Below are 142741 nucleotides of genomic sequence, written 5' to 3'. Positions count from 1 at the left end.
TCTTCTGGTGGTAAAACAAACTTACATTCAGCAGCAGATAGAAACGTGAAGACTGCCAAAGCAGAGATGACTTGACTGAAACAAACCACAATCAGGTGGAAAGAGGACCACTTATATATCAGGGAAATAAAAATACTTCAAATTGTGTCAATTCAGAGCCCCACATTCCTGGGTTTTTCCAAAGGAGTTGTCTTTCTTAACAGCAGGTTGTCTGCTTTGACTCCAAGTTACTTTCTGCTGTCAGAGTAAGAAAGTTTCTCTAGATCTCATTTCCCTCATTTAATCCTAATTATCTCTCTGCAGATTTTAAAACCTTCCCAAGGTGTTTAATTTGCTTTAGTTGAACCAGCTGTTGTTATTCATGTTTTTGGGGATTTTTTTAATGTCAATATTCCTTCAACTGAAAGAGAGTCAAATGTGGAACTGTTTAATTTCCTGAGGATTATACTGGAGGTTGTCTACCAGGACTGCTGCTAGATTCAGTAAGATACAAGTGATTTGTAAATCATGCTAAATATGATTCCATCACACTTTACCTAGACAATGGGTGATTGCCTTGACAAAGAGTTCAAAGATTTTCAAAGGCCAAAGATCTCAGAAGTCAAATCATCCATTCAGAGTTTACAGATACAAGATGAAGTTTCCCGAAGTATCTACATCACCTTTTCAAATGGCATATAAGCACATGGGAACACACTAATTTCCACATACAAAGAGGAGTTTAAGCCTTCCGTTGCAACACGTAAAATAAGGCCCTAATTCTGTAAGCAAAACAAGAAATCTGATCTCTGTGCCTGCCTGAGTTCCCAATGCAGCTTATGGGGAACTGTTTTATGATTTACAGCAAAACCAAAAAAACCCAAGCCCCTGTGTGCAAACTGAACAAGCCATAAATCAGCTCTCTGTGAACAACAATGGCACAAGCAGTTGTAGCAGACACAGGGTTAAATGACAGGAGTGGGGGCTGCTTAGGTTAATCCTGCTGCCAAATGGTACTAAAACTGCAGCCTGAGAGAAGCTGAGCTTTCCATTTTTGTATTCTACTGCACAGTACTATGGTTTTTAAGAAGAGAAGAGAAATAAGAGGAATCATAGTTGTACTGAAAATGCTTTCACTTTCACTTCTTAGTACTTACAGGAATAAAGAAATTAAAAGTAATGTATGCACTACTAAAAAGTTTCTTTCAGACATTAAATTGTAATATTTTCATGAGAATATATTAGAGTAAAACATAGTGAAAACAAAAAGTGATGCATCTTTGATAAGGGGTTAAGCTAGCATTTTTTTGGCTAGTAGCTACAAATTGATTAACTTACATATTATTTTACATGGATACATGTAACAGGGAGGGGATTCAGGTGAGGAATGAGTGCCAATTGAGTGAATGTAAATGGCTATTTATGACAAGGTTAGAAGACTGGGTTTCTAAAAGCTGGAATGTGCTGTCAAATTTTGACAGATTTGCTGTTAAATTGTTCAAAGAATTGAAAAGTTATTGGGGTGGAGTGGACAGACAGATACTTTCTTAGACCAAAAAAAAAAAACCAAACCAAACCAAACCAAAACAAAACAAAACAAAACAAAAAAAAAAAAAAAAAAAAAAAAAAAAAACAGAAAAAAAGATTGCATAAGTGAGATGCCAAAATAATCAGGCTAAAATGACACGAGATGTCATGCTGAATACTCACTTGGTGTTTTTTAGTGGACTAGCTAGAAAAACTGCTCTGTATTCAGAAGGATCACCTCAGACTCAGAAAACAAAGAGTATACTGACAGGACGTAATTTAGCATCAACCAGTGGCTGCACTGACCTAAAATCCGTCTATCCCAGTACCAGCCAGTACCAGACATCCCTGGTATCAGCTAATCTCTTTCTGTAATGAAAATCATCTCAGCCTTTAGTACAATAATCTGGGCCTATTATCTGAAGGTCAATGTTACTAATTGTGATAATCAAAAAGGTCAGTCCTTATGAACAAAGATTTTTATTTGGGGAAAAAGAAGTTTGCATGCAAATTGAAATATTTGTGAGTCAGGAATCCAGAGTGGCAGTGAGCATAGCTGGCTGGGGAAACAGGAGTTAGATGCTGTGTTCATTACCCCACAGTGCTGCTGAGACAGAGGATACAGTAGCCTTGGGGAAGCAAAGGGTCCTTTGTTTCTCTGCTGAGTTACTTCAGCAGAGAAAAGAGCACTGTCCTAAAGATCACCTGAGATCAAAGAATGTGAAAAGGGCAGAGGTAAGATTCTCCCATCCTTCTGTTGTGCAAGACTCAAGAAACAAAGCACCCCATTCCTAAAACACCAGACAATAAGAACATTTTTTGAACAAAAAGAAAAAACCTGATAAAATGTGCTTGTACAGCATGAGAATAAAGTACATATTTAAAACATACTAGACCACCATTTCTGAGACACAAGGTGCTGTGCTTCCTTCAGGCTCTGGAATAGTGGAGATTAAATTACCATCTAAGGGCTGGCACGGAAGAACTCTCAATATCAAATGTGTTGAAGCCTTAGGCACACAGCATGATTTCTAGCACCACCTGCACATTGGGAAGTACAAATGCAAGGGTCTGAATAAAGTACCAGTGTTTTGAGGCTTGATACTGGCCTCTTGCCACTTCCTTATGACTTCCTTAGTTTGATTTTAAAGAAAACTACCTTTTATCCTGTCTCAAAGCTCTTCCTAATAGAGTTTTGAATGTATATCTAACTAGGAACATGGTTTGTGTCTGGACTTTGTCAAACACATACTGTTGGTCTCCAGAACACTGTCTCTTTCACTTGGCCACACAGTTATAAGCACAAAACAAGCTACTGTGAGAACATTTCCAAAATTAAGCAGGTTATCTTCCTTTGAAAGTATATACAAAAGTTTGGCATTGGCACAGGACTGTAGGAGTTTCTGGGTTTTGTGATTCTGTTTTTCTTACTTGGAAACAATAGCGGTATTCATGCCTGGGCAGTTCATGAGGTTACAGCTTCTGAGGCTTCATTTCTCAATATGCAACTTTCTCAATACGCAACTTTCTCAATACGCAACAATGGCTATAAAAGATGCAGCATACTTCAGTGTTACCACAGTGATTTCCCTTCCGCTGGCTCCTGTGGAGTAATTTAAAAATGTATGTGTTTTAAAGTGAAACAGTGCTTATACATACGAAGCTACTGAATCCTGCATCCAGACATGTAGACCTGTGGGCCAAGACTTGGTAGACTGGAATACATGTACTTTGTTATTGTGAGTGCTATTCTTTTGTTTCTGTCCTTTCAAATCTCTTTCCCCCTCCAGTCCAATGCTCTCTACCCAATGCTAATCTCCTGCACACAGCAAATGAGCACATTTATACAATATCCTGTTTGTCAAACGTTGTTTTGTCCCTTTAGTTATTACACACAAGCATTCTTCAGCTGACAAGTTGTCAGCTGCATTGTTTGCATGTTGTCAGGCCTCCCACATTACAGTGTACTTGCCCAGCCTCAGAGGGAAAGACTATGGGTTTTTCATAGACAAAAATAAGGAAAAAAAATTCATTGTAAACCAATTTCTTCTGTTCAATAAATAGTTGAACAAAAGACAAGTGTCTGCAAAGTGATGTGTGTTTGTCTTCTGTAACATAACACTATAGCAGGCACTGCAGTGAGCTAGAGAAGGCAGGCATGCCACAGCAGCTCCAGAAACAAAAAGAGCTGCTGACCAACAAAACTCTCATGAAACACCAAAAAAGAGTACAGAATCTGAATGTCAGGAAAGAGAGGGACAAAGGTTACAATGATGCAATTGCCAAGAGAGAATCATCTAGTAAAATCTGTAAGGGCTATAGAATAGATATTTATATCTGAGCTGGTCAGTCTTTATAGTTGAATGAAAAGAAGAACATGCTTTTAGGCTGTGCTTTTGTATTAAATCCTAAAATGGACATTTCAAATGGATTACATGCATCACCCCAAAGTGCATTTTTCTTTCTGTTGATTGCTAAGGAGGTGAGAGTGTTAAGGCACTAGGGAGGTTGTTCCAAGGTCTTGCATTTTTGTAACATCATTAGGAGGCAAACACAACTAAAATCAGAGGACAAGGGAAAATTATAAGTAAATGGTTGTTCCAGATATAAATGTTTTTTAGTGCATGGTTTATGTAGCAAAGGCAGGAACCCAACAGTTGTTCTCACGAACCAGACCTGTGGTCTGCTGCCATTTCTAGGAATAATAGAAAATACAAGAAATTCTATAGCAGGAAATTATGAGTAAACACAGCAGCTCTTCAGATACTTTTTTCTTTTTGTTTCTGTTAATTTTTCACTTTTGTTTCATCAGGGACAGAATTTGATTAAAAACTGCAGAAAAACAAAACTAAAATTCTTCCATTTGGGGCATGAGATCAGAAGAAGAGTTAGGGTTTTTTTGTTTCTTTTTAAAAGCACTGTTTTGGAGTGGTTTTTTTAGAAGCTAATCAGGGAAGGGTCATTGTTTTACTGGTGCAATTACATATAATGAGCTATAGCAACATATTCCTAGGAGGACGCTATCTGTAGGTGTCCTTTGGCAGACCTCAGCTCATATAACACCAGCCCAGGAGGCCTAGGCTGGATAGCCACATGCACTGGTCTCAAAAAGCCTTTTCTGAGCAGCAAGCACCTTCTCATGGGTTGGCCTGCATTAAGGGCACTGTCCCCACTGCCACATCTGAACATGAAGATCCACGTACTCACCAGCCATGGCAGCTGCATTTCACATTGCAGCAGTTCAGCCATCTCATCCTCATTCTGTATGTTCAGCAGGTAAAATGAAATGCAGGAGGTGACTGCTGTTGGGGCAGCCAGAGGGAAGAGAGGGGCATAGGAATGAACAGCTCATCGGGAGGGTGGTCCTGCAAAAGAGCGCAGCAGTGCATTTCACACATCAAAATGTTGGAAAGCTGAGCAGTCCACAGGTAGGTTTGGGCACATAAAAACTTTTGACATACTTACAAAGTGTGGCATGGGGCCAAATTTCACAAACAAGTAATCAAGATAGTAAAAATTTTCTGGCTGCTCCCACCAAGGGCTGTGTTTTCCAGAGTATGATCTATCATGCGGCATGTCAGTGGTATTTTATTGCCAAAGAGGCTTCAGTGGAATCCTCAGTGAGATTTCAGATTGGTTTCTGGGAAATGAACTTCCCAGAGGGCAGGATATTTGACAGCGTTAGCCTCAAAATTTGTGGGAATTTTCTTTGAGTCTGAAGGGATGTGAGAGTTCATGGACTCAATTTGGAATTCTCCAGTCCATGGAGCCAAGGACTCAGAGGAGAGATGCACATCACTGCTGCAGGGCTGGAGTGTTTCTATGGTGAACGTCTGCTGTTCCAGCAGAAGTGTATGCAGCAGGCAAAGTCCATCCTTGAGGTTCCTTGGGCTAGCTACAGTCATCCTAAGTGCTACAGGCCACACACCTCAATGGAAGGCTGTTGTGAGGAGAGGGAAGCAACACAGCCAGACTATCTTACCTCCCCCTTGACATTCCCCATCATCTCCTGCACCCAGTCATTGCTGAGTCCACAAGATCATGCTTCCCCCATCTGTGCCCCAAAAGGGAGCTGCAAACAGCTGTCTCTGTCCCTCAAAGAGAATTTACAGGACCTTGTTGACTTGCAGCACAGAAGAAGCCAAGATTCAGGTAAAATCTGTGTTTCCTGGGCAGCCTGGGAACTGGAAAAGATCCAGTGTGGGCAGAGCACAGACACTGACACTGACTCAGTATTACCCACGTGTATCAGTGTGGTATCCAGTTCAAAGGACAACCAGGGCAGGCCATGTCCTGCCACGTGGCCACATTCCTGGAGCAGGAGGTGGTTCTTGGGCTCTTCACACAGAATTTGGTTAATGCAAATCAGCAGGTCATAGGCTATGATTTAGGCAATGAACCTCCAAGGCTGCTTCTGGTCACAGGAAGTTAATGTGGTAAAAAATCATATAAAGAGGAAAAACAAAGTACAGCATTGTCTGCAAGGACTTAACCACCCGTGTGCTAAGTGCTGAGTATGCATGGCCTTTTTTCATCCTACCAGAGTTTAGAGGTATTATTGCACTTTTCTATACAGTTCTGTCACATTAATTCATAGAATTATAGAAAGGCTTAGGCTGGAAGAGATCTTAAAGATTATTTAGTTTCAGCCCTGCTGCCATGGGGAAGGACACCTTTCACTGGACCAGATTGCTCAAACAACCACTAACCCAGCTTTGAACACTTCCAGGGATGGGTCATCCACAGCTTTTCTGGGCAACCTGTTTCAGTGTCTCACCACACTCAACAGGGAAGAATTTCTTCCTAATATCCAATCTAAGCCCACCTTCTACAGTCACATCACATGCTAAAAAGGTTTTTCCTCAATGACTTTAACTTCAGAGAATCCTCTCCTTCAGTCATACTCGGCCACTTGCCATTTTCTGAGAGTTGACTCTGAAAATTAGGGCTAGGAAACATTCCTGGCAGTTCAAATGTCAATCCTTCTCATAGTGTGCCACTCTACACAGTGGGCTCTCTGCTGAATGCTGATTCAGCTCAACTATACGTTTGTTTAAAAGAAATTGAACCTGAAGAGAACTGGGTATCAAAGACTAAACTTTGGGGATTTTCAATTTTTTTTTTTTTTATCAGTTGGTTAACAGAAAAAGAAAAAAAATTCCCCCGTAATTTTGCCTAGTAGAGTCAATTCTTCTTTGTCAACTCTTTCTGAAAACTAGTGACCTTGCTTTATTCACTTTCTCTAAAATTAACACAGAATCCCAAATTAATTAAATTTTGATCAACAATAGAGAAAAAGATAATGGATTTGCTCATCCCATCCTGTGTAATTAGGCATGACAAGTCTTATCTCTGCTCCATTGGAAATGTAGCAACGAGTACAAAACAGAGACCCAGGGAGCTAATTTGGTCTCCTGACCCTCGGATTTGCAGAGGTGTCTTTTTAAAGCAGTGACTTGAACATGGCACAGACACTGCCTGACACAGGCCGGTGAGGAAATGCCAAAAGGGGGCTGGTGGTGTTTTAGCACCACCGGGTGGACAAATAAGAGAAAAAAAGTTCATTTTTGAGACTGTATGCATGGGTGTCCTGGCAGGCAGTAGTCTCACCTCGGAGCAAGAGCCCTGAGCAGTGTCCCAACCTCACCCGTGCTGTTCTTCTTATTGACAAATTTCTCAGGAAATTCTCACACGTCCCTTCACCAAACTAGGCATTTCTGTTACACTGCATGTGATCCCAGAGTCTGGAAAGTCTTCCCAGAAAACATTAGATTTGCAAATACAAACATAATATCTGTAGTAAATATGACCACAATAAAAAACAAACACGATCTATAATTTTTAATTCAGAATTTCAGTTGTCTCAGAAATAGCTCAGATATTGCTCAGACACTTATCAGTGTTTTCTGCCAGTTTTGTTTCTCCCTTGAAATCAGTGCCCTGGTAGGTAAATGAGTGGGTTCCTTAAATCACAGGAAAAAAACCCTGCTTAATGTAGTGTTTCAAAGTGTTTCTTACACCTTGATTGTTCTGTGGGCTTTTGGACAGTAATTGTTGTGGGTGTGTGGCCTTGGACAGCTTTTAATGCTGTTCACAGCAGATATATGAAGACATGTAGCAGCTGTAGCTACGTAAGAACTGCTTTCCCCTGGCACCAGATAAGATAGTTTGTTGAATTAAGTAAAAGTGCTCTCACCCTCCCACCTATATTCTATGTGCTTTACTGGCACACTTCTGCCGAAAGCTTTGGCCAGCTCTGTGCCCTGTGACTCATCTGTTATGGATCTGTTCTTTGGATTGCACTACAGCCCGGAGAGCCCTTTGTGCTACTCCACGACAGCACATGCTGTCCCTTTATGGGGCACTTACCTTTGCCTGACATAAGCCAGGGAGAAGGTGAAAGCACGGGGCATTCTGGCAGCAGGACCTCCACGCTGGCCCGTGTCCCCTCTCACCAAGTTGGAAAGTAGGCAGAGGTGGCTCCTTTCCAAGAGGGGATCTTCAAGTTGATGCGGGAGACAAGGAGTGGCAAGGTTCCCAAAATACATCCTATAAAAGGGTAATACTCGGGTGACTGGTGAGTATCCTTTGGGATACCTGACCTCACTGCTGTAGCCAGGAGATCTCTCCTTGGCAGCAGCTCCAGGGCATACTAGACGCACCCTTTTTGCAAATTCCACATTTAACAGCACATTTGCCGCTTGCTTATCACACACAGCCTGCCTGCTTAAAATAGAAGCATTTGAGCTGACGCCTCAGGTCCTCTCAGCTTTGAATGAAGGAGGAAAAAAATCCCCTTCAGAGATTCCAAGTGTACAAATTGTAGTTCTTGCTAATCTGTGTCATGTACTTCTCCTTTGTCCTGCTCACACAGCTCTGAGGGTCAAGTGAACTGTTCAGTCAGGTCAGGTAGATTTCTCAGCTCTTTATAAAACATCAGAGTACTTGAATCCAAAATAATGCAGCCACAGACGACTCGTCATGTGCCTAAAGAAAGTGAGAAGGACTCTGACTAGAATTTTGCATGTAAAGGAAGTTTGGTGGAAGAAAATCCACCTCCTACCTACCTGCCACTGTACCATACCAGACATGGCATTTATGTCTTCAGCCTGAGCACTCTATAATCCTTGGCTGCTTGATAGTCGAAGCATCTGTAGGAAGACTGGCAAATTGTGGCATTATTGCAAGTTATCTATAACCCTGACATGTTGGTTGTACTCATTTAACACTTCAGAGTAAGGAGGGAATTCACAGCAGGTCCTCTGCATCCTGGGTACCTGAGCAGGCTACCAGGCCAGGGGCCTCAGCCTGGTGGCCCAGGTGCCAGGGCTGGTTCACCCTTTCAGCTGATGGCACACAAGTGCAGCCACAAGAGCACGACTCCTCACTTGCTCCTGGGCACTGCACAACTCACAGGGCTGGAGATCTGAACACACTGGGACACTGAAATCACTCAAAATCAACAGGGATGGACAATAAGTGTATTAGATCCTGTGCAGTATCCCCTATCACAACAACATCAACCACTTTCTCTCTTCTAAAACAAATAAATTGCAAAGACAGCTGGGCTGAAAGGAAGCCCTCTGAGCTATGGACTTAAGTAAAACAAGGCAATGAAAACCCTGAAAGGCAGTATTTTAACAAATGTGTGTCCCTAGAACTTCTTGCTGGTTCATTCCATGAAGCTTCCCAACTCTTGCTTTACCTGTTGGCATTTTGGATCATCTGAGTGCTCCTAAATGTTGTATACAGGGAAGGTGGGTGTCTAACGCCGGGCCCAACCTCCATTTGGAATAGGAAGATCCTTAAACATCTGGTTCTCAACATCTGGGAGATCTATTATAGAGCTTGTTCAGAAAGCACACTTGATCTTTGTTCTGGCTGGAGCAGAGGGCCTGCATTTTGTCTCTCCTCACCATGCACTGCCCAGTTGTTTGTGTACCAGCTTTCTGTGTAAACAGAGCTGCTGCTGCCAGGTTCATTCAGCAGTTTCACAGGCCAGCATCTGTGACCTTGCAGTTCCCAGGCCTCCCTTGGAACAAGGCTGATTAAAGGAGAGATTATGCTCTCTCACAGATGTCTCAGTACCTCACAGAAATAGGAAAAGATACAAATGGACTACAAATGCATTTGAATACAATGAAGTTATTGTTCCTGCTCACCCAGCTGTGGCAATGACTTAAAGCAAAGACTTTGTACCTTGATTTTCATACTAGGAGTACAAGGGCTTTAAAAAGCACAGATGGAGTATATGATTCAGGTCTCTCTTACCCCTCTTGCTACGTGGCTGGCTCAAACCCTCAGACTCTCTCACCTACTGCAATTCTGTTCAGAGCTGTAGCAATATGTTTTATTTCCCAGCTGAGCTTCCATGCAAATGCAGCCCAGAGACCTGAACCTCTCTGACTTAGCAGTGCTCACCATTTCCCTGCCTGGGGACCAGTCAGCTTCTCACCCTGTCCCCTACCCTGACTATCTGATCCTCTCCAGGAGACACCAATAAGCAATTAACGTTCTCATTTTGAGCTTGTTTCTCACAAACACCATTCCATAATTGGGTAACAGAAAACAAACATGGAAAGGAAACAGACCAAGACCCAGCCAGCAGGTCCCTGCACACCACGCCACACTGTGCCACATCCCTCTAGTTCATGGTGCCACCTACCAAACCACCTGATTACATGCACCTTTTCCAGAAGACACTGAAGGAAGAAACCAGAAAGGCAAAGCATGTAAATGGAGGTTAAAATCATAGAACCCATAAATAAATAAAATTGTGGATTCCCTGCAGTTCTGATTTTCTGTCTTGTTCTCCTTTCTGACAATTTCTGCCAACATCTGCCAACATCTTCATAGCTTTTCAGCAGCTGTGCAAAGCAGTTGCTTCCTCAATGCAGTGTGCTCCCTTTGCTCCAAGCGAGTGGGAAAAGAGGTTTGCATTCACAGAAAACCCAGGTACTTGCATTGGTTAGTGTAGACTGTAGATTAGTTTAACGGCAAATAATATAAAGGAATGTACTACTGAAATGCAATGGGCTATTTTTGAAAGAAACGTTCTTGTTCCACCATTGCAGCTGGTGGAATGGTTCTCATCCCGAATATGTCCATTTGTATGACCACAATTAAACTGCTGGTGTTACCAGCAGCTGGGTAACTCCACATCACCAGGATTCATTGCCATTAAGCAGGTGCCAATGAATTAGGTAACTCTCAAATTACACCCACAGTTCACCTGAGAGCATTATAGATGCAAAACCTGGGGGCTCATACCTGGATACTCAGTGTGAGAAGTACGCAGAGCTACCATAAAATAGTACCTGGATATTGCTTTTTCATGAACATGATAGTCTAATTGAGTAAACATCAATCCAGAGAAGTGTTATGCTAGATATCAGATTAGATAATGATGAAAATGTCTACTGGATTTACAGCTGTGAAATGGCTGAATCCTTTCTACAAATGACTGGGCAGACTTAACCTTCTGTGAATCCGAAGTAGAGCTGGCTAACCAAGTTGTCCTGTAGATAACCTGTGGCTAACCTGTAGTTGTCCTGTGTCATTGGTGAGCAACAAATCTCCGAAATATGCCACTTGTATCTACTATCTTATTTTTGAGCTTATATCTGAAGGTGATATAAAAGAGATTCATAGTGTCTGGGTGTTATAGACTATCAAGTTTTTTAGTTGCCTTTATCTGAAGCTCATTCATGTGCAAAATTGTAAGTCAATATTTCTTCCTTGCTTCTCACATGCAGATTTTTCTCAGCATTAGGAATTAAAAAAATCATTACAAAATAGGCTGGGACTGAAATGAAGTATCTATTAATATTTCTGTTATTGGGAAGAAACCAGATTTAACTAAAAGTGCCTCATTAAAATGGAGCTAGTCTAATCTAAAATGTCCATGGCTTCCTTACTGATTTTTTGTCTTCTTCCTTTAAATAATGGTTCATGATCTGGAAGCAGCTTTACATAAATTGCCCAATGAAACTCAGTATCATAATTGTTAATGTAGTCAGAATGAATTGCAGATTTGCCTCTTTTCATAACCATTTTTTAAAATTAACCCTAAATATTCTCAGCTGAGTTGAGCAAACCCTTTCACCTTTTCAGAGATGAATATTAGGAGAATGAGGAGAAAAGAGCAAAAGACAAGAGATCTCAGATACAAATGCCAAAGCTGACGTTCAAGAGCTGATAGAATACAAGGAGCTGCAAAGGAGGAAGAGCACGCTGCGAGAAGAGACGAAGGGAAGCAAACGATAGATGAAGGAGGATGAGAACCAGACACTCCAAGGCATGCATCCAATTCTTCAGGTTACGTAAAATGATTTTTACCATTTATGCACTGCCCTCCTTTTCTGGGTGCTGCACATTGCAGATAGAGTTGGTAGCAGTGCTTGCAATTGCCCCCGCCTGACAGTTCTTGTTACAAGCTCCTGCTTTCAGTTGCTGCTAAGTTTGTTCGGTGTTACTCATCTATGCTGAAATGTCTTTTGCCAAGGCTTGGCCTCGGGCTGATTCTTTCCCCTTCCATTTTCTTTTGGGAGGAGGAAAGGGGAAGGCAGTTTCAGGAAAAATGGTTCTGTGGTTTCCAGGGCAAGATTAGGCAACTGTTTATTTGAGCAAGAGCTTGAAATTTGGCAAAACGGGGGTAGGTCACCCCGATGCCAGAAGATGTAGCCAAGTTATAAATGTGTTTTCAAAAAGTCTCAGCTCATGTAGTTTAGCAGAGACTTGTCAGCTTGGCAGATGAATTTTCAGAGGGTTATGTCAGCACAGGGCACAGTGTGTCTCCTGCCAATTTCCAGGCTTTCACAGGACTGTTCCCAGCAGAGCTGGATGATGCCTGCCTCCAGTGCTGCCACAGGTCCTGAGCAGGGTAGGAGCTGCCTCTGGGTGCCCAGGCTGCCACTGCCTTGGGGGGCTCAAGGCTGGAGGTGGGTGTGAGCAGGGAATTGAGGCTGAGGTACCAAGGTAAAAAGGCACTTGGATAACAAACCATGCAGAATCAGACCGTGATGACACAAGGAACTGGAAAGGCAACTACTAATGACCCAGCCTAGCAAAGAGCCCAGGACCTGAAACAGGGTGACTGGTGGGACAAGAGGTGCAGGGTGGGCAGGAGGATGAGGACAGAAGGAAAGACATCTTGGTGATAGCTTACCCTGTCCTTTCCAGAGCAGAGCTGAGGTCACCTCCAACAGAAATCTGGAAGTCAACTGGCATGTGTGATTTTTCCTGCTCACAGGGTCTTCTGTACTGGCTGAAAACCTGTAACTACTTTTCCTTGATTAGGTCTAAGGCTTCAATTCTCCAACAGAGAGATGGATTAGCACTTCTCATTGGAGCACCTCAGCTTTGAATCAGGGCAAACATATCTGCCATCTCTCATGCATTCTCTCCCCTAATGCTGCAGGGGAGATGAGGAGTGAGAGGTGGTGCAGAGCCAGACTACTGTAATGCTCCCTTCTTTGCTGCTTGGTGAGAAAGAAGAGCAGCTGTCCATAGGCTGGGCTGCACAGAGGTGACAAAAGGTCCTGATGCCAGGCCAGGTGTTGCTTCCAGCCCTGAAGCACAGCATAGAGCAGTTATGGAGGAAGAATTGAAGAAAGGCCAGAAGCAATGGCCATTAACCCTTTCCTTACTCCTGGGTCCTAAGGATCTCTTTCTTCCTCAGCCAAGTCAACAGTCATTGTTCTCTCACAACCCCACCAGCTCATCACCCCAATATTTTCAATCAAGATAAAACTCTGTCCCCTGTCATGCCAGCATGTCTTCGTTCTGCACTTCAGCATCTTCCCAATACCACTCCTCCAGTGACCATTATCCCTCAGGCCTCAGCTCCGGTATCATCTGAATATCCCAGCACCCTCCTGATAACTCAAATCCAGTGATAGCCCTCTAGAGCCCTTCTGGCTCTTGCATTAAACCCTGTTACTCTGTAGCCTCCACACACTCACACTCCAGCCATCCCCTCATCACCACTGACCCTGCTCCAACAATCCCCCATCCCTGGTGCTGCCCAAGACTCCAAGCTCTAGTTCCCAGTGTCACCCTGAACACCTTCTCCAGCCACCTCCTCCTCTTCATGCAGGGGGAGATGCACACAGAGATGTCACCAGCAAAGCAGCACAACACTCGTCTGACTTTTCTAGATACAGCCCACTGTCCCCAGGGCTGGGGCTCCTGCCAGCTGAGCTTGGACACCTGGATTCAGTCCAGTGGGTGTCTGTTTCCTTCACAGTGGTGAATGGAGATAACTGGATACTTTTAGGGTACCATTGACCTACCTCACTTTAGGTATTTACTTGGACTGCTCCAAAAGCATCATTGCCTCTCTAATCACTCTAAGTGGAGAGAAGAATTACCTCAGTTTAGATGTGTCCTTTGCTCATAACACAGTGGGGCACAGAAATGCCAGGGTGGTAAGTTATTGAAAAGCAGAGATAAGGGAAAGTTCAAGGAATGATTTCTCTACCAATTCCCCCTTGTTCCTAGAACACTCCATTCTCACCAGGGTGTTTTTTAGAACACATTTAAGTGTTATCATTTGTTAAGGTCACTGTGTTGCAATTGGATCAGCTTGACCAGAAAAGTTGGTTGAATGTTATAGAGACTGGAGAACGGAGGAGACAACAACATATGCACTGGATAACTCCTGGTTGGGCTCATGTCCGTAATTCTCTTATCAGTTTTCTCTGTTGAAAATGATAGTGTAGGAATGGAAAGGCTTCAAGAAGGGATGCAAGGGCTTGGAGGTTTGGGAACAATTTCACACAAGGAGTGCTTGAATGAGCAACAGTTTTTCTGCTCAAGATAAGGAAAAAAATATAAATAGCAATAAAATGAACAGGAAATTACTCCTCACCCTTTCTCATGTTATAAAAAAATCAAACAACATCAAATGAAATTTGTAGACAATAAGTTCAAGACAAGTAAGATGCAATGGCTATTTTCACCAGAGTTAATCAGGCAAAGAGGTGTGTGACTCCTTGCCACGTGATGTAGTGAGTACTGAAATGCTCACAATTTGTCAGGAGAGCGTTCAGGGCTCCTACACCACGCTCACAGTGTGCAGTGTGTGACAGTGCTCCTGTACTCTTCAAAACAGATGTGTGTGCATGGCTCCCAATACTTCCAGTGCCTCTGCTCTTGGCCACAGCTGACAAGGAGGTACCCGCCTCTGCAGGGCTTTGCCCTAGGTGTTTCTAGGAGAAAATGATAGAATTTAAACACAAAAATTCAGAAATGAAAGCACAATGCACAAATATGTAGATAAATATAGCAAAGATTTTTTTCTGTTGATCTCAAACAGTTGTTTCCGAAGTTTTACAATAGGAAATCTGATTTTTTGTGTGTGTGTGTGTGTATTGAAACAAGAAAATCTGAAGTAACATTGTCTTTCAAAAATTAGTCTCAGCTCCAAGATTCTTTTGCATGGCATAGGCTGGTTGCTCATTCACTGAATATTTTCATTATGTGCTTCTGTAAGGAAGTTAATTTGTAGCCATATTTACCTGAAGACTATATTACAATGAATAAGCATAAATAATGTATGTTTGAAGGCAAGATAGAATTGCCTGGCAGCCTTCAATCTGCTAACTTGGCAATTTGCGTGGGACAAGTTATAAACCAAATAATCATTAGGTAAGGCTTTCATTGCCTACACAGTGCTGCATATATTTATTTTTTAATTTCATTCAGGTCCCAAGTGCTGTCGGAATGCCAGAGTTTCAGTCAGTATGATTTTTTATACTCCAAAATCTTCTTTGTTTAGTTTTAAATGGAGCTGTTAAATCTCCTGTGATGACTGGGGCAATGTTATTTTACAAAGATATCAAAAACTGTTGAAACTTTTCAAGGTTTCCTGAAAGTTTCTGGTCAAGATAAAGTTGTTGAGGAGCACTGAGTCACATCGAGTCACAGTCTGGAGGCTGACAGAGAACCTTATAATCTCTTGAGGTTTTTCTCTCTCTTCTCTTTAGTAGGGTGACATGGTGCCCAGCAAGAGGTGCACTTTTGAACACTTCTACTCATGGTGATTCTACCACTTCCCTGGGCAGCCTGTTCCAATGCCTGACCACCCTTTCAATTTTTCTCTAATGTCCAATCTAACCCCTCCTGATGCCCCTCCTGAGGCCATTTTCTCTTGTCACTAGGTCCCTGTGAAGAAGCATCGCCTGGAACTAAAGGCTCTGCAGGTTCTCCTCAAAGTGCCTCTGCAGCAACACTGAATAGGGAAACTCTTAATGGCATCTCAGCAATAACCCACTGCCATGGAAGAATAGGATCCTTAATGCACATCACCCACTTTCCAAGGGACTTGCAAAGGCTTCTTCTCCCTTTGTAAAGGGGCAGGCAGTGGTTTGCTTGAGTTGGCAGAGAAGCAAGTCTCCTAATGCTTTCCAGCTCATTCCCTCCTTCTTCTTCACATACAAGTGAAAGGGGGAAGGAGGAAACTGAGCCTACTTCTGGGGATGAAGCAGCCAAAGATCCAGTTAAAGCTGCCAGAGAGATTTCTTCTTTATCTCCTACTGCAAAGCAGAATACAGTTGCCAAGGATTCAGTTAATCTATCATAAAAAAATCAATTGACCTAGAAGGCTGATGCTTTTCTTTGTATCACTACAAATGACACATCCTTTTTCTGTTTCAACATTGGTGGCATGAAAGTTTAACAATTAACAAAAAAAGCTGAAGTAACCACATTAAATTTGTAAGTATGCACTATGAACAATATAAAAATAGCTTAGGATGCTTGAATCATTCCAAACCAAACACAACCTAAAAATAATGGAGTTAAATTTAACAGAAATCAAATATATTTAAGATCCAGGAAATGTTAAGCTGAAATAATAATAATACCAATAAACTTTGCTCTGACTCTAAAAAGTTATTTCAGGATCATAAACACTATTCAGATTTTAACCGAGCTAGGATTTTTTTGAGGTTTCATCTATATATTTTCTTCTGTTTGAGATTTTAGCCTTTACAAATGTTTAGCATCAGGCATTCAAGAAGCAATTTAGCATTTAGAAATGGACATTCCCAATTGACTATTATGTCTAGAGCATTTTTCAGGAGGTAAAGGACTGAAGACAAAGGAAATTCTTCAGTATAAGACATAACCATTTCAGAAGTTAAGCACGGCTCTGCATAAGAGAATTTTGCTTGAATAATGACATTTTTAAAGAAAACCAAGAGACATATACTGCCATTTACTTCACACTTGGTAAGAACATCATTCAGTTGCATAAGTAATATAATCTATAATGAGAATCTCTTCTGATTTTCAAAACATCAACAAGCTTAAATTCAGGTTGTATATTGGGGCCCCATGCTTATGTATCTTACATTTAAAAATGAATGTGATTCCTACCAACACTTATCCATAAAGCCTCAAAGCTTCTGAATTAGGTAACACTATGTAGGATACATTTCCTATCTCTTTTTCTTCTTTTATGTAAGCAGCTGGTGCAAACTCCATCTCTTTAAAAATTAGTTTTCAAATATTTTCTTCTTTCCTGGGAGATAGTTTTTATTTATCTCAATTTTTCATAAAGCTGGGTTGAGTTGCCATTCTGTTTGGGAGAAGGAGGGGAAAGACTACTGCTTCAGATAGGACTGGCTGTATCAGTTTCAAATTCCTTTGGGTTGGAAAAAGTAGCAGAATTATACCAGAAGAAAAATTGGGAAGAGCCAAAAAGCAAATTTTAAAACATCAGTTGTAATTTGTAGATGGCTCATTTATTATGATGGAGAAGAAGAGATGAAGTCCTAGGTTTTTGTGTCTCTCAGTGAAAAATTTAGATTCTCCCAGCTGGTAACAGCAAAATTCAACCCAAGTTTGATGTTTATGAGCTCTCTCTCCCAGAAAACCACAATCAAATAAATGCCACAAAATACAGAAAGTTAGCTTCAGCTGGAGACCAACAGTCCTCAGGCAGTTTCAACAGTATGAGTGTCACAAGGACCATCTCACCCGCTGGAGTTACTTGGTGGCTTCTCCAAGCTGGTGAAGCCAAATCTCTCAGCACACACTTCCTAAAGCTATATGGATAGCTTAAAAAATTCCCTTGCTCAGATATAGCACTGCCACAGAAGCCCAGCTTTTTAAGGGGATCCTTGCTGTTAATGAATTTAATGCGTTAATCCCATCATCACAGGATGTGTGGACTTTGGAGGACTTGCTCAGGCAAGGATGCTGGTGCCTGAGTCACCAAACCACTGGAGATCCCAGTCTTTTATGTATAGCTCCCTGTGGGTTAGGGGGGGGATCTGTACTGAGAGAAGCACAGTGCACAAAAGGGGCTGTTGGAGTATCTGACACCCTGGCAGGAACACTGATGGTTCAAACCAGATTGGCCATTGTAGCATTGTAGCACTTTTCAATTCCTCCCAGATCTTTTAAAGCAAAGGTGGAATTTATCCTATAAAGGGAAGGTTAAAATCATGGAAGTATTCATCAAGTAAAACTGGATTCAGTTGTTGTTGAAGGTCCTGCACACAGATCTGTGATTTACTGTAGGCTGGAAGCAACGTTTAGAGTTCCCTGTCACAGCTCTTAATTATGTTGTGCAGAGCTCCAAGCTTATTTAAAGTTGCAGCAGACAAGTGTGATTTGTGTGTTTAGGATCAGGATGATACACGCAGACACATGAAAACTCCTGGTCTGTACTGGCAAGGACAGCCCAAGTTCTGCTGAGAGTGGGCTCTGCTGGTATCAACTGTAGTTATTCCCTTGCTTTATTTAAAGCCAAAAAGAATGAGCAATTTGAAGGTAGTAGATTTAAAAGAATTACTATTATAAATCAGGGGAAAAAATCCAGCTAAATGGAGAAATCTCTTTTAGGGGCTGCATCTCCTACTGCCCCATCAGCTGTGTTTCAATTTTTTTTTTGCCCCCGACATAAAAATAAGATAGGACTTAAATCAACAATCCCATTATTAACTTGCTATGGCAAGCTATGCTATGGCATAGCACAGCTGTCCAAAAGGATGCCAGATTACTGGCTCTGTTTGCTTTTATCTGTCCACATTCTGGAATGATTCACTTAATTCAGTATTTCTTAGGTTTTAACTGTGGTCATGCTTTGGTAATTGAACTACACCGTGGGAATGGGATACATTTCTGACATGGGCTATCACACCCTCCATTAAAAAACCACAGCAAAGGTGACATCATGATTTTTTTGGTAAACGATGTAGAGACTCCACATAGCTACTGAATGGATGAATCAAGCAATTCACCTTTCATCAAAACCATTTTAAGATAGCTTTAGAGGATTAGTAAACTTCATGGGAAATAACAGATGAAGGGTAAATGTGCTCTCATTTAAGTCAATTGCACTCGCTATGACTGCATAATTACTGGCACCTTTGCAACCACTTTTGTCAGTCCTGGGACTGACTACAGGTTCCTGTTCCCCTCTCCTGGCCAGACAGAATGGCATTAACAGGTCTGCATCAAACAGTGAATGCAGGTGAAGAACATCCCAGGGAGAATTTTCCAGGGTCCTTACTACCTGTGGTAACTCGTTTCTACACATGTGATTTGACTTGCTAGCATTTTGATCTTGCTGTTCATAGAAAAATCTGTGCAGCTTCTAAAACATTACAGAGTTCGTGAGCCCTCTGGTACAAATGAAAGATAAAAGGCTGGCCTGGGCATTTTCTGGCATCCCAGATTTTCATGGCAGCTGTAACATTACTAAGTGCAACAAGGTGACACTGTTGATGAGCTAGGCTCCCAGAGAAGGCACTTGCACTTTCAAAAAATATTTGGGGCGTTCTTAACCCTATGTATTTTTTGTGGATACCTTTCAAGAATTACTTGTTAGCTTGTAACATGAAAGAAACCCTGAAATGGCTTGATAAAGCAAGTTACTTTCACAGTGGTAAATTAACTATACCCATTTCACCCATTAATACAGACACGTGAGGTGAGGAGGTTTGCCAGAAGTGTGTGCTCTATTGCAGTTCAGGGTTTGGTTTGTGATCCTGAGTAATACCCCTGCTCATCCACTCACAGTGACTACTTCACTAGTCAGAAGTATCAAAGACTGGTTTTGCTTTGCCCTTCCACACAAAGCAAACTAGAAGAATTTGCTTGTATAAAATGGCTATATTATTAAGATCTTATTTTCCGTATCAAGGAATCAAGAGAATTACTGCATTTTGTAGATCAGGCATCCTGATTGCTGGCATCAGCTGCAGTTAATAACCTCAGAAAGATGGTGTGGTGTCTTTTGTGCAAGCTGGACGTGTACGCTGCTAAGGAGGTCTCTGCTAACTGGACTCAAACACTACTTGAAGAGAACAAAGTGTTCCCAACCCTCTTTCCAAAAATAGAAAAGGGAGAGACAATACTCCTTAAGGCATTTGCCAAAATGATAAGGGAGGTGAACAAAAACCACTCCCAGCAATACTTCAAGCTCACCAGAATGCTGCTTTCTTATTCCAGTGCTGACACTGCTGATCCCAAACTCTTGGCAGTCCCATCTCACCTGTGTGGGGCAGCAAGGAACAGCAACATTATCTTGCCTGCATTTTGAAATAAAATCACTTGAGGGGGGAAAAAAAATGTTAGTGAACTTCTGAAGGAAGTGACAGACTCTTTGATGGTATCACCTACATAGGCATGCCCGGGCCTGAAACCCCACCTCTCACATGTTGTTCGCTGTACATTTAGGTCACTGAAGTACATCTCCAGGGAGGGGCTGTCTCCTGAAAGCTTCAAGATACATTGCTTCCTGTCTCCCTAATCAGCTGTGCAACAGGGTAAATTTAGAAACAAAAGACAGCGCAGCAGTGCTGGCAAATGGGTTTAATGCACATTAAAACCTGTTCTGGAGAAGTCAGAACAGGTTGTGCATGTCTTCAACTCAGGCTCTGAGCAAAATAAATGACTTGCATACATTTAGCACCTTTCATCCTGAGAGAGCCTGCAGTATTTACATAATAGGAGTTATCACCTACCCACCCATGAGCAGGCACCTGTGGAAGGCAGGGCAGGCTGCATGGGCCAGATGGGGCGCAAGCGTGGTAAAGAGGCAAGTGAAGATGATCATCTCTATTCAAGCACACAGGAGGAATTTAGGTGGGCACGTGAAATAGCCAGGTTGGAATTTAGCCAGGAAAACAGTATGAAACAGTGCTTGCTTGGCAATAAATACAGTGAATTATTTAATGACCCTGAGCCAAACACAGCAGTTCATCTTAACTTACTGAAATTGCTCCCAAACATGTTTATATTCCACAAAATTCTCTTTCAAGTCTTCTGAAGCTTGTTTATTCAAGGGTAGAAGTGCGAACAGCAGAAAGTCAGCTACAAGGAAGACCTTCCTCAGTAGGGAAAAAAAAAGAAAAAAAATGTTGTAGAGAGAAAGTTTTGAGGTAAAGGGGGTGGGAAATATGCCACTCCCTTAAGGAAAATACATACCAGTAAACAAATGATGTGTAAGTCTGCAGGCCATCATTTTTACCACACTGCTCTACACTAGAGAACGTGCAAAAGACTGTTCCATTAGAAAAGACCACACACTTCTTTGGCTGGATTTTTTCCCCTCTTACCCAGTTTGATGCTTTTGTTTTTGCCAAGACTGGTATCTGGGCTTAGCTTCAAGCTCATCAGTACTTCTCCCCTAGAGTTTCAGCCAAAAATACATCTTTTCCACAAAGGCTGGATGATTTTCAGGATGATTTTACTTCTCTGCAGGAGGTTTTTCTCCTACTAAGTGGGAGCTGTGCTCAATCTATTGTATCTTGGCCACACTCAAACTTGACTTGCTGCTTTAATTCACAGACAAATTGCACACATGCAGTACATTTAGCTAGAAGACAGATAGCAATAAAGCACCCCTTACCACAGTGGAAACATTTTGTCCAGTTTATTAAAGCAGTTGACCTTATTTAAAGCATGCAAATATTTTCAATAGAAGAAAAGAGGACATACCAAACGACATTTTAAGCAGAGAAATAATCAATGCTGGACAAATGGAAAGTTTTAGCAACTTATTTAGCAAATAAGTTTTTTTGGATTTCATTTTTTGCATTTTTACGCTATCAGTATGATTGCAGGAGCAACAGGGGTTACTAGCTGATATAAGGAAGGAGTCCATTGATCTGAAATGCGAGGAACCTGCATTTTCTAACCTAGTCCTTGAGCTCTGGCAGTTGCTCCAGTTCTTTGACTTGGTGCTTAGAAGTGGACCTCAGAGGTCAGCTCGATCTTTCAGCCACCCTGAGGCCGGGTCAGCTCCATCCTGTTTCTGAGAGATGCTCATCAAACTTGTTCTTTGAATGCTGCCACAATAGAGCTCCTACAGCCTCCTCAGGCACTGCAAGCAAACAGCCAGAAGAGTAAAAGGTTTTCCTAACCTAAAGTTTACTTTACTCCCATGTCACTTCTCACCCTTTACTCCATGGATATCAGATTCATAGTAGCACTTGCCTTTTATTTGAAGATCATCTTTACCCATTTAGTCAGTTTTTCTGTAGAGAACTTTAATCTTCCTCTCTCACATTTTCCTCATCATCACTGCTTGCCTCTGGACCATGTTCAGTGCTTGTCTCTCATCAAATGCTGTACTCAAAAGCCTGACCAGCACTCCAGCTGTTCACTGATACGAACCAGTGCAGGATTCCCTTGAGCCTGTTCTGTTTGCATTTGTGCATCCCATGAGAGCACATACATTTATTTGTCACTTAAATAACAGATAAGTCAATTTTGTGTTGATCTTCTGAGCCACAAAAGCAATTTTATCTATTGAGCTAGTAGGTCCTAATTTAAGATTCCTGTAGCTGACTACTTAGTACATATGTGTGGATCTGTCTCCATTGGTTTGTCTCCATTTTTTCTCCAAACACTTCATTGACTGATCTTGTCCTATGGCACACTCAAAGCCCCTCCGAATTTTGTGTATTTCTAAATACAGTTCACAAATATGTGCAAAGTATTAGTTCATATAAATACATAAAATGTAAACATCTCATCTGAGATTGGAGTATTTGGGTAACACAGAAAGTATATAATCCATTTTTACAGATGACACAATGAGAAAAAAAAAAAGAAAAACAAAAGAAAAGCCTAAGATAGTAGCCACTGGAGTCAGTTCTAGAAGCAGTAAGAGTACTGTTTGACTATTATGGGATATAAAAAAATTTCTTATTTGATTCAGTAGCAGGCTAGGTTCAGTACAAGCACAGCATGGAGTCCAAAGGGCTACTTCAACATCTAAGGTCACATAGTCATAGAATCATTATGGCTGGAAAAGACCTCCTTTGACTGAGCACTCCCTTGTCAGCTAGACATGGCACTGAGTGCCATGTCCAGCCGTTTCTGGTACACCTCCATGGATAGTGCCTCCACTGCTTCCCTGGATGCTGAGGGGGCACTCCATCCCCTCATCCAGATCATCAATAAAGGCATTAAACAGGACTGGCCCCAGTACTGAGCCCTGGGGAATCCCACTTGTGACTGGCCTCCAGCTGGATGTAATTCCAGTCACCAACTCTCTCTGGGCTTGGCCATCCAGTCAGTTCTTCAGCACCCAATAAGCAGTGCACCTGTCCGAGCCATGAACAGCCAGCTTCTCCAGGAGAATGCTGTGGGAAATGGTTCAAAGGCTTTTCTGAAGTCCATGCATACAACATCCAGAGCCTTTCCCTCATCCACAGGCAGGTCAGATCACCTGGTCATAAAAGAAGATCATGTTGTTCAAGCAAGACCTGCCTTTCCTAATCCCATGCTTCCCAGACTTCTGGCTTCAAAAGTATCCTGAGTCTGCTTTAAATGCCTGGACATCTACTTGGCATTTTATATTCCAGTGCTGCTGCTCTAACAAAGACATACCTAGCAACAAAGTCAGAGCACAGAAGTAGCTACACTCAAGTTCAGAGTAAATCCATGTTAATACATTTTAAAACAGTCTAGGCTCACCCATGGAGGCACCTTAAATCTTTAAAACCAAAAGAAACCCCAGAAACTGTCATGGGATCTTGGGGATAGGAAAGTAATCCAAAAAATCATCTTAATCTCTGTTTAAAGAGAATAGCTCAAGCAAGTAGCACAGTATGTGCTGTTTATCAGTGGAACATGGCACTCCATTGTATTAGGCACCAACTAGGGGTTAATCCTTGCTATGAGTAAAATTTTTGCTCTATAATGTACCAGTTTGTGTCTCGATAGCCACACACACACATCTCTCTTTGTGACTGTGGCAGAATTCATACACACTAAGGTGCAAAGCATGGATTATGCATTAAACGTGAAGGTAAACATCAGCATAGAGAAATCTGTCCTGCAGCCAACCTCTCTTTGGTCCCAGCTTAAAAGTAAAACATGCTCTCTCACAGGGAGCAGAGACTGGCAACCCTACTTCTCTTACCCCAGCTCTTTGGTTTTGCATTGTGTGCAAGGTGCCTTCAAGTCCCCAGAAGCTGACTACTCAAGACTGGTTTCTTGAGAGGCAGCACAATGGAATTACATGTGTGTTCATATTCTCTCATTATTCATTCTGGTTTTCTGATTGAAATTATTCTACCTCACACCTAAAACCCTAAATATTTAAAAATAAGCAACAACCATGAAGACTCTGTAACTGGGATGACACTTCTAATTTTTTTTTCCCTTGTGAAGCCTAGAACAAATATAATGCTCATGAGAAACTGAGTTGTCTTTAGGCAGGAAATTAGTGTTTATGTATAGAATATCTATATATAGACACACACACAAGTGCATTCAACAGTACTCTATTCCTGTATATATGTATAATGATGCAAGACTTCCCCCCCCTTCATACTCATGAAAAAGGGTCACTCTGGCTTCCCAGAAGCAGCTCCACAAGAGAGCTCAATCTAAAAAATAACTAAAAACTTAAGGACTTAGGCACAGAACTGTTCAGGGAAGAAAGAAGTGGTGCACATTAATGTGTCAGTGGTAACTGCACTCTTTTCTACCAAACAGAAGGGAATTGAAGCTAACTGGTGAGCAGCACAGGAGGGCTAACTTGAGTCAGTTCACCTACTGAGTGTTCACATGCCAGTGAAAACCATCATTTGGTATGCGTGGATATACGACCTTCCTGTAATGCATTTGTGTGTTTAAACTTGTAGAATCAGATGCATACCTTATACTACATTGCAAAGATTATATTCATATGTGGTGATGTCACCGAGTAGAAGCCCCAGAATAGCACAGCTTGAGAACGAATTAATAGGAAGCACTTAATGCTTAACCCTCAAAGCATTTCGCAAACATTAACATTTCAGCGCTCCCAGGACACAAGTAAAACCATGCACACAGTTTTCCTGGGAAATGATAAAATGCCTCACTCAAAGGCTCAGCAGGAAGTCAGATGTGCCATTACAAGGTGGGAACTTGGCAACTGTACCCAGGTAGATTGTACCTGATTACATTTTAAAAAAACAACTTTATTCTGTTTCAGATGTCACCAGTGCAATCACTTCAATAATGTGGTCATCTGTTAGAGGTTAGTGGCATTGAAAATAAAATGCAAGTGAATATGAAGTGCCAAGACCACCAGATGTCTGTGAGTCTTTTCCAAAAAAGTGAGACATTTCCAAAAGGAGCTAAGAAACACGGTCCTCCTGCTGCAGCAGTACACGTCTGCTTCCTACCTATTCTCATGAACCTCACCAGGCTCCATTACTTTCTTTTCAAGGTGATGATAAAGCAAAATCCACATAGTGCAATAGCAAACTTCAGCAGAGACGACAGTTGTGAGGAACCTGAGCCTTATGGCAGTCATGGATCTTCATGTAAAACCAACATTTTTTCCAAACCATGGCTAGTATATGGATGAGAGGAACTTGGATGCAGATACTACTGTGTGAGTGACAGATTTTCTAGTATTCTTGCCACTAAGCTGCAAAGAGAAATTTCTATTTCTCAGTAATGTATTGGTGCTTATAACAGTCATATTAATTAGAAAAATCTTTATCCACAGAAAGATTACCAAATCCTGAAAGGCTGTTCACAGGAACAAAGACCTATAAAAGGAGAGTCATATTTTAAGTGAAATACAAACATTTGAAAAATAAAGGAAGTCACAGTTTTACACACTGGCAAATACAAATCTAAACCCCAGTGCTTTAGAGCAGTTGCTTGAATCACCTGCAGGCAGGGGTGAAGGGGGTGGCAGGTACAGGCTGCATTGATAGGGGGCCTTTAATCAGCCCAGCAGTTGTCACCTTCTGAAGCAGTGACACTTTTCTCAACTACAGCCTGAATCTCACCTGTATGGAAAGAGCTAGGCTGCTCCACAGGCTTTGCTTTTGCCAGAACTTGGACTACACTGATAACCACTTTTTAAACCCCACTGGCCTAACCAGAAGGTACCTCACTGTTACTGCCATTTGCTGTGAGCTATCACCACCAAAGTCACACCATTTCTTAGCACTGTGGGTTTGGGATTTTGTCATACACAAATATAACCAGTTACCTCGTTTTGACTTTGACAGTCTCCAGGATTGCAGCTGAACCTCTCAGAGGCCTCTGAGTCACACTTCAACAGTGGATGATGGGTATGAAAGGGTTACATCGCTGAGCAAAATCTGAAAATGGCCCCTTGTCAGTCAAGAGAGCTGAGACAGTTGTACTGCACACCTAACAATGAAACTATGAGAGAAAGACTGAATTATTCTGTCAGTTAAAAAAAAAAAAAATCATGGCTAACATCAGGTTAAGTGCTGGGTAGGAGTACTGCAACAAGAGGACTGTTGTCCCTGCTCCTGCTAGGACAGCTGGCTGCAGAAATCAAAGCAATGACACAGCCAAACTTTTCCAGTCTCAAACAAAACCAGGAATCCACCATCAGTCAAAAAAATCATGCTTGCCCATAACCATCCTGTACCAGCAGTTGGGCAGCAGCACGTTCGGAGTCAGACTGTAATTCAGAATGGAGGAACTCTGCTCTCCTCTGGGGAAAAACATAGTATTACAGTCCAGTCTTTAGGTGTTAGGAAAGCAAAACTCACAGATGATAAATACAATAAATAATTTAAAACACACTAGAGGAGCTCAGAATTGATATATATGAGAGGAGGAGAAAGAGCATTTCAGGTGAGGTTGAATGTAGCATTTTTATGGAGCTCTAGTTTGTTGTTTGCAGAACACTGAAAATAAAGCCTCTCGGGCTGCTCCTGACCCCTCCCCTTAAAAAACAAACAAAACAACCCCCTTCCCCCCAGTCACACTTGCTGATAGACAGGAAAATCCCATAAAACTACTTTGCCTCTCATATTCTAAGCTGAGCCAATTTAATATAGAAAACTCTATCATCAGAGTGACCAACTGCTTTCCCACATAGAGAAAACTGTGAGAAATCTAGTCTGTGACAGCCTAGATCTGTAGCATTCACTGCTACAACCTCTGCATTAAAGACAGAGGAGTATGTCTGGAAAAGTAAAAACTGTGAGTTTTCCACAAAATCCATTAGGCAGTTTTGTCAGATGTGTCAGTATTTATATGTTTCTCACTCAACAGGCACCCTCAGTGCCTAGAGAAAAACACATTGGCTCTTTTATTTAAGAGGCATTCAGTACTGGATATGGTAGTTGGTACAAAGCTCTACCCTCTGTTCTAAAGACAATTTGATTCTTCAGTTAAGAGTTGGATTCACACTGACATTTCACATCAAGCAAGATCTCTCATCCTGTACTGACATCTTCCTATTTTGAGGACAGTTTAGAGGGTGCAGATAACCCCTATTAGCAATAAGAAGTGGTGACAACAAAGGTCAAGAAGCACACCTTTACTCTTCAGGAGGAATATATAAACTCTGGATGCTGATACTGTAAATAAAATCAGTAGCCCTGGTTTATCTCTGAATGAACCTCCAAAACAGGAGGTGCTATACGGATCATAGCCTGATCTCAAATAATTGTTCTGTTGATGATCCAAGATGAAAAATGCTTTCTTTGGCTGATAACTGGCACTTTCCTCCTTGGAAGTATATTATTTCTGGCTTATTGAAATGAGTACTTTTTATTTTTAACTAAATGTTGAAATTATTTCAAAGAGAATTGCGAAGTGAGCCTGTAATACATGGACCAAATATCCTGTTTTGCAGTAATACAGTCTATTTAGGGCTGCCTCAGAAGGTCACTCATACTTCAACTACTGTAATATGTCACCACCTTATGAATGAGAGTGATATCAGCAAACAAAATTGGTACCTTATCATTCCCTGGCACTGGCCACCTACTCCCAGGTGGAAGGTGTGATGTTACATTTAAATTTAAAGGATCTGGGTGACTAAAGCTGGCTCAGAAGTACAAGACAAACTGATAAATCCATCAAGGGCTGTACCCTTAACTAAGAAAACACACAAATGTGCTGAATTCCACAGGGTTGGGGCATTTGGTGCTGAACAGTAACAACTCTGGAACTGCTAAAATGCAAACAGCGTATGACTTTGGCCTTTCCAAACTACACTACATTTTAAAAAAAAACCCATCTTTCAGACTGTTATACAGAAGGTCAAAATTAATGAAACCTGTCAAGATATTTTAAACTAAAATCTTCGGGCACTTTCAAGGTATGTCATTACATATTTCACAATTCATAAGTCAAAACTTGGAAATGAAAATAGTGTGTCTTTATTGATAGTCTGCCACAAATTAATGCATAAACTTAAGAGTTAGCCAAAAATGTATCTGCCATCCGAACATGGCAAGCATTATCTGAAAAAAGTGGATGCTTTCTTCTAGTAGATACCCAGATGTTCTGTTACCAGGTCTCACTATAGTGCCATTTGCAATTAAAGTATTGTTTTACACAAGCTGCATGATGCTCACCAGAGTCACTGTCTCTTCATTCCTGCAAGCACACAGACATGCACACATCTTATAAATGTTAAGCCTTTACTGAAGCCAGTGGAACTCATTTATCCCTCAGGTGAGCTTGCACACCGTATTTGCAGAACTGGAGTTTACAACTACAAAAGCAATGACAAGGGGGACAAGAACAGAAGCACTACAATAGGCATTCCAACAATTCAATGCATCTACCTTACTGAAGGAAATCATATCTTTACATACTATTGAATGTTAAAAACGAACAAAGATGTTTAAGCACAAAGTATATATTTATACCAAATAAAACAACTGAAAAAGTATTACATAAAGAAAAATAATGTAACAGAATGTACTTAAGTACCTAGCTTACAGTCATGCTCATATCTAAAAATAACATTGTTAAGTAATATATATAATTTTGGACATAATTCTCTAACATACAACATGATTCTGTGATTCTAAATGTGGAGAGTACTTTTTCCATGATACAGAACACAAATTATTTTATACAGGCACACCTGCTAATTTGTATAAAAAACATGCTTGTAAGTGAAAAGGTCACTGTAGTACTAATTTACCATGTAGTGTTAATCACGTTGAAATTGTCTCTTCTCCTTTTGCATTGGTGAGCGCCAACACTGAATGGTACAATATTTGATCCATATGGTTCACTGACACTGCAACCTGTTCCCAAGCAGTAGCCCTACCCGGGTGTTAACAGTACAGTTCTGTACAGCCCCATCTGTCTGCATATAGTGTATTTAAAACTAACAGCTATTACAATTATTACAATGATTTCTGTTTCAATATATACATCAGTATAAAATACTACCCAAAACACTTTTGCATTTCAAACAATTTTAACCACTTCATCAAACAATGCATTTGCAGAATTAAAAAAAAAAATCCGAATTAATATTGATTGCCAACAGTACAGCATCTCTATGGTATGTTTCCTAATAAGTGAGAGAACGGAAATGTCTTAATTAAAATAAGTATCACAAAACATTATTAATGTTAGAGCTGTTCAAGGATTCCCAGTTTGTCAGTATCTACCCTAAGCCATGCTACCCAAATACAGTATAAGCCATTTAGTGTTTCTACAATGAGAATAAAACATTCAAATATTAAAGCTGTGACAAACACACAAAAGCAAGGAAAGAGAATTTGTTCTGTACTCATTTCTGTTGTAGCGAGGTACAGCATGTCAGGAGTTTGCACTCAGTGCATCATATCTGGTTGTGTGAATGGACTGAGGAATGAGATGCTGCAGATCAGTGCTGCAGAGAGGGACCTGGGGGTCCTGGTCTGTGACAAGTTGAACATGAGGCAGCAGTGCCCTGGCAGCCAGGAGGGCCAACCCTGTCCTGGGGGGCATCAGGCACAGCATGGCCAGCTAGGCAAGGGAGGGGATTGTCCTGCTCTGCTCTGCACTGGGGTGGCCTCACCTCCAGTGCTGGGAGCAGTTCTGGGTACCACCATATGAGAGGGATATTGAACTACTGGAGAGTGTTCAAAGGAGGGCAATGAAGGTGGTGAAGGGCCTTGAGGGGAAGCCACTCCTCATGGCTGAGGTCACTTGGTCTGTTCAGTCTAGAGGAGATGAGGGAGACCTCATTGCAGTCTGCAGCTTCCTCACGAGAGGACAAGGAGGGACAGGTAAGATCTCTTCACTCTCAAGACCGGTGACAGGACCCAAGGGAATGGCCTGAAGCTGAGTCAGGGGAGGTTTAGGCTGCATATCAAGAAAAGGTTCTTCACCTTTGGTGAAGGGTGGTTGGGCACTGGAACAGGCTCCCCAGGAAAATGGTCACAGTGCCAGCCTGACAGAGTTCAAGAAGCGTTTGGACAGCACTCTCAGGCTCATGGTGTGAAGCTTGAGGTGTCCTGTGCAGGGCCAGGAGTTGGGCTTGATGATCCTGACGGGTCCCTTCCAACTCAGCTTATTCTGTGATTCTCTATGTGCTATGATACCTGGATACAACTGTGGAAGATAGTTGAAATACAATCAACTCTGAATTTCCTTGCTGTTGTGGTTTTATGTCAGATTGTTCAAGTTAGGAAAACTTAGTGTCTTTTTCTTTTCCTGAAGGGAGGGAGAGAGAGGAATTCAAAATGAAATTGCAAAAATGCTACTAAAATCCCTATCTTGGACACAATAACACTGCTTTAGGAGCTACTGTGTCATTGCACAATAAAAGTGGCCTACTAATCGCTGAATTATTGGTGTAGCAGAATATATATCATTGTGAATGTGTTTTAAAAATTATTATTTTAAAACTTGCCTGTATTTCATAACAAACCATAAAATTTTGTGTTTTTCAAACACTAATACATTTATGTAAAGTAGTAAATGTACATTTGTAGTGGCAAATTTCAAATCTCTGCCTCTGCTGCTTCAGTTTTTAAAATAGGGTTTGGTTAAGTGTTTTCATTCTTTACATCATCCTAAACCACAATTATTTCTGAAGCATAAAAGAAATCCAAATGGCAATAGTAATATGATGGGGTTTTTTGTTTGTTTTGCTGATTGGTTCCTAGCTTAAGAAATAATCAGTGGCTTGAAAAAAAATGCAAAACAGTAAACCCCAAAAAATCTCTCCTCAGAAGAAATTCCTGCTGAGAGTTTTTTTTCCAAAACTAAGTTTCACGCTTACAGTATCTTTATAGTCATGTTATACACCCTTGAAAATAAAGGCTCACTGTTGAGAATGGTGACAGGCCCTTAATTATAGAGGTGTTAACTGGTGACACTATTTTTCATCAGAAAAAAACCCAAAAGCCCCACAAAAATTCATAGCTTATATTGAAAGTTTGATTCACGCTCATTTTGTTCATTTAAAAATACTCTTTGGAAACTTGTGTCAACTCCTGCAGACAACTTAGTGATACATCTTTTCCTGTTAAAATAAAAATTATTCATATTCACCTCTACCCCATGCTAAGCTCTACTACTAATATACACTTCATTACCTGCTCATGTCACCATCTAACACATATCTTTACATTCTTCTACATATAGTGTCCAGGGCTTATTTTTCACCAAACAGATCTTGATAACTATCACACTTAGAAGTTTTTATTGAGAAGTTTTTTGGTGTTCTAGCCTTTTCATTGCAACACACAGTGATATTAATAGTTCAGAATTTTTGTCAGTGTTAACTTAAAAGAAACTTTTCATAATTTTTTTTTCATTAAGGATTTTAAAATCTGAACTCACTTAGAGATCAAAACTGAAAACAGAAGAGAGATTAGATGTAATTTTAAAATGGTTCTGCTACTTTAAGATGCATTTAAAATTTGTACACATGACAAAGGTCTCTAACTTTTACATTGCTGTAATCAGATTCTAATTCAAAGTCTCACAAATACACATGAAAAATAAGCCACTGGTCATGAAATCTAATGATTACATTCAAAGCTAGCCTTTAAAAAATAAAAAAGTTACAGGCAAAACATACTGGTTTATGTACTCACTAGCTTATCAGGCTACAATAGGCATGGTTTAAGTATAAAAAAAAAGCAGACAATTTAGATTTAAATAAGACTGTGTGAAATCAGAAAAAAAACCTTAGATTTCACTATTAAAAAAAAAACCCAGAACACCTATAATTACTTCCCATCCTACAGCTACAGTTAAACCAACTAACAAAAATAATCAGAGTATTTTTGACAAATGGAAGTTAGGCTAGGATATGTGGCAACAATCAAAGTTCATATATGTTTCTATGTAAAATGACTCATGATTTACTATAACATAAAATACGAACAAGAGCACTTTGTGGCTAATGCAAGAACTACTAGTAGGAACACTTAATGCCAAACAGTCTTCAGCCCTCCTTTACATCATATCTCCAAATCAGTATTGACTTCTTTTGACCAGATACATCATTTTTGGCTCGTCACCCCAGTATGTCATGTTTTACCACTTGCCACAGGCAGCAGGAGACAACTAGCTGAGCAAACTACAAGCAGTGACATGCAGAAATTAACTCTCAAATCTGAGTACTTAGATAAAATGATACGCAAGCGCACACTAGGACAAAAGGAATGGCATTCGTCATCCAAAATAGGCTCATCATCCCTCCCCACCCCCCTCCAACAGTAGTTGCAACAGCAATAGAAAAAGATCAAGAAGATGTCTGTTCTTCAGAGTCAACTGTGGAAAAAAGTCAGCAATATATAACAGCAGCGATGGACAAGGAAGAGCAAACCCAAACAATCTTGTTGAGTATTTGTTCATTTACTTTTTCTGAACACAAGCCAAAGTGCACCACACTGGCTTGTTCTGAACTTCAGATACAGATGTCCTAATCTCCTTAGATCCTTCACAGATTTAGAATTCAGTCTCCCTGAGGCCCCTATAACCAAGTAAGAAAACTCTCTTTATCTAGCTTGGTGGCTGCCAAGACAGATTCCATGTCATTAAGGATGTCAGAGCTCAAAGCCTCTTGCAGACTTGGCATCAGTTCTTCTCCTTCTATATTCATTCCATCTCCTTCCAGTGTCCCAAGGTCCACATTTGTCCCTGGAATGGCTTCAAGGTAGTCTGGGAAACGGTTTTGATGGGATGGCATGTTACTTTGGCCGATACTGTCACCTAGTTATAACAGAAAGATGGATATTAAGTGTACTGGAAGTACCAAACCTACAATTTATCAGGACAACTGGTTAAAGGTTAATCATGTACCTCTTGTATCATACAAGCAGTGTGACTCACAGAAATCCATCACAAACCCCCAAAGATAACTTGGCTGCATGCAGATGCATAAAGAACATGCCTTTGTTTCCAACTTTCACCTACTGACCCAAATCTTACAGATCTTTGATGTCATTTAGCATAATTTAATTTTTACACTTGAAGGAAAAAGACAATACTGAGTCAAATATAGTTTTGGAGTAGTATTAACAACACTGGATGAGGTACTATTCTTAGCTCTGAACAACATTACTTCAAAAAGCAAACACGCTTAAATTCCTTATAAAAGCAGGAGAGATACTACTTACAAGCAATTTCCCCATCCTCCCAACAGAGTTGATTACAAATATATTTTTTTTCACAAATCTAACCATAATGTTTTTATCAGAAAAATAGGGGAAATAGGAAAAGGTAGAAAACAATGCAAATAGTATCAGAGCTTTTCAGAATTGCTTGTTTTCATTGCAAATGGATACAAGTGTATTTGGAAAACATGCATTAAAAATGTACACAAACCAGACCTGTATCCATCTCATCAACACTGTTCAGGAAGTCATCTGGGGTTCTGGGTACACTGTAACTGCTCATGCTAAGTCCACTATCTGTGCTTTCATCTCTGGAGTGGTATGTTCCACTGTAACAGAAGATAAGGAGTTAAAAAATGAGGATAGAACACTGAAAAATATAAAATAAGATGCTTGTTTTGAATTAATTTATGGGCTTTGAAAACATTGCTACCATGAGAAATCCCCTATTCTAATAAAAACTGAAGCATTTGTCTGCATGAGACACCTGAGTTTATGCAGACCTTTTCCAATTAAAACCATATTATTTAGATTCAATTTAACTTCAGAACATGCCTAACCAGCTTTAAGAAATGGCCTTCTTGTGTTGTGCATGATTTTAATATTTTCACACCCACCCACCCACAGCTAAAACCTTTCGAAGCGTATCAGGTAATCCATAATGATTATAAAAATAATAATAGTTATGGTGCACCCTTTTATGCTTCCATAAGGATAAAAAAAAAGGAATTAAAAAAATTACTTCTAACTAATGTTAGAAGTTTAATTAACCACTGAAGTGTATTTTTAGGTCACTGCTGTTATAAATAGTTGGAACTCCTTAAACAATTCTTCAACTGCTTCCCACTGCTGCATTACTACTTGTTCAGTCACACATGTCAAGGCAAGAGAGCACCAAAATATAAATCAAACACTGGTACAGAAGCCATCCTATAAACAAACCCTGATCACAATGATCCTGCTGACAGAATAGTTAACCAAACTGATGGCATGGGGCCTTACATGCCTTCACTTTCTGACTGCCATCTCCTGCCAGCACAGCAAGCAAGACCAAGAGTCACAGTGGAAAATGTGGGAAGGGGAGGGCAAGTAGGCCACTGTGTTGAGATGATATAGCATGGTTTTGGTAGCAGGGGTCTGCAGGGATCACTGTGCTGTGTGACACAGCAGGAGGAGCTGATCCCATGTTAGACAGCTGCTTTCAGCTGTCTCCGAAGTGGTCCAGCTGCCCAAAGCTCAGCCAATCAGTGACAATGGTGGTACCTTTGTCATAACATATTTAAGAAGAGGGGAAAAATGCTGAACAGCAGGTGGGAGAAAGGAACAGCCTGCAGACCCCAAGGTCAGTGCAGAAGGAGGGGCAGGAGGTGCTCCAGGCACCAGAGCAGAGATTCCCCTGTAGCCTGTGGTGTACAGCCCATAGTTAGGCTGCTGTGCCCTGCAGCTTGTGGAGATGTCAGGGGGAGCAGAGATCTGCCTGCAGCCTGTGGAGGATCCATACCAGAGCAGGTTGATGCCTCAAGAAGGAAGTGAGCCCATGGGAAGCCTCTGCTGAAGCAGGCTGACAGCACCTGTGGCCCCATGGAAAGAGAAGCCCATGCTGGAGCAGCTTTGCTAGCAGCAGTTGTGGCCTGTATAAGCAGCTGTTGAAGGCCACCATTACCTCCCTCCCCTCTGCATCTCCTAATATTCAGTCTTTACAAAATATTTTCAAAATCTGTGTTTCTTCAGGTTATGTATTTGGAGATTCACTGAGAATCCTTACTGATTTTCCACCTGGCATCCGCAATGAACATCAACTTGGTTTACTGTTCAAATTATCATTTGAAGACATACTAATCCTCCTCATAATGTACTTGTGAAGTATATAGTATATGCCTTTTTGTCAAGTATAAAGAACCAAAAAAATTATGAACAGCTATTCAACATCAGATGCCAGTAGAATGCCTTCAGCCATGTATATAAATATATATATTTGATTCCATGAAGGCACCTTTGCCACACAAGAAAGGAACCTAACATTTCTTTATAGATAAAACACAAATATTTCTCTTTTTTCAGATTGATTTAAGAACAGAATCACCACACATTCAATACAATCCTAGTAATTAAACTTAAACAATTTAGAACTTCTGTGAACAAAAATCTGGTTTACTTTATGGGAAAAAAATACTAAAAACAGAACTGAGACTATGCTGAACTAAATCACTGCAGAGAAAAAGGTTTTTTGCTGCTGCTATCACACTTGGAATGTCCAGTACTTCTCTTCAAATCATTCCTTAATACACATTTCCTCTTTCTTCAACAAGGATTTGTTCATTTAGTAGTCATACCACCCAAAATTACCACATGTAACTAAACAGCATTACCCAAAATAGAGTGGATTCTTCTTCAAATAATCATTGTTAAAATATGTGTATACAAAAGAAGAAATACCAATTTAGGAGTTAAACAGAGAACTACCATCACTACCAATATAAATCTAACCGACAAAAATATATAAACAAGTGTGGCAAATCAAAAGGTGAAATAGTCTAATGACATCTGCACTGATGAATATCCCATTCAAAAAAAGAAAAAAAAAATCAAATATACCATAAGTATAAGTACTGAAGACAACAGGCAGATTTGATTATGCATTTTAAACCACTACTGAGCATTATCTCAAATTACTCCAATGTAGTGATTTTCTGAGATTTTTTAATGCTTCTATTATATAGGCAGCAGAAAATATTAAACAACCTAAACTCTGAATATGTATCTCTGGGGCCTAAATTTAGTACTGTCTCACCAGGAAGTTTATATACACCCTATAAAGATAGAAAGGAGCATTTCTTGAAGTCTGAACTTTAACATAAGGATCTTGTATCAACAAGATCTTTAGGTCAAAACTATTGGACTGCTTTCTGAGACAGCAATGCATATTCACAGATGTCCTTTCTTAAAAATCCCTTTCCCACATCCATATGACAGAATTAATTGTGGTGCCACACATACACCAGCCTAGAAAGAGACAAATTTTCAGACTAAAATGCAAATTAAGATAATCTGAACTCAAGTCAAACATAGATTTTCAATATTTTGTATGGGGTAAGGGCTACATAAAAAAAAACCCAGTTAAACATATATGCAACTAGGCAAGCAGTATCTTTTTGCACTTTGCAGTAAATATCAACCTGCCATAAAACTACAGAATGTACATTTGCTCTTTCTAGCTTTTCCCCTTGTTTCTAGTTAATGGTAAAGATCCATCACTTTATATTTTATGTGTCTAGACTAACAACGGATAAACTGCATCAGTCCACTGCCATGGCTGCTTGAAACCTAAAGATGCATTTCCTTCAGGTCAGAAGACAGGTTTTCAAGACGTGAGGACCTGTATGGTGTATGATGGCAACAGCCTTCCAGAAGTTCAAGCTAGAATGTTATTATACCACATTGATACCACATTGATACTGTCTACGGAGGCTTCCCGTATGAGAGCAAGTCAGGTTTAAATTGTCTTGTCTCTTATTCCTTAGGACAAAGCCAGCACAGTTGAGGCTCATGCAAGAACACCCTACAGGATGGATTCCATGTAGGGTAATCCCTCCAAAAAACATCCAAGTTTTCTAATCAGAATTGTCTGTGTAGGAGATAAATATTCCCAAAGGGATTACCCAAAGTACAGATATCATTTATCTCAAGCTGCAGCAGTGTCTCTAAAGTTGTAATGTTTGGTAGGAAGCATTTGCAAGCTGAAATTCGAACAGTATTTCCAACAAAATAAATGCTTCAAGTCAGAGGGATTTAGGAAAAAGTTTTATGAAAGATGACTCTATATTGTAAGATTCTAAATCTTGAATGAAAATACCCACTTCAAAATAAGACAGCATTTAAAATGAAACATGCCACTATTTGTAGACCTAACATTAGCAGAGTAAAAATACTGCTAAATACCTGAAGTGGAGGGGAGGGGTGAATGGAGAAACCTTAAATTGAACCTCAAGCTGCAATCCTAAATGTGCCTCACAGTTCATTTGATCTCACAGCAAGCTATTCACAAATTGAGCCAGTAATTTGAAATGACTGTTAGTCAACAGATTATGCAGAGGCAAACATGTTATGACTTTGAATAAAAACCTTCCTACAAGTCTGAACAGACTACTTCCTCCCACAGGAGACAGCTTTTAATCTTCAACTTTTACTAGACTTGCCATTTAAGGAAAGATTCATTTACAGCTGTAGCTCTTGGCACAGACAGATGTTCAAAATAAACTATTACATGTACCAAACAGAATTTTAAATCAAATTTCTTTCCTCTAGTAGCTACTCCTACAAACCTGTTAAGAAAGGGATCAGAACTATTTGTAGTCATCGTTCTCAGTTCCTGAGACATTCCAGGAGATGACACGGGGTTTTGAGATCCACCGTCTTGTTCCATTGTTGGAAGCTGGCTACGGAGAGCCAATTCCTAGAACAGCAGGAGAGGGAGAAAGAGAGATCATGTCAGGCATTTGAATGCGCTTTTTGGATACATAAACACATGACATTATAGATAATTGATAAAGCTTCCTGGAATTTTACTGCTTTTACTGCTTCCAGTTAGAAGAGTTAAATGAAATGAAACTAAAGTTTCTGAGGACAAACCAAGAATCTGTACTGGCTTCAATGAAAATGCAAGTTCCAGCAGCCATGACCACCATTACAGAGACAGCACTGTAAAAGTATTTATGGATATAAACAACTGTATGCTTACACAAATATTTTCTAATTCACTTCAGTATCTTTGTGCTAAGTCTACACTTAAACCAAAACAAGAATTGTAAATACTATCTGACCCCTAATATAACCAGTTTAGCTCTGCTAAATAGCATTTTATCCCCATTTCTTTTAAATTCTGATTTAGTTCCTGGCTTCCTTTGTACCTTTCTTGTTTCAGTCAGCAAACTTTCAAGTCTTTCCCTAAAAGTTTCCATTCATTATTCCTGTTTGAGGCATGCATTTGAAATTTCTGACTGATCAAATCAGTGATTAGTTCCCTAATTAAATTTCAAAGCTCTTCAAATTCTGAGTAATTTCTTAGTAAGGCCAAGACACTGCACTTCTGAAGTTACAAACCTAAATTGCATATAATTTTTTTACACATCTGAATGTTCATCAGCTTGAATCAAACCATCCATTACTGAAAGTAAGTGCTAACATAAAATGCATTCTATTAAGGGGAGATGGAAATAAGCAACATTTTATGTAATTTCCAGTGATTCCTCTCCCCTTTTTAAACAAGTAATCCATGAGTTACACATGTGAAAATACAGTAATTTTCTTCAAGCAACTCTATTCAAACATCATCCCATCAAATGTCCCACCAAGACTGAGCTTTGTTATTGCAGAGATTTATAAATCTATTGACTATCTTGTCACCATTACTGGTAGTATGGCTGTGCCTGGGAAGATAATCTCAGGCAAAACCAATCCTGTCAGTCTTGACAATAATCAACATTTCTCACTTGTAAAATAAGAGGTCTTCATCCATTTTCAATGATAAGCTTAAGGACTACTATACTATAGTCTTTTAGTAAGTAAAACTAACTTTGCCCCTGTTCTTTTTCCAAGTGATTTCTTTTTAAGAAATCTAAGGTTATTTTATTTTATTTCCAGCAGACTGTGTATTGAAGCTTTCCTACTGCCAGCTCCTCTCCTCTCCTCTCCTCTCCTCTCCTCTCCTCTCCTCTCCTCTCCTCTCCTCTCCTCTCCTCTCCTCTCCTCTCCTCATGCTTCACTCCCATTCCTGTGGATTACTATTCTACATATTCCTTTGAGTTTTATGTTTTGTACTAGAAAATTCTCTCACTTAGTTGATTAGATCTCTGCAGAAAGTGTACAAGCATACCATTGTTTTTTCTGTTCATCACACTCAATTACTCCTTCAAGTTAACCCAGCCCTGTGCTCATCACCACTTATCTGGCCACTGTTCTAACAAACAGTAGTAATACTCCATCCCCATTTTCAGATCACAGGATGTTAAACATCTTTTAATAATTTCTAAAGGCTTTATCCATATGATATTCATTTGCTTATGTAATAAAACCAAATGTAAAGCCTATATAATGACATCTTATTCACAGCTAAGTTTGCAACCTTGTATCAGTCACAAGTTACCTGATACACAGGTAGACTCATCCATTTGTAAAAAAGAAAGAAAGAAGTGTTCCTTCCTGTAATTTCCCAAACAGTGATCTGAAGAAGGCAGAAGGTTTTAGACCAGCTATCCCAGAGATAACTCAAGAACTGCTCACCCAAGTACTCTGTCCTTTTCCCCTTCCCTCTTGGTTTGAGCTGTGCATTACATCTTTATTTCTTCGGGCTGCAGTCCCTGATTTGGATGAAGGGGAGCCAGAAGTGCCAGAAGACTGCAGAAGCAGCTTAATCATATACCAGTGCCACAAAGAGTGATAACAAAGCAAAATCTACATGGAGTCATTTCTGTATATGAACTAAAGTGACATTTTATTTCCTTTGTGCGGCCTTTCCAATTGGAACTGCCTCCTGATTCAATAGTTGTGAGGAAGATAAGAAATCCAGACATCCCCTTTTCAAGAGCTACTGACACCAGGAAAGAAAAAAATCCACACAATTTTTCTTCTGTTACTATAAGAAAAAGTCAGTACAAAGGAACAAGAAATAGGGAAAAACAGGGGAGTTACCTTTGTATTTTTCTAAATCCTCAGAGTGTAGAAGAGGTTGAAGTTCCATCAATACATGAACTTAAACAATATGGTAAAAATAAATGCAGCTCAAGACACTAGCCAGCTAAAACAAAAAAAAAGTCTCATTTCTCTAAAGGCCCAATAAAGAGATGTATTAAACCAGGAGAGAGAACTATATTTTGCCTATTTTTTGGCATGTACTACATAGTGAAACTAGTATTTTTAAAATTAGTACTACTTTTTTGTTTTAACAACATTGCTAAAAAATGGAAAACTGCAACTATTTTTAACTATTTATAAGTAGTATTACTGCTACTTTTAAAGCAGTCAGAAGCACTTTCCCCTCAAAAGAATGTTATTACTCATCGAAGTAATAAATTTATGTCATTTTGGGAGTCTGAAAGAAAAAGGAATTACCAAAAAAGAAAAGCTATTGAGCAACAAATACAGGACAATTTTTAATCATTCTGTAATATAAGCAAAGTTTCCTAAAGGCCTAAAGAGTATGTAAAGACTATTTTTCCTAAAAGGCATAAAAAATGGAAGCTGAAGTTGTGTTGCTTGAAGAACAGTCTTTTAATTTCTCCTTCCATATAAACCTGTTTTGCAATAAAAAAGTTGTAGATTTTCTATACTTAAAAAAATCTATGGGAGTGTCCAAGTCTCTTCCAGCTCCAAAACAGAGCAATGTGAACTCCAGGCTTTTAATTCATGCTTTAAAATATGTGCTTTATTAGAAGCATTTAAAGTCTGGAGGCAAAAATAAAACTATGACGAAATCCTGGCTTAGATTTCTATGAATTGATCTCATCCTATTTTTTAAGTATGTCAAACTTGTTTTGTACCTCTGGGAAAAGAAAAGCTTAGTATTCCTATTGTTAGCACAAAAGCTGAATTTTAGTTATTACACAAGAGACCAAAATTCTCTGTAATCTCCTTAAATAATTTTAAAAATAAGGTCAGCACTGTGTAATTTATCTGGCTGACCTCATGCACTTTTTTTTTCATAATTCCAGACAGATTAAGTTTTACATTAAGTTACAGGTCATTCACACCACGTTCAAATTAACTTTATAAAACTACCCTTTTAAGACCATTTTTATCTTCACTGGCTTTGAGGAAACACAGATGACTTGTGCAACTAACTTATTTTCTTACAGTATTAAACCTAGGATATGCTACTCAATTTGACTTGATGTATCCTGATAATTGGTTTTCCAAATTTACTTTAGAAGTGCCAATTGTAACATTTATGCCACCAACCATCACCTAACTTTCAAATGATCCACAGACTTTCCTGGGAGGGGAGAGAAGTTTTAGGGGAAAGAGAAGACCACAGCAGACTTACAGCACCAGTTGCTTCTTCAGATTAAGTGCTTGCATTTTTGTGAGGGCCACAAAGTTACAGCATGTATGCAAAAGAAACAGGGAAGACACAGGGACAGATGGAAGACAAATGAACTCCACAATGAGGAGCTGGGCATTTTGTGAGGACTAAGCGGGAAACAGAACATTCACTGCTTCAGTCACAACAACCAGCACAGCCAGTTCTGATTTACTATACAGACTTTTAAACAAGGTATTTATCCATAAAGATCTACACATATGAGCAAGCAATACAATTCTTTTGTTGATCTGTAAAGCTTAGAAACAAGCTGGAAAAAACAAGCAGCAGATACAGAATGAGCAAGCATATACAGAGGAACTTGTCTCATAAATATGTAGTATGCTGATCTTAATAGCAAATACTCTAATATTAGCAGCAGATAAATAAGAAATCTTCCATTCTCAGCACAAGAAAATAGTCTGCACAACATCCAAGAATAATGCCATCAGTACCTCGACATTATTTGCCTCTATTTCTTTCCACAGCACACTGTAAAGGAAGAAATCTGTTACTTAACATCTGTTCAATTTTAACTGATGACGATAAGCAAAGTAACTGAACAAATGCTTGGTGTTTTTAAATTTCCTGGATGTATCAACAGTTCTTGCAGACACAGTAAGTCTGAAAGTTGTAATTTTTGCTACAGATACCTTTGAAATTTTTAGAATTTCAGTAAAATACATCCTCATTCAAACAAGAAGAGCCTCTTACCGTGTTTTCTATAAAAAATTAAACTGAGCAATTATTTGCTCTTTTCAGAAGGCTTCCATACACAACACTTGGAGTGTTAGTGTCACCACAGCATACTGCAGCACCATGGCAGAGAGACCAAAACCTAGTAGGGACACTAGGGTTACCCAGTACCAAAAAAACCTGACCGTAGATATCAATACAACCATGGTACTGGATCCAAGCTACATGGGGAAAAATGTCAAGAAGGATGAGGATGTTGGACTAGATGACCTCCACCAGTCCCTTCTAACCTAGTGATTGTGTGACACGAAAAGTTCAGAGATCCAGCTAAAAGTTAAGGAACATTTCTCAGATGTTTTTAATCCATCTATACAAGAGATTTCATTAGATGCAAGCTTCAAGAATGCCAGTGTTACATAATTTCTTTACAAATGAAAGACCTTAGCAATCCCTCTCTAAAACAGCCTTAGACTTCCCAGAATTAAGAGCACTGAACATATGAAGATTTAATTTTTATTATTCCTTAAAAGAATACCTAAAATTTAGCAAGAGAAGCAATTACTCTGCCACCAAGCACAGCTTTATCGTCAGGAAAGCAGGTAATTCCTCCAAACTTATAATTTTATTCAAAAAGAAAGACCTGTCTGAAAGAAAAAGTTGAACAAAGAAATTTTAATTCTTTCTATACATTTTCCAGATTCACTAGGTCAGCTGTGATCTGATCAGATGTACGGATTGGGACTTCAATAGCAGCATCATCAGAGAAGACAGACTACGTTTGCCTCTAGAGTACTAGGCCTCAAGAAGCATTTAGAGAAACAGAACCCAGAAGCAGTTCTCTAAACACTTTCTTCCACCTGTGGCTATTCATTACATTACTGATGTGATATGAAAACACAAAAAGTACATTTAGATGGTGCAACACGAATAGTCTAGTATTACAGAACTTTAAAGGTGACACAACTGCCCTTTCTTCTACCCAACAGATCACTCACACACTCCTTGACTCATTAGTAAGTGCAGACTAATAAAACTGATCCCAGGCAGGAGGTATGGTAGGAAGCAAGGTTAAATATAAATGGAATCCTGATTTTTGTATGAATTCTTTAATCAGTTTCCACTCCAAACAGAGCAGAGTGACCACTACATATACATTTGATGAATTATCAGTTTTGATAATTCATCTAATTTGAGTTTTCACTGTTTTTTAGGATTTAAAGCCATAATTTCAAGAAGTTCCAAAAACCTCATCTTACAGAGTTAAGTATAAAACTGATAACAAACTTCTCCATCTCCTGTATTTTTTTGAGTTGCCAACAGGAAGAAATTAGTGGAAGAATGAACAATGACAGGGCTTCAGGCATAGAAGAAAACACAGAATATACTTTTGGCATGCCGTAAGAAAAATATCCCCTGTGAATGACCGTATTATGTTAGAAGATAAGGTGTTTTCAACTGGTGTGGAGGAGTTCTCCTTTGTTTATTCTCTTGTATACCCATTATTCTTGAGGACATTTTTTTCTTCTCCAGAATAGGATCTAATATCGATTGATAAGATCGTTATGTGGCTAATGCTTTGCTAATGAATCAAATTACTACATCTCAATTAAAAGGCTTCTGTTTAAGAGCTGCTCTGGTATTGTCAAACAAGAAAGTATTTTTTCCGGGGTGTCAGCATTAAGGTCTGAGGTTCCTGTATCTCAGAACTAGTAACATACAAGGTTTGTGGTACTCTTCAGAATGCAACAGTACATCAGTACTTATCGCTTCCAAACAGAGGATACTTTCTTTTATTCTGTTTTTTTTGCCTAGTGCATACAGAGGTATGTCTTAAAAAACAAAGTACAGTGCAAGCCAACACAAATATTGTGCTAAGAACCAGTATATTGAAAAACTTTTAACAATAGTAAGCATGAAGTTCTCTGAATATATCCATAAATCCACCCTTCCAGAGATTCATTCTCTGGTCAACTTCTTTAGCAACTGAAAGAAGACCACATTAAGCTGTTTATTATGCTTCGTGTTTTGAACAATTTTATTTTGGTCTGAGCTTTTCATAACTGATGTTTCCTATACAGAAAATGTATGTGTGCAAGAACCAGTTAAATGTCAAAATGGAAAAATTATATCTCCATAGCAATTATTTTGTTAGTCTAACCTATTAAGTAATTCTGTTATACTATGCATGCTTAAAAATCATAACCATTTCAAGTGACTTTTCATTAAGTGATAATAGATATCCTCTCTAAGATCATACCTGCTTTAACAAACTGATAAGAACATTCATATGAACAGTACTTAAAAGTCACCAACTACTACCTTAGATAGTTTGCTTCAAACAAACATCTTGATGACATCAGGACTGGAACAGCAGTATCCTCAAGAATGCTAAACAAGAAGGTTGTTTTCAATGCAAAAAAAATGTGCAATGAATTCCTCATTTGCTCTTAAATATTGATATAAAGTTGTGGCAATGCAGCACTCCTAAAAACAGTGTTAGGGCTGTGACCATAAAAGTGATTAAAAAATGTGCATGGCAGAGGTTGTTTTTTTTTTTTTTTTTTTTTTTTTTTTTTTTTTTTTTTTTTTTGTGGTTTTTTTTTTTTTTAGTTTGTTTTTTTTTTTTTTTAGAATGTTTTCATGTAGCAAAAAGTTCCCTGCTAGCCTAACTTAATGCTCTCATTTTTCTAATTATGCTGAAACATCAGTTAAGAGCCTACCTGATGTTTTGGAGAATTTGCTGTGCTGGGATTGATATTCCGCAATGCCTAAGAGTAAAAATAAGATGGATAAAAATTACTTTAGCTGCATGGTTTACCTATGCAGGCTGTCTTATAAACACCATCTTGTAGTATCAAGCCCCCAAAACAGGCCAGATGAGACAGGATAAGGGAGTTAAGAACTGTGAAAATCATGACACAGTGAAACAAAACTCACAGATTTACCAAGGATACGTATTTGACAGATAAGCTTAATGACTAAGGAGAACAACATGAAGAGAATCGGTTGTCACCTGCTCCAAAGTTAGTCAGGTTCTCAATGACAACTGAGGCAAGAAGACAATTAGAAGGCCTACCTAGAAGCATGCTAGCACAGGGAAAAATATCTGTTTGTGGATTAATTGCAAAGCAGGAACAGCAAAAGCCCAGGTGCTTAAGCAGAGAGAAAGTCCTGATGCCACCTTTGCAATGTATTCTTACCTAGAGTACTATAAAAAGTAATGCCTGTAAAGATGACCCATCTTACACCAAGAGATGCTGAAGATTCCTACAAAACAGTCCTTGACTACAAAGGGGATAATGGAAGTCAGATTCCAGGACAGAATACTGCAGGTGATGAAGAAAGAGAAAAGCTGTCTTTGAAGACATTAAGATGTTATCCTCTTCTGACACAAAGCCCATCACCCAAAGTGAAAAGGGAAAGATTTTAGAAGGTTTTCCTCAAAGAAAAGATTAGTGCTTTTTCTGCCAGTGTCAAAAACCCAAAGAAATATCTTAAGTATCTAGCACAGATAGTAGTAACTATTAAAACACTCAGATTGAACAATTGAAGCAGAAGGCTTAGAGTCAAAAGGAGATCAAGCCTGAACTCCAATCCAGAGATTGCAAAGTCCAGCCCTACACTTTAATATTTGCTACAGCCATATCCATATAGTAGAAAACACTGAAAGGCATAGTTTGCTGCCTTATTATGAAGTTTGAAATTCTTCAGCATAAGAAAACCACAGGTTCAAAATGCAGCACAAGTTATTCAGTTGTTTCATGCTCACTCCATGATCAAACAGGTAAGATTTTGGCAACAAAGCATCTCCTCAATGTATCTTATATAAACTTTGAAAATACTTCAAAATCCTACAGACTGCAACAGGTTCTAAAACTAAAGACTTTCCTCCACTTAAAAGGGAGAACTAAAGTAGCTGTGGGAAATAACTTTTTGCATGACTTGGAACTCAATGAATATCAAATATATTATTAGGAGGAATATCCAATCACATCAACAGTCCATGCTGTCATCCTTATAGTTTGTGAAGCCTGCTCTTTATGAGTTTTGTTAGAGGGAGGAATGACGGAGGAAAGCAAAATTCTTCATTTTAAAAAATCAGATACTTTCACCACCAAGCTGATATCAGTAAGAGAATGAATTTAGAATTTAGACTTTTTTAGATCTCAAAGCTTTTTGTATAGTCACTGGTCTTTAAGACTCACTGAAACAACAACTTAAAAAAACCAAAACATAACATACAAAAGAAATAGCGGAAGTAGGTGTCTAACCTGTGGCCTCACCTGCCGAAGCAGTTCTTGATGCTTCAGTCTCAGCCTTTCTTTCTCCATCTGTAGCTGCTGAAGTCTCATCTGTTGTTGCTGATTGGAGCTACTCCCTCCCATCACACCACCCTGGGGACTCTGAGGAGCTAGAGGAGGTGGCTGTTTGACTGGAGCACTTTGGCTGATTCGCTGATTCATGGCTAAAGAACCAAAACAATAAACATTTAAAGAATAAATTCAAACAAATACACACAAGGAAAGTAGTATCCATGAAAGGTATACATTAAAAAAAATCTACAAAATTACAAGGCATGACAGTACAAAACATGCAGCTACACTGATGTTCAGAGTGTGCGTCGTATGCTCATGTGTGAGCAATTGATGTGTGTAAAATTAATGCAACAGTCTCACAGTTAAGACTACATACTTGTTCTAAAAGCTTCTGAAAACAGTTTAATATGCTAACTGGTGAAAAATTCGAAAGTGGTAATAAAATATTTCAAGCTGAATTAGAAAAATCTCTCTTCTTTCTAATAAACTATTCTCACTGCAGACACAAATAGTAAATAACTTGTTTTACTCATGTGGAATCTTAGGTTCATTTAACTTGGGAACACACAGAATGACAAAATGGATCATTTCACCTTTACTGAAAACAATTAAAGGCTACTCATTGTGGTGCAAGGTCATGCAACCAGCATTCACATCCTTGTCACATCACTATTTTAGTGTTAGAGACTTCATTTAGAGCTTCCTGGTAGGCAAAATTAGAGTTGGTACAGAATTGGCAAATAAATTATACAGCCATAAATACTGACATCAACATAAAAAACCACTTTGCTAGTGCTTCATTTTCTTTTACCCCTCAGAATTATACATTGCATTTTTCCTGGGGAACGGACACTAAAAATGTAACTTTGAAAGCATAATGCACAATAAGAACCCATCTTCCCTTCCCCTATAAAAGCAAGGCCTAAGACAATTTTATTTTATAAAATAATACATGACTGGGATGCATCTATTTGATGCATGAGGCCTGATTTCTCCCTCACATGACACCAATATGGTTAAAGTCAACAGAGGCACTAGAGTTCCCAGAGCAAAAATAGGGTGGGAAAGGCTGACTGTTTTGCAAAGGCACTATTTTCAGGAGCTTTCAGCTTGGAATTAGCTTTCCATCTCTATCGTGTTGTCTGTAACAGACTGAATCTGTTAACACGCACAGTATTCTGCAGAATGCATTTGGTACGCATTCTGTGATGGGAGCAATGATGGGAGAATGGCAGTTTTTTTTTTTTTTCCCTGGGAATGAAGATTATGGTTTACAGAAACTAAGGAAAAAAAAAATAGATGTTCTTTTAGGATGACAAAGTGACGTGGGGAAAAAAAAAAAACAAACATCTGTAGAATTAGTGTGAATTAATGTTTTCATCATATAGAGGATTCCTGAACATTTCTAACTACCATAAGAAAGAAGAATTCTCTCATTAAAAAATCTGCATCATCTTTTCACTGAAAAGCCCTTCAGTCTCCACAGTCTTCTGAGTGTTCAATTTAAGGCACATTAGTGTTGTTCTTCTGTTCCAAGAAAGCCAACATATATTTATCACATAAGACTAAACCAATTAGAGACCCAACTCTGCAGTCTACCCTTTCAACTAATCCACTGGTCCAGCACAGGCTCCACAGTCTAATGGGCAGAAGGGTCATATTTTCATGAGTCCAGCCAACATAAAATGCTGTAAAATAGCTTACAGTAATTTGAAACAATATTTCATGCAGTTACTTGTTAAAGAGCTTCATACATATAATTGCTAATATTATAAAACTTCCTGTAAGGTAAGTGAACCTGTGAAGTAGGAATAGAAACTGGATCCCAGTACCAAGTAGAAACAACTAGAGCTGCAGTTCAGTTCCAACATACAAGTCTCATCCTGACTCAGCATGAAAAAAACAAACAGTGGGAAGATGACATTCCTGTGGATCAAAGCCTAAAATCAAGCAGTTGATGTTATGGGACATCCAGCGCCACTTCACCATCAGAACTGAACTTCAGGACAGAAGATGACCAGAGTGAGCCAATTAACCAGCTTTGCCATGCGAGCTGTGGTGGTCTCTGGGCCAGTGACAGGAAGACTAGCCCCAAGACACCACCTAGAAACTGTTAAGCAAAAGTTCTAACAGCATCAACAGCTGTCCTGTAAGGATGTGGGCAGTGAACATTTAACTACAAGCACCAGGAGCTCCACTGGGCAATATCTGCTGGAAGCTTGACAGCAATTACTCAACCTTCATTTATCAAAGCTGAAGCAAAGTTGAAGCTAGAGAAAGCAATGCAAAAAGCAAGGCAGCCCATCTAGCAGTTTTAGACAAACTAGACAAGACACTACTAGAGTGGGGAATAAATCTCCTCCTTTCTCTCTTTTCAAATCTTGAACCAGGACCACGCCTTTTGCTCTATATATCTTACTCTCTTTCACCTTATAAGCAGCAATGACGTTAATAGGGGACAACAGAAAACAGCCTTCTCCTGCTGTTAGTTAATTCTGCAACCCTATCCTCAGAAGTTCCAGGATCCAAACCCTACAATTAAACAAGACTGAAGGTCAATTACAGTGTAAAGTCAAGAGGGAGAAAAATTCGAAAATTACAATCACCTGAAATGAGCACATCTAAGTTAAAAGCAAACTAGCTTGTAGAATTTAAGTACCCAAAGCTGAAAATGTAAATTTTTTTTTTGTTAAAAAGGCTCCCTTTATAGTCTAGTCTCCAATTATATAATCATGGTTTCAGAGTCCTACTTCAAGGCAGTTTTCAGTCAAGTCATGTTACAGATAACCTCATAAAAATTTAACAGTGTCTAACCTTAGGTAAACACTTCAGCACATTATCACTAACATTCCTTCAACATGTTATGGATTTGTTTTTTCTGCGTGCACCATACAAGTCTCTCTTTTCCACAAATAGGCAGCTTTGTATTTCCTGCTCATACCACTTTCTGCTCTTTTTATTTTATATATGTGTGTCTTTCTGACAGCTGCTTGTATTATTCCTGTTCTCTCTGACCACTGTTTGCTCCATTCTTCTCACCTACTGATTTTGCAATTTTAACTTTAAGAAATAAACCATGTTTCTCTGATGTTTTTCATTTTATTCCCTTATCCTAGATCCCCAAAACGTCTCCTAATGTCCATTTTGAAAGTAATATTTCTAATTAAAAGCACATCTAAAACAGGAATATCATAAGATATTAAGACTTTGGTGTATACTTAAAATTCATCAATAAATATTAGGGGATCACTTAATGATATGATTTGGTAACTATGTGGAAACTGAATCTAAAATTCCACTTTCTAAATTGTTGTTATTACTATTATTATTATTATTATTATTATTATTATTATTGAAAGGATGTTTTTGAGCATTTTATTATTTCAAGAATGAAAGTGCAAAAGACTTCAAATTGATAAGATTTTCAAGTGTCCTCAGAACAGATTGTGGAGATGTTTTTAGATAAGCGAACTCTTTTTAACTGTGAAATTAAACCAAAAGTTAGGATATTAGAAGAAGATGATGCTAACTGAATTTTACTGACTTAACATATCCAAGTGAAGAACCAGTGAAAAAACCACAACAATAGTATCAATGATTTTCATACACCTTGGTGATTACACAAGTGTGCTATCTTCAAGGGAAACTCAAAGCAGAATGTAATTACCTATAATTTCCAACACAGTATTTAATAAAAAGAGGGGGGGGGGGGGGGGGAAACATATCTTGTTTCAAGTGACAGGAAAAAACAGCGGGTTTTAAAGCTTTTTGTTGTTGATTTGGGGTTGAGGTACTTTTGCTTGCTTGTTTTGTTGGTGAGCTTTTTTTCTTTTTACATTCCAATTCCCCATTACTTACCAGGACACAACTGTAGAAATCTGCACTCTAAAGAATATGCTTATTAATGTGATCTCAGACAGCAGACTTTATTTTTTCTACACCTCATGTATTTGTAATCATCCTGACATGCACAGTTCTTTTCAAGTACTTCAAATTCAAAGTTGAAGAGCTTCATTTTATCTGTTAGCTAGGACTTACCAGTTTATAATGCATCCTGTTCCTTACCTTCCATAGCTATGGAAAGCATTTAAATAAGGGGCTCTGCACCCACACAGCAGAGGCTGCAAAGACCTCACAGGCAGAGCAGGAACAAACAAGCCTTTGTTTCTAGAAGAGGGGGATTTGAGGGAGGAGGAGGGGCAGACAAGTTAAAAAACATGGACAACTTAAGACAATAAAAAGATCTTGTCCTAAAATATGGCTTCACAATCTGCAGAATACAGTCAATTGCAATTGCTGCAATATGTTTTTGACAAAATTACTCATCTTTTAATGTGACACATTAAATGTTCTACTGTCAACAGCAGAAATGCCTCTTCTGTACTATTACCAGACAATACCTGACAATTCCTGAAAAAAGTTTAGACTACTGTTGACATACATGGGAAAAAAAAAAAAACCAACCAAAACCCAAAAAACAAAATCAAGAGAGAGAAAAAATTACCAGAAAAAATTGGTGCTAGAGAGAAAAGACCAACACATTTTTAACAACTCAAGCATAAAAGGCTAACTTCTCTCCCAAGATTTTCTGTCAGTTGAAAATCCCAAGTCCCAGGCCAGTGACAGTACCTCTCCCCTATGCAGAATTACATGCAGAGAATGCACCCTTAATGATTAGCAGACACAGCTGAATGTTTGATGTTGTTTCTTTCCTACTTATGATTTCACCCTTCAAAGCTAAACCTAATTTTAATCAGCCAATTCGAAGACATTATTTAGTTGCACAAACAACAACAAAAAAGCTCAGGATGTGAGCATCCTATAGCTGACTGTCCTTACTAATAAGAATCAATGTTTTCATTTGGGGCACTAAAGAACTTGTCCCCTTCAGCTCCATTTTGAAACTAGACAACTATTGTGCACAATTTTTGGCTATAGTCAGGCTTTTACCTGGTGCTAGTTTGCAACACTTCAACAAAGGTAAAAGTCTTCTTTGATTACATTTAAAAGAGCTGTGAAGAAAAAAAAGAAATACCAGTAGGATTTGAAGGAGCCTCAGAAGTAATAAAAATATGTTCTAAGGAGCTTTTTAAGAAAGGCTTGGTACAACAATTTGTTCTTTAATCAGGACAATGACTGAAACATGACTGGTTAAACAATTTGTTGTTTAACCAGTCATATTTCTGGATTGTATTCTATATAATGTATTGCTACGTTACTCTAAGGAAATCCCACTCACAGTTGCTGCTTTAAGTGTACAAACAAATCTTAGTGTCTTAGGCAGACAGAAATATCCACAGACTCCTGAGCTGAACTTTTGGTTAAAGCAAGAGATATCCAATGAAAATACTATTACAAAATCATGTCCAAACTACAGACTAGTTACTCTGCATTTATCAACTAGTTTCATTCAAATTAAATTAGTATTTTTCTTTTTGTTTTAGTACCATTATTGCATGTGCTGGTTAAAACAATATAAATTTAAATCTGCCATTGTTTTTGAAGTCTTTCTGTATTGTCAAATGTAGATGTGCAATAGCCAGACTGACTTGAGCACCATTGAGACACTACAGCATGTACAGACAGACTCTTGAATCACTGGTAACTAAACTGGAGTAAAAAGCTGCGTTAATTCTTTTCCCCCCACAGCAGTAAACAGCAGTATTTGTAAAGCACTTTCACTCAGTGTATGTCAGTTTCAGAAGAATTAAAATATTCTGGCCAGCCAGAAAAGTAAATATAAATTACATTCAGCAGTAAAGTAAGTTAAGTAAGTAGCTTTTAGAAATTTCAGTGCCCACATATAAAACAAAACTCTTCAATAATGGGCTCTTATTAAAACTCTCTTTTAACTCTCTACATACCTCTTTTTCACTTAAAAAAAAAAAATCAATTTTAATTTTGGAAGGCTAAACAAGTTTTAAATTACTTGACTTACAGAACGCAACTGACACTGTAAGTATTAGCACTACAGAACTATGTTAGACACAGTGCACTGGACAGATTATGAGAAGAAATGTGAACTAATGTTGTTTAAATTTAAATTCTATGTATGAAACACTGAAGACTACAGCAAGTGCAGGAATCTGAGCTAACCAAGGCCTCATATGTCTGTCCACTGACTCTCTGGCAAAATATATTTAATGAAAGCTAGTCCACATGTTAGACCAAAGTTTAATCACTCAAGAGTCTACATAAGGCTATTAGCTGTGAACAGTTTCACTGTTTAATCACCACATAATACTTCCTGGGTTAACTAACCAAAAGACAAGCTTCTTTACAATTTCTTATAAAATAATGTGATAACTTTTTAAAATGCAGGTTTTCTTTAATTTATTTGAGTGGAACAAACCCTCTAAATATGCATCTGCATGTCTTCATTTTTTTTAATTTGTCATAAGCCCATTAGAAATGATTAAACAGAAATTACAAAATACAGTAAAAACTACTACTACAAAAAAAATCAACAGTATACTGTCAAGAAACACTTCTATATATAAGAAACTACCATCATGTTTCAACACAATTTAATTCAAAGACAAAAAACCTGATGTCTTTGAATTTAAGATCATATATTATTAGATATAGACTATATAATTACTGTGTGTATATATATTTAGATTACAGATAATCAATCATGTTCAAAATGATCCACCTTCAACTTTTAACACAGTATGCTCATTAACAGGAAAGTACAAACTGCTGTATTAGAAGGATATGGTGGAAAAAGTGTCCCTGTTAGGAGTGCAGTTTCCTTTCATTATCACAGCTGCTTAGCACAAGGTTGCAAGCATGCATTATTTTTACGGGCACCCAGAAATCATTAGCAATAAATCTCCTTTCCTGAACAGGATTAAATTACTCTGAAAACAGAACAAACCCCCAAACAGGTATAAACTTACATAAACCTACCGTCCTGATAAATTCTTAAGAAAAGTGTAGGTTTCTCTCTCTTTCGTAGTCTAGAAATATTCTACCTGAAGTAGGTAACTACATCCTGACACAATACTTGTGGACAGATTTAGTGATTTCTTCAGTGAACTTCAGTTAAGAGATATAAATACATCCTGCTTTCAAACAAACCCAGATTTCACTTTTTGATATAATCATAGACAACAAATAATTATTTATTGTCATTACCATAAGGCAGCACCTGCCTTTTACAAAGGGATGCTGCTTACCAGCGAAATTTCATCTGCCTCTGCCGATTCACAACAGGCTTTGACAGAAGTCACTGGTTCACTGAAAACTGATGCTGCTTCATCTGTAAACATCTCTGACACACATACCAAAATACAGAAGTCTTTACCCCATCCTAAGTGATCTCCTGAAACTGTTCTTCTGCAAAAACAGAGACAGGTAAGTGAAAAATCTAATATCACTAGACCTTTTTAGATGAATCAAATCCTCCTTTGCTTTATGGCATACGTAAAGAGGATATGCCATTGCATTTGCAGACCAAAGCTACTTGTGGCTCACGCTCTGCTTTTTGTGCAAAAACTGAAGGCAGATCTGGAACTTAAGAAGCCTTAAATGCTATTATGATCAGACACAAAGTCTGGGCTTCTTTTTGTTTTGACTAGACAAAGGCCAAACCCCAGTTTTCCAATCTAGAGCTCCAGTTCTATCTTGTGCAAAAATCTGCACCTTGAAAGGCTCCTACAAACTAATTTGAAGAAATATATATTAAACAAAGTGCTAGACAGGTAAGGAATAAGAAAGCAAATTTCTGACACTTAAAAATTAGCAGATGCTCCGAAGCTTAAGCTTTAATTGAATTTCAAGCTTGTTCTGTGTTTGCTTGCTTTTTCTTTAAACAGAAATGATAAATATATGTTTCAATGAAATGTACATTTTACTACAGTGTTTCTGAACAAGCTCTTTTCACTTTTTCAAAGGCACAATGTTTTTATACTAAAAAAAAAAAAAAGGAAGCAGAAAACCTGGTATACATTCCCTATAATCATACTGTTGTCATCATTAGTTTTATTTCACTTTCTAATTATGCAGTCAAGCAGCTACTGTACACAGAGCCCCTATGGCACTTTTCATAAAGATATTAAACCCTGTCTTGCCTTACCTTCCCCCTCATCCAAAATTCATGCAGAACTTCAAAGAACATTAACATTATCTCTAAGTGGAAGTGATAAAGTCATGGCAGTGATTTCAACCTGAGGTCACATATTTTGCTTCATACCCCATTATCGCAGCTCCAAGAATTGGAAGCACAGAAGGAAAGAGACTGGGAGTGTGCAACACTGGTATATAAGTTACAAGCCTTTAATACCCAAGTTTAGAATAAAATAACAAGGAAACTCAAACAATATCTTGTTTTACGCCAATCCCTACAGACACTTGTCTGACTACTCTACTGGAGTAGTAAGGTCTCCACACCAAACTTAAACCAGCAGAGACATCAGAAATCAACTGCCAGTTTCCAGTATTTTCCCACTTCAACTTCATCTTTGAATTTAATATATTAAGCACCCTCAAAGGGCAAATTATTTAAGGTTGTGTTTCAAAACCAAGTCCTACCATTGGCAAACTTAAATAAGAGTTAAAATCCCTTTAATGGTATTTGATACAAAAGCCAATTATTGGAAACTTACAGCAAAAAAGCTGAAAAATTTTAAACTTCAACTGGTTCTAGGAAATTTGATTTTATAGGAAAAGCAGATGTTCTTCTACTTCACCAACTTCAGCCACTCAGAATGCATAGCTGACCTGCTTCCTATCCAGACGTTCTTTAAGTATCAAGAAAACACATTATGTTATCTGAAAGGCTTTAAAATCCAGTAGGATCTGTGAAGAATGACCAATGAACAATAGCAGAAAAGACAAAATGGCCCAAAAGACAAGTTCAACCTGACAGTCCAATTCCATCAAGGGAAAAAACCCTTGTCTAAATAAAATAAAAAAACAAGGCAATTTGAAGCCTCTTACTACGATGTCTGCAAAGGCACTGAGAAGGTAGGACAGCATGCTTTTACCAGATGCTCCACTAGACAAGAATCCTGCTGACACAGGCTTAAGGACCAACCCTCTCCCATCCCCACTCCTTTGATCCCATGCCATCTTTATGTCTGCCTGTGCTTGGCATAAGAAGACCCTCATTTCATACTTAGTTCTTTCCTAGATATTAAAGTTTGTGAATTGCTTTAAAGTCATATTTGTAGACTTGGAGGATGAAAGTCTGAGCCACAAGAGTTCACTGACACTTAAGTGGTGTAGCTGAAGACCTCTAACCCATTTCAAAGATGTTAACTTGGAACGAAGTTCTTATCTTCAACTTGGAGCACTCAGGTTTTAGACCCAGCATACCCCACAGCAGTTCTGACAGAGGCTCTTTTCTGACGCATTATTTCTAAAAGCCTGCTCCAAGAAAGAATACATACTAATTATATTCCTTTATTTTCTGTTTAAAAGCATGAATGCTATACCAAAATGCTCCACACCAAGTCAGTCCACCTAAAATAATTTTTCCAACTGATTTTCCTTCCACTTGCTCTTTTCTAGCTATAATAATAGAAAATTCCAAGCACTAATTAAAAAAGAGCTATATCCACATCTACTAGAGAAAATAAAGATGAATGCAAAGCTTCCATCTGATGAGGAACATACAGACATAAAGGCTGTCTCCCTGGAAGCTGGGAATTCAGAAGCAATAAGGGCAAAAATGCTTCATACCTTCTGCTTCTGAATACTGGAACAGAGGAGTATGTTTGCACATACCATTCAATAGCTTTGTTTTCTTCAATGGTTCTTAAGATAAGTGAAAGTGGCAGAGAGAGACATTAATTCCTCCTTCATTTTCAATCACCATTAGCATCACTGTAATAACCAAGAGCTTCAATAAGACAAAGATGAATTTATCCTGCTTCTGGAAGTATTAGTAGTCACAAATACTGAAAACCAAGCCCTTATATTATAGCACAGTGATAAAAAAGGGTATGGTCATATCCTCAGGGGAAAAATACCAACAGAAGTTTCAACCTATATTAAGCACAGAAAGGTAAACTTCTGAGTCATTCACATGCTATTTAAGGTCACAGCACATATTTGTCAAGGATCTCCACATAGTAAATAAATGCAAGGCTCAGTAATTTAACTGTCAAAGAGATTTTTTTTTTCCTTCTTGACTGGAGTGACTTAAGGAGGCCACAAGTAAGAAAGCAACAGGAACAGAATTTTGTATTTTCTTGGCTCAAATGATAAAAACATAAACCACAATACAATGTGTACAGCTTAGGTTTTCAAGGAAAACTCCTTCAACCTCAACAGCAGCTAGCAGCTTGTCTCTATTTGCCGTCACTCTAGATCAGAAGAGCCCACATGCTTTTTTTTTCCTTTCCTGCCCCTTTCAGTTACACTTGAGCTCTTTGACTGAAAAAGTCTGGAACAGATTAAAAGTCCGACCACAAAATAAAGAGCCTTGGCATGTACTCAAGCCTGTCTGGGATACACATACACAGTGGGCCCAAAAAGGGAAGCTATGCAGCAAGAAACCCTTAATCAGTCTTTTGGACATTTTTAACTTCTTTCAGTTTAACTGCACAGCCTTAACATTTGATAGAGTTTCAGTATGCACAAGACAAGCAGCTTTTGCCCTTACAGTTGGATCACTCTATTTACAGGAATACAAAATAGTTGTGAGAAGCAAGATTCATCTCACTCACAACCTCGGTCCATTAAGGCATTTTCCACACTCCTTTTTAATTCCAGTTCATCTTTGCAAATGATAAAGTAATGCATTTAAAGAAAAAGATACCCTGCAAGATTACCTGAGTAAATATAATTGCAAAAGGCAACACTGATTTTCAAAATGACTGCTTCCTTTTCAGCCTTACTCACATACTAAGTAATTGTGAAGTTGCAAATTACCCACACACTCTTGCAACGTGCAAACAGGTCTGTAGCTCTGGCTGGTGTTAAAACCAGCATGGACATTTGCCAAAGGTGGCACCCCACCTTTGGGCTCAAGTTGCATAGTGGCTCAACCTGTCTACAAACTGGTGAGCAGTTTATAAACAAAGTGTGACAACCTGGTGTTCTCTGTAAGAGTAAATGGATGTTTTAAGTAAGCAGTCAAGCCTACAAACCAAAAATGCAGAATTTCTAACAGACATTTTGGAAAAACAAAACAGAACAGTGACTGCAGAGTTTTGTAGCTCTGTATTTATATGGCATTCATGGAGTTAATGCCTCTCCCAAAAGGGGCCCACAGTTGTTGTTAGGTCAACCCCTGTAAAGCTTCAAAGGTTTTGCATCCCCTCAGCCTGACCTACTCAGTGATCTGCACACTGTTTTCATTTAGCTGCACTGAGTCCAAAAGTAAAGCCTGAAAACCACAATGATCTCTTCTTTTTTTTTTTTTTTTTTTTTTTTTTTTTTACTCCTACTGTTTTTCCATGGCTCTGGAAAAATAACTAAAATCCAAAGGAGTTGAAAATAGTAAGTTATTGGGAAAACAAATCAAGGGCAAGCTAATAAGGCTGACACCCACAGGTCATGGCTTTACAAAAAAATAGAAATTTTAATGCCATACTAAATACATCACTTGGATAATCTATGAAAGTAGTTTAGTCTTCACATTACATGTGGTTTCTATTCATAGTTATCAGTGCCAATATTTTATTGAAAAGTTTGCAGTTCTGCTCTTCATACAGATCAAAAATATAATTGAAAAAAATTACATAAAAGTTCTGTTTTGTTGAATTTCTCCATCTTGACTTTGTGATTGTTAGGTTACTATTTCTATTTGCAATATTACACAGTCTTTACCCCACAAAAAGGTTATTAAAATAGGAGCAAAAAACTAATGATTCCTCATCATACTGTTTAATACAGAAAGTTTTGTCATGATAATCACTGTGACAAGCTGGAATTATAAGCTGGTATATGTTTCAAGTGTATTTAAACAGCATGAACTATTATTTGACAATGCCCTCTTAAGATAGCACAAAGGAAAGTAAATATTTGTTTAGGAATTAAAAGATTCTTCTGTGGTAATGTTTTGCTAATTTAAAGGGACAAGTGAGCTTGACTGAAACTGTCTTAATAAGTAATTTCTGAATGTCACCACTTTGGGGAACTGTATGGATCATGTGGCAAAATACCAACCCGTAGCATTAGAAACTTGGGTAACATACAGTCCTGAAGGATATAAGCTAATAGTTTTTATCTTAAAAAATAGATTTAAATAAGGCCTCTACAACTCAAAATATATTTTAATCGTACATAAAAAGCTTTCAAAATATGCCTGCAAAATTAAAGCTGAGTGAACTGAAGCAAATCAAGAATTCTGAATTGAGATGAACTTTTACCAAAGCGTGGGTCAAGCCTTGGGTCTAGCCAAGAAGTGGTCTTGTTCTTATGGTTTATGTAGTAAATTTCTCCATCCTGGGTCATAGCTTGTTCCCATCCATCGGGGAGTGGGCCTGCAATATAGAAGGAAGGAGTTCATGGTGGGCTCTTGTTTGCTCCAGCTGAAATTGATCTAAAAAATATTTTAACATTCTACATATATAACAATACATGAAACAGAAGAGTTTCAAGCTCATTTCTGGGATTAAGGGCAAAGAAGTGCTGTGTGAGAAACCAAGGAACAGGAAACACTTCTATCATTTTTATTTAGGATTTGGACTTCAATTTTCCAACTTTTTTGTATCCTTTCATATGCTTTTCACACATCATTTTGCTATAGCATTCTAGTATAAAACCAGCAATAAGTCAAGCCTGCCAGAATGAAACCAGCATGTGCACCAGGAAAAAGAAGCATAGCATGATTCTACCTCTCACAGAAAAATTCATCTAGTGATTAAGACACAGGATCAGCAACAAGCTAACACTGAGGAGATCCTGAAATATTCCTGTCTTTCACAAACAATTAAAAAAAGAAGTGACAAAATTAATTTCCTCTTTACTTCATACTCAAACTTTTGAAAGCATTCAAGGCTTAAGCAGACAAAAATGCAAACCTGAAGAACAAGGCAGGCAAACAAGCAATGACAAAGCAAAGGCAAGAAAACACCATGAGCAGTCACAAAGACACAGGGCTATGAACAGCAGTGCAACGCCTCTACAAGCAGAAAGGCACACACAGGAAAAACTACTTCTAGAAAATGGTCAAAGGGAGGTACATAATGATGTTGTGGAGTCCACAGCTGATGTCTGAACACAGAGCCTGAGGAGTGGTTCCCATATGCTCCCATCAGCAGCTTTCATTCCTATATAGTTCTTAAACCCCTCATTCCCATCTCTATATGACCACGTACATTCACCCATATTTTGCTTAGACTGAAAACTATTTTAAAAAATTATATTTATCTTGTCTTATTTAGAAGGTGCTTTAAAAACACATGGTTTTGAATTTTTATACTCACATTGACACGGACTTCTAAAAATATCTAAATTAGATACGGAAGATCTTCCCTGTATTTTAGATTTAATTACAATCTTCAAATCATACAACAAAAGATTCACTATACATGTTAAGAATGGAAAAGAAATTAGAACAAACCTGCTGTAGCAACAAGCCATCAAGTTCTTCTACTCTTCCTCAGTGTAATACAGTAATACAATAGCAGAAGCCATCTGGCTGTTAGACATGGACTAACTGATTATTCTGTATAATGTAAGATACACTAGGTATAAACAAACATCATTATTTCACACATGAGATTCAGGTATACCCAAAAATATGTGTGTATCTGATAAATGTCTACCATATCCAACTTCGAACTACATTAGCTCTTGACTGTAACTTTGTCCTGTAGTCATGCTCCTGCTGAAGAATTCAGTCTAAAGCTGGGAGGAGAGGTGGGGAGGATAGATTTGTTTGCTTAATCTCAAAAGATGTTCTTGGAGAAATGTCAAAAAGAGTACAAAAATAATTCAATTGCATTCCAGTAATATCCCAAGGCATAATCAGGACAAGAATTTCTTACTGTGGTCTTTGAAGATCCCTTGCAAACTACATTTCTAATTTAAACTTTCATTTTGGCTCAGGAAACAAAGCCCTTCTCTAGCAACTTCACTACTCCATCATTAGAGCTACAGATGAATTTCAAGTGAGGAAAAACAGTGAACACTAGACATTTTCTTCCCACCTCTAACGCTCTAAATCTTGCCTACAAATAACGAGTATCTCAGCTTTTATCAGAAGCTAGTGAACAGAACAGGCAAGAAAGAGTGACAATACTGCAAATGATGCTTAAACCCTAAGATACTCACTGTACAAAAGGACTTTGATGGAGAAATGAAAGCTCCAGTGCAAAGAACGCTGTGTTTTGTTACCACACCTAAAGACCAGCCAGCTAACCAGTGAGATGCTTTTTTACAAAGCTGGGGCACAGGAGCACAGAGGCATGCCCCCCATCATCCAACTGTAGAAGTCAATGAAGAACTAAACCCACTCCTTTACTGCTGAGCCAACACGCTAGCCATGCAAGCAGACCTTCTCACTACCACTCTCCTCAGAGTCCTGCTAAGCCATACATGCCTTGGAGAAACCCAGCAAGAAATTCTTTGCAAACTGCAAAGCCAGAAAAACCCTCTTTGGCTTTAGGGAAAAACAAAACCAGCCTTGGGGTGTCAGTCCTGCTGAACACTGAAATCTGTACTGGTCCAGCATATTCCTTTGTAGCAAGAAAGAACAAAATGCCTTTGAAGAAGGCTGCCAGGAGCTGATCAGTCCATCCACCTGGTGGAATAATGCTACTTATGAGACTCAGTGATCTGATGAGTGCTAGCTTACTACTAGAGACAAACTTGGGCAAGGTTCTCTTCCTAAACAAAATGCACAGCTGTGGAACAGGACAAAAAGGTCCATCTGCTCACCTGGCTGTCACAGCAGCAAGCCTTCCTTGCTAAGTGCTATAAATGACTGCAGAAGCAGAGCTTTTATCTCTAGAAACTTTTGGCATTAATAATCTAGCTTGCTTCCTTGGACAACAGACTGCTCTCATGTTTCTGCTGTCATCGTTACATATTGAAAAGGCAGTTCAAAAACTGAAATTACTGCCTTCTGTAATTCCTGTTTGGTTTTGTGAGTAATTGTGAAACTAGAAGACAGTCTGATTTTCTAAAGGGCCACTTGACAAACTCTGTATTAGAGGCAACTACCAGAGGAAAGAACTAAACCTATGCTGAGGAATAGGAGACACATTCACCCAGAGCATCTAGGAAAATTCCTTTGCAATTACATGCCCATTTTCCCCCAAAAGGCTCAACAGAAACAGAATTTTCAGCGTTAGATAACCTAGGTCACAAAAGCTGAGTCCTATATTGCAGCTATTCAGACCTTCTCACTAAAATTTCCATAATTACTGTAGCTCATGTTGTATAGAAGCAGCAATACTGGGTCTAACCAAAAGTCCATTTAGTCCAGGCATCTAGCCTGGGGTGATGGACAGATCTTGTTGGTTGCTGAAAGTAGCCCATTTAGCGACTGTCACATTCTATAAACTTTTAAATAAAGCACCAAATACATATAGAGACCTAAAAGGTATAGAGGCTATGAATAGTCACTTGGCCTCCAAGTATGTTGGGCACTGGAACAGGCTCCTCAAGGGATAGCCCCAGTCCTGTCAGATTTCAAGAAGTGTTTGGACAATGCTCTCAATGGTGTGACTCTTGTGGATGTCCTGCATAGGGCCAGGAATTGGACTCGATTATCCTTCCAAATCAGGATATTCTGTGATTCTATCACCAGTTACTCCTTGGACCAATTTCTGTCTGCTTACTATGTGCCAAATTACCTCTCTTTCAAATACTTCTCCAGTCTCTCCTCCAACTTTTGTTAATATTTAGCACAAACAATATCCCTGTGACATGGTCCCCCTACTAGTTCTGTTTGGTGCCTCCTATGGCAATTGAACACTATCACAAATGTAAGTTTAGAATTCTATGAAGTAATTTGGACAGGGAGACACAACCCTTCTAGGTAGGGAATTCAATCTGCACTGTGGTACTTTTGAGGACAAAGTTACCAAAAAATTAAATTCTAATTTCCAAATGTAAGCCAGCTTTCCAGAACTACTGGTAAGCCATACCTCTGTAACTATATTTATATAGTTATATAGTTACTCTGTAACTAATATTTATATAATGGTGTAATTTCATATAAATAACATGTAATTTTAAAAGCCTATGTGCATGTCTCTTTGGTGCATGTCTCCACTTCTTGTGAGTTTTTTTTAACTTTCTCATATGCCATGGAGTCTGGAATGCAAAGCAGTGCTTGCTGCTGGCAGACAGAATGCAACTGGAAGAGTAACAAAAGCAACAATGTAGTAGAGATTCAACTATGCTGGGATAAGAAGTCAATCTTGCAAGACTCTACAATTCCTAACACTTAATTTTAAAACAGATGTAAACAAAGTATTTTATCAACAGGTCAATGCATGTAAGAGGGCATCTGTATCTATCTACCAACTGATTATGCATGGACAACCTAGGAACTAGGTTGCAACAGAAATCACCTGCACCTAATACAAACACTGATCTCCAAGACCTTTCCTAATCTTTCTCTGTGAAAACTGAACTTTTTTCCTTCAGTCACTGTGGTTCTAAAACTTCCAAAACTTATATCAAATTCTACAATATTTACTTAAACTACACCTTTATCCTGTTGAATTAGTATAAAAAGACACTATTTAAAATGGGGTGGTTTTTGCAGATCAAGAAAGAAATTAACATTATTGTCACACAGATACTTAGAAACTTGAGTTTCACAACAGATCATAGTGTTGACTGTACGCACAACAGAATTTTGTAGTATGACTGGCTACATAGGCACAATCTGCAACTGAAGTGAGCAAGGACCTAGGAGAAGAGCTAGAACTTGTTTTAGGTATTGGCATATTCCTTTCTACCCGCCTGTCCCCTGAGAGTTATGAACTCAAGTGTCCATTTTCTTACCAACATTTAACATGGCACTACAGCCTTACCTTAAGAGACAATGGAATTGCACTAGGTCTACAAACTTTCACCGGGAAACTCAATTCAAAACTGTCACATAAGAATCAAGACAAAAGAGGATAAAGACAAATAGTCTGTTCCAAAGCTAATTATCTAAGTTCTATGCATAAGCAGAAGAGGCTAAAGTATGCAGTGCTGTCAAGCATAATTCAAGCAAGATTCAGAAAATAAAAGTATCTGAAGATACAATTATCCCATCTGTTGCATCATTTGCAATTGTATATGAAACAGCCACTGTTGACACATCCTATACATTTACTACTGAGGTAAAGTTATACATTTGAAAATAAAATGTGTAACTTTACCTCAGTAGGAAATGTATAGGATATGTTCCTAAGAAGAACAGCATACCATTATTACTACCTTTTTGTTTGTTTGTTTTAAATCAAGACAGGAGAAACTATGTTTTTTTTTTTTTTTCCTGTTCTGTTTTGCTTTAGGGAAAAATGGTTAGAAACATAATGCAAAAAATCAGAAGTCACAATGACTTTTTATATACATGTGGCATATTTACAAATAACAGGCTTGTTTCCTTTCCACTACTGAAGATGCAATCCTATTTCACAGATTAACCAACAAATGCCATCTAATAGAGCACTGTGCTGCTTCTCTGCATACATATGGCCCAAACTATTTTAGTTGGTTACATGTAGCAACTAAGTTAAGAAAGACAAAAAAACCCTCACTTTTCACACACTGATGACTTCCTATAAAGGATGTAGCTAACTAACACTCATAGAATAACTCATTCACAAAAATCATGCCTGGAACAGATGTCCATCAACTTCCTTGAAGAAATGTAATTTGCAGCAAGATACCTAAGTGCCTCAAGAGATGGAATTTCTTAAAACAGATAACCTAAAGATTTCAATCTCACGCAAAACTACATCTTTCCCATTTTTATATTTGAACAATCTTTTGACTTGACCTTATCATATCTTTCCTGAGTTCTTCTTTTCCTATTATCCAAAAAGACAACAGATTTATCTCCAATATGCACACATCAGCTTTCAGATTTTTCTTCTCTCTGCATCTTCAGTTTGCTTTCCTGTTTGTAATTCTTGCTAACGTCAAGATCTCTAATTCTGGCTAAATGGTTAAAGCTTCTAAAGGCTGTCACAGCAGCTCCCAGAAATCTCTCTTACGTTTCAGCACAGTAACTTGACTTACAGGCTCCTAAGGCAGTATACTAGAACTTGGACAGTAACTTTAAGGGCTAAAATGAATGAGCACCATACAAGGTCTATACAGAAAGGAAAATATTCTCCTTTGTGGCATTTCAGACACTTTTTTGCAAGTCCGTGATCTCCAGCTGTCACAATACTTACTCTCGGTTTTTTCCAATATCTTTCATGAAAGGCTCTCATGCACTAGCATATGTTTCACTGCCAGCAATATTTCATAACAGGAAACTTCTGTCTTAAAGGTCTCAACTTGATTTCTTGAGAATGAACACCCAAATTAGAACATTAAGTAGTCTTAAATCTGAGTGCCAACATCATGACTGTAAGTTCCACTGTGCTGAAGTGGTACATAGTTACTTGACTTTTCCATTTCTCTCAAAGATTATTCAAGAGGCTATCAAGGAAGCATAAGCTACCATGAGCTCAGTAATAAAAAGTAATAAAACTAGGTATAAGAGACTTTAGTAAAAACAAATATACAATCATAATTTAAAGTTAGTACATAAACATTTGCCAGATCAAGTATCAGAATGGCATCCAATAAATGCAGGTTTGGTATTATTTAATTCCGAGCAGACTTTTGTTAATAGCAAATAAGGGTAAGCAAGTGCATCCAAAGAGCCAGTTCCAAGTCATACTACCTCAACTGACTTAAGCTTAAAAAATCCTAATATCACATAAGATGTGATGTAATTCAGTATACACAGGAGTTCCGAGTCCTTCATGCACTTTATCAGATTCAGAGCACTTGGGGCAAAAAAAACCGTCATGGGATTTTCAGTTGATGCTCAACACAGTATCATCTGTGAAATTAAAAATAAATGTTCAATGAACTTGTATCCAAGTAAGTGCTTTCTCAAATCACAAGACAATCCACTTGCACATTTCAACTGTTCTTTATTGCACAAAGAACAGTATCTATGCAGCATCACTCTCTCACACACTTACATCAGGCAATTACATGTAAATGTTGTTTTAAAAATAATCCTTGTGTCCAGATTGCTAGCTTCTTTTCTAGTTTGTTACCACCCTGTTATAATTTAACAGTACGGTTTTTTACTAAGGACCCTTCATTTCTAAGTACATAAAGTGATTCCTACTTTACTATGAATATTTTTTCCTGTCAATTCTTGGTACAACAGAAGATTTGAGGAGTTATCTTAAAATACAGAATTTATGTCAATATTGAAACAGCAAGCATCTCGTTTTAGCACCAATAAGCAAAAAGGCAGGTCAGACCAAGGGAATTGTTTCCTTTCTCCTAGTCTCCCATTCTCCCTCCTTTAGAAATGTCCCTACAAAAACATGCCACCTCTATTGCTGCAGGTTTCCTGGGATAAATTTACACAGAAAATAATCACACTGTTTTATTTTCACATCAGAGCCTGAGACCTTAATTGCTGTGAATCACGACTTCCTGAACTTGAACAGGACTCATTTGTTTCAGGATAATCCAGCCTCCTGGCCTAGCCAGCAAAAAGTTTGATTAACTTCCCCTCTAATACTCAGTCATGAACAGCAGAGTTTGGTCATGCCTGTTAATCTTTCGGTATTGTCTGCAGCACATGAATTGCAGCATGAAACAAAGCTGTCTAAACAGACCACAAAAAGCAGCACCAGAGAATAACCCTTGGGAAGTACAGGAACAGCAGACACACACAAAATACAGTCAGACTATGAGAAAATAAATATAACATGAACCTCAGTGACAGACAGGAGGTGACAAAGCAAGGGCAAGACCAAGCACTCAAACAAGCATGGCACCAAATTTATCTGCTCGCTCTCTGCATAATCATATGAGAGAGCTCTGAAAACATACAGTAGATTCTATAGCAAGAACAAGAACATTTTACTGCTGTCTAGTGAGAGGCCCTGCCAGGCCAGCTGAAAAACAATTTTATATTCCAGGAAAAGACAAAAGACTTCTCCAGCTAGAGCAATAATGACCATCATACTGTATTTTGGAAGTAATAGAAACACAAGAGGAAAACCAAAACATCTCTGCTTCTAAACAAGGTATTTGCTTGATCCATTTAGGGAGAACAGGAAAAAATTGTATGTTCATATTAAATGTAGGAAATGTCAATAAATGGTAGTATACCATCTCTAGTCAGTGAGTAAATGGAGGCAGAAGAGCACTGTGAAGCACAAAAGCTTTAATGTAAATTGATATTAATTGAATGGAAATTCTTGTCTTCATCAATTTAGCAGCATTTTTTGGTCAGAAGAAAACAGACAAAAATTCTGCTTCCTTACAAGTTTGAACCATTCATTTGAAAAAAATAAAAACAAATCAAAGAACTACAGTGCTCTTTCTATAGACAACATAAATATTATACAAATTCTCTTATTTCAACTATCAGCCTCTTGCTTGATGAATCAGGCATCAACAAATTTAAAGTTTCAAACCAGGATAACTAGAACTATTTATTAGAACAGCTTGTGGTTTACTTGTATGATCTTTTTAATAAATACAAATTTTGCTTACCTGATGCTGAGTTCATGATGTTCTGCTGCACAGAAGGACTGGTGGGAGCTGTAACATTCATCTGGGAAAGCATGGCCTTCCTAGGATCTTGCCATGTTGTTGTTTGATCAATGTGACTAAGACAAAACAAAGCAAGAGTTAGGACAGTCATGCATTCACAACAACAATCTGCTAGCACAGAAAGCTTAACAACAAAACGTTAAGCTTGCCAACAATAGCCACATTCAAAACCAAACAAGAACTCTTTGGATTCTCTCCAAGCATCACTGTATGTCAGATTCTCAAACCCTTGCCCTGGCCACCACCACTTTCCCAACCAACAGCTGCAGCAACTAGAGCTAGAGCAATGGCTAGATGAGGTTCATCATGAATACCATGATCTAAACTGTTGCACCATAACTAGATGTTGTACCCTGGAACAAAGCATTTGCTGCTTCCTTCTCTCTTTGATCACTTATTTGCCATTTTTAAATGTGACTTCACAGATTTTCAAACCAAGCCAGTTATGTCTGGAATCTCAAGCACAGTCCCAGTACCTTGGCATGAAGAGTTCATATTCAGGGCCTAGGGAGTGGTAATGAGCTGGCTAGTATTGCAATCATTAGTGCTCCCAAACTTTCTGTGCATAGACCACATCCTCAGATTATCGGACAGATTACTCTCCTCCCCACTAACACCTGAACAATCCCTCTGTGGTAGCTGAAGTAACCAATCACACTAAAGCAGTAATGTGAATGGAATGTGCAGCTGCCTTTCAACTTCATGCGAAAAGATGAGGACAGTGGGACAGTCAAGCAACCCACCCAGCCCTGTGCAAAACTTTGGAAGTTTAGATTTCTCTGTTTTGAAAAAAAAATAGCAAGTACATTCACGGAGGTATTCAATTCAATGAAAATACAAAAGTGTAATGAATCATTATTTTACTTTTGGAGTACATGATTAGCATGTTTTGCTAATGAGCAAATGCAGTCTATTCATAAAGGCATCAACTTTATCTTGATTCCATTAAGCAACACTGCTCTGAGAAGTACACGGGGACAAAGACAGAACTCCAAATGCACATGAACATTGACAACTGACAACAAAATTTGTTATCCAATCATTTAGAACTGGTATCAATTAAAAAGAATATTCAGATAGTATTGTTATAAATTAGAATCCAGTGCATTATTAACTTGGTACCATTCTTTCCTTAAATGAACTATCCTTAAAATTATGCTTTTCTGGATTACATGGAATGCCCCTTTTCATATTCTTCAGCAAAAACCACAACAAGTAACAAATTCAGAAGAACATAAAATGAAGCAGTAGTCACCAAAATAATTAGTTATGTCAAATTACTTATCACATTCTAATCTTCTGTTACAAAGCAGACACAAACTAGCTTTTAAAAAAGTTTTAAGATATGTATATTTATGCTCTCTAAACATGCACACAAGCAATTTCAGACCAAACAGTTACAGAAACACTGCAGTAACTCATTTAATACAGTATGTGCTGGTTTGTCTGGGGTAGAGGTTATTTTCTTCACCATGGCTAGTACTGGGCTATGTTTTGGATGAACCTGACCTTCCTCTGATCATCACACCAATAAATTATGTTTGATGGCTGGGGTTAAACCTCAACAAAATACTATTATGCACACTGCATCTTTGGTGGCGCAGGTTTTCAAATATTCAGCTTCACTGAGAAACATGCCACATACAGCAAGACTTTGTTTCTTTCTAAAGCCTATTTATTTATAAAACATGGTGCAACGTAGTAAAGACTGCCCTATATGTACAGGACTATATATAAACCTTCATACTGGAGAACAATTTTTCACTTTTCTGCTGGTCAGTTTTGCAAAGCAACAAAAACAGGTAAAGATAATACAGATGTAAAAATACTGCACTGTAATGCTTCACAGACTGTGTGTTTAAATTACTGTACCAGCATGTGCTACTCCTCCCCTACATTTCTGATTTGTTATATTTGCTCAACTCAGTTCTGGCAATAGTGGAAACTGGGAAAACATGACTGTACCCATAATAACACATTCATCTGTGTCCATTTAACTCTTATAAAAATCCATGTAACACTATGAACTAATAAAAGGCAAGGTACATAATTTATAGTCTTTGTTTTTAAATGTTATTTGAGTGCATAATAAGAAATAGAAGGAAAAATGTTTTCTCCCTGCCTTACAGAACCATTTTTACAGTTAACTGTAGGAACGCACTGAAACAACATCCATCAATTTTTCAAAACATACCTAAACATGGGACAGATGAATGGGCTATGGAAGAAGCAGCTTTAGATGTACTTCCACTTTTGAGCACAAGAACAGCATAATTGATTCCTCAAGACAGCTTAAGCATATCACTCAAAGTACAGTTAATGTTCATGTGGAATTGTTAACAAGGATAGCTATTTTAGGCAGTAGCAGGTTCCAGCTTTTCCCTAGGTCAGTATCACTTGAGAAAAGTCAGCATGTTCCTTACGTGACCAACTGAACTACAATCAGCAGTCTTAGAGCCAAGAGCCATGGAGGAAAAGTCTCAAAGTAAGCAAGCTGGTTATATTAATATCATACTGACCATATGACTGGTTCAATAAGGCAAACTTTTTTTCCCTCCCACTCAGCTCAGTGCTTCATGACCTACATATCCATTTCCTCCACACCGTCCCTCAAAACTTTTCTCCTCAACCTCCATCAAATCACAGTCCTCATATTTTACCTGCTCCACACCCTGAGTGTTTGAATGCTATATATTAAGAAAGCACCCAAAACACATCACAACAGATGAGTTCTTTCCTACAAATTCTAAATAATGCTCAGCTGATGGAATACAAAGTAGGCAAGCACTTATATGGATGAAATGTTGAAATAAATCCTAGTACTACATGAAGGAATATAGGAATTCATTTCAGGTCCCATTCACAGCACATGGACCAACATAACTTACTATAAACACCATGTATTTTTAATTACCAAGTTAAGTATTGAAACAGGACATTCTCCACAGGTAAAGATCTTTCCCTCTGTTTTGAACAGTAGCACAGAAAAGGTCTCAATGGACATAACAAGAACTGACATCAACACTGCATTATCTCTCCTTGCATTAAGTAGATTTTTTTCTTATAGTAGCTGAATTACACAAATGCCCCTATCCTTACGTTACAGATCTTCTATTTTACGTGAGCTGCGCCATATCTCAATAAGCAACTGGTGTCAACACAAATTAAAAACCAGCGAATTATATGAAATCAATGTAACCTATAAATCAACCATATATATATAGTATGTATTATCAAATTAAAACTTAAAATTCTACCTACTCAGGAATGAGACACACAGCTCTGTACTGTGTGAACAGAGCAAAGTGAGTAAATATTCCTAGAATTAAAGCAACATTTCTAGGATAATCAAGCAATGTAAGACATTTTATTTCACAGAATAATTTCTCAAATCTAACATCTATCTGGCACTATTTATTATTGTTCATTTATGTCGTGGAGAAGCAAAACTTTATTAAACTGGACAAACATAGTATAAACTAAGGAAATCAGACTGTACCATAAATGTAGGTCTGTGGTAACAGGCCTTAGAAAAACAAAACTAAAACACCCACCACACGCTAAGCATTTGTTAAACTTATGTGAATTCTAGTATCAAGAAGAGTGACTGTTCCAAGACACATCACCCACCATTCTCCACCAAAAAGGACTTTCAAAGTGCTGTGCATTACAAAGAGCACAAGCTGCATCTCCTCACCCATCCTCAAGTTCTATAGCCAAATACAAATTATTTGCATTTTGACAAGAACAACTTCAAAGAAAAGAAAAAAGTTCTCATTTTATGTACACAAAGACAACTTCTACAGTTACTAAGAATCAGAATTTCTAATTGAAGAAAATCTTTACTGGTCATTAAACACTATCACATGCCTGAAGATTTGTCAGTTTCAAATTCTAACCAAAGTTTAAGGTTTGGGTTTGTTGTGGTGGTGGTTTTGGTGGTTAGCTCTTTTTTTTCTTTTCTTTTTTTTTTTTTTTTTTTTTTTTTTTTTTTTTTTTTTTTTTTGAGGGAGAGGGGTGTTGAAGATTTTGATTTGAGTTTTTGGTTGTGTTGGGTTTTTTTTAAGTACATTGGAAAAGAAGCAGGAGAACTAGAGACCTAAAAAAAGAAAAGGAAATTTACTTTTTATTTTAAGAACCCTTTGGATCCTAGTAGATTAATAATATAACACCATTTTAAAAACAAAGAACTCATCTGCCCCTTGTACAAAGTGTAATATACCTTCCCATTCATTCTCCAGCTGCTGCACTCGAAAGACACATACTGTTTTGTTAAAAGCCATATCAGAAACAAACTAACACAAAAAAGACACTCAAAGAATTACTTAAATTCTTCAAGAAAGGCTTATCTAAGAGGTCTTCAGTTTTGATATTCTGTAGTATGCATTGCAACTACAGGGTTCCCATTGGCAGGTTCACTTTCCAGGGTATGCTGAGAACTTCATTTCAGAATTTCTAGTCATTACAAAATCATATGTCTTTCTTGCCCTTTTTGCCTTTATTAGCATAGAGTCATCTTATATATGCTATATCATTTATAATTAGAACTTCCTTTTCACAGAAACAGATCTTAGGACAGACATTATTAACATAAGCAGGCCAGAACTGAAAGATATTTCAGTGAAGTGTGCAATAGAAATGTAATGTTAGGAAGAAAAGCAAAAGAGAATGAACAGATATTCTAATCCTCAGTACCAGATGATCATACTGTATGAAATTTCTGCAACAGCAAAACAACATAAGAGGTCTGATCTAAACATAAAAGAATAGGTAAGAATAAATAATCTGCCACTTCTCAGTATATTTGGACATGGCTCTTCATGAAAGGACATTTCAAAAATTTAGTCTCAAACACACAGAAAGACAACTTTTTCCTAAGTATAAAAGCATCACTGTAAAAAGCTATGCAAACATCTCTCCATAATGTAATGCTTGTGTTTTAACAATCTAGAAAAGAATTATATTTTATGTCTGTGAGAAAATTATTTTCAGTCTCTAGTGAATTTGAGATGACTAACCTTAGATTTTGGTTTTCAGATTTTTGGGACTTTTAAGAATTCACTGGAAATCACATTTTATGAAAAGCAAAACGCAAATGCATACCACATCACGTATGTGGTATCAACTCTCAAGGGTGTTGACATGGCACTGAGTACTTTTTGTTCTGGGGATAGCTAGAAAAGTCTTTGTGTAACATAAGCAAGTGCACAAATGAAACTAAATCTAATTATGTTCTATTTTTGGTGTGAAATTTAAACTTTTTCATTAAATCCCAAATGTCAGCTTCTCCATTGACAAGTATGTCACCTATGGTTCTGTTTTGTTAAATGAATGAGATATAGATTCTACTCTTTCATTTTTTCTTTGTCTTCCTAGCTAGCTTTTCTTTGCCTTCTTCAGCTAGCTTCTTTAATCCATATAATGCATCACTTTCTGAAAGGTTTTTGCTTTTTATTTATATTTGTCTATTAACTTTAAGGTCTAGTAAAGAAAAAGTGTCGCCTCATAAATGCCAGAATTATTTTAGAGCTCTCACCAGTACATTTCAGCATGTCAGGTCTTGATGTATATACTGAAAGTTAGCTTTCCTCATGATTCCAGGAGAAACTGTATATTTCTGCTCTTGAAACTACCACAAATTGTCAAAAAAAAAAAAAAATCAACTAACCTTTTTACCAAATCTTATACAAATTTGTACTGTGTACGGGCACTGTAGGGTACCTCCAAATTACCCACTTAGCTATCATTTTCGCAGGCACGGAAGAAATCCGTATATCTACTTCTGCACAGACCTGAGCTCTACACCAGAATACCAATATGGTGGTCTGACCAGAGGGCAGCTGTCAAAGTGGCAGTATCCACTAATTCAAAAATAGAGCTGGATGCATAATCCCTAAGAAAGTGGCAATAGCTAGAAGGCCAAAATCACTTTGACAGGGCTGATGAGCTAGGGGGATTCCCACAGGTAAATTTTCCATAGCTGCGTTTAGAAATGGGATGAAAAAGAAGGTTTTGAGTATAAGGAGCCTCGACATGAACTGGTCTAATTACCACTCTCAAAAACTGGAGTGTAGCATGCGGAGACTTCTGGGTTATGGCTGCTGATGATCCTAGGATATTTACACACAATGGAGTGGATCCAGCTTTGCCTGAGGATAGAAGGCGTGACATTCTTTGTGCATGCATCCTTTACTATCCTATTCAGGGATTTTGAGAATTGGGCAGGATTAAAACATGAATCTAAGTCTTCAGATATATGGGCCATTTTTAATTAGCATAGCTGACTTTGCAGGTGCTGTAACAAAATTACAGATTTATACTTTAAATATACTTTAAATTTGAGAAGATTTCAATTCCAAGCAGGAACAATATAGAGAAAAGACTGAAGGGGAGATGAGACAGCTCAGTTAGCAATTACCTCTACCCTTGGTTCAGTCCTCCATAAACATTTCCCTGAATTTGCACCATTCTTAGACAAAGATATACATTTAAAGTGACCATAAACCCTTTAAGGACTTTCTAACTGGCTTTGTAAAGAAAAAAATTCAACAAAATCCAGCAAAAGAAAAGGCTGGTTACAGAGCAATGAAAATCTCATCTGCTGAGAGATTATATTCCACCCATTGCTGGGGAAAGCACTGTTTCTTCACTTGTGTTGTCCATTTATTTGCAATATTTCCTTAGGTTTCAGGACTGTTACAGCCTAATTATATAAAAGCACATGGCAGTAAAATTCAAAACTTCCTAATCTCACTGTTTCCCAAAAAGCATCAGAAAAAAACCCTAAAATTTGTAACAGTTTCTCTCTTAAGGATGGTAATGTCTCCAGGTACGGTCTAATTGCCTGAAAGAACTAGAAACATTGATACAATTTTCTGAATATTCCTGAAATATTTCTGAATATTCCTGAAATAAAATGGCTGTATTTTTGAGTTCTCCTTATTCTTCCTTCTGCTTGTCAGCCTTAATGCATTAACTAAACAAAGCTTGTGTTGGACTACTCCATCTACATCACTGATCATGTTCTCACCAAACTGCACCACAGGCATAGGATGCCAGAGAGCACACCAGTAAAATGACAATAAAAAATTCTAACTTCAGCTTGCAAAAGCATACCTTAAAATTGGCATGCAAGTGGTTCAGTGTGCAATCCTGTGGTGCCACAGCTGTGATTTCATTAATTTTGGAATAGAATAAAAGCAAAAAGTAGGAGAATGGTGGGTACAAGCATCCTGTTGACCAGGTGGGAAGAGAGCCTGTCAGAGCTCAAGTTCCTTAACCTAAGCATGAAGTAAAACCACATGCTATCCTATGAAATCACAGTCCTAGGCAGCAGAAATTCTACCAGGAAATTAATGGTCTGAATCTGAACTAGAACAATGCAATAAGGGAAACTTAGATGCATCTGACAAAAGTCTAATTCGTCACGAAACAGATTTTGCCCACAGTCATTACTAGTCAGACAAGTTCTTCAACAAATCTCTCTGGAATTTATTCCTAAGGTGGTTGAATATTTCAAGATACTAAGAGGTACCAGAAATTCTAGAAAGCATGGCCCACAAAGCTGTGAACACTGATACAAAACACAGTATTTAGTATTAAGGTATTCAAAGGCAACCTTCATTAGCACTGGCCTGCCTGCAGACAGTACACAATACATACACCAAGGACTTAAATACTAAGCTTCCTGTTCTGATTATAAACACCACACTGTTTTGAAGCTGCAGAACAGCACTGCACTTCTTAGGAAAGCATTCACAGAAAGGTCCTCACTTCAGAGTGTGTAATGCTAAAATGGATGTGAAGACAGTAGGCAATCTGACCACACATGCACGATGAAAAAATGGTGAGATGAAAAAGAAAAAGAGATGAACGTATGATGTGATGTTCAAAGGTTCGCCAAGGTAGCACCACTTTTATTATAATGTGCTCTTGAAACAACTACCTTTTGTCAAAGCCAAAATGGAAACAATAACATGCATTATTATTTTGCATTTATTATTCCTCCTGCCCCTTTCCTGCCTTGCACTTAAGGACCTCATATAGAAAAGTAGGGCTGGTATCACAATGCTTACAAGTTTCTAAATTGATTCCCAAAAGTATTATTCTTGGATTCCACTGTGGAATTCCCAAATAAAATAATTTTCTGAGTTTCAGGAACAAATAAAGAGTACAAGGACATTTTCATTTGCAGAGCTTTTTCCATTATTTGAAAGCTATAGGACATAGCAGTATTACAGAGACTAAAAAGAAAAGTCCTTGTTTGCAGTCTTTTTACCAGTCCAATTATTTTACAAAGTCTATAAAGGAATAAATGCTGTGATCACATTCTATGTCACCAGATTTATTTAAACTTCCCCTCTCAGTTCCCCAGCAGAAAAAGAGGCTACTTTTAATGGAAACCTCCCTTTCTTTCCACCCTACCCCCAAAGTTAAGAAGTTTGCTTTCCATGGCTAAGTCATTCAGCATATGAAGAATTCATCTTTTTTTTTCTCTCCTTAATTTTAAATGAAAGAGATAAAGATATATCACCAAGGAGGGCAAATATAAAGGAAGAACTGTCTCTGCTGCTATTTCAAGTGAAATTACTGTATTTGTTTGACTTTACAGATACCCTCCTACACTCCTGCTTAGCAAATGTGGAAGACCTCCCCAAGTTGCCTTCTGTAAAACTAAAGACAAGACAAACACTAACTTTCACATTTATTAAGGAAAGGCAGATGATTTTCAGAAGTGATGGGCCATGGAATACTTCATCAGTTTAGTGTCCTTTTATCTCTGAGATTCTATCTCATTTCTCTCTCTTAAAAGGAGACAAAGAAAGCAAGAGGGAAATCAAATGCTTCATTGCATGAAGAGAAGCCAGGCAATTTTACGCCCCTCTCAAAACACCCTACTTTTGTTGCCTGAAGGTTTTCAAGTCAGAGAGGCTTGCCTAAGCATGCTGCAATAAAAGCTGCTATAGCCAGCTGTCTTAGTATCTAAAGGTGGCTGTTCCTAGCAATCCTGTCGATTAACCCTGAGGCTAACCACCACTAAGGAAAACAAAATATAAAAAGATTCTTTAGGTTGTTTCCTTATTGCTCTAAGTAGGAAGTCTCAGAGGGCAGTTCAAACTGGTTGCTTGAGTGTTCAGACAATGATCACTCCCAGATGGCCTTGACAGGATGATCTGACTCTTAGAGAACCATTAGGTAGGACCTACTGGAAATGAAGCTTTCTGCTACGAAGTGAACCTGTTTCTCTTGCCATTAAAATCACTAACATTGACATCTCTTTTTAATTTATGTTTCAGAGCTCAGACTTCACACCTGAAGTTGATCATCTGTTCAGATGTTCTCAGTTTTAGTCATACAAATAGTCTTATTGACTATCTTTTCCCTCATTTGAGGGCTGCACTTTATTTCATATAATACACAAGTCATCTCATATAATACACAAGTCATCTGTTTCCTTCTTATGACTCTTGTTTCAGGGAAAGATTTTTATTTTTACAATTCAGACAACCACCATGTGCTGCTGAGGTAGGAGGCAATTATTCCTGTCCCTAAAGACTCTGCAGAATGCTCAAAACAAAGAACAGAATCTTCCAACAGCAAGTTGCTGCCTGAGTCAGTACTTGTAAGATACCTGCTCAGTCATCCCTAGGCAATCTTGTATACTGTTTTTTGCCACAAGATTATTCTTTTTCCTCCCCCACCCTTCAAACCCCTGAAGACAGATTTCACAATCCACCAGAGGCAACAGATTTCTTGACCCCAGATACACAATAATGTCTGAAGGCTATGCTTTGAAAAGTTATTTTTATTTACCCATTTAACCTAGAGTGGCAAAGAAAATACAGAGTAAAAGCCTGAAAATAAGCTAAACTACTTAGTGTATAATTTTAATTATCATTTAAATGTACATTACACTTAAATATAATAGCTATTACATTTTTCTTTAAAAGTGGCCTTAAAATGTTTTTGACCTGAGGCTTTTAAAGTTGCAGGTTCTACATGTCTCTTCACCATTCAGAAAGAGTTAAAGGAGCATATTTTTAAACAGTATTCAAAGGCCCATTGTAAAATAAGCAAAGGAAACTAAAACTCATTTTGAACTCAAATTTCATTGCATGTTTCAGAAGTTATCAACTGGAAATATTAATTTACTTTTTGGTTTATTATTAAGAATTTGGGTATTCATAGAAACGGAAAAGTTGAAGGGATTACTGGAGGTCATCCAGCCCAACCACCCTGCTTGAGCAAGTAACAGTAATAGCAAAGTGCAGGATCGAACAGAAACTAAAAGTTTGACTGTAAAATCATCATCAACCAAACAAACCCTAGCTTTCTAGCAACAATTAAAGTGTTAATTTATTTCATTAAATCATCATAAATATCAATACCTCATCATTTATGTATTTGATTTGCAGTAATTTAATATATTTTCTGAGTATCTTTTGGTACAGAGGGAATTACAAATAGGGATGACAAAATATGCCAAGCACATGATTTTATCTAAAAGCTTATCACTTTTATTACTAACAGTTCTTAAAAGTATTAACAGTTTAGTCTTTGCCAAAATTAGCAACTACCATGCTTTATCAATAAATATAGTGAAGTATTTATTTAGAAATTGTTCAATCTTAGATGCAAAACAGATCACAAAGCAAAAACCACAGATCTCATTTCACTGAATTTCTTGTGCAGATTTGTAAGCATTGAAGTTCCAAATAAATCCTATATAACTTAAACTTATCACCTTAACTTAATACAAATTAATCCCAAATGTATAATCCCTGCAGTCTTCATCTACTAGTTATGAAAATCAGCACTTTTCACTGGGCGAGCGGGATGGTGAAGGGACTGAGCTGCTGCCATGAGAGAGGGGGATAAACACAGTATTAAATTATTGTCATACATTTTTAAAAAACATGTACTCACTAGACTCATATGTCTAGTATTTAAAATGCTTACTAGTAACAGGCCTCTCTAAAGATATGAATACATCCTACCCACACAAGAGATCAGACAACAGGTCACTACTGATTACTACTAACTTCTGTCTCAGAAGACAATTGTGTGGGTTTTTTAATGGCTAACATCATTATAATCAAGTTTTCTTTCTAGCATCGCCCCTCCCCACTTTCTAACAGTTCAGTTTAGAGACTTCCCCAGTCCAAATTTTATGCTTGGATAATGCAGAGTTTATTTTTCTTCAGGAAGTGAGATCAGTTCTCAATACAAGAACTCCCTTACAGTGTTTGCTCACCATTAGTCAGCACTTCCCTAAGGCCCATCCCTTTCCTCCACTCCCTTTCAGTTCCAAAAGCTGCCATTATCAGCTTCCAGTTTTTTGGGATTTTTGCCTGCAAATTCACAAACTATTTTAGAAATCCCCTGGAGGGTGAAGCAGCTTTTTTCCTATGAGTATTGTCACTTTGAACTCTTGGACAAACCGAGTTCCTTTAATCTCTTCTATAAAATAGACTTCCTATAACCATATATCTTATCACCATCCTACAGGACTACTTTTGTCCATCAACTAGGCAGCCGAAATTGTTTTGAAACTTTCAACTCAAACAAAATTCTCACTGCAAACTCTGGAGGTTGTCTACGTTTTGTCTATTTGCTTGGGTTTAGCTCATTCAGTAGTTAGCCTATAAAATTCCAAAGACAAAAACGTATTTGTTCCACAACCCATGTTTGGAAAATATAATGCTCCTGATGTCAGAAGAGCCAACATGCATATCACATATCAGTAATTTCAACACATGAGTAATAAGACAGCTTTTCTGAAATTTAAGCAGTAGATTAGAGAACACAGTTAATGGAACCATATTGATCCCAGTTTTATGCCAAGCTCTCAGGAAGCAAGCCTGTATAAAGATTACTTGATACACACCTGCTGGGGCAAGGTGCCTAAACTGCACATGAACAGTTACAACACTCAGTGACTCACTGTCACTGCAAACTGCAGAATATATCCACTCTTGCCCTTTCAACTCAGTACTTTAAACTGTAATCTTCAGATCAGAGGATGTAAACAGTACCTGAAGGCAAAAGATTTAGGATATATCAAGAGGAGATTGAAACTCCCAACATATTTTTAATTCATAATATTTCATAGACATCCACACTTAGCTTGCTAAAATTGAACACTGAGCTAATATAATCCTTTTGGTCTGCCCCCATTCCAGTAATCTTTGATATTCCTATAAAATGTCTGAACTGTAATTTATCAACGTGAATCGATTGCTTCTAGTCACCATGTAAAGAAAGCTTACTGTAACAGATGTCTTTTTTTTCCCCACAAAAATTTTATATTCAGAATTAAGGAAGAAGGAAACAAACCACTCTGCTCTCCAGCTCCAAGTTTCTTAGTTTTGAACTAAGATGCTTGAATAAACTAAAAAAGTAAACATTTACTTGGCTAATGCTTTCTAAGCTGTGGTTTAACACTTCATAGTTCCAGGTACTTACACAGCAACTTCCTTCCAGAATTTATCAAAGTTCAGTAGCAAACATTCACTGTTTAGTGTTATCTTAAAATTTATTTTGCAATCACTTCATTATCACTACACAGGTCATCATTTTAAACTTTATCTCAAAACCTTTTAAAAGTAAACTGTACATTAAAAAGAAAAAAAATCTATTCCTAGATACTGTGATTCTAGTTTTATAAACTGGGACATTAAACATTCTGGTCATTCTTCTCTGATATCTTGTTATCCTTTAACTATATTTTCAGACATCTATTCCTTCAGAAAATTGTTACAAAATATTTATGTTCAAATGAGACCAGAAAAGGACTGATACATGTCTGACAACATACACATGCTTCTTTACAAGAAATCTATTTACATTTTTATGTTTATCAAGAGCAACAAAATTTAAGAGTATACCAAGAGCAAAGAATATACTGCAGAAGACATATGAAAGAAAATCAACCAGGCTCTGGAGTTGACTGGCTGTATTTCAGAGTCCCATTTCTTCATGCTACATTTCTCCTCACCTCTGACTTGACTATTCATATATGCTGAGCTTGTCAGGATTGTAATCTTAAGTAACTTGCAGTAGTCCTGTAATCTTGCAGTTTATCTGGTAACTCTCCTACTCTACTACAGGGAACAGCTGCTTGGACAGCAAGCATCACCCAAGCAGCCAAATACCACTTTCTGTGCTAGAGCATGCACAGAGCTGGCTGGAAGCTGCTGCTGCCAACACTGCTCCCACATGCAGGAGGAGCAGGCCTGGGGCACTCTCGTCCTGCTCACAGAGCAGCCAAAACTGCTCTTTGCTGATTCTGTCCATGCAATCAGTGGGGAATTTGTCCCTTAAATACAGTAACTGTAGTGAGACCATATCAGTGTCAGTACACACAAGACAAATTAAATCTGCTGATAGACTCATGCTGCTATAATATACTTAGAAAATCATCTGTGATGAGGGATTTCAAATGAATCAATTTCCTGAATATCTTCATGAGATGTTATCTAACACCTTATCTGAAAATCACTGTGTATGTTAGAGTAAAAATGTCCTGCAGGTGAAAGCTGCTGAAGAGCAGTTTGCATTGCTGAAGAGCGGTTTGCACTAAAATAAATCACATCCATTAAAAATTAATTTGCATCCTATCCAGAACTGTGCAAGGATCTAATAAACTGTTTAATTACTAAACATCAGTAGCTATTTTGTGAGATAATGACACTCAAGTAATTTCTGTACTTCCATAGAATTGAAGGGGACTACACTTCAAAACAGCAGATGTTAAAACATGGTTTATCTGACTCCGTAACTGCTATTTATTTATTTATTTACAGTTATGTAAAAAACCAACATCACAGTGAACACTTCAGCACAGTACTGGAGGTGATTAATTAGGGAGAGGAAAGGATGAAACATCAAAAGAAAGTGAATACTGTAAGCGTAAAATAAAAAATGTCTTGCAGAGGGATCTGGCAATCTTGTCATATTAACTTCTCCCAAGGAGCCAAGCTGCATGAAAAGATGCTGAAGTAACCAAGGAAGGAGGTCAAAATCAGCAAATTTACAAACCACAGGAAGAATTCTTGCCGAGAATGAATGAGCTGTTGAACCCACTGGACAGAAGTATACTGGTCTGGGAGATTAAACTGGGAGGCAGACTCTCACCAGAGTGGAAGGAAGTACTGAATAAAAACATTATGAACCCTCTCCTACTCTCAGGCAGAGGAAGAACACAGAGTATTTTAGCTCAGGTGGGAGAATGAACACAATTTATTGAGCAAAGAACTACCACAGATGAGCAACACAACTTATCAGAATACCAAGAGTAACAGAAGGACACAGAGACATTTGTGTATCAGTGGCAAAAGTACATAATGGAGAAGAGACACTAAAAGCTGATTTAAAATTTTCCCAATGTTAAGAATAGGTTTGATTTTCAATCTGTACAAGCCAAAACAAAACCTTAGATACTTGCAAAGCAAAACTACAATTCTTTCTTTAAGCATGTATCTGAAATTCACTGTAAGCATCAACTAAGAAATGGGAAAAAAAACCATCAAAAGCTGCAAAGCAGTAAGTTTTAGAGTAAAAGTATATGCCAGCTGCATACAAGAAATGATCACTTCCCAATGCTAGAATTATTATTTTAGCATTGTGTAATCCTCTTTTGAAAATCTTGACCTCCAAGAAATAAAAAAAGTTTCCTCACTCTCACATTGCAAATTATTAGATGAAATGCTTTTACTTCACCATAACTGGTAAAAACCAAGATTTTCACTCAGTTTTGAACTGGTGGGTTTTCTAAATATCCCAGTACCCTATAGAAATGTGCACATACTCTATGTAAGATGGTAACACTGTTCTCAGCACAGAGAATGCCAGTACTGACTTAGCAGTTTTCTGCACAAAGCTGCCCATTTGCTCCTTGCTCTCCTTGTTTTTGCTTTGCTGATCAAAGGAGTTGCCAAGTTTTTTCTTTACCATTACAAGGCAGGAAAAATGGCTCTCCTCAGAGAGGCCCCTTGTGAGGTCACAAAGGTTAGCTCCACAAGCCCTGGAGTCTGCTCTGATGCTGAAGTGATTGGCTGGCTTCCCTGCAGTTAACCTGCATTTCCCCTCCTTCACAATAGTGCACTGGTTATGGAAACTAAATATGAAAGAACTTGGTGGGGGAGGAAAGAATTTCCATGGAGACACATTCTAAAACACTCACAAGTTCTACTTGTTTGAGCAGCCTGGAAACCTAGCATTCTAAAACATTTGATTTCTTTCTGGAAAACGCAAAAATTTCAGCCTGCAAATCTCTCTATTTTGAAAGGAAAACTCACAAAGTTTGCCTTTTTTTTTGCATACAAATACATAGATACTAGTTTGTCTTGGTCTGGAAAAAGTTTAAGATATTTACTTGCCCCATTTCTGGACATAAACAAGTGGAACCCACATATCACACCATCTTAATGAAGACTAAAATGAAGCCAACTAATCAGGATTCAGATTTGTAGCACTTTCAGCTCCAGAGCAGTATGTGTCCCAAGACACTTTTTAAATGTAGGTCCTAAAGTTAAGTAATGAAGACATCTTGAGATATCAAGCAAAACAATAATTGTGTTTTAGATGGTTGATTAAATCTGCTTCCCATTTTTTATAAATTCAAGCCTACAAATCCACAGGTTTTTCTTATACATAAAAAATGTAACCCATAGTGTATACACTGAAAGCTTTAAGCCAGTTCAAAACATCTACTTCTAGATAATGGATTCAGTATTGGTCCAAGTAGGGGAAAGTGATATAAATTTGGTATCTTGAATAATTAACTTTTTGAGGCTTCATATTTTGGGGACAAAATTTCATACCACTTTACAAATAAAACTTTGATTCTCAGCATTGCTTGAAAAGCTGTTTTACCACCCTGAAACTCAAGCCAGGCTCCTTCCTCTCTATATAACTACAGGTGTGAAGTTCTGTCTCCAGTGCCATCACCCATATGTTTGGACAGATGAAGCCAATTAAAATTCAGCCAGTGTGTTTGATGCTGAAACTACCTCTGCAGCTGTTCTGAGTTCATTATGCTACCAGGAGTCAAAAGCACTTCCAGAATAGTCAAGATGTATAGCCCCACTAACTAGGTATTTCAAACTGTTTAAGTACTCTCAAGATTTAACAATACCTAGTAAGAGAGAGGCTCATACTACAGTTTTATCTTCCTAGGTGGAACCAACAGGCTTACTCTTCTTAACCAGTTGCCTCTGTTCACAAAACATTAAGGAAAACAAACCCTCTCAATTGGGACACAATAACAAAATACTGAGAATGCCAGAATCCTAAGCTGAAAACAATAAAATACATAATTAAAGAAGGAATATTATAGTTAATATAAAAACACAGAAGTGGAAGTGGGATCTTGACCCAGTTACTTGTATTTGTTCTCCTGTAAAAAGATGCAATGGAAGTAGAGACACCTCATGAGGTCTCCAGAACTACTTCAACAAGTTTTGATGTAGATGCAAGGAGTGATCCATACAATAGCCATATTGTAATAAAAAGCAGAAAGTATATGTAGGAAAGAGCTGCATCTGATCATCATTAATATTTACTGGAGAAACTTTTAAAGGGGTACAAAAACACAATACGAAATTCCTTTTCTCCTCTTTTGCAGAACTTTTACCACCAACATTTGCCATTTTTTTGTTAGCAGGTATAATAAGGCATAGCACACTTCTAACAAAAAGCTTTATCAAACTTCTCAAGCCTCTTTAGAGGTGGGCCACAAAGGTCAGCACACTTAACACATATCAAACCCATGCCTTCCTCCACTCTCATACAAACGCTGGGTACACAATGTGCTGGCCAGCAGAAAGCACAGACACCAGATCACCTGAGACATTTGCAACACCAACACATCACTTAACTTTCGAACTTGCCATGACAATAAAACCCCAGATGAGAAAGAACTGGGTCAAGAGTCAGTAACACATGCTATTTTGCTACCAGGCACATCTTTGACCCACCCAGTACAGAACAGAAATTCTTATCCTTCTGGCTGATGTTGCTATGCAGACAAGAAGCCTCCCATGGTACATGCTGTGATAACATTAAGGTATTTCTCCTGCTTTTGTTATTCAGGCAATACAAGGCAAAAGCCCCTTCTCATACCACCACCACCTACCCAAACCACACTAGGGTGCTCTGCTGATGCCATCACATTTTCTGACAAGTATTTACTTAATGATATTAACTCATTCCTATCTAAGAAATTAAATTTATTACCTGAAAAGTGTGGAGCAACATCAGCTTACTGCAGCTCCTGTGCTCTTACAGTCCCCACAGTTAAGAGGAAAGAAAAAGCTTTGGTCCAAAATATCTAAAATATCCAAAAGTAAAAAGGCCAACACTAGACACTAGTAAATTAACAAAAACCCCTCTCCATAAGCAGCAGTAAGACAGGGATATCACTCAAATCTGTAACACGGGAAAAAGCTAAAGTTCAGGACTACAGTTTTGTAAGTTTTTATGTTAAAGGTTCAGATTGCTGTAATGCTTTAATAATGTCACATCTGGGCCAAGGAATAGATGCACTGTAACCAGCCTCCTTCTGCTGTATGTAATACAGGAAGGACATCCAACACTGTTTTGGAAAGCAACCCCTTCAAAAACATACTTTATGAAAATGCTGAGTAATTCCCTGATACAAGACTCAGGCAATTTAAGAATCTTTGGAGTGGCTGTAGGACGAAGTGTCCTACATTGATCCTGCAACTGTACAGAAGAAATATGTTCAGACCTATTGCCTTTTTTTGAGCAGGTTACAGAAAAATTACTAAAACCAGTCTGAACACCCATATTTCTTAACATTTGAATTGAAAAGAGCTTCATGTATGGCAAAAAGTTTAAATGTTTCATTTGCACCTCAGTTTCATTTCATTTTATGACTTATGATGTAACCAAGAGGTCAATAAGCTTATAACTTTATAACTTCCAAATTAACAACAACAACAAAAAAACCCCATAAATTGACATATAACATAAAAGAATACAGAGATAAATGGGGATGAAGATAAAAATAATTCAGTTTTATGTTTTCTACTTGAGTAATATGGATATCTCAACTCATCATTATGACACATGACCTCCAAAGTTAGGTTTTTAGCTTAAAATGTGACAGGTCTTATTTTTAAATTTAGTCTATAAACACCAGTAAACCTAACACGGTGTTGTTAGTGCAACTTCCAAGATTTTTATACCAAACCAACTGGACCAAAGCAATCTTTACTATAATTTCATTGTTCAAACAGAACATATACCCACTGAGGTAAACCTAATCTACTAAAAAATGAAAACACCTTTGTTCCTGGTATTTTAAATACAAAGTTATAAGAGAATGCAGAGATTTTCCAATAGGAAAGGGGAGCAGGACAAAGAACACAACAAAAACAAACATGCCAAAAGGTTTGCTTACAAGGTAGCTTAGCCCAGTGGTCTCCAAACTTCTTGACCACAAACCTCATCAGTAAAACAATTTTGAGTATGCACCCACAACCTATGTACATTTTTAAATAATATACATGTAATACATGATGCACATTATAAAACATATACAAAGACAGGAAGAAGAAAAGGATGTGCTAAAGATGAACTAAGTACTATTTTACTTCTTAGTTTTTATTTATTAATGGTCCAAAATACATTTTCCTTACCCCACTGGACTGTCTTTCACAGCACTTGGGTTATACACACCCCATGTTGGGGACCACCAGCTTATACTGTCTGAAAGATGAATGTTATCCTTCTGAAATGCACTCGCTTTCAGAATTTGGTCTTTTAAATGTAAGTGGAACAACTATTGGAAAGGTTGATGACAGCTATACTTTAAATCAAGACTAAAATCATATATGTTTTGATTGTAATTGACCTTTATTTTAAACAGGGATCACATTTGTTACATTCTACCAAAGGTTTTTGAGACTTCTAGTAGGGAGAAGAGAAGATAAAGCTGGCAGCGCTTAACAGTGCAAAATAGTGTTTTGTAAGATGTTACACAGCTTCACCTTTCCAACTGGGGGATCCATTTAGGCACATGACAAATATTACCTGAAATTAGAAGTCTACACTGAAAGCTACTGGAACTTCTGTTGCCTGTTTTCATAAATGCAAAGCGAAATCTGATCTGAGGTTCATGCTGAAGGAGATTCAGTCTGAATTAATTCTCTACCAAATACAACAGGATTGGGAGAGGGGGTGAAAGAAGGAGAAAAGATTGTTCTAGTACAAAGCCGAGTCCAAATCCAGAAGACAAAACAAAATCATACGCAGCAATGAAACCAGGCCTCACGTACAGGGCACCACCCACTACAAAGACAAGATTCCTCCACTTGCTGATTGCTGCAGACAAGAAACCCTTTAGTTTGCCATGATTTTAACATCAATTCACATCTAGAAGGTGACCAGATAGTGATTGATCACCTCCTGAAAACTATTACTTCAGATGATGATGACTTTAAAAGATTCAAGGATGATGTTTTATTAAGAAAATAGCTATGATAATTTACAGAAATATTTATTTCTTCTAAATGCTACTACATTTTGCTAGATAAACAATCATGTGGTGTATTCAAGCTGTTGAGAAGAGGGACAGGTTCAGCAATACTCTTAGTGATTTCTGAGCCATTGGGCCACAAGGTTCCATTTCTACATATGGATAAACAGAAAAAACAAATAAAAATCATGTGCCCAAGAAAGTCAAGAAGACAGACAACACTTTGAGAAAATCAGCCTTACATTGATCCAACACTCCCCTAGGCACATAGTATTAGCACCCTAAGACAGTCATCAGAAAGACTGAAATTCTTTGTGAGTACAGTTGCCTAAAAGACCCTGGTAAAGTGGCAGGGGAAATTATGGCCCACTTACTAAGCTTACATTTGTTATGAGAGAGTGCTATTTATAATGTCACATGCTGGAACTTGTTCCCAAGCTAGCTAAACCTACACGCTTAATTGACTCAATAGACAATGCTGCATTGTTAAGACTAATCTCTTCCTACAGGCTACAGTTTCCAAACCATGAAAGTTTTTATACATTTTAATTTTTTTCAGGAGTTCTGAAATCAGAAAACTTCAAAATGTACATGCACATACAGTCACACAAAGTATGACTAAACTACACACACAGTAACTATCACTAAAATTCACATATCCATATGCAAACTGCATAGGGGCCACTGGGTTTTTAAAGTTCCTATTTCAGACATCCAAGATGGAAGGGACTAAGGAAGAAAGCCTGGGAGTGTGTTCACGTCAGCATGGAGCAGCAGCTCTCACGTCACACTAGATTTTAACTAAGCCACCTTATAAAGTATTTGTTTCAAGTTATTTCCCAAGAGTAAGGTTTTGAGAATGTCTAATTAGTTTAAAGTCTGACAAGTTCACAATTAAAAACCAATTTAAACAAAAATTACTGAATGCTGCAGACAGACTGGATTGCAGACTACCTTAGTTTTGCACAGCAAACAAGTTTCATGAAGCAATTCAGCCATGAAAAGTAACTCAAGTTTTTAAACATTTGCATACCAACTATCAAAATAATTGCTGAATTTTAGGAATTGAAGTGATTCAATTACTATTTATGTGAAACAGCAAATTGGTTCAATCACTTTTATAACCAGCTTCAGAAAGCTGAATTTTGATATCTTAGGATCCATCAAGCTATGTTGATTTTAAAATACTTCTTCTGACTCCACCCCACCCTGAAATTGATGAAAAGAAACAACTTAGAGAGCAACACTACTAAATCTTAAAATTTCTTAAGTAGCTTTAGAAAAAAATAACAAATAAAGTCGAAAAATAATAAAACTATGCCTTCTCAAACTACTGCCAGATATAAGTGATTAGCAGAACTGAAGTATTCATAACATCACCAAGCAACTCTAACAAGAGCACTTGAGTTCTTTAAGTCAGTCGTGATCGGCTGCTCTAAATGCCTATAAACACACACCTAACAGTTACCAAAATACAGAGACTAAAAGTCAAGATAAACATTAAAAGACATCAGTGTACACATGTACTTATATTTTTCTGTACAGACTTGCTGTTTAATGTGTTTACCTTTGACATTTTTAAAGTTATATAATGAAGATTTGTATTTGAACTCCCTCTTTTTGTTGCTAGTATCTCAACAGGACAGCACTCAACAACCAAAACAATCATCTTTAAAAAAAACAATGCTTCACTGAAAAGACAGCCTCCAAAAGGATATATTTACACACATGCAATGTTTCTCGAATAACATGACAGCAGGAATGATATGAGCACTACTGATAAAACCTGGTTCAGATAGTCTCCCATGTCTCATGTTTCATTGACTCAAGGTGAAAGCAGCCTTCTAAAACACTGGAGGGTTAAATTAACAACGATCATGGCTTTCCTCTATAATGTATCTCCTAATTTTCCCATACCAAGAAACCATCAGGTTTATACTGTAGGAGGATGAAACAGCTTTGCAAAAACAATGTATGATTCCCTTTAATCTGAAGGGATTTTTAGGCTGAAGGGCATGTGGTCCCACTTGTTTCACTTTTTTCTGATCTTCACAAAAACACCATTATTCAAGCTGACTGTAAAAATTAAAAGAAAAAAGATGTAGATAGAAAACTGTAAATTACTTAAAGCATAAAAAATGGACTCCAAAAAGTCAAACCATGTTGGAAAGACACTCTTTTAATCGCCACAGGTTCTAATGATATTTTGACAAGACTGCAATTATGCTTCTGTTAGAAGAACAGATCTTGTTCTCTGCGTCTTGCCAGGATAATACTGCTTTTAATTAATGCTTTTGTTGTGAAGTGTTCCCTCAGGCAGTAATAACTTTTATAATAATTTCAGTATGTAGCATGTATTTCCCCACACCATTTACTCAAAATTTCTCATCATTTGGCCTTACGGATAATGCCCAGGCTCTTGTTTCCCAGAAGGCTTCAAAACATGGCTAACCCCTGCCATGCTGAGCAAGACACTGTTAAAACATGTCTTCGTACAATTGTTTCCCTCTGCTTCCCTCAGGAAGAAAGAAACACTACATGCCTATCAGACTGGCACAATGACAAGAGAACCAAATTTCCTTATAAACGTTAAGTCCCAGTTTCACTTTCAGGAAGCAGCACACACATCTTTCTTCTTTTCCAGTAGTTGATATGTGCTTTTAGTGTACATTTTAAAAAGAGTTGCAACCATTGCCAAAGTGTCATAAGATGCTGATCTTCAATTCCATTTACTGATCACCAAAGCTGGGTAAAACAATACAAGTGCAGCTTTTGTTCTTAAAATCCAGTGTATAACCCACGTCTCAAACTTGTAAAGTTATGCTAAAGGAAGTTCCAAACCAGAGTTTCAGCAAACAGGCTGTTACTGAAGCCGTGAAACTACAGACACACATTCACCTGAAGCTTGAGATAAGTACAGTAATGGGTGGGAAATATTATGAAATCCCTGTCAAGAAAACTAGGCCTCAGATTTAATCCACTCACTGCCTCTTTCTACCATAAACAGCAGTGAAGTAACTAACTTGTTTTTATTTAAATATTACTAATTGATAAAACATGACTGTCTTAACTTCACAAGAAGGTGGGAAGTTTCAAACTAATTTCTATACGCCAATTAAAATTGGCTTTACAAAGTGTTTTGATAGATGATATTGACTTGTAAAGTCAATAAACATACTGAAGGGACTAATTTTTAGCTGTCACATGTTCTTTGACCATTTTCAAGAAAAGAAATTAAAATACTAAATCTCACTTCCACTGAAACATTCAAACTTTGTGCCTTTTCTTTGCTTGATTAAAGTGGTCTCTGTATTTCACCAGGTTCAGGTCTCTGAAGTTTGAGGAGACAGTATGTTTAAAAGCAACATTATGTTTATACCTTCAACAGAGGGAAGAATTAATGCTACAATTACAAACAAAATTGAAAACATTATTTCCCATTATTTTTCATTACTGTTTATTTCTCTAAAAAAACTAATCCAATATTCTGTCTGATCTCTCAAACACAAAATTAATTTCAGAATCCTGTCCCCATTTCAGGCACAAACAGTTTCTCCTGCATGGTCTTTGCATGACTTCACTGGAAGTCACCATTTAAAAAGACCACTATTTGTTAAGAATAAATGTACATATTGTAAACAGCAAAACTGATGGATTACATCATATAGCCTTTATCAAGAAGGTCAAACTAGGTGACAGATGCCTCTAGTGTTTCCAAATTCCTTGGTGGTAGCTGGAAAGTGCATCTGTCTAGAAGGGTATTACTTGAATTTTTTAGCCAGGATGGATTTGTGTATTTAGTCTAACTTCTAGTAAAACTAGTAAAACCAACAAGTTTTGTGATTGTGATTTGCAAAAGCAACCAGTAAAAGAGTTCCAAGGCTTTCAGTGTAACAAAAAATGAAGTTAATTAGTAGGAACTCTATTTAACAGACATAAAACCACTCACAGAAAAAATAGAATTGTGATTATGTAATTATTTTTAGACTCAAACCTACCACAACATTGAGCTTTTGCAATCTTAGCTGCCAATTTATTTTACACTGCTGACATATTTGCCCAGAAAATAACTACTGATGGACTTAATCAGAGGTCAAATCCAAATCAATAATAAACACAGGCTTTCTTTACAAATGGCTGCATTGCCCCAATCAATAGAGATCCACTGGTTGCCTCTGAACAGCAGGCTATAAGCATCAATTTAAGAAATTATCCTTTTGACCCTTCCCCTTTTCTTTCAGAGGAAGCTTTACTGCATTACTCCATTCCCAATGTTTCTCATGATAAAGCAAAACATAATCTTTGGAATTAAAATGGACTCACCAAACAGAAGCAGATTGAATAAAGAGTTGAAATACTAGACCTCTGGTATCAATACTATTAATACCAAATCGTTCACTAAAGAAGGCAGTATCCAACCTCTAGAAATCTGTAGATTGGCTTCAATTAATCCTACAATCAAAAAGCTTGTACTATGAAACAGAGAAGTATTAAAAAAGGAAATCAAAGTAATTAATTTTTACTGTCTCTCTCCTGTAGTTACTGGGTGACATTACCATCAGTGGCATGTCTAGTGCTACTAGAAACAAAAAAGAGCTTACAACCAAAGTGTAAAAGAAGTGCGTAACTCAGAACTGAGATTTCTTTCTTTCTGATTTTGTCACACTGGCTAAGCTGTAGAGTTACTGTGTAAAGTAACTCTACAGTTACTTTACACAGTAAAGTACTGTGTAAAGTAACATTAAAAACCACATGAAATCACTTCAAATACGAAAATTTCCAGAATCAGAATTCCACCTTTAGATCTCAGGCACACTTAATAATTTCTACTTTGAGAGAAATTTCAGGCTATACAAAGTCCTTGACTGAATTTACACAAAATATTTAACAGTGTTGTGCTTTTTTGTTCCAAGGATGTGTCAGCCATTCAAGTTCTGTATTGAGCAGTGAGAATTTTAACGGCACTTATTTCTTAAAACATGCTTTTGTGTTACAAGTCTGACTTCTGCTTAAAATCATATTGTATGTATTTTGATCTATGTATCTGATTATATACATATGGGAGAATAAAAGGTTCACAGATGAGCTGAATACATCTTTCTGTAATAAAACATACACTGAAACTATTTGCTCTATCCTCATATAGTATGACAGTTAATTAAAGCATTCAAAGTTTACTTTAGATTTACACAGCACAGCAGTTAAACCAAGCTGGTCAACTGGAAGAACAAGTCATAAATCAAAAAGGAGCCATGTGGAGCAAGGAACAAGGTAATTTTTTTATTCTGATGTTTGAGATGAACTGCAACTGCAGTAACTATTTACATAAGGAACAAAAGATTTTAGAAAAGGATTGAACTTTAGAAAACTTACAAAATACTACTGATTACTCACACTTTTAAATGTTTAGTAAAATATCTGAAAATAATGGTACAGGCTTGATTTCTTCGTTAGTATCAGTTCTTCCAAGAATAAACCATGACAAATTCCTTTAGTAGCAGACTTGTACCTACATGTTTCGTGTTCTCTTGTTTCCCTACATCAATTCCTGTTGGTCTGACACTCAGTATTCTTCATCACCCTGTTTAGCCTATGGCAAACAAAACAGCCACGTGTGCTTTCTGAGAAAAAAACTGCAGCAAAAACCCAAGCCCATCCCACCTCTCAGGTGTCCATATCAAGCCTAACTTTACTATAGGACATAAAGCAGTAGCATGCTAATTTTGTCAGTAAAAAACATAACATATTGTACTGTATAAGCAATGCAGTTGTAATTTCAAACTGTCATTACTACTTAAAAGTGAGCCAAATCATTACCTCTTATTGCTCCTGCTGAACAACTTTTCTTTAACATGAGAAAGAAATGAAGAAATGCCAATATTGCATTATTTTAAAGTTCCTTTCTATTCCAGTCTCCCTCTAAACCCTCCCTCACATTACCTGCTGTATGAATTTGAACCTTGCCCAATATTTCAATTTTGCTGGTAAGTGTGCTTCAAGAACTTGCAACATGTTAAGCAACAAAAAGACCCAACATGTTCAGCAACAAAAAAATCCAACCAAGAAGGAAGAGCGTGGTGTGGATACACTTGTGAACAAATTTATGCATTTACCCTTAATAAAGCTTGCGTTCTGTGATTTATTCTACTGACAAAGACCTTCAGAACATCTTAAGACTTTTGCTTGCACAGGTGTACTTACAAGAAAAAGCTTTTGAGAACAGAAAATATTTGTTTTGATTTCACCAAACTAGGAGCAGAGTTGCAACAGACCTACTGCTTAAAAGTTGAGCTGCTAAGTACAATAGTTACAGCATTAAATATCCCACTTAGATCTAGTACAACACACAGTACTTATCAATACCTCACTTTAGATCTAAACCACTCTCCTTTTGTAAAAAAAAAAAAAAAAAAAAAAACAAAAAAAAAAACCAAAAAAAAAAAAACAAAAAACAAAAAAAAAACAAAAAAACAAAAAAAAAAACCACATTTTTCCCTCCATTTTATTTTTAGCACACTTTGATCAAATTATTATGGAGTACAGTTTTATGCCAGCAAGGCAGATATTCTGGTGGGAGTCTATTATAGACCACCCAACCAGGATGAAGAGGTAGATGAAATATTCTGTAAGCAGCTGGGGGAAGTCTCACCATCTCTAGCCCTTATTTTCATGGGAGATTTTGACTTAGCAGATGTCTGCTGGAAGTACAACACAGTAGAGAGAAAACAGTCCAGGATATTCCTGGAGTCGGTGAAAGAGATTTCCCTTACAGAGCTGGTGAGGGAGCCAGCTAGGTAGGGAAGGTGTCCCCTTGGACCAGGTGTTTGTGAGCAGAGGAGGACTGGTGGATGGTCAGAGGCCGTTTTGGTCACAGCAGTCACAAAATTAGAGTTTTCAATTCTCAAAAGTAACAGGCATCAGCAGTACTGCCACCATGGACTTACAGAAGGCAGATTTTGGCCTGTTTAGGAGCCTGATTGACAAAGTCACTTGGGAGGCCATCCTAAAGGGCAAAGGAACGCAAGAAGGCTGGACATTCTTCAGGAAGGAATTATGAAAGGTATGGAAACAGGCCATCCCAATGTGGTAAAAAGACAAGCTGTTGAGGAAGACTGGCCTGGCTGAACAGACAGACCTGGCCAGAAATAATGATAAAAAGAAGAGCTTGTGATCTTTGGGAAAAGGGGCAGGCAACTCATGAGGAATACAAAGATGTCATAGATTATACAAGGAGAAAATTAGGACCAAAGCACAACTAAAACTTAAATTGATCACTGCTGTTAAGGGCAATAAAAAATATTTCTATGAATGCATTAGCAACAAAAGGAGAACTAAGGAGAATCTCCATCCTTTACTACAAACAGGGAGAAGCATAGTGACAAAGGATGATGAAAAGGCTGAGGTACTTAATGCCTTCATTGCCTCAGCTCCTCTTAATAGTAAGATCAGTTGTTCTTAGAGTACCCAGCCCCCTAAGCTAGAAGACTGGGATGGGGAGCAGAATGAAACTCCCATAATCCTAGAAGAATCAGTCAGCGAGTTGCTACACCACACAGACATGTCTCCGTGGGATCAAATGGGATCCAACCAAGAGTCCTGAGGGAGGTGGCAGAAATGCCACTTTCCATTATTTACCAGCAGTCCTGGGAACTAATGAGGTCCTAGTTGACTAAAGGTCAGCAAATGTGATTCCCATCTATGAGAAGAGACAGAGGAGCTGTGGGAGTACAGGCCTGTCAGCCTAACCTCAGTGCTGGGAAGGCCGTGGAATAGATCATCTTGAGTGCCAACACTCAGCACATGCAGGTCAGCCAGGGATCAGGTCCAGCCAGCACAGGTTTGTGAAAGTCAGGTCCTGCTTGATCTACCTGATCTCTTTATGTGACCAGGTGACCCTCTCAGTGGATGACAGAAAGGCTGTGGATTTCATCCAGGTGGATTTTAGTAAAGCCTTTGGCATCATTTACCACAGTATTCTCCTGGAGAAGCTGGGTGTTCATGGCTTGCAGGGCTACATCATTCACTGGATAAAAACTGCCAGGATGTCTGAGTCCAGAGAGGAGTTGTGAATGGAGTCATGTCCAGCTGGCACACAAGTGCCACAAAAGTGGGGTGAGCCCAAGGGCTCAGTATTGGGGCCAGCCCTGTTTAATGTGTTTTCTGATGATGTGGATCAGAAGATCAAGTGTCCACTCAGCAAGTTCGCAGGTGACACCAAGTTGGGTGTGAATGTTGATCTGCTGGTGGCTCTGCAGGGCAATCTGGACAGGCTGGATCTATGATAACAGTTGGTCAAGGCCAACTGCAGAAGGTTCAACAAGGCCAAGTGCTGGGTCCTGCACCTGGGTCACTGCAACCCCAGGCAGTGCTATAGGCTGGGGGCGGTGGCTGGAAAATTGCTCACTAAAAAAGGACATAGGGTTGTTCATCAACAGCAGCTGAACATGATCCAGGGTGTGCCCAGGTGGCCAAGAAGACCAATGGCATCCTGGCCTGGATCAGCACTGGTGTGGCCAGCAGGAGCAGGGCAGTGACCGTCCCCCTGCACTCAGCACTGGTGAGGCCACAGCTCCAATCCTGTGTTCAGTTCTGGGCCCCTCACTGCAAGAAAGACATTGAGGGGCTGGAGCATGTCCAGAGCAGGGCAATGGAGCTGGGGAAGGGTCTGGAGCACAAGTCCTGTGAGGAGCAGCTGAGGGAGCTGGGGGTGTTCAGCCTGGAGAAAAAGGAGGCTCAGGGGGGACCTTAACTGCTCTCAACAACTGCCTGAAAGGAGGGTGTAGCCAGGGGGAGGTCAGTCTCTTGTCCCAGGTAACAAGTGACAGGACAGGATGAAAAGGCCACAGGTTGTGCCAGGGAGGTTTATGTTGGGTATCAGGAAAAACTGATACACTGAAAGGGTTGTCAAACATTGGAACAGGCTGAACCACTTCCAAGGAAGTGGTAGAGTCATTATCCCTGGAGGTATTTAAAAGACATGGACACGTGGCACTTTGGGATGGTGAACATAGTGGTGCCAGGTTAGCAGTTGGGCTCCATGACTTCCTCCTTTCCAACTTAAATAATTCCAGGATTAGAAGTCACTTGTAGATCAGTCATTAATTCAGCTCAATACATTTCTTTTTACAGTAACTTTCTCATACCAGGTGCACAAAATTTACACTGTTAAAAAAATAAAATTAATATTATATTCCCACACTGAAAGTTAACTACAGTAACATTATTAATTTTGTGCACATTTTGGATCCTGTTAATGGCTTGAACAGGCTGAAACTTGGTTGAGCACTTGTAGGCTCAAAAATCAACACTCACATGCAGTGACAAAATCCAAGTTGTCTTCCTCCCAGCACCCCTGCAAAACTCCACACTATTTCAGATCTTCCATTTAAGCTAGAAGTTTTAGACTGTGATAAATTACAAGGAAACAAAAGATTCTATACAGAGGCAAAAACTTTTATTTCAGCTTTATTAGCACATTATCTTTGATAGCACACATCATGTGAGCTAACAGCTCAATTCAATATTCAAGTTTTTTAACTAAAGGGAAAAAAACACCCAAACCAAAAAACCTCAAAACCACAAACCAAAAAAAAAAAAAAAAAAAAAGAAAGAAAGAAAAAAAAATCCAACCACAAAACCACCACACACCCCTTGCTGATTTCAGCTGAATTTAGTTCACATATCAAATCTGTAACTACAGCAAAGCCAAGTTTATGCATATTGTTAAAATAAAACCAAGCTCAGACTTCAATGAATTAGCTACAGAACACATACTGATCACAGCAAAGTATAATACTCATCAAGCATCAACGTATGCCTTTTTTTTTTGATTGCCCTTTTGTTTTTAGTTACTAGTCCTAAGTAACTAAGATGTGTATTAATGAGATTGGAAGAACCATTGTGCTACCCTAGCCCAGTTTCAGTGAAGAAAGGTGGTAACTCTACACAGATGGCTGCAATAAAACTTGAAGTTTACAAGCCAGACAAACATGACTGCTTTTTAATTTTTCTTCTCCATATGGCTCACTAAAAACTCCTTTTTCCTTTAATTTTTGCTGTTTGCAAAGTTCATATTAAGCTAAATATTAATACATGGGTTTATTTACTAAATAGAAACCAAAACCAAGAATGATCCCCTAAAACCCTCATCTAAACCAAAGAATTATACAAATTTATCTACACTATTTCCTCTATCCCCCACTGATGTACCACATATTTGGACCAGAAGACTGACATTTTCAGTTAGACACCAAAGTAGACCATCTTACACCATGTTTCAGGCTACTCCATTCAGTGAAAACTGTGCTTCTATAAACAGCACAAGAATGCAAATTCCACAAACAGAAGATTATGATAACATACATGTAGGAGGCTACACAAGGGAGATTGAGGTTTTTTGTGTTTTTTTAACCAAATATCTCAAAATACAATTTAAAAAGTCAAATTTTGTACACTTTTTAAACTCATTTCTTGAGGACTGTAGTCAATCAACTCTCTGGATTTCAAATTTAGGATGGTTACATTTGTTGAGCATCACCATAGCTGAAATGATGTGCATAAAGATTAACAGAAAAACCTAAAGGGCCCCTTTTCTGGAGGTTCATAACAGAATCTGGATTCAAGACAGACAAGAATAAACATTATGCCTAATTACTCAATTACTCTTGCAATGACTGTGTTTAATATCCACAGTGAACTTATTAGAAAGAAGAGTATCAGAAGAGCACTGCTTAAAAGCTTTAGTCAAGAATTTAGAAGTAACATTTCAATAAAGCCTTAAAATTTTATGTTGTTTCTCCTGTAAGTTTATGTTCAGTCACTATGAAGCTCATTAAAATGTTGTTTGATTGCATCACAGGGTAAAAGAGTAAAAACAGCATCACTTGAACCTAAAATATATTTACTGCAGAGAAAACAAATGCATCAAATACCCACTAAAGCTGCCCAGAACAAGGCAGTGTAGAACTCACTAATTTGTCCACAGGAAATGGTAAGCATGTGATTTTGAATTGCAGAGAATAGTATTGACAGTAAATGTAAAAATAAGCAAACTATACAACAAAAAACTAACGCACACTGCCCCCAAAAAACCCAAACCAAAATCCATAACCTACCACACAACCAAGAAGCTCCTCTAAACCCCCAATCACAGTCATCCCAAGTGTAAACAAAATACTTTATGGAATAGAGGCTTGTTTTGAGAAAAAAGTACAACTAGATTCTGATGTCAGATCAAATGATGTCACATGCATCTCTCTTTAGTGCCATTACTGATTTGCTTAATTTACTCTTGGGAAGCATCTACCTCACTTCCTCCTCTGAGCAGTCATACCATGACCTGGATCAGAGAATGAGTTTAGCTGAAAAAAATAGAATCACAGAAAAAGCTGATATATGGCTTATAGCATAACTATGCACAGCTTCAGCTACAAAACCCAGAAAGACTGCCTCAAACAAAATCTGTAAACAAAGCTTGCTTTCACTCTTCAAACTCCACCTCTTCTAACTTCTTTAACCTCCTTAGGCTCTGCTGTCTTCCCATGACTTTGCTTACTCACATCCCATCTGCCATGACAAGTTAACAACTGAAAGAGAAAAATTAAGACTGACTGTAGCACCAAGAATTGGGGAGTACCACTGCTGACTATGTACCAGTATGATGAGCTCACATTACAGTCACACTCTGGAATCAGATGAGAAGTCAGCGCTGTAAGACTTCTTTCCAAAATCAAACTACATTGTAAGACACGCTCTTCCAATGGAAATAAGCTTCTCTCTGTTCTATCTGGCTTCCTCTTCTCAGTTCTAGCTTGCTCAGAAACCCATAATTACAGTACACCGACAGTACAAATACAGAGGATGATTTCATAGACAAGGAGCAATTTCTTCTGTTTTGAATAGGATTCCTTGCTATTATGACTTAGGACTCACCGTATACATTTAAGAGACCATGTTATATACTGACTGAAATGCAATTACTGTATTACACATCCAGTAACCTGCCAGTGCTTCATGAAATTTAAAAGAAATTGCATAAATATGATTGCAACTGTAAGCAACAACCAAAAAAACTGATACATGTTAACCAGGTATTCCAGTAAGGCAGATCTCTGGATGAATTACTGAATACGTACCACACTGTAGAGTACAGCACAGTCATTTGGAGAACTTACTCAATGTAAGAAGGTCATGGAATATCACAACACAGGACTAACTTAAGTATATGAAACAGACTGCAGAAATGTAGTAGGCTGACCCTGGTGGGCCACCAAGTGCCCACCAAAGCTGCGCTATCATCTCCTCAGCTGGAGAGAAAATATAACAAAAGGCTCATGGGTTGAGGTAAAGACAGAGAGAGATCACTCACCAGTTACAGTCACAAGCAAAACACATGATGCCGGGAAACAAGTTCAATTTATTGCCAGTCAAATCAGAGTAGGGTAATGAGAAATAAGAACAAAACTTAAAAAACATCTTTACCCCACACTTCCTTCTCCCTGGGCTCAACTTCACTTCTGATTTCTCTACTTTCTCCCTGACTGCAGTGCAGGGGCCAGGGAATGGAGGCTGCTGTCAGTTCATCACATGCTGTCTACTCAGGGGAAGGGCCTCTGCTGCAGTGCAGTATCTCTCCCATGGGATGCAGCCCTTCACTAATAGCTCCAACATGAGATCTACCCACAGGCTGCAGACCGCTCCTGTGTGGGTCCTCCCCACAGCGTGAGATCCCCTTAAGGAACAGGCTGCTCCAGTGTGGACGCTCCATGGGCTCACAAGTCCTGCCAGCAAACCTGCTCCAGTGTGGGTTTCTCTCTCCATGGAGTCACAGGTCCTGCCAGAAGCCTGTTACAGTGTGGGCTTCCCATGGGATGAAAACCTCCTTCAGGCATCCACCTGGTCTGGTATGAGGTCCTGAAGGGGCTGCAGGTGGATCTCTGCATCCTCATGGACCTCCATGGGCACACCTGCCTCACCAGGGGCTGCAGCAGGAGCTGCAGGGGAATCTCAGCTCCAGAGGCTGGAGCACCTCCTGCCCCTCCTTCAGCACTGACCTTAGGGTATACAGGGCTCCTCCTCTCACATACTCCCACTCCTCTCTTCAGCTATTGCTGTTCTGCAGCAGTTTTTTTTTTTCTCTCTTCTTCTTAAATATATTATTCCAGAAGAACTACCTCTGTCACTGATGGCCTTGGTCTTTGCCAGCTTCTTAGAGCCAGATGGCATTGGCTCTGTAAGAAGGGAGGAAGCTTCTAGTAACATCTCAAAGAAATCATCCCTATAGCACCCCAGCTATCAAAATTCTACTATGCAAACCCAATATAGCAACTGCCTTAATTGCTCTCTTTTTAATCATAAGAAAATACCACCTAAAAATATTTTTTTTTGGCTAGCAGAGAAACTTCAGACGCTTTACAAATGACTGTGTCCATCAGGAGCTACATTAGATATTTTGCTGTGCTGCAGAGAAATCATCTTATGAAGGATCATTTTAATAGGAGGAAGGGAGGATATGGTATCTCCAACCTTGGATGTTTTCCAGACTTGGCTCAACAGGTCACTTCTGACCTTATCAAGCTTTAGCAACATTTCTGTGCTTTCAGCAGAAGGCTGGAAGAATGACCAACCTTCACTAAGCACTAGGTTGGAGAGATAATACTAATGACACTAATGGCTATGGTTGTGAACTTCAGGGTAAAAACAGACAAAAAAACCCAAACCATGTCTAGATCACTTGTTGATTCGTGGTTCTTTGTCCAGTCAACATAAGAGCTGGACAGTGCTGAGCTGTCTATGCAGAATCAATAAACCTTTACTGCTGTGAGAAGAAAGCTTCCACTGAGCTAATTAGTCAGGTGTTTTTCAGAATCAGCCAACTGTCCCTTATTATCTATTTACTAATTGCTACATTTGAAACAACATATTCAATATCACAAAATCAGTTACATCTCAGATGGTTGACAATCTTTAAAAAAAATCACAACTCTGGAGAGCCAAATACTTCTCTTTTTCTTACTGAACTATTGTGCTATGTAGACATACTGCATGGCACAGAAAAATATGGTGTAAGCATGTGATATTCAGATACTAGGAAGTATAGCATGGTATAGGCAGAAGAGGTTTTGTAGCAAAATTTAGTAGCATATCAAACGACAGTTCCAAAGCATGGTTGAAACTGACATTGTTTCAGCATCACAGAAACAGGGTATATGAAGAAACATAAGCCATCTCAAATACACTGCCACCGCTCACTTCTTTAATTACATTTCCATTCAATTCAAGACCTACATACATTGAATAGATTCAGTACATCTAGTATATCATTAAGAACATGTGTACTATCATCCACAAAATATTGTGTTCTAGAAATTGATCTTGCTTGGGTATTTTAAAGCACATACACATCATTTTCTCAAACCAGCATACTTCTATTTCGTGGAAGCAGCTCCCAAACACCAGCCAGACACAAGTGCAGATGACTGTTCTCTTTTGAGATGAATGCACCAACAGGAGTATTTGCATCCCAGCGTTTATACAGAAGGCTCCCCTTCTGCAGACACAGCAATCACAGTAGGCATGGTTCAGAAACCAGTGACTACACAATCTAATTAGGAACAGCAAGTATTGTTGGTTTTTATTAAAACAAACAAAGGCAGCTACAGGATGCAGATAGGTCCCGATATGACACAAAGAAACAGTTACCAGTAAGAAACTATAAAGCAAACACACAGCACTAGGAAGGAGGTATCAGCAGCTCTTGCACCAGAGGTGGGACTCTCACTGACTTTCACAAGAGCCTATACACTGGAATCTATCCAAGAGAAAGCAGCACCAGCACCATAGCTCCCCAATGATACAAGTTTACTTTTGGTCAACTGCTAATTGCAAAGAACTGGGGAGAAAAAACAGGTATATAGACTAAAAGGACAAGTGGCAGTAAGAATAAATTGAGTAATTTTAGATGGAAGGTTCAGAATGGTGAATGCTGCAAAACATCCCTAACCCTTCAATTGAAAAATAACAAAAATTGGAAAATGCATGAGTTCAGGATATGAAAAAGATGGGTGGCAGGGTTAACTGAAAAAAAGTTTCTATTCCAGAAAGATCCAGCAGATCTTCAAATTTCAAAAGAAGTAGTTTCCAGAGGAAAAGACAGCAATCTTGAATAGAACAAATATGTACCAACTGTTCATTGTCACATTTAAAGTAAGAACTGGGCACCACTGAATGCAGCTGATGGGGGCCAAGCTTAGTAGAGATGGAAGGCATTTCTTCACGCAGTGGACAGACAATCAGTGAGACAGACTCCTTACCAAATCATGCAGCCAGGGCTAAAAGGGGCCTCAGGCAGAGACAACACAAGTCTTGGAGGTCAGTTGGAAGCCAGCAGAGTTCTCAGAGAAGAGTATTTGCTTGAAGAGCAAAGAGATACGCTTGTCCTGCTTAGTCTTTACAAGAAATTTGCTCCTGACCATTACTAGCAAAAAGACAGTTACCTGGGTAGGCACCTGGACATGGTTTGTATAAATGGGGGAAGTTTCAACTGATGCTGTTAACAAGCTCTCTTACAAAAGCAATGTCGGCAGGGCCCAGCAGCTGCCAGTTTTAAAACTGAACATCTTGAACATCTCAAATACCTCAAGAACAGCAAGAGAGACTTAGGGAGAACAGCATAGCTACTTCTACTGCATCCCTACCGCCAGCACTGCTTGTTTTTATCTCCACTTCTATCATGTATCATCTTCTGATTTTTTTTCCTTCACCTGATAATTTTAATTATACTTTAGATGTGTTACTCAAAAAGATACCTCTATGATAAACAACATTATCATCTGATTCTGCAGTTCAGCCTTGCTGTAGGATCCACCAGCACTAATCAAAAATGCTGGGCATCAACATGAGCTAAACAGCCTAATAGCTTTGACAAATAAATTTCTTCTTTAGCATAAATACTGCCTCAAATGGTATGCAAGATTTATACTAACCTAAATGAAAACCTATTAGTCTTAATGAAGTGCAAATGAAAGGACTGTGGTATAAAGCACAGTGTGACAGCACAAGTTGCTACTGCACTGCAGTCTGTATATATTAATCTAATATAACTTTTTGGTGTTTGCTTACAAGAATTTGTATCTTCTTTATTCTTCTGCAGCTTGCAGAACATACAAGATTTTTAGCTGGAAGTCAAGAACTGAACTGCATCCTAGACTAGATGGAGATAGTATGTGCATAAATACCTGCATACAGTAGTTGAGATTGCAAAGTTTTAATCAACAGTAGGTGCATAACTGAATGGTTGTGTTCAGTTTTTATATACTTCAGTAAAGTAGTCTAAGGTCTTGTAAGTTCATGTCCCAGCTGCAGGTAAGGGCTGTAATGATCAAATGTATTTACCAGGAGAAATCAGAAAGAAGTCATATAAGAAGTAAAAGCACCGTGCATCAGCAAAATTGTAGGTTTGCTTATATCTTTCACATGAAGAATTTTACAAAGTTATAGGCAAACTATGCAAAGATCCTGGCAAAGTAAAAAGCATCAACACTAGGATCTCCTGTATTTCAAATCAATTCCATACAAACATGCATGCACATTTGCACGGAGAAAATAAGAGCTCAACTGTTTCTTGCAGATATAAAGGACTTCTTCCCATAAATTTTATCCATGACAAAAGCCAGCAATTTTCACTTCATTGCCACTCCCTCAGCTATTTGATAAGTTAGTTGTTACCTTAGCTTGGAAACCACTTAAAATCGTCCCCTTTAGGTTTCAGAGAGCAAGCGTTTAAAAAAGGTCAAGTTTGACACAGACAGGAGCCTACACTTCTAGTCCAACAAGACTGCAGAGCAAAGCAATCAGTTAAAGTTCATCCACAATCTCTGAGTTGCTCACCATCACAGCATAAACAGGATTCAAATTGTAGCTGTAAGCAAAAGCTACACAAATAGTTGCACTAGAAGAAAACAAAAGCATCCCCCTTCTGCTTCCCTGCTCCCTACTCCAACGCAACACCAAAACTGAAAGTTGGAAAATGGGTACCACAACGATTAAGTTGATTGACTGATTCTTTTTTCCTGGATACATTACCAAATAAAACTGAAATTTAATTCATTAAGAAAACAACGAACTGTCCAACTTCCTCAACAAATTTGCATAACACAAAGCTGACCCATCTGACAACATCATAAAAAATGGGGACAACTTTGAATTGCAAACGATTTTTAAAAACATGTAATTAAGACTTCCTTTAACCTTGTTAACATGGATGCTAAAATGTTAATTCTTAACTAACTGTTTATGCTAAGGTCTGTTTTACATTTTCTCTTCCTTATGCCTAACCAATATCTAAATTACCAGGATATTAAATATCCAATAGATCTTTTTGCTGTTATTAGTCATTACAGGAAAAATAAAAAGACAAAGCTTCACAATCATAAAGATTAACAGTTCTAACACTACAAATATGAAAGTTCCTGCCCTCTGTTACTTACTAATTATTTCCAAAATCTTACGTCTGGCTTAGTTTTAAAATTAAAATCTCATAAAAAGTGAAAACCTGAAATACCAGTTATGAAGAAGAATGCTTACTTCAGTTCAAATGTTATACTCACTGACCAGAAGTAAGTGAAACACACGGTCAGAAATTAGGTGTGCATGTGACATGTTTTTCTTATATATACAAAAACAGCCTCTAAAGATGGCATAGAACATGCTTCAAAGCAACTTTGTCACAGCCTTTTATATATCAGATTACACCTTTTTAAGTATATATATTTCATATCCTTAACTCATGCAAAGCTGGCTGCTCTGGGAGTGACAAAAATTTTGTAAATAAAAATCACTACTGAATTATGTGTTCATTGGACATTTAGGTTTATTAACCATATCAACTACACCAACAGCATAGTTAGCAAACATAGGAAGAAATTTATCTTTTACTCTATTTTTCACCATTCTAAAGAGACTACATGAAATGCTGCAATCAAAATAATTGCAGAGAACTTGCCAACCAAGCTTGTCAAATAAGTACAACAAATTAGAAAAAATAACTGAGAAGTGAGATCTAGTAAGAAAATCTATACCTGTGAGTTGTATTTATTTTCTTTAATCAAAGAATTCCATTTTGCCTATAAACCTAGGCTTCTTTGCTTTCAGATATTTTATTCAGCCATATATGTCTAACTTGATAACCAGTAAAGGTAAAAAAGTTACTTGCAACACGGGAATCAGAAAGGGAAAGGCATCCTTGAAGTTGTAACACTGTTTAAACAAAACTGTGTAGTGCAGACAGACTCCCAACGAAGTTCTCAATAAATCAGAAGTCACTGGAGATAAACTAGCAATAGTTAATGACCTTTACTTGACTTTCCTATAAAACAGTTCAGCAGAAAAAAAAAAAAAAACTGGCCTCACAACCTTGGTGTAATAATCAGTAACTACACTAAACCCCTAGCACTGATCTAAGTTACCAAACAGCATGTCAGAGACTCAACAAAAGAGATCAGGTCTTTCACTGTGACGCAGCAAAGCCTCGTTAGCAAAATTAAAGCAAAGTCCAAGACTGTTTTCAAGACAGCTTTTGTCTCCTTAGCAACTAACATGACCAACAGGCAGCATACTGGTAAAAGTCTTACTTTAGAAGCAGCTTTGTATCATTACTTTGACATAACCAGCAATTTAGAATACTTGCCTGAAATACAGCCTGAAGTAACTTAGTTAAAAGCCAAATAAAACAGCAACAGAGTGAATCCCAGAAAACAGACTCCAAGAAGAACTTCAGGAGGCCATGAAACAGTGACACAGCTTAGTCATGCCTTACAAAAACTTTTGTTCTCCAAATAAAACTCCAGTTTTATTTAGCAAAAAGTAGCCATGAGGTACCATTTTCATATTAAAAACAAATTTCCCCCATGTTGTAAATTCCTATTCAAATGCTTAACAAAAAATACAGTTCATCTGGTAAATTTCCCAACAGAGCTTGACATCAAAATCAGGTTGAGCAAACTGTTTGGGGGACAGTGTCCAGCCAGTACATGGCATCTATCTGTTAACATTCCATTACAACATTCCTCCAAGAATTTGTTTCCCATCATGCTAACCCCCATGCTGTTAAATTTCCCCTAGACACAATTCTGCCATTCTTTTGGGCCAACTACATGGTACTTTGGCCGTATCTTAGGGGCACCTACCAGAAGACTGCTATTCACAGAAACCTCCCATAAATTTTCTGCAATCAACCAAGTGAAATTTTCTTTATAATTTACATGAGAAACTGAGTCAGGTAAATAACAGCATTTACATAATCACTCACAGCTTGTTGCCACAGGGAGAGAAAATAAAAAGAAGAAAAGAAAAAGACACAGCTTAAAAAAAGGAATATTTACTCAAATAGCAAAAGACAGCAAGTTCCACCCACCATTATTGAGTTTCACTGCACAGGTATATGAGAACTGTACAAACAATAAATGCAAGTATGTTGGAATGTATAAAAACACAAGGACACAAATTAATATGAGAACTGAGCAGCTATCAGTTTTAAAAGGTTAAACTAAATCTAATTACATCATCTGAATTTGTTCCCAGCTATGAAGATAAACACATGTAGTGCTCTGGCCACATATAAAAAGAAGATGAACATCCCTAGTTTTGGATGACAGATCTCTGTTGCTGTTTACCTCATTTTTGTTTTTCTTTTCTTTGGTTGGTTGCAGAGGAGAGGTGTCTAGTCTTAATCAAGATTGCTTGTAACTCAGACTAGTTTTAACAGTTAATCTTTTACCTCATCCCTGAGCAACACCTCCTGCTCCTCTGGGCATCGCCCCCTAAGCACTTGCATCCAGTACTTACATCCCATACAGGAAAATGTCTTTAAGAGCAACAGGAACTCTGCTTTACTTTTACATGTGACTTAATTTAGGTCCTGACATTAAATATTTCAGCACTCACAGTGCTAATAAGTTACTTTCTCTGAGGGTTTAGTTTAAAACCAGACAGAGTTAAAAATCCAATTTGCTTATTGTGTCAGCTTTTAAAAATTTGCAGCTGTTGTGCCACAACTGCAGAGGGAAATTGAGCAAAGTATAAATGGTGGCTTTACATTTTGAATTTTAAAGCTACTGTTATTTTTTCATTTCCAGAAGGAGAAAGATAAGAGACTAAGACATGAATCTTGTAAAAATCTTGGGTATGATTTTACCCAAACATGCCACTGATCAATTCAACAGCATTTGCCCATTAGAAGCTTCTTGCAAAAATATGATGTTGTAGTGTTCAGTCTTACATTTGTGGGAATTTTCAAATTAACATGCTTTTATTATTTCACTACTTTCTATCAAGCAGGAATTTCCATCATGTGACTGAGGGGTTAAGACTATCCTATGCTACAAGCCAGATGACTACTAAAAACCCCACTACTGTAATTCTTTGCCATCTTCCACACACAGGAAAAAAAATCCAGAAGTAGTTCCATAGCAGTGCAATTACATCCATAGAGCTTAATGTTACAACTCTAACTCAAATATAACCAGATGAAATATTTAATAAGTAGAATCACAGAAGCATCTTTTTTTGAGCATGAAATTCTGATTAAACCTGGATTCGAATACTCTTCTTATTACTAATCAGAGATACATTAGTATTTTAATTATAAAAGACTGGTTAAGACTTGGTCACAATTACAGCTTTCAACACAATAAAAAGTTTTCAGATTACCAGTAAGATAAAACTGATTTCAAATTTGATCAGGAGATAGGAAAATAGTATGAGATACCTATATAAACCAAAAATCAGATACTATAACACACAAAGACTATTTTTATGAGAGATATATGAAAGGCAAAAACCCATGGGAAGAAGAAAGGTTCAGATCAACACCTAAGTTTAAAAAATCCTCAGAGAGAATTTAATTATTAACTTCCAACTAGGTACCACAGATGCTGTATTTCCTCCAGCTCTATTTTCTTCTGAAGGTAATAAATGTCAATATGCCTATAAATTAAAAAAAAAAAAAAACATTTGTGAAAACCATGAGATATGTTTTTGGTTTACCTGAAATCATATCTCAACTGCTTTTTGGAGTAGTCTTATAAAATCACCTTGGTACAGCAGGGTACTGAATGCATAGACAACGTTGTTTCACCAAACACAAGGAAATGTGTGCCACTGCTTTCATTTATGCCCAGTCTCAGTGCTAACATTAATGAGGCATATTTGCCCTTATTCTTCCTTGGCCCTTTCAAAGATATTGAAATGTTCAGTAGAACTGTGAATTCGAAAAAACTTGTGCTATTGTTCTTTCATAGGACTCCTCAAAGGAAGAAGTAGAAGGAAAAATACACACTTAGTAGTGTGACTGTCTTCCCTTAAATTGTCAAAAACATACCACAGCAAGCTTTCCTTTGAAAGTGTTTTAACTAATGTTTTTCCTTCAGCTATATTCTGAAACTGACAGTGTCCACACTGCTATTTTTTCATGGCTTTTTCTAGGGAGATCTTTGATCTTTTGAGTATTTTCTTAAACAGTCAAATCATCAATATAAAAATGCAACTAACTTGACATATTACAAATAGAATTTAGCAACCAAAGATCTTCAAAAGTGGAGAAGCCCATCAAAAGCAGTGGCTACAGTTTTGGCTTCCAACAATACTGTTATTTTACTGACCAGCTTACTTGAACTATAGAACTATAAACACAAGAAGTCATATTGATGACTCCCAATATGCACTTCAGTAAATTAAGGTATTCAATAAAATATGCAGCTGTGGCTGCAGCTTTTCCAACAAACAGTTTTTGTCCTTGAAAACTAAGATTACTTTGGTGGGGTGGAGAGACCAAGGGGAGCAGAGGATATTGGTGTTGTGGGTAGTACCAGTCAGGGTAAAAACAGGATGCAAGAGAAATTTAACATCATCACTGGATATTTTTCATGTGTGACATAAGGAAATTAACAAAAAACCAAAACCAAAAATCATACCAACAAACTTCTCTGTTGTCTTAACACTAGTTGGTTTTGTAACACCCAAAGCCATACCTCAGTATGGAGCACATGAGAAATGTGTAACAGCAATTTTTTTTTCTGCCAGATGGATAAACACCTCAAACACACCCACAAATACTAATGAAAACCACCTTGGCCTCCTTCAGGAAGTCATTCAACACTTCACAGAAAAAATAGGAAGTTGTTGATAAACTGCTTGCAAGAACTACTTCCTGTAGGAAAAATAATTACAAGACTTGTTTGCTGGACAACCAGTTAACTTTTCCTCACACTACAACAAGAGAAGAAATATTACACAAGCTCTGTAAGAATTAAAAGCATAACTCTCATTTAAAATGACACAAGAGTAATTCTAAATCTGAGCAAAATTTGTTTATTCTTTCTGCAAGCTGCTGTCTACTACTCCCACTGCACATTATCTTTTGCCTCGAGAGCAATTCCCTATCTTTCTGCACAGTTCACCGAAATGTCAAGCAGCAGCTGGCTAACAGGAAGCGGTTAAAAAGCAATGCAATTGACATCACCACACAAACCAAGCTCGGCTTTTTTACTGTATGTTTAAGAATGGGCTACACCAGGGAGAGATGACTCAGATGTGACCACTTACTAACCAGCAAGTCTTAACTTATGAGCTCCTCTGAAGGAGCAGTATCAATAAAAAATAGTTTTACCAGCTGTACAGTAAGCAGGCCTTAACCCACTGCTCAAAATCATCGTTAAGGGAGAATTAAACTCAGCATTACTACTCCTAACAGTGAGATGAATGCTAATGAGTGGAATTCTGGCAAATCATATGTTGGGCATTCTTACATAAGGGGGTCTGTTTATCCAGATGATAGACTAATTTACAAGAGTAGTTCTGGTTCAAACCTTATAGTACTGCTCTCACCTTCTTTTAAGATGTATGTATACATGGGGTATGTATATAAAATATCTGGCCAAACAACTCTGTGCATCTATCTCTATAAATAAACACACACAGATGATTAAGTATTTTCTCTCCCATATACACTATTTTAATTTCTTTGCACAAATCACTGTGTTTACACTGCTTGACCCACTGATTAGTGGAAGGGACTGTAATTCCAGAGTGTATTAAGTATGGTTATCAATTTTGTATTATTCTCTTTGCACTGTAGCATATTATGAAAACTATAACCATAAGGCTTACTGACATCTGGAAAGAATCTAATATTGTTACCTATTCTGCAAAGATCTTTCTAGAGCCTCATTACCAGACTGTTCACAGAGTAGCTACAGAATAGAGCAAGTGGAAACAAAGAGCGATGCAGCCCATGAAGAAAAAAAGCCGAATACTTGAAGAGACACTAAAAGTCTGCATATGGTAGAAGGAACCACATTAAAGGTAATTTAGAATCAGAAATCTTAGTACTCACACTTCAAGCAAATGTTTAAGGTATAACTAGGCAAGATGTGAGCTTTAGCAGGCTTGTAGGTGTGAGATAGAACTTGCCACTCATCACTGAAAAAACCTTTAGTATACAAACTTGGTACTCAAAACTAGTCTTAAATTTCTTTGGTCTTCCTACACATACAGAGCAAACATTGTGCTAGCACTTTAAATGCTTTTTATAAATCTTAAAAAACTCCAATGAAGTTGGTGGATCTCACCTGTAGATCATATTAAGCAACCTTTTATGAACAAATGTTCTTCAAGTGTGAACAGAGCAGTCCTCATTAGACTCTCCCATACCACAGCATCACCCAAGGAAAGCCAAAAGGAAACAGCCCATTACACTGTTCAAAATCTCCCAAGGGTCAGCATGTGACCCAGCAGGGAGAGGTTCAAAAAGCACAGCCTTTATTTTTTTTTCCTAACAACCTGGTTTGTTTCCACTCCTTTCCCCTTCAAGACACATCCTTCACAGCTAGCAGCTCTTTCAATCATTTACTTTGGATGTCTGCTTGAGAACAAACGATCTTGCTCATGCAGATGAGTTTGCCAGACTTGTGTGTACTTTCCAGTCTCAGGCTCTTTATTGTTCTTGCTGAAACCTGACCCTTTGAAATGGATACCAGGACACCAAGAAAGGACAAAAAAACTTGCAGAAGAAAAAGGCAAGATTTTTGTGGTAATAATCAAACTGCAGAAAAAGCTTTCCAAGAATAAATCTTTCGCTCTGATTTCACCTGCATGAGCACAATTAAAAAATTCATTAGAAGAGCAGGAAGACATTTTTCATCTCTTAAACTCTTTCATCTTCTGTAAAATTGTCAGTGCTATCAAGAACAAACACTTGTGGCAGTAAAACTTTAAAATCAAATATCTATTTTTCATGCTTCATAAGGTGCCCTTTAAGAGCTCTAGCACAGTCAAAACAGAAGTTTGCTTTTTATTTCAAAACTCATTCTGTTTTTTCCTCAAGGTTCAATGAGCTACAGTTCTCAAATGGCATAAATTACACAGTTCAAAAAAACCTTCTACTTGTGCCTGCTGAAGAGCTCATATTCTAGAACACACTGATCTGTTAAACTTCACCAAAGAAAATATCACATCTTCAAGATCTATAGCTAATGCTTATTTTCATATTTCTAACAGAGAATGATTGTTCTCAAAAGGGAACCTTCAGGCTCAAATAATTTCAGACAACTACTGCAACCTCTTTTCAGTTGAAAAAGAAAAGGCAAATTTCTCTGTATGGAAATACCACAGCTACAGGAACAAGAAATATTTTTAAGAAGTTCTGCAAGTTCAATTTTCATTGCAGACAATGTAAATTTGTTATTATTTTTGAAGCTACAAGCTGAACTACTTCAATCATATTAATCACAATGTTTGAGTGAGAAAAGTAGCAATAAATATGTTTTTCTTGGCTGAAACAAGTTTTCCGTAAGTAACACAGTGTTACCTCTCCCCACCCTGCAAATGACATATAATGGGTTATTTAGAGACTTGCTGTCAAATAAAAAGTTCAAATTATAGTCAAAAGTATTTGAGGGCAAGTTATGGTCTTGGTGGGCACATTTTCAGTAAGAAGGACAAGTCCCTGCTGTTTTAGAAAACTGCACAGAATAAAAGAAAGTGCTTCCTGATGGATTGAGTGTCAAATGGATGGCACATCTAACTTTTCTTCAGTTCTAGAAAAGGTGACACTAATTTCACTGTGTGGAAAAGTTACAGCTCTAGGAACATGAAACAATGTTAGAAATTCTGAAATTTCCTTTTCATTGCCAGGAATGTAGATGAGTTAATATACAAACACAAATACTGTAATCAAACACATATGTTAATTACCTCAGGAAGACAGAATAGGCAAAAAACATTTTGGTTGTGTATTTAAACAATTGTCTTTAATCAAAACATAAGAAGTCCTGACATACTGTCACTACAATACTCTCTAAAGTTAACTCTGTATTTTTACATCTATATTATTAAAATGAGGTAAAATGTATCTTGACCTGCATGACAACTCTGACAATATTCAGCAAATCCAAAAGTCTCGTTGTTCAAGAATGACTATGCTAATTTCACTGATTTTTTAGTACACAATATAATGGATAAGATTCTTTAGCTAAGATTAAGATAGGACAAATATTCACAGAGTACCATACAGTTTTCAGAAACAGTAGAGTTGATATGTGAAAAATACTGAAGTGGTAGGGTCCCCTACTTAAAATCACAAGCATGTTTTTAAAAATACGTATTTTAAACACAATGACATTTACTGAAATTCTAAGACTGTAAAAACATACATATCCCCCCCCCAAAAACAAACAAACAAACAAAAAAAAAAAAAAAAAAAAAAAAACCACCACCACAAAAAAAAACCCAGAGATACAGCTAGTTGAAAAGACATTTTACTTACTTAAGGAAGTATCTCTGTCCAGATGGTGTCTTAGCCATCTCCCAACCTGGTGGCAAAGGTACATCATCAGGGATCTCAAAAGAGGACTGGCGGAGGTGTTGAGAAGATGGAGCTCCAGGTCCAGTCACTACTCCAGAGGGTGTAAGTGTCCCTGGAGAAACAGCTCCCAGCTGCAGTGATGCTGGAGAGGAATGAGCTCGGACATGCTGTGGGGTCAGGGCTCCTGCTGTCCCGGCATCAGTGCTGGCCTGCCAGGAGTGAAATTATTTTTATTAAGATTCCTGTATTTCAGTAGAAATGCAGCTAGTAGAAGACGTTTCACTTTAAATGAACATTTCAGGAGAAATTCATAGCTCAGTCGTTCTAAAGTTCTGCTTATTTTCCAGTTACTGTTCAAATAAGCCTCCATGTAGTTTGGTTAATTAGCATCACAAAAGCCCTTGTGCAAGTCAAGAAATATTAACTGTATGTGTTGAGAGCTCTTAGTTTTATTTTGAAAAGTAAAGTTCTTACTCCTCAGCACAGGGTTAAGAACAAATCTGCCTGCAGTCAGCAGATCTCATCCAGTGCATTGAGTGGTTTGTTACTGGACTGCACCCACTCACTACCATCACACCCACTTTCTGCTGGAGGAGTTAATCTCCCACTCTCCTTTTCAAGTGGGGGTAGGGGATTCAAGTATATGCACACACCACACCATTTCCCCCACCCCCGTAGGGATTTAAAAGATCACACAAAGAGAAAAGCAATAGTGAAATGCCAACTGGCAGCAGTGAGTTCCAATGGAGGAAGACTCATGAATTCAAGCATTAAAAAAACTTAAACAAGAAGACTGAATATAACATTTCCTAATAACTCAAACTTTTAAATTAAACTTTTACAGTCTGTCCATGCTTTATCCAAAGCAAAGCTTCAGCAAACGGTTGAAATCAGAAATGACCCACAAACCCATTCACCAGAGTCACCACTCATGAACACACAGAAAGTCCTTGCCAGTACTAAATACATGTCCAACATGGAACAGAAAAGGCAGCTCTGAAAACCTGGTTAAAGTAAAATTGGCTTTTAAAAATATATTTACCAATTAACTGGTTTTATAGACAGACCAGAACAACATTAACACCTATAATGAGATGCATGTATCAGTCCCTGTCACACCTCTCCACAGAAGGTATTGCACCATAAGAGGACCCACTTACACACTCCTACAGTTCTGCTTCACTCCCTCTGTATGCAAGCACACATGAAGTTCCATGTGTTCAAATGGAAACAAATCAGTTTTCACTTATATGCAGACTAAAGAAGCAAGTAGTAAATCAAGTGAATTTGCAATATTTTAACTCCTGAGAACCACAGAATTATACAAAATAGAAACCTTTTCTTTAAGCAGAATGTTTCTGTGGCATAACTAAACAAAAAGGAAAAATGAAAATAGTCCACAATGAAGCAAATGATTCTCTTGCTTTAGCTGGATTTCAAGTTTATGTTTTAGGAACCACTGAGTGGTACAAGGAACAGAGATCCAAATAAATATGATTTACAGACCAAGATTAATATACACAAAGAATATAAGGCTAAGCCTATAAGTACAACCAAAATTTGTATGACCATCACACACTTTTAGAGCATTTCAAACACGACAGCTATTTAACTGCAGTTACTGTATTTAACAAGACACAGCACCAAGTGTTAGACAAATGTCTACCCATTCAGATTTGTACACAATGGAACCACAATGAGATTTGCACAAGTTGGGAGAACACTATACATAAACCCTTATTCCTTGCTGGATTTCAGTACATTATTAAAGGTCTGTAACTCAGAAGCTAGCAAAACTACAGAAGCAGATCAGCTCCACCCCTTCCAATTTTCTTTTCAGTCTTCCTATATGAAGGCCAGACTTCTTTTTTTGAGTATTTGGAAAATGAATTAACTCCTAGGCTGTGAGAGTACGTGCCAAGGTTAAGCCTGGAATGAACTTCTGAAGTCAAGTTATAAATCGTTCAAAACAGAAGTTTAATAATGGAAATGTTGACAGACCCTTAACAACACGGGTACCAGGCACCAGTACACAGCGAGTTTCACCCTTACTAGCTACATAGATAAAGTGACAATAGCCAATAATACAACCTATTTTATAGCTTAGCAACTAAGTTCATTACTTAATAACACTTAACTAGGTAGGCACAGTCTCCATCCAAAACACTGGTTAACAGCATTAGCTTTCGCTCATATTCACACCAGCACTTAGGTCTTGGTACAAAAGTCCCCCTGCTTAAACACCAAAGGCTCCCGGAGGCCGAGCAACGACCCTGCCCCGCATACCCCACCCCGTTCCTCCCCGGCCCTGCCCCCGCATCGCCCCTTCCCCCCGGCCCCGCCCCGCCCCCTTCCCAGCCCTGCCCCGCATCCCTCCCCCGCTCCTGCGCGGCCCTGCCCCGCATCGCTCCCTCCCCGGGGCCGGCACGGCCGAGGCCCCACGGCTCCGAGTCCCGGTCCCAGGCTGTCGCCGCTGCCCTGGATGCGGGCGCTGCGCCCGGCGGACCCTGGACGCCGTCAGACCTGGCGTCCGGCTCGGGAATTACCTTCGGATGTGCGTGCGTGCGTGTGTATGTGGGGGGGTTAATCCTACCCAACCCAGCGCCGTGCTGAAATGGTGGAAAAGTCACATCCATATTTACTGTCTGACGGGGCGAGGGGGTGTAGGTTTGGCACCACTTCATCGACCCCTTCCACAGAGGGCAGGGAATTGGACCGCAAAGCGACATTCCAAGCGAAGCGTTTTCACCCAAGTTTTAGGGGCTCACCCCCATTGTCGCCCTCCCGGGGAGGCCGAGATAGCCAAGGAGCGGATGTGGAGTTCGGGGCCCCGCTGGAGACCGGGACGGGACCACAGCTCGCCCGCCCTCCCGCCGCGGTCCCGGCCCCGTCGGCGTCTCGGGGCGCGGGAGGCGGCCCTGCCCCAGGGGAAGAACAAATAAAGGGGTGTGGGGGCGGCAGAGAGAGCCCCGACAGCCCCGGCCAGGCGCCCCCCGCCCCGCTCGGCCCCGTGGATTCCCGCCCCGGCCCCCTCCCCCACACGCCTCCCCCGGGAGGAGCTCGGCGGCGGGGAGGGGGAACACGGCCCGGCCGGGCTGCCCCCCGCCCGCCCGCGGCGCGGGCCCCTTCCTTCCCTCCCCCTCACCTGGCGGGAGTGGGCCTTGGGCTCGGGCGGCTTGAAGAAGGAGTCGGGCAGTTTCCGCAGTCGCATGGGCAGCGTGTGTGGCACGTTGGCGCCCTTGGGGTTCATCACGGCGTTGAACAGCGCCTCCAAGTCGGTCTCCGAGTCGCCCCGCACATGGACGATCTGGTGCCCCGCCGGAGGGGGCCCAGCACCCGGGGGCTGCGTCGCGCCGGCCGGGGCCCCCGACACCGGGCCAGGGGGCTGCGGCGGCGGCTGTTGTTGCTGCGAGGCCGGGGGCTGCGCCGCCTGCGGCGGCTGCTGCGTTTGAGGCTGCCCAGGATCCATGGCTCCGTCAGGACCCCCCGGCGCTTCCCTGGCGGGGCTCGGCGGCTCAGAGCCCGGATTCCCAGTCCCGCATGCCCCGCTCCCCGGGCCGCGGGCTCGTCCTGCTGTCGACGGTGCTTCTCACCCCTCGTTCGGGAAGCCGACTCGCCCGCGGCAACTGGCAAAACAACTCTGGCCGTGCGGCGCTTCCCCGAGCCCGGCCCAGCCCGGCCGGCGCCTCTGTCCCGGCGGCGGAAACTAACTCACACAACACACCAAACAAAAGTTCGCAGTTACGCCCGCCCGAATCACTCTCCGCCGCCGGCTCCGCCCCTCCTGAGCCCGCCCGCACCGTATCCGAGCGAGGGAGTCCGTGCTCGCAGCGCTCCTGCGCGCCCGCCCGCACCGCCTCCCGCCCGGGGCGCTGGGGGCGCTGCGCGGCCCCCCCGGGCCCCGCTCCGCCCGCGGCCCCGGCCCGGCCGGCACCGCACCGCACCGCCCCTCGCTCCGCGCCCGCCCGCGCCTCTCCCGCCCGCCGCCCGCCTGTCCGCTGCCGCCAACTAGAACTTTTTTTCTCCCTAACTTCTATCCCAATTTCCAGGAGGCCGCTCCGCGAGGGGGTGGGAAGGGGCGGCCGCGCTACTCTGCCCCGGCCCGGAGGGGGCATCGTCCCGGATCCCCTTCCGCCGGTCCCCTCCGCGCTTTCTCCCGATTCCGGTGAGTTTTCACCGACTGCAGAGCCTCCCCTGCAGATACGCGTCGCGGGTCTGTAAAGCAGGCTCATAAAAATGACGAGACCTCTAGAGCAATACTTTTTATTAGATAAAACGGGGAGGGAAGGGGTGAAACGGCCAAGAAAACAGCTCCAAGAACTATAAATACCGGAAAACTTTTGTCACTAACCACGTAGTAACATCCGAGTGAACGAGAACCACTTCCGAGCACTTCAAGGAGTAGCTTTCCTCGTCAGAAAACTATGCAATGTCTACCTGAGCCCAACAGAAAGAAGGCAATCTCCATTATAAAACTGCAGACCAGCCAGGTTTATAACTAGTTTGTAAATAGGCTTCCACCGAAACAGTGATACAGAATATTCACGTGTCGCTTGCAGGGATCCACAATCAAGTAGGCAAAAGTCTGTTGGTGGCTTTTGCTTGAAGGGTAACAGAGGCCATTAGCATCCTGAGAGGAAGAAAAAAACCAAAAACCAAAACAGTATTAGGGACAACAGGGATATCTGTAAGAGAATTAATAAAATCTGAAGTTAATAATTTTGTTCCAGTTGTAACTGTTCATTGCACAGCAAAATAGAACAAATACACCACAGTTTATTTAAATGATATATGTCCCCATGAGGATCCCAACACTACAAAATGCACAGTAATTCTGACTGGATGTATCAAATAACCTTGAGGTAAATGTAATATTAATATAAAATGTAAAATTAAACATCTAGGCATGTGTTTACATAATTAGAGCCTAAAATACAAATGATTAAATATACAACAGCCCATCATGTTTCCTTTGAAAGAGAAAAATAATCACTTATTCTATATTAATATATAAAGTTGTTTCAGCCGTAATTTTTTTTCACTTAACGTTTGCTAATGCATCTGTTCAGGTTCCAATATTTGCATTTAAGCAAAACGCTTATTACAGATCACATTAACAACTTTGGACTATTATTGGAAACATTTTGTGTGCCAGTCCTCAGAAAGGGTTTGAAGGGATTCTAGAGACCTAGCTGCAAAATCCTGGTTTTGAAAAAAATACATTCAGCTGACAATCAGCAGGGGAACTGAGTTCTTCACATTAACATCCTTCGTCTGCACATGTCAATAAAAGCTTCAGTGTTGACAGAGCAGCACAGCTGGACACACTTCAAATCCAGTAGGGATCCAAAAACTAGATGGAGGGATTTTTGAAGTGTTGGGGTTTTTTATTTAGTCAGTGTGGTAATTAAACATATGAAAGATCAATAAATATGTAGCTGACACTTCCTTTCTTTTAAAACATGTAACAGTTTCCTCCTGCTCCCCAACACCTTTGTGCAACAGTTGAAGAGATGTGGGTTCTGTTACACTTTTCCTGCTTGAGGGAAATTGCTACATTGCATATATTGTTCATTTTCTCCCGGAAAATTTTAAACTCACAGACTACAGACTATTCCTTTGCATAAAAGGAAGACAGCTTTTTTTGGACCAAAGAAACATGAAAACTGTAACCTCTCTCAGTGGATACGTCAGTCAGCTGAGAAGGAAAAGAGCTGGGTCCCCATTTCTGCACCAAGGACCATTTGTGAATTTTATCCTTTAGCTGTTCCTGGCACCCCATTTTCTCCTGCTGTTTTAAAGAGAATTAATCCATTATTAGATGGTCTGGTGTCTTCTTTTGGGGGATTTTCAAACCCTAAATCTTAAATTAAGGTAAGCACCTCATAGAAGCACTGTTTTAGACAGGTAGAGATTTGATAATGTTTATTCCCAGAATTTTCCAATGGTAGTCAAATGCCACAAGCTAGAAATAGCATTCTATTTTTAAGTGGCACAGCATATAAGCTCTGTAGCTCCAATTGTAGGATACCTAGCTTCAGGTGTTTTCTAAGGATACATGTGTAACAAACACTGGATTCTCAACTGCAGTAAGGAGAGCAAAATTTTAAGATTTTATAGTGCTCAGCATCAAAAAGCCTTTGGAATTTGATCCAAAAATAACCTAAGCTTATGCATGTAACTGAAGGAAAAAAGTAACACAGGATCAGCATCAAGACGTGATTGCTAATTAAACTCTTTTCCCATTGGTAATGAGGATCCCACCCCTGCAGTCTGTGTGGAACTGACTGCGGTTTTGAGGTTGTGGCAGTTGAGGTTTTGACTGTTTAGAGGCAGTGTAAGCCCACTAAAAATTTGTTCAACAACTCAAGAACAAAAACAATGTAAGTTCTGGCGATGAGGCATTTCAAGCAACTACCAAACCTAGTATCAGGAAAATAATCAATATAACCTAATTAAATGAAAAGGTTCTTAATTTTAATGAGCAAAAGAGGTCATAAAACCCCTAAAATGCTTGAGCATAAAGGCTCTGATATTTACATTCATGTATGTACACAATTAAGAATCATACCAATTCCATCTGCAGTGTGGACTTTGGTTCACACATGCAGGGGGTGTAATGATTGATTTACTGATGTTAGAGTAGGATAATTTTATTTTTTCTTTGTAGCAACACAGCTGATGATTTAAGAATACATATGCATAGCATAAAACAGAAATAAAAATACTGCTGAAGATTCTCAAAACTGCATAATGTAATTGACAATTTTTTAAAATACTTCTTGAATAAACTTTGCATTATTCTGTTTTCTAACACTGCCACAGTTTGGGCTCAGGTAAAGGAAGTTCTAAAATATCAGTGAGCACTCCAATACTTAAGGTGTAAAAGTGTTTCATTATATGCAGAGCTCCAAAGCTCTCAAGGGTATTTGGAGTTCAACAGAGTACTTTGTCACAAGATGTAAAATTATTTCTCTTGTGATGCCCAGGTCTATCAGGTTTTGATGCTGAAGAGCTCTACAGACATTTGTAAGAGAGACCTCAACAAATTAAAGGGCTGGACAATGACCAGCCATATTGAGTTCAACAAGAGAAAGTGCTGGATTCTGCACCTGGGATGGGGCAGCCCTGGATGTACAGACAGACTGGGAAATGAGATGCTGCAGAGCAGTACTGCACAAAGGGACCTGGGGGTCCTGGTCTGTGACAAGTTGAACATGAGGCAGCAGTGCCCTGGCAGCCAGGAGGGCCAACCCTGTCCTGGGGGGCATCAGGCACAGCATGGCCAGCCAGGCAAGGGAGGGGATTGTCCTGCTCTGCTCTGCACTGGGGCGGCCTCACCTCCAGTGCTGGGTGTCACAGTATAAAAAAGACATTGAAGTATTAGAGAATGTCCAAAGGAGGGCAGTGAGGATGGTGAAGGGCCTTGGGGGGAAATCATATGAGGAGTGGCTGAGGTCACTTGATGTGTTCAGCCTGGAGAAGAGGAGACTGAGGGGAGACCTCACTACAGTCTGCAGCTTCCTTGTGAGGAGAAGCAGAGGGGCAGACACTCATCTCTGCTCTGTGGTGACCAGTGACAGAACCTGAGGCAGAGGAGGTTTAGGCTGGCTATCAGGAAAAGGTTCTTCACCCAGAGAGTGGTTGGGCACTGGAACAGGCTCCCCAGGGAAGTGGTCACAGCACCCTGACAGAGGTCATGAAGTGTTTGGGCAACACTCTCTGGCACACGGTGTGACTCCTGGGGATGGTGCTGTGCAGGGCCAGGAGTTGCACTTGAGCATCCTCGTGGGTCCCTTCTAACTTAGCATATTCTGTGATTCTGTGAACTATAACTTAGAACTTTGAGATATTTACATCTCTAATAGTATGCTTTTTTAGATACCATTTTAAAATTGTGCTCAGCTGCACAAGTCACTTTTATGAGATCAACTTTAAAAAATTTATTTATTTTTAAAGTTATTTATCTATTTACATCAGGCTAGGAGGGTATGTCCTTTTCTTCCACATACAAACCAAGAAAACTTGGCTTAAAAACTGTCAGGATTATAGTAACACTCTACTGTTATTTATCAAATGAACTCAGAAACTAAATCCACTGCAGAAATGTCGTTATGTCCTTGAGAGAAACTTTTCACCACAAACACAAGACATTTGTGCTCCAGAAAGTGTCCTTCTTGTTAGTGCCTGTGGACTGGAGTAGTTTTGATCCACATAGCTACCAAGCAGTCTAGGCACACAGTTTAAGCCTTTCTGTTTTCTGAGAGTAAATTCTTCAGGATGTTCTTTAATAGAAATTGTAATTTCAGAATTCTTCTTCACCCCACAAATTTTCAGAATGTGCAGTAATGCCCAATTTTCCTCCAAGGCTACAAGGAGGATAGCCTGCTCTGCATTAATGCTGGATCTTCTTTTGTCCATCTATTTTGTTTACAAAATTTGCTAAAGTTTAGTTGGGGTTTTGTTTGTTTGTTGTTTTTTTTCTTTGTAGTACTGATGATATTTAATATATGGCCAACACAGTTAGGGGAGCTCTTTAATGTCTATCTGCCTAAATATAGAAATCTGCAAAGTTCACATCAATGCATTTGATTTAGAGGTGTGAAAGGAACAGTAATAACAGAAGAACATCCAGTTACCAGGGTTTTGCTTTTTTATTTTTACTACAGTCTGCAACCTAGCAGAAAGATCAATTTTGATACACCCATAAAGTGTTTATTTTCAAAAGCCTTTTATGAATCATACATGCTACTTAAAAGATGATGACCAACATATGAACAACTGGGCTATTGGCAACCTACAGGGAAGTTTGTGCAGTCTGAAATGACATCAGCTACTGCTGTTGAAAGTTAGTACATTATCTGACATTTAATTATCATATTCTGGTTACTCAAGAAAAATTTGGTGTAGTTCAGCCTACTGTAATAGCTTAAATGACAGATATGCTGAATCTAGTAAACATGCCAGTTCTCAAACTTATCTTGATGGTAAATGTATGATTTTGCAAGGGAAACAGATAGGAATGAGACTTGACAAGGGAGGGGAAAAGAGGTTAGCAGTTATCTCACTACCTCAGCCTTTTTGTATACTAAACTTCCTTGCAGTCTTTACAGAAACAGATGCAATACAAGCTATACACAAAGCTCTAGCAACATTTTAAAAAACAGAACTACAGAAGTACATCCTTAATCCTTACTGTTAACTCAAGTTTTATTATTATCTAAACCTAGAATTACTCAGATTATTTTTCCTTTTTTTTTCATTAGCTAATTTCTGGATGACTATTATGACTTCCACTGTAATTCAGTAAATCTATTTTTAGTGAGTGAGCTACCAAATAAAACTTTAGCTGCTGGTTACTAATTAAGAGTTAGTAAAGAGGATGAGAAACTGGATCAGTTCAGAGAAAGAGTTCATGAATAAAAAAGTGACAGCTATGGGAAAATAACCCATTACAATGGAATATTATATTTTCTTTGTGTAAAAGTAAATTCGTTATTGTCATGTTATGTATATTATTGCCAGTAAAATCCCATATGAAAATTATTAATACTTACATATGCAGACACTTTGAAGACTGTAGAAATAATACGTATTTCTTTTGTTTCAGGGTTCTTTTGAACACTGAAATACAGGGGTATAATACATACTTAATATATATCATAAATACTGATAAATAGACTCTTTAATTTATTAAATATATTTTAAACATATGCACTGTATCCTTGCTCAAATTTTATGAAGGTCAAATTTATAGCTAAAATTCAACTTATGTCATATTGAACATGAAAAGTTATGTGGCCATTGTTAGGTAACATGGTTATTATGACATTTTACTGAAAAATATTTAATATATTTAGTAATCTGACTTGGTTTCACTGTTCTCAGCTACTAAATCACAGCAATATTACCCAGACCTAGATGATTCCAAATACAGAGTTTTCATTTTGATAGATATGAAAAATTATACAGCTAAACATTTCATAAAAATATTTTCCCATATTCTTTGAGAAAGAACCTGCAAAGTGAAATGAATCTTAATACAGACTACAAGAAGTAGCAGCATTAGTGGTGATTAAATACATTCTTTAGCTCATTTTTAATTAATATATAATTATAGTTCAGGTTTATTTTTTCTCCTTTGGAATTTTGTATTTATAGTCAGCTATGCAACTTGGGATGGGATTACTTCTGAGCTTTTATATTTCTAGACTGTTGTGAAGATTGCCATTTCTTCCATCACATTTACTAATAACACTGAATATTACTGCAAAGAATCCAGGCATCTCAACCTATTTAAAGTATTTTAATATATAATTTTTCCTCAAGTCTGCTTTAAGTGATGCTTACATTTCTTCATAAATTAGATCATGCAACCGCTACTCATTTATCTAATTTTGCAGATTCCCACTTACATTAACTCACAGTGGAACAGCTGAGGCTTAAAACTTCCATACTTACGTGCTTCCAAGAAATGCATATCTCAAAACCTGCCTTGTCACAAATTGGTTCCATTCCCAAGAAAGGTCCCAGTATAGACAAGTTACAAGAAGATATGTGAAACACAGCCCAGCTGAACACCACACCAGGTCCAAGCTGTGACAGCAGTCCCCTGTTACCAATGCTTTGGCAAAGCTTCTTTTTGTGAGAACAAAGGAACCCCAAATCAACCAACAGCACCTTTCTTGATTCAATCTCTGCAGCCAATAAAAGAGATTGACTCTCCAATTAACTGATTTCATCTGTAGAGTAATGACACAGTCATGTTTGAACCTATACTGTGAGGCTGATCTTCCCTGTGGTCAGTCAGTAGTGACGCTTTCTCAGAACTTTTTGTTGCATCTGACATGTTGACATACTCAACGGTGGATGAAGACAGCATTGCTGAAATCAGTACTGACCCCAGTTGTGTGCCTTCCCACCCCTCCAGAGATGACTGCCTTCCCAGCAGGACAGCTCAGCTATCTCATGACTCAGCTTCTGAACCACAGCAGTTTACAGACTAGTGCATTAAGCCAAACTAACCCAGATGTCACTTTACACTGACACACCAGGCTGTAACTGCAGCAGTTCAGAAACTCTTCAACCATCTCTGTGGAAAGAGTGACAACTTTCAGAACACAACGTAGAGGATTAGTGGCATTATGGCCTTCTACCATGTATCACCACCACCAAAAGCAACAGTTGTATTTAAGTTACTCTGGCTTCAGATTCTTCTGTCAGAAAACTATGCTATCCATTTCTGGTTTCTTAATTTTCATGTTATATATAGATATCTAGGATACCAAAGTAAGAGTTGACAAAGTCTTCCTATTTATTCCACAACCTTGAGAAATTTTCTCCTTGTGGTTAGCTTCCTATAAGTAATTTTTCAAAATGTTTATTTTCAGTAATTTGGTTAATTTTTAAGGCAAAAAATTGTGTCTGTTAAAATCAGATGAGATACTTCCTTTGCTGACTTGAAAGAAAACCAAGAGGTTGCCTTTGACAAGCTCATTTGCTCTATTTCTTTTTTTCCCCCTGAAAGGTTTTAGAAAAAAACTATCTTGTCCTTTTGGAGAGGATAGTATTTCCTTAAAAATAATGTTAATAGGCCCATGTTCTTTCAAATTGTTAACTTCCAAACTATTCGTTGGATATGGGAGTTCATCATTTTAATGTGCATCTATTCTCTTTTTATGAAGAGCAAACATCCTCATGGTCTCTCTATTCACTTTGGGCTTTATTTATATCCTAACTTTACTGGCAATATTTTACTAGGCTTTCCAAACAATAAAAGAACAACTTAATGCTTTCACATACATTCATTCATTATGGGGGAAAGGGCATGGAGATGAAGATTAAGAAAGGAGAAGAAAATAATTACTACAAGATGCTACAGCAGCTGTCACCATGGAGAGACACTGTCAGAAAAATCAGGGGTTAAGTACAGAGGACAAGATTTATCAACAGAGATTCATAGACTGTATTTTAATTAACAAGTTTATATTATGTAAATATTTCCTTTAAATCAAAATACTACAAGGGATAGGGATTTGAAATTATTTAGGTTATACAGGATACAACACTAAACACTAGAATTTTGGATAGATTCAACTGATGACAGAGTCATTACCGATGGGTAACAGACTACAAGTTGTGCATTAAATTTTTAGTAAGAATATATCACTCTTTTTGCAAAGAAAAAAATGTCTGCCACTTAGTAGCTGTATTTGGAAGTCCCTAGCTTGTAAAATATCTAGAGCTGTTAATTTAAAAAAAAATATTGCATTCTCTCATAATAAAGCAATGCACACAGAAATGCTTCAATAAAATGAAACATCAAAACTTTTGACACTATTTTGAATGCTAGTGCCTTGGAGTTAGAACTCAGATATGGCCAGAAAAAAAAAGCTGTAATAAAGGTAAGTAGGGAAAAGCTCATTAACAGGTCTGTTGCTCCCAGCAGTAAAGGCACTTCTATGGAGCTCTTAATGCCAAGGCTCTTGCCCATAAGGAATACTGTAACAGGACTAAACAGTGGCAGTTTATACATCCATAACCTTACTGTTATTAGATTGAATTCATCTGTGACAGATGATTATTCAATGCACATCGTCAGTAGATAATAATTATTGAAGTATCCATTTGGTTTTTTACCAAGCCTTCTGATCCTCAAACATAAAAATTAAACCTTAAGGACAGTACAGTTCACAGAATTTTTAATAGAAAGCTTTTAATATCACTTTACAAAGAGTAGAAAGTGTCCAATACAACTGTAATCCAAGATACAATGAAAACACACAGAGGATAGCAGTCTAAAAAAAGAATTTAAACAAAACTTGGTATTCAATAGGAATTTGAGGGTGAACTTTTTGGTAAACAGAATTTAAGAGATCACTACTATTATCAGCAATCTTTTACTGAAAATAAGAGGCTAAGAAAGTAATTACTAAGTAATTACTAATTACTAATAAAGTAATTTTAATTATTTTCTGCTGTAATTTGTGCAAGAATGAAGTAATACAGTGCTGAGAAATTAGAAATTTAGTCAAGACTGTCATTAGTGTCTCTATTCAGATCCACTCACTGTCTTTTTCTTTCTTAACACAGTGGAAATAAAACAGAAGCATCATTTTAGATAAACTGGGAGCAGGGGAAATGAGACCAAGAAAAAGACAACTCTGATTTTGAAGGGGGAGGAAAGGTTTGAAATGTCAAGATCAAAAGCTTTTCTCATGGGACTTACAAAGAACTCAATACCAAAGGAGAAAGAGAAAAGATTCAGTGAAATGCTGAGTTTTGATTTCAACTGGTAACCAATGCTAACACCAGCTCTTCTGGCAGTGAGAAACCAGCAGACATTTACAGGCAACAGAGAGACACATGGTAGACAAATTCTGAAGATCACTTATAAGGTCACTTCAAAACTTGGGAGGATAGAAAGGAATCTGCCAACTGGCAAAAAAACCGCTAAAAACCAAAAACAAACAGCACAGGAATAGATCTTGAAATATTTTCTCCTAAATATTTTATAGAGGACAGAAGCAGCACACAAGAGGAAAATACAAAGGACTAATTGGGAACAGGTTGAGGATACAGAAAAGGTAAACTTTGAAAGTGGGATGAAATTGTGGGAGGATCTTGGCAGAGAATTTTTTTTCTGTTTTAAGTAATAAGAACTATTTGACATCTTTATCAAATTTTACAGCATGAAAAGGAAAAATAATGGAAAGAGGTTTAACGAGATAGGAAGGTAAAGAAAATGAGTGGCTTAGAACAGAACTTGAACATGTTTAGGATAAAACAACTCAACAGCAAAGGGGAGCAGTAAAGTGAAGGAACTGATTGGATTTGCACATTGTCCTAGATTAATTCAACAACAGAAGAGCAGAAACAGCTGCAGTAAATGCAGAGTCACCTATGGCCCAGGACTGAAGGAACAAGCAGCTTAATTCAAGTGCAGAATGAACAATAGAGAAGAAAAGGGAGGGTAGAGTTAAACATTGATGGATCCTTTTATGTCAGATGGTGTATTTCTGAAGAACCCACTTGATTCTTATCTATGTACGAGATGAAAATACCAAAACTACTCATACTAACAAAAATTTTTGTAATATCTTTTACAGTCTCTATATTCCCATCAGCTTAACTAAAAATGAGTCTGTATAACCAATAACTACATTCCATTTGCCAGCAACCAGAACATAAGAAGTTTTGTCAATAAGAGAAGTCAGCATATGGATATATCAAAGCAGGGCAAAAATTGTGGTTTTAGTCTGAATCTAAACCTCTGATCAATTACCTCTAACCTCTAACCTTAAAAAAAAAGTCCTCACATAAAGTTCCAAACAATTCCCTACACTATACCTGGGAAAACAAATGTGTGTTAGTTCACCATGTCATGTTAACAGCAAGATTCTATCACCATTAGCTTTACACTGTGAGAAGTGTATTTACAGAACTAGGAAGACCAAAATCCAACTGTATTAAAAAAAATAAAAAATCATCAGGGATAAAAAATATATGGAACTGGAAGTTTCAACTAATTATTTCAATTTTTAAATCCTAAATTAAAAGCAGTCCAATTGAAAGTAGCCCAAGATCATAGAGGCAAGACTTAATTGTTGATATTTTACCTATGACAGTGGGAAGACAGTCTGTTTCCAGTACTATGCCATGTTTTCGGCAGATAATCACACAAAAAAATATCTTTAAATTCAGAATGAATTACAAACCATCCATAACTGTAATATAAAAATGTTTTTATGTGGGACTGATGCAATTAAAATTGCATATATTTTACCACTGAACTACTACTATTTTTCCATGGTATTTTGATAGTTGGACAAAAATAAACTTGCAGGTAGATTAAATAACAGCCCCATTTTTGAAGCAGTAATGTACAATAAATTTACACAAATCGATACAAAGTATCTGTGTACACATACACAGTTGTACAAAAAGCAAGTAACACTTACCTCACCAAGTCTTTATAAAAAGCTTTTGTAGTTTCTAAGTATGGGTCAACTGCATCTTCAAACTGGCAAAGAGTTCCTCCAATGCAAAAATGCTTAAAAAGACAGAACAGAAATTCCTCGCGATCCAATTGAGTAAATAAGTCATAATGGTCTGAATCCTCCAGAAGCAAGACCTTGTGGAACAAGGAAAAAACAAGGAAGTCAAATTGATAAAACTTTATTTAAGATTCAGTTTATAAATAATGCAGCTAATATGCTGTATGGTACACAGAAATTATGTCCATGTAAAATACATGGATGAGGGATGGAAATAGGTATTTCTAAATCCTTCTTCCAATGATGCAGCAGAATCACTGTCAGATTTATGCCCAAAAGACATAAAGGAATATTTTTCAAGCCTTGTTATTTCACTGGTTAATTATCTGTCATGCTAGTGAAACAAGCAATCTGAAAATAATCTATCTGTATTTGATATGTCAATTGCTGTTAATCAATGGGGTAACTGGTTTTGGTAACATTTGCTTTTTCACTTTTAAATTGACACAGTTATTTCACATTTGTAAAGGAATTCTAGGATCTCCCAGAGGAGATCACTCAAACTCCCATCATTCTTTATTACAGACTCCAGTGAGCCGTGATCTGTAGCCTGGATTAGCCAGACATGCATCCAGCTGCCTCCATGCGTGTCACCTGCCTTTGGCTGAGATATTATGTGAACACAGAGGACTTGCTAGATTAGTGTCAACATTGGTTCATGTAAATGTGGACAGGAATTGTAACTCACAATGGCTACAAGACATTTGAGTCATGTCAGCCAAAATGCAGATGCCAGCCCAGGCAAACTAGTCAAAGTTAGACATGAATCCACTGCTCTCTGGCCCTCTTTATAACAGAACTACAAAACCTGAGTAAAAAGGGGTCAGGGCAACAGCTGTTCTGGATGGCCACCTCATACATATCCCAACCTCCCTGGCTGAAACAAGAGAAGACATGGCAGGTAGGAAAGAAACATGGAGTCTTGCAGCCAAAGGCCACTCTCTGACACCAGGAGACAGTTTGGTGCCCCCTACAGTCTTCTGTTCTAGATCCCTGAGTAAATAATTTGAAATTTTTATGTCATTCCTGGATTTTGGCTTATTCTTTCTGCTGTCTTAGGTCTTAGGAGTAGGAATCACCTTTGTTTCAAACCAATATTAAACCCTCAACTTGCAAATGCTGACACACAAATCACTTCCATGGGAAGGAAACTGGGAAGACACTGAAACCGCAATAATTTCTAATTTTAAATGTTGCCTCTAACCTTCCTACATAAAATATATTTAATTTTCAGAAAACATTTCACATGTACCCAATTTATAAATAAATACAAAGTATTTTGAACTGCTAGGCTACAAACTACATCTGAAATTCAAACATGAGCTTCAGTTCTCACCTTTTCCCAGAACTTTACAAGACAGACCAGTATTTCAGGCCACATCCTGTAACCAGTGTCACTGGTTCAAATACATTGCCTTCAAAGGATTTGCCAAGTGCAAATGAGTGCAACTCTATAATTATTTAGTACTTATGTTGATTATATATACAAGGAAGAGCAAAATCCAGTTCTCCCACACTATGCTTTGCTAATGCTACACAAACATAAGTTTAAAAAATGGTTTTAGCTTATGAAGTCAAAAGAAACACAGTAAAGACATACATTGATTAAAAGGGTGCCACTGTTAGAGATTCTTTTTCAGATAATCTGCTTTCTGACACTTCCACTAGAGTATAACAAACAGTTTTACATTGCAGACCTGTTCAGGAATTGTATTTAGTCATTTTCCAGTATTATACTGAAAAATAATTTCCTCTTCCATAGCTCCTCTTGCTTTAGAGAAAATGTATTAAGATGGCTTTCTTTTCTTTATCTAATGCCTTCAGATATTATATGATCAGCATTCCTGTCCAGGAATGCTTCAGGATGTAGCTATCGAATACATTCAATTTCATCCACTACCTGGAAGGCTGGGTGAACCTACAGCTCTGAGTATCACAGCACCACTCGTTGGCATCCTCCTAAACAAACAAGCAGCCGCATTTCCCCACACAACCCCAGCATTGACTGCCTGAGACATAGGTGGATAGAAAAAGGCTTAACTTTTTTCTCCCACCTAAAAATGAAAGAGGGCTCATCTGTAAAACAAGTAATTGCTTTCACATATTCAGGCACTGCAGCACCTCAATTTGGTGAGGCAAGTTGTTTGTAAACCATGGCTATTGATGCCTGTTTTTGCCACTGTCAGAAAAAAAGCAACCTGAAAAATATGTCCTTATAGTACCTAACAGAGTAGGAAAAATAATAATAAATTATTCATTACTATACTGACCTTCCTTAATTCATCAGAGATAACAATATCATCGTAATAGTCATCATAACATTTCACAATAGTTCCAGCTTCTCTAACAATTCCTTCAGAGTACAGCCGATCAAAAAATGACATGGAAATCTGTGTACAGGGTACCACTGTAGCTTCAATTTTTATCACTTTGGAACCTGGAAGATACAGGAAGCTGGTTCCGTGTTTCATGTTTAAAAAAAAAAACCACACACATCATGTAAGTATGACTCAGTCACAGAGTCCCTCAAAGAAAAAAAGAAAAAAAAAGAAAAAAAAAAAAACAAAAACCAAAGAAAGCTAAGAAGGAAACAAGCATAAAGAAAACATTAAATTCATCTGACTATTACTTTCCATTAAGGCTCATGTGTCTGCTCCCCCTGTTGGTAAATACCATCAACCGAAACTAGGGATAGATGGAACACCGTGTGAACCCAGCATCACATTAGATCACACCCTCAGAAAATCATATTCCACAGGTTAAGCCTTAAAGCATCTCAGGACATATGCCAAAATTGGCATGATGAAGTACAGAAGTCAATAGCTGCTAACAGCACCCCACAAAGTAAAAACCAAAATGAATACAGCCTCAAAGAATTTTTGATTTGTTAAGTACTATATTGAACTCCTAAAAAAGTTCTTTTGTAGCCACTGTAAGCTTTATTAACCAGCTGTTTCAGAAGATGAAAAAGGTACTATCAACACTTCCTATATGAATCTGGAGTATCATTTGGAGTATCACAGTATTTAATGTAATCATTAAATGCAGAATATATTTTTCTATAATTTTTCCCCTTTGCTTGCAGATCATCCAAGCCTGGATCCTGTTGCTCACAGACATCTAGTGCCATTTGAGATGCCTGCCCTACAGTATTTTCCTTAAAGAGGTATCAGTCCATACAGACACGTATCTTCTCTATATACAGTGTTACATCTGCAAATCTGTCTGCATGGTGTTGGATAACTTATGGCATTTCAAATAGCATTAGGCCCCATGTTTAAGAAGCTTTGGACTCAGCCCAGTTCTGTCTCTCTCTGCAGTCCAAGTGCTCTGCATAATGATAGAACGTGTTCTCTACCCATCTCCAGGTCCACCTGAACAACCTTCAAAGTGCTTCTGAACAGGAGAGGGGAGGAGAGCATGAGTGAGCATTCAGCACAAGGGCAATGTGTCTCAGCAGAGAGAATATTCACAACATTCCAGCTGTCCATGAGTTTATTCTTATCTCTTCTCCTCTGCAGGTTCCCTTGATGGGAGACTGGCCAGCAACATCACAGTATCTAAAGGCTTTTTAACATACAATTAAAGATAAAATTCAGTGCTGTCCTGACAAACTGACCCAAAGGATCACCAAGAATTACTATTCAGGAAATGTCCAAATTTCCCTCTAGATGACAGTATTTCAGGACCAGGAACATGCCAAAAAGGGATGCATGAACCATGATGCTTCCAAGAGCACCTATCATTTCACTCCAATTCTAATCTTTGTAAGCATAGCAGAAATTTTCTCTGACCCCCACCTGCAGAAAGACTTAGGATTTCTGCCATATACTATTACATAGAGACTATTTATTCATAGGTTAAGTAGGGCTGGTATTTTAATACCTAAACCTGGGTAAACTGTACCACTCCACCAATCAAGACCAGGAAAAAAAAAAATAAAGAGAAGTTATAAATCAATAGCTTGAAAATATGCCTACTTAAGTTAAAATACTGACAGAAAATTTTATAATTATTTTACTGGACCATTGTGATGTCAAGAAAATTTGTTAAAGACAAAAGCACAGCATTTAATTTCTTGGCTTCCTGTCTACCGACAATGGTTATGAAAAATGGTAATTTTTATTAAAGAATAAAAGGTTTAGTACCTTCTCCTACCTGTACACACAATGACTACACAAAATAATCATATGACATAACCAAGAACAAGTCAGAAAAAAATAATGAATTACAGGATTACAACCTATGAAAAAAACCCAAACTGATGTATATTTATTTATTTGTACTTCCTCCCACCTCCTCACTTCCAGTTTCCTCTAACTTCTAATTTTCCAGCTCCCTTTCATAGGGATTGAATTTTTATTTTATAAGGGATTTATTATGACACAAATCAGCTTTTATCACATAAAGTATTTTAAACTAAACATTAAAATCTGAGTCGACTAACAAACATCAGATGCTAAATAACTTGAGAAAAGTGAAAGATCCAGTTACTGAGCTAAAAATATAGGAAATTGAGCTATTTATAGGCCTTAAATTATAAGGATTTTATTGGTGGAAGGGAAAGAGACTTCTGCTCTGAAAAAAGGCTTTATGAAAACTTCAATAATGAAAAAAAAAAAATCAAGAGCTTTGTAATTTGTTCAGTAGTTCAGAAAACCAAATCACACATGGAAAAGTTTAAATACACTGGAAGGTCCTGCTCTCTATTTGAGAAGTGAGATTTGAAATTCAAAATTTCCTGGACAAGAATGATAGGTTTTAATAACACTATAAAAGTAAGCAGTGAAAAAGGAAGAAGAAATGCCTTGACAACTCTACAAGTGGAAAACAAAGAGCTGAAAAATCCTGAAACAGTTTAAACTTATTATAACAGCCAACACTGGAATATCTATGAAGTGCTGCCACTTTCAAATTAACACATTGCATATCTAGTATGGGGCAGATAAACCCTGGATTAGGTATATTCAGAATTCCTCCAAAATCAAAGAAAGTTTTTTACATAAGAAAAATATCTTGTAACTTATCATTTACAAAACGTTTTATATGTAAGGCAAGTTCAGTGCTCAGTATTAAAAAAATATGGTATTTCCAAAGTAAAAGGTGTAGGTCGATGAATTATGGTTTCATATGATATCTAAAATTCTTTACTAATTATATCCTATAATAGTAGTTTAAAAATTGCTGATTTAAGATTATCTTCCAGATTTTAAAACCCCACTCTAAAGACAGAAATTGTTGAAGATTTAAGCACATATGGCAACTCAAGAATTCTTTTTTAGGCAAATCCTAATTTTTTATTTACACAAATAGATGGTAACTTTACCCCTTTGAAGATAAATTTTCAAGTGTTAATTGAGCTTAAGCAGATACAGTCCTGCCTCCCTAAGACTGCTGACAGGTGCAAGGCCAGCAATGTATCCAGGGAAAAACGACTATTTAGTTCTCATTGCAGCTATTTAAAAAACACAAGACTCAATACATAAAGCACATCAGAAATATCAGATACTCTGCCAGGCAGTCAGAACAAGGTGAAAAAATATCCTTATTAGGGATATTGCCCTACAGGCAAGAAAGTTTGGTTTGAGACTAGATCATTAATTATCTTTCTGATCAGAGGAAGCAGACTAGAGAATATCATTGTGTATCATTTACCTAGAATGTTTTATTTCAAGCAATGCTGAAGTCCTTGAAACAATGTATTATTGTGGAATTCTACCAGGACAAAAAACATAAGTAAAAAGGTGAGAGGGGACCACAGCCTTAAAAAAGAAAAAATTATTATGAAAATAAACACTACTGTAATGTTTTATTAATTTCTTTTATAATGCTGACATCTTTCTGTGGGTCCAGAAATATTTTCTGCCCAAGCTCATGGAGGGCAGGGGAAAGGAGTTTTCTATGGATCTATCTAAACCCCATCTGTATTATGCACGCAAATTATCTCCTGCATAAAAAAAAAAATTTAACATTTTTGTTTGTAGCAGAATAAATGCAGACTGTGTATATTCTTCAGAATTTCTAAAAAGTAAAATAAGCATGTTTCCAGTATTTTTTAACAACAGGAATGTTGTTTTAAAGTTACTCCGCAGTGACAAGCAAATGGTATATCTGGATGAATGTATCAGCACGCCTGAAGAAGAAAATACTAGAAGATGATTTTTACCTCCTCCCACTCACAGCTAATTCTTACTATATTTTCAAAAAATGCACATAAAGACTAAGTATAGAAAAATGTGCCAACATTCCTCACCAAAAATAGGCAAAGAATGGGAAGATGAAATTTTAAGAGCAAACAGGGTATACCAGCTGTTCAGGATTTAGAAAGGGAACCCTTCCAGTCCTTGGGACAAAATGCTTCAGTTCTGTGCAGAGGAAGATTGAGCAGAACCAAGAGTTAAGCTGGGTTACTTGGCAAGAGTGCCTCCACTCTTAACACAAGGTATGTAACCTGCTGACCTCCAGTACAGGGACTGTCAAGTTATAGACTAGACAGATAGCCTAAAACAAATCCTGTTTAAAGCAAGAAAAGGTTTACTACTGGCTTAAAATACATCTATTTTCTTTCTGCTTGCCAGAGAAAGAGGTACCTGAAGGGGTACTTGAGACATTTTTTGCATTTTATATATATTTCAATTGTTTTAACAGTTGGGTGAAGTGTTTGGAAAATGTATTTTTGCTGACAAAAAAGTGGCAATGTCTAGTGTCATTGTATATAGTGGGAAAAACCTATGCCAATTCCAGAGAGCTGAAATGGAAAAGTTAGAAAATTCCCAAAGCTCCATTAAATATTTACACACAGTAATATTGCAGACAAACCAAAAGAAACGAGGGATTCCCACTACCCTCTTTTAAGATATTCCTATTATGGAAAATCACTTTGGCAATATGCAATAACATTATGCATAAAACACCATTACATTATCACATGCAATTGCCATGGATTTTTGTGTGCCATTTACGTAATGAAAAACACAATTTCAAAGTGGAGCCACAAATTTTCTGTTTACTTTTGGCCTTCCTGCTTTAGCATCTCATCTGCAGCTCCAGACCTAATGGAGTGCATTAGTTTTTAGTGAAGTTTCTGATATGGCAACAAAGTTGAAGTGATCCTCATGGCATGGCTGCAAGCGGAGCAACCTGTCCCACAGGGCTCTTCTGTGCCTCCACCACCATGGCTGTACAGACAGCAGATTTACAAGAGCTCAGGATGTGCTCTACTAATCCTCTGCTCTCAACTTTCATTTGTAACAGAGCAATCATCTCAGACCTGTCCCAAGTCAGGTCGTTGCCTCTATAGAAGAATGCCCTTCTCCAAATGTGATTTGCATATGGTACTACTGTAATTCCACAAATAATGCAGCTGTTTATGTCTGGATACATGATCAGGTCAACTGGATGCCACAAACCATTTATAAACAGCTTCAGGTGCTTGATTTATGGAATAATGCAGGGGTCAAAAGAAAAAAGGGCATAACAGGTGACAAATTAGTTATTTTATTCTAGAAGTAGAATATCTTCCTATTACTTAGTAAAAGAAGTAATTCTTTAAGGCATTTCAACTAGTTGAAAACGCATATATATGAACTGTCATTATGGTAAATTAGAGCAAAATAGTTAAAACACAGACTTTTTTATTTAAGATTAATTTATTCTAAATTTACCCAATGTGGTCCATTGTCCTGAAGCTGACAGCAACTTTAAACTGGAGTTCACACTTTGATCATTAAAAAATGCCTATAATATTCAAATAAGAGAATACAAGTTAATGAAATGAAACAGAAAATCATCAATCATAGTGCCTTGGACTTTCAATCCAAATTGTAAGGCTCCAATTAGTAAGCAGATTTCATATGATTTACCAGTTTGTGTACTAAATAACACACCAGCAAATCCATGGGTTTGTAATTCAGTGTAGCCAGTGCCTTTTATACATAGAAGATATCTTCAGCTGCATATTTATATATGTAGTATTCAATTTTTATAGTAAAGCTGTTTTAGTCCAAGAACACACAAAAATGTATGAAATTCATGGGGGTACAAAAAATTGAAGATGCAAGTTCTATCTCTGCAAACAAGGTCGTTGAAGTTAAAAATGAAATGCCAAGTATGATTTTAAATTTTACTCTTTTTAAATATATTTGAAGCTTGGAGAAGTGTAGAGGCACACGAAAATTATTAAACAGATACAGAGGAGATTCATAACTTATTGAAGGGATGAAGGATATATTCCACAGTAAGATTTGAAGAATTCAATCTTATTGATTTATCAATTAAAAGGAGATATCCATAGTAATGTTGATAGATGGCAAGTTTCCAGGCTAGATAAGCCAACTAAGAAAACCCACACTTACAGAGTGAATAATCACTGAAGAAACTGCTAAGAAAATGAAATTATGGATCTTTCAATTTCTGTATCACTAAATTTCTTTATCACCCCTCTGGGATACAAAGAGATCAGACATTACATGTAATGGTCCTTTTTTCCCAATTACTCCAGCTTTTCAGATTTCATAACTTCACAGCAATATCTTTACATTTTTAATTCAAAAGAGACAAGCATTGAGAGGGTAAATGGGTATTCTGTAAACTTCAATAATTTGAAATGTTTATCAGTGAAATAAATATTGGTCCATTTCTGTGTGAATTTCTTTGAGATATAAAGAGGCTGAATTCTTTATCCAGGATAACAATATAAAATAGACATACAAAATATCAAAAAGTTGTTTTTAAACCAACAGATGTAAAAATCACATAGTTTTTAAAACCACAGGTTTGGGTTTTTTCTGTCTGCAAACAGATGAAGAGATTTGACTTTGCAGACGACAGAAATGGAGGACACAAAATCAGCAAGATATTTGAGTCTCAAAAAGCTGGGAGTTCAAAATTCTAGTATAAAGCAATGGCATCCAATAAATTTAAAAAGTTTTATTTCCAGATATGTGGTGAACATGCACATCTAACTGCACTGTGAATTTACTGTGAGAAATTTACTGATAGCTGTGAGCCTATAGACTGTTTGAAGTCTCACACTAGGTGGACTTCCCAACATGAAACCCTGCAGCCAAGATCAGCATCCAGTTCAGATTTCCATTCTTGGGAATCCTGAAAGGTTAAATTGTTCCCTCTTAAAGCAGAGTAACATTAGTACAGACTAAAATATTTTTACTGGACAATACAGTTAACCCACAAAGTCAGAGACTTGAGCACCACACCTAAATCATCTCTTTTCAAGGAGACAGTGAGCAAGCCCACAGCATTCAACACTGCTAATGCTGAATATAATTTCATGGGGGTGGGGGGGTAGGGGGGAATCAACTTAAAATGCAAAGGATTTAGAACTACCATAAGAAACTCATCCTTTTGATAGGGCTTAAACTGCTGGTCAAAACTGAAAGCTTGTGCTGTGATCCTGCCTTGCATGGACCTGAAATGGAAAAATGAGATTAAATATTCTGAAGACATACATAATACCCTCTTTTGACCAATTATACTTTGGTTTTTCATCCCCATTCTCAGTTATAAGCGCCTCCAACCCTTCGTTGGAGGGCTCGAACTGCGCTGGAGCCCCGCTGCGAAGCTGAAATAGATCTGGGCTCACTGTGGGAGGCCAGGACAGACCCTCACACCTCAGAAGGCGCGGTTTGCCTGCCTGGAAAATATCAAGGGGACTTCATGTGAAGGGGTTGCAGGGAATAAATGAGGGGGGAAAAAAATTAAAGATAAGAGAAACAGACGCGGACCCGCCGCCACCGGAGCGGGCATCCTGTGGGCGCGGCAATGACTCCAGCCCTCAGGACGGCCCGCCTGTTCCCCCGCCGCCCCTAGACAGAGGCATCCCACAGCGGGCGTTCCCCCGCCCACCATTTGAGGAGTCGGTCCGCGATGTCCCTGTCCTGCAGGCAGGAGAAGGTTTTCTGCGGCAGCGCTCGGAACACGATCCGCACCGCGCCGCGCCCGCCCTCCGCGGACATCTTCCCGCGGCCCCGCGGTTGCCGTGGAGACGGCGCCGCGCCGGCGCGGAGCCCGGCCCCGCTCCCGAGCGTTCCGCCGCCCATGAGGGCCGGCGGACTCGGCTGTCTCCTTTCTCTTCGTTGTTTGCCTACAAAATCCCTTAATTCAACACCAACCTTCTCCCTTCTCCCCTGTCTTCCTGTCTCTGCGCCAGGAAAACTCAGGCTTGCCCAGCAGGCCGAGACAGGGACTGCCATTGCTGCCTTTGCCGAGGCCACCCCAGTGCTGTAGCACCAAAACTAACTAGGAAAAGGCCAAAGTTATGAATTATAAGCTTTTAGCGAATCAGGGCTGCTGTTTGCTTCCGAGGAGTCAAAGCCATTTGGGAACAGCAAAGCTGTACTTTCAAACTCTTCCCAGTCGAAATTAAAGGAAAGACCATTGTTACTTCAGGAAATTATTTCCTCAAGTCTAGTAAAGCAAGGGACACCTTGCACAAGTTGGGGAATTTCCTGCCCCTTGCAGGGAAAGCAGTGAGAATTTAAGGCTGCTGCACATTTCATGCTATTTCCTTCAGCAACCTACCCCGTCCAAAGCCTATGCTTGCTTAGCCACAAATTTACAAAACTGTAATTTTCCCATTAATCTATTGCTCAAGCTTAGCAGCATTCCCACGTCAAAGAAGTTTGGCAGTGCTTCTGTTGGTTTCTAATTATTAAAAAAAAAAAAAAAAAATTAAATTAAGCTGGCCCACATCTTTGATTAGAAGTCAAAACTGCTGGCACACATCACCTGGTCTCATTGGCCTCTAAAAGGTTCCCAAAGATTTGACTTGTGAGACATTCATCAAACGGTCTAGTACCAAAGGAATTTAGAATAAATTGATATAATAAGCCTGTTAAGAAGCCCTGTATTAACATAGTTTCAGTAGAATTAATTGCTCACTAGATTTTCTAACAGTGCAGTGGGCTGCAGTTCAGCAGCCCAAGTTGCTGTATAGCAGCTATGTATGTGAGCTTTAAGGAGCCATTCCCCTATATTTTCTCCATTCTGTTTCCTCCAAGTGTTTTGCAACACACTTCCGTGTTTTTTCCCCCAATAAATTTTGCTCACACCTAAGCAATGAGGGAAAATAAAGCTGTGGTATACTTCAAGATGTTTAAATGGTTAAAGATTTTTTAATGGTAGCTCAAGAGGGGATAAAGGAAAAGTGTGCCTTTCTTCTCAGTGTTCAAATACAATGTAAAGTGGTACCATGTGATACAAATTATTATAACCTTCTTCTCAACAAGTCTCCACCTACTCCAGCACTACCCCATCTGTTAAATTCCTCTTGCCACTAATATTATTAGCCAGTGATTAAATAACCAAAGTGAAAGAACTGGTTTGGGCAGGGAGTGATGTGTGGCAACAACTACCAAACACATAAATTCTTAATTTCAAGTTGTACGGACTCAAATGCAAGATTTACAAACCAAACAAACAAAAGATCGAAACTTTAGGTCTTTACGGAAAAATAATCTTACTGACAGTGAGGATTTTATCTGATTAAAGTGTTGAATCAACTAGCATATGCTCAAAACCCCACAGAAATCTAGAGTGTTTAAACACTCTGATGAATCAGGAGTAAGGAAATGAGCAAGGACTTCAGGACTGACCCAGAGGGATCAAGACAGGAAACTCTGAACTATGGAATTAATTTCTTTAATGTTGTGCCATTTACCTATCATAGATTATGATTCAGTAGTTCCAGTTTAAGTAGTACACAATAATAAAAGTTAAATTGGGACTTTCAGTTTAAACACTGACCTCAGTATCCTCTGATGTCATTAACAACAGCAATATTCATGGCTGTTGAAGAAAGTCAGGCACAGTACTCTTTTAAACACAGACATTGAACTTGATTTTTTAAAATGTTGAGGATTTTATCATTTCACAGAAGACATTTGGAGGGTGGAAAATGTATCTTTCTGCTGTGAAATGAAGTCTGGTAAGTATATACTGTTAAGCAATAGTAGTCACTGCCTTTTAAGCAGATGAATTTTCAGCATTGTTTGTTTTTCACTTATTTTCTTATGTGTGATTTTGAAGTTTTACACTGCTGAATAAACTGCGGGCCTTAAGTGCAAAGCAAACAAACCAGCCTTTCCTTGGCAAACAAAAATCACATTACAGAGGACCAGCCCTGTTGTACCTCTGCAAAGTGCATCAGTCTTTAAGGCAAAGGTCAGCTGGTGACGGAGGAGCAAGCAGCCTGTTCCACTTGGAGTGGTAGTGAAGAACCTGAATGGTAGCACCTCCCTCCCTCCTGCAGAAGTCTTCAGCATCACTGAGGGATAGTTAAGCCATGTGAATTAGCCAAATGGAGGAGTAAGGGGGTAATTATCAGTCTATATATTAATCTGTGACTTAAATTAGTCTTTCCAGTGTTAAAATACTGTGGGGTAAGTCTGATGGAGAGTGAATTAAAGTTCAGATCCTGCATCCAGTCTGTAAGGAGGACTAGAACCACCCAGCCTAGAAGGCACTGTACATTACAGTGAAGTTCAGTTCCTGCAGAAGATTTATGGGGTATCAATGTCCAATTCTAGGCACTTGCACTGATAAGAGATTCCAGGTTCAAGTCTGTGAGAGACAGAGGCCAATTAGAAGCCAAATAAAATTGTCTCTAAAACAGTGAATAGAACTCTGTGATATATCTGAATTTCCCCCTTTCTCCACCACCACTCCAAAGGGTTACTCTTCAGTAATTCAAGCTTGCAGGGCAGGAGTCATTGTCTGCTCCAGAGTCAGACTCTAGATCCCAGGTGAGGGCAGGAATTAACACCTCTGCTTGTTCTGCTTTTTTCTTTTAAAAGACAACCAACTGCAGACCTCATCCAGGAAGAGGAAGACCAGGATTTTACCATCTTGAGGAAGTCCAAGCTCAAAGCTTTTATATCTCAAGTGCCTCAACTACTAGGGATGCTGTCCCACCCTGAGTTAATCTGCTGCTGTCCTAGCAAGTGTATTTCTGAATCAGTGTCAGGACCCTACAGAGACTCAGCAGCCACTTTTTCCTAGTGGTAGGCCTGCTGCACTCCAGGCTAACTCTACTGTGACCTTGGATTGGACAGTTGGGTGGGACAGAAGTGTAAGGCACCTCAATGGGACCCTAATCCTCTTGGCTTGGGAGCTGCATTTCAGCCCCAACTGTTGCCCCAGCTTCTTGTTGGAGCTGCATGGACAGCATGCTTGTGCCTAGACATAAACCCACCAATCCTGGGCCTGACCTCAGATTCAACTTTTGTCATCCCTTTGGACTGGTCTGATGATCTGGACTTGTGTTTGAACATGGTCACTGTCACCAGACCTGCTTTGCTGGTTAGGGTGCTGTGGGATGGGGCTGTGTCAGGGAAGGCACTGCCCTACCAACTTTACTGTCACCCTTGGCTGCCAGCTCAGCCAATTTTACAGAGCAAGCCCCTCTTGCAGCTGCCTGACTTTTATGTGATTAAAAGGTTGTTATATTTATGGCAGATTTGTCCATCTTGTCTGTCTTAGTTTAATCAGCTTCATATATCTGAGTGACTGCTCCATTAATAATCTCTGCTTCCAAAGGGTGTGTGGTACATTGCTTTATACATGCACTACAGCCTATTATGAGGCTAAATTCAAAAAGTATTTATATATCTAACATGTAATGTATATATCTAAAATATGGATAATTTACAATCAGCATCTTAAAAAGTATTTAGAAATAAGTAGTAAAGAAAATATGTGAGGTTTAATACCTACAGTAATAGGTAAAATAATACAATATAATAATGTGAGTTTATGTATCAAAGCAACAAGCATTACAACATCTAGATTTTCTTTGGTCCTCAAGAAAGAGACATGAGATGCTGAAGATGCACAGTTAGAATTAGAGCAAGGCCCAGGAAACTCAACACAGTGTGTGAAACCATCCAGGTCTATTCCCCCCTCTGCAAGAGGGAAAGGAAGAGGATTCACACACTTAAGTCTCATCTCTCAATTACAATGTATATACTCTCCTGGAGATTCACTGCCTTCTTTGAAGGTTGGTGTCTAAACACTTTCTCTAAATCAGATATGGGCTGCTGCTACTTTTAAACCAAGCCTAAGAAAAAAAGGTTTCTGAGCTACTAATCCTCTTTTCAAGCAATACATGAGTTTATCATATACACAACAACTGAAATGCCCAGTTTCAAATTCACCTTGTTTTGAGAGTTCAGCAGTATACCCCATTTCTTCTAGGCCCACAAGCCAAATATATGCTTGTGTACACAGTTTTCCTGCACAGTTTACATACAAAAGCTTACAAGGTGTCTGGGTAGTTGTGTCTCAGAAACTGCTTTGCTGTGTAGAAAATAATATTTTACTGTAGTAGTTGGAAAACATAAACATGAATTTGTACCTATAATTTCTTGGTTAAGGACTTTATGAAGGAGGGGACAACTCTGGGGCCTGTTTGAGTTCCAAAAGACTCTTTATTATTTGGATTTAGGTCTGCAAATTCTTCAGAAATTCTATTTTTAAATGTTTTTTACTTATTCTGGCTAATGTTTTCCCTTATTATTTGTGTAGCCATACTTCAAGGTGTTCTGTGAAAAATTCCTTTAAAGCATAACAGTTTATCTCCCTGTATATGCCTAAGCACAGCTGAACCAGGCTACTGGATGTGCTGTTTTTCTCTGGACAGTGATCTGGGTGTTTGTAGGCGTGACTGAAGGTCTGGGTGATGGAAGCTTGATTCAGTTGCTTGAGCTTTTTATCTGCCACTCAGGGAGGCGGAACATTTTCGTGGGGCTGTCAGAAATGACACAACACCTAGAGGAGGCCTGTACTTCTCCAGACTGATGGCTGGAGGCCAGCTGGAAATTTTAAATGGCACTAGACTTAGAGGTGAGAGCTGACACCTGGGGGTATGTTTCAGGTTCAGAGACATAATTTTAGGTGCCTACTTGTAGGTCTTTATAGATCAGATAAGCTTCCATTATCATCAAGGGAGATCAAGATCTCAATTTAATTGCAGAGAGAGGCATTTCAGATGCCCAAGGTAGTTTTCAGATTGCCCCAGATACCTCTTTTCTGGTTTTCTGGAATGGCAGCTAGAGGCTGAGTCTACTCTTAAGTAGTGATGTATCTGTCAGTTCCAGAAAGGCCATACCCTTCTTTTTCTCAGATAGGGCTAGGTGACCGTGTGCAAGCACCTGAACTGAGTTCCAAGTCAGTAGTG

At 38.4% G+C, this 142741-nt stretch overlaps 2 protein-coding genes across 11 annotated transcripts; both read right to left on the bottom strand.

The window, feature by feature from the left end:
• Positions 1-28107: 28107 nt before the first annotated feature.
• On the bottom strand, positions 28108-116321 carry YAP1 (Yes1 associated transcriptional regulator). 8 transcript variants are annotated; one of them, XM_053970639.1, is made up of 9 exons: positions 115638-116321; positions 112454-112701; positions 67071-67186; positions 58742-58855; positions 46374-46567; positions 44823-44870; positions 37655-37785; positions 33549-33661; positions 28108-32928 (listed from the first exon to the last, which is right to left on the bottom strand). In XM_053970639.1, the coding sequence occupies exons 1-9, from the start codon at positions 115959-115961 to the stop codon at positions 32690-32692; spliced, it is 1527 nt and encodes a 508-aa protein (XP_053826614.1). In that variant the 5' UTR covers positions 115962-116321; the 3' UTR covers positions 28108-32689. The 8 variants fall into 8 exon arrangements, with proteins under 8 accessions (XP_053826614.1, XP_053826615.1, XP_053826616.1 ...); XM_053970640.1 differs by having other exon boundaries at positions 46386-46567; XM_053970641.1 differs by lacking the exon at positions 44823-44870.
• Positions 116322-116739: 418 nt separating this feature from the next.
• On the bottom strand, positions 116740-137540 carry CFAP300 (cilia and flagella associated protein 300). 3 transcript variants are annotated; one of them, XM_053970604.1, is made up of 8 exons: positions 137413-137540; positions 136894-136975; positions 135213-135285; positions 129819-129985; positions 127453-127625; positions 122050-122116; positions 118166-118283; positions 117030-117122 (listed from the first exon to the last, which is right to left on the bottom strand). In XM_053970604.1, exons 1-8 carry the CDS (start codon positions 137520-137522, stop codon positions 117115-117117), a joined length of 798 nt encoding a protein of 265 aa, XP_053826579.1. In that variant the 5' UTR covers positions 137523-137540; the 3' UTR covers positions 117030-117114. The 3 variants fall into 3 exon arrangements, with proteins under 3 accessions (XP_053826577.1, XP_053826580.1, XP_053826579.1); XM_053970602.1 differs by lacking the exon at positions 118166-118283 and having other exon boundaries at positions 116740-117122; XM_053970605.1 differs by lacking the exons at positions 118166-118283; positions 122050-122116 and having other exon boundaries at positions 116969-117122.
• Between the last annotated feature and the right edge of the window lie 5201 nt (positions 137541-142741).

Source organism: Vidua macroura, chromosome 2, assembly GCF_024509145.1.
Source record: "Vidua macroura isolate BioBank_ID:100142 chromosome 2, ASM2450914v1, whole genome shotgun sequence".
Classification (NCBI taxonomy): Eukaryota; Metazoa; Chordata; class Aves; order Passeriformes; family Viduidae; genus Vidua; species Vidua macroura.
The sequence above is the reverse complement of the archived record's forward strand: the minus strand, read 5'-3'. Positions and strand labels throughout refer to the sequence as shown.

What these genes read in the sequence shown, in the direction of transcription:
- YAP1 (XM_053970639.1), bottom strand. Translation starts at nt 115,961, where the DNA reads ATGGATCCTGGGCAGCCTCAAACGCAGCAGCCGCCGCAGGCGGCGCAG. An exon ending in GGACAGAGATACTTCCTTAA is followed by an intron (nt 67,187 to 112,453) that starts GTAAGTAAAATG and finishes GTTTTGTCTTAG; the next exon opens with TCACATTGATCAAACAACAA. An exon ending in CATCATGAACTCAGCATCAG is followed by an intron (nt 58,856 to 67,070) that starts GTAAGCAAAATT and finishes TCTATATTGCAG; the next exon opens with GCCCACTCCCCGATGGATGG.
- CFAP300 (XM_053970602.1), bottom strand. Translation starts at nt 137,522, where the DNA reads ATGTCCGCGGAGGGCGGGCGCGGCGCGGTGCGGATCGTGTTCCGAGCG. An exon ending in GCGGACCGACTCCTCAAATG is followed by an intron (nt 136,976 to 137,412) that starts GTGGGCGGGGGA and finishes TTTCCATTTCAG; the next exon opens with GTCCATGCAAGGCAGGATCA. An exon ending in TCTTCAAAGTGTCTGCATAT is followed by an intron (nt 117,123 to 122,049) that starts GTAAGTATTAAT and finishes TCTTCCTCTCAG; the next exon opens with GATGCTAATGGCCTCTGTTA.